This window comes from Mobula hypostoma, chromosome 8, assembly GCF_963921235.1.
Source record: "Mobula hypostoma chromosome 8, sMobHyp1.1, whole genome shotgun sequence".
Taxonomy (NCBI): domain Eukaryota; kingdom Metazoa; phylum Chordata; class Chondrichthyes; order Myliobatiformes; family Myliobatidae; genus Mobula; species Mobula hypostoma.
In genome coordinates, this window is record NC_086104.1 from 89,151,464 (window position 1) to 89,273,359 (window position 121,896).

The 121,896-nt window shown below is 43.5% G+C and overlaps 1 protein-coding gene across 1 annotated transcript; it reads right to left on the reverse strand.

Moving 5' to 3' along the window:
* Positions 1-38,997: 38,997 nt before the first annotated feature.
* ccdc170 (coiled-coil domain containing 170) lies at positions 38,998-120,460 on the reverse strand. The gene is made up of 13 exons (XM_063057273.1): positions 120,330-120,460; positions 112,987-113,063; positions 105,143-105,170; positions 102,144-102,272; positions 100,478-100,734; positions 95,137-95,275; positions 81,055-81,240; positions 76,157-76,474; positions 59,896-60,096; positions 58,283-58,456; positions 56,735-56,977; positions 55,288-55,524; positions 38,998-39,279 (listed from the first exon to the last, which is right to left on the reverse strand). The coding sequence occupies exons 1-13, from the start codon at positions 120,453-120,455 to the stop codon at positions 38,998-39,000; spliced, it is 2,397 nt and encodes a 798-aa protein (XP_062913343.1). The 5' UTR covers positions 120,456-120,460.
* Between the last annotated feature and the right edge of the window lie 1,436 nt (positions 120,461-121,896).

Here is a 121,896-nt window from a genome sequence, read left to right on the forward strand (position 1 = left end):
TCCACCACTGCTTGAATTTTCTCAGCACGCTTGTATAAATCTTGTGCATCAATGGTGTGACCACAGTAAATGATGCTTGGTTTAAAGAATTCACACTTACCATGTCATGCTTTGAGTCCCTAATCATCCAATCTTTTGTCTTGATATTTTAGTGATATTCTTTGTCATCCTCACTGGTAACAATGATATCTTTCAGGTAACACTGAGTGCCTGAACAGTCTTACAGTACCTGGTCCTTAAGGGCAGATGCTACTCAAAAAATAAGCCTATTATAGTGATAAAGCCCCTTGAGTGTTTATGGTGAGAAACACTGTGGACTCTTCTTCCATCTCCATCTGTAGGTAGGCCTCAGCTAAAAACACTTTGCTGAAGTGCTTTTCTCCAGAAAGATTCACAAAGTTACACCCTATCCTCATTATATGCGAGGGATACGTTCCTCGAAGTTGACGTGTAATGTGAAAGCACATACTATGAATAATTATTTAAATGGAGAAAATAGGGTTGCATTCCAGAGGGCTTCCTAAATATGTTTTATCTGTAACCTATTTTCATTTTTATACCAATATGACACAAAAGCAGTACTACAAGACAACGTTTGTATTATATTTAATCAATTTAAGGTAATATTCAATGTAATAAATCATAAAAAGTTAACATCCTCTGGTGTACAGTACTCACCAACAGTGGTAGATGTGTTCGCTCCGGGAGATGAGTGGTTGTTGTGGTGTCGAGCAGCTTTACATGGAGAAGGTGGATGGTTGTGGTCGTCAGGATCATAACAAGCACAGCAAGGGGTGAAGGAAGACTCACAGAACTCTTAGAACTGCTGGCGGCAGAAAGATTACAGCGATTCACATAAAGTGGTGAGGGTTGTTCGCTTGGCAGCATTTTGTTTTTCAGAATAAATTTGCTTGTAGGGAAGAAGGGTTGACGGCAGGGAACGACTGAAATGCTGACTCTGTTCTAAATGTGGGTCTATGTCCATCGCCATTTGTGCCAAATGTTCCGACTTCCACCATTCCCTCACCATTGGTAAACTCCCGGGGTTTTCAAAATCGGCTGTTGCAGCATCTGAGAGATAGTTCACCGTAAAAAAAAAACGCACACCTTGAATGTGGATTACACCTTGGTCGAGTGGTTGAATCAGCAATGTTGTGTTAAGCGGCAGGAAACGCACTGTTATGTTAGGATGAATGCTGTCCAAATGTTTAGGATAGGCTGGCGCATTGTCAAGCAACAAAAGAACTTTAAAGGCAAGATTCTGTTCCCAGCAGTAGCATCCCAGAGCTGTGTTACCTTCAGCTGATGCCACGCTGTTTATAATCCAACTTTTTTTCAAGTGCTAAAGCGGTTCTCTGCCGCTCGGCTGATGGCCCAGGACATGACATCGGAAGCTTAGGAGGCATAATTAAATATTTTAAGCACAAAGTCACTGCACCGTAGGTAAAACCAACAGAAGTTTAAGATCGCACATCCACACCTTGCCAAAACCAATGCCAGAGTGGCGGGAGAGAGATTGTGAGGCACGCGCACCTGATTTGTATTGGCGGGAAAGCGGTGCTTCTTGTCCCAACAGTGAGACTGTGAGGCGTGCGCACGTGACTCGTATTGGCGGGAAGGCAGTGCTCCTCGCATAACTGTGAATCCGCATAGTCTGAAGACGCATATAACGAGGATAGGGTGTGTCATCTATCCTGGGCAGAGGGTGCTGATCTACTTTCAGAACTGGGTTGATGGTGACTTTAAAATCACCACAGATCCTGACAGCCCCATCCTTCTTAGCTACTGCAACCACTGGCATTGCCCATGGGCTCCACTCAACTTGGATAGAACTCCTTCAAGCCTCCATGTGACCTAACTCTTTGGTTATAAGGAACTGAACAGGCTTTGTAAAATTTAGCTATGGCATCTACATTTAACACTATTTTACCCCTGATATGTTTGAGTTTTCCAGTTCCATCCTTGAACACTTCTGTGGCATCATTCAGTACCTTTCTTAACTCTCTTTCAGTTGACTCAGTTGTAGGGATGTGGCATGCAACTGATGGATGGATCTCCAATCAAATTGTAGTTGTCTCAGCCACACACAACTCCACAATGCTGGCCCCCCTGTTCTTACCACATGCAAGCCCAATATGGTTTGTTGGTAGTTGTTTCTCACTTTTACGAATGTCATTCCCACAGGAGTTATCTCTTCTCCTGTATAAGTTCTTTGTTGAATATCTGCAAGCAGTTCAGTATCTTTGAAATGCCATTTAAACTCATTTTGTCAACTGACTGAAACAGCCAAGCCAGTGTCCAATTCCATTTTAATTAATTTGCTGTTCACTTTCAGTGTAAGCCATATTGTTTGTCTATTGTTAGTTTTCACGAAGTAAATCCCAAATCCACTCAGTCCTGTGTCACTCTGATCATTATCAGAATTTTCACCAATAGCATCCAGATTAGTGCTCTTTTTGCAATTGCAAACTGACTTTTTATCTTGTTCTCTTCCCCGTGCTGTCAATTTATTTTTATCTCCCTGACATGCTCATTGTATGCGCTCTAGTTTATTTCATTTTCTGCAAGTTTTGCCTTTAAACTTGCATTAGTCTGGTTTATGTGAGCCCCCTGCCACAATAGTAACACTGTTTGTTCAGCCAGGCATGTTTCCATTCAGACTTTGCAATTCTGTTCACGCTCACGTTCATTCCTGACGCAGCTCAATTGTGTCGCTGTCTGCTGTTTCCGTTGATTCAGTGATTGCAACTGCTCCTTTAAATGTGAGTTGTGTCTCAGTTAGGAGTCTCAGGGCCTGTGCAAGCAAGCTAGCTGGAGTGTTTGCTGACATCTTCAACTGCTCCTTGCTTCAGTCTAAGATCCCCTCGTGTTTTAAGAAGGCAACGATAATCCCAGTGCCGAAGAAGAGCAAGGTGGCATGCCTGAATGACTATCGACCTGTGGCTCTGAAATCAACTGCTATGAAGTGTTTCGAGAGATTGGTTATGGCACACATTAACCACAGCCTACCGGTCAACCTCGACGCTTTTCAATTCGCCTACCGGAGCAACAGGTCAACAGCAGATGCCATCTCTCTGGCCCTACATTCCTCCTTAGAACACCTGGAGAATAAAGATGCATACGTAAGGTTCCTTTTCATTGACTACAGCTCTGCCTTTAATACCATCATTCCAAATAAACTGATTCCTAAGCTCCGGAACCTGGGCCTTAGCACTCAGATCTGCAGCTGGATCTTCAACTTCCACACGGACAGGACCCAGGCTGTAAAATTAGGGGACAAGCTCTCCTCTACAATCACTCTGAGCACTGGTGCCCCACAAGGCTGTGTACTCAGCCCCCTGCTGTACTCACTGTACACCCATGATTGTGTAGGCAAGTTTCCATCGAATTCAATATATAAGTTTGCTGATGACACAACAATTGTAGGCTGTATCTCGGGTAATGATGAGTTTGAGTACAGAGAGGAAATTAAGAACCTGGTGGCATGGTGCAAAGACAATAACCTATCCCTCAATGTCAGCAAGATGAAGGAATTGGTTGTTGACTTCAGAAGGAGTAGTGGACCGTACGACCCAGTTTACATCAGTGGTGCGCAAGTGGAACAAGTCAAAAGCTTTAAGTTCCTTGGGGTCAATATCACAAATGACCTGACTTGGTCCAACCAAGCAGAGTTCACTGCCAGGAAGGCCCACCAGTGCCTTTACTTCCTGAGAAAACTAAAGAAATTTGGCTTGTCCCCTAAAACCCTCACTAATTTTTATAGATGCACCGTAGAAAGCGTTCTTCTAGGGTGCATCACAACCTGGTATGGAAGTCGTCCTGTCCAAGACCAAAAGAAGCTGCAGAAGATCGTGAACATGGCGCAGCACATCACACAAACCAATCTTTCGTCCTTGGACTCACTTTACACCGCACGCTGTTGGAGCAGTGCTGCCAGGATAATCAAGGACACCACCCACCCAACCAACACACTTTTCGACCCTCTTCCCTCTGGGAGAAGGCTCAGGAGCTTGAAGATTCGTATGGCCAGATTTGGGAACAGCTTCTTTCCAACTGTGATAAGACTGCTGAATGGATCCTGACCTGGATCTGGGCCGTACCCTAAGTACCCTCCAAATATCCAGACCTGCCTCTCGGTTTTTTTGCACTACCTTACTTTCCATTATTCTATTTTCTATTTATGACTTATAATTTAAATTTTTAGTATTTACTAATTTTTACTATTTTTAATATTTTTAATATTTAATATTTGTAATCCAGGGAGCGGGAAGCGCAGAATCAAATATCGCTGTCATGATTGTACGTTCTAGTATCAATTGTTTGGCAACAATAAAGTAAGGTAAAGTAAAGAGTCATTTTTCAATTCTTTCTTTTAAGATTCCCCAAACTAAACGATCTCAATACATCATTACGAACTGACAATGCACAATTTCTTCAATTCAGCCACATATGAGGGGTGATTGATAAGTTTGCAGCCTAAGGTAGAAGGAGGCGATTTTATAAAACCTAGCACATTTATTTTTCAACACAGTCCCGTCCTACATGTACACACTTAATCCAGTGACCATGGAGCATATGGATCCCTTCTTTGTAGAAGTGGTCCACAGCAGGGGTGATTGATAAGTTCGTGGCCTTCGGTAGAAGGGGATGAGTTATTAACTTCAAACTTTCTGCATTATCACTCAAAGAGTTGAACTGCACGTGCATGTAACGAGAGCATCTTGGACCTCCAGGTGGTCCATAGCAGGGGTGATTGATAAGTTCATGGCCTTATGTAGAAGGAGATGAGTTATACCGCTCTCGTTACATGCACATGCAGTTCAACTCTTTGCGTGAAGATGCAGAAAGTCTGAAGTTAATAACTCATCTCCTTCTACCTTAGACCATGAAATTATCAATCACCCCTGCTGTAGACCACTTCTGGAGGTCCAAATCGCCGATTTCTACAAAGAAGGGATCCATATGCTCCACGACCGCTGGACTAAGTGTGTAAATGTAGGAAAAATAAATGTGCTAGGTTTTCTAAAATTGACTCCTTCTACCTTAGGCCACAAACTTATCAATCACCCCTCATATGCTGAAATTGGGCTCCCCTTCATTTTGATTCCATTTATGAAACTTAAAGCATTCTGCAGTCAACAATGGTTTTGGTTCTAAAAGTTCCTGCATTATTTTCACAATATCATGAAAGCTCATTTTGGCTGGTTTTGCTGGAGCAGTAAAAAATCTTCTAAACAAACTGTATGCTTTTCCACCCAATGCACTCAGAATAACTGGCAATTGCTTTTCATTGGCTACTTGCTTCAAAATACTGCTCAATTTTCTCAGTATACAAAATCCAGTTATCTTTTGTGCAATCCAACACATCTGTCTTTCTGTAGCCAGCCACTGCTGCTCTTTTTAAATGTATGATTATTATCACTGATTATGAACCCATGAATTTGTCCATTTTCTGCTCTTTTTTAACTCGACTGTCTCACTGTGCCTTTGTTTTAACTCAACCACCTCGCTGCACTTCAACAGGTAGGTTGTCGTTTCAAGTCTGTATACAACTTCATCATGGCCACTGTTATGTTTTGCAATGCCAAAACATAAAATTAATTGAAAGAAAAACATGGAGCTGGGAGATGCATGTGTTTAAGCTCATTCTCCTTTTACTAAAGCGTGTGTTTATGGTGTGGTGGCATAATGACATATGCCATTCATGTACTTTTATATAAAACTCATAATGAATTATTTAAACAACAAAAAATGCTTAATCAAGTGGCATATTTACAATATTACTCAAATATTAAACAGACTACAGATGGAAATGTGGAAAGAATAAAAAGGTTATTTAAAGGTTGTCACAGACTTGGTGGGCTGAAAGACACATGGAGAATAATTCTATGATCCCACGGATAAGTTGAGGCAAAGTATGATACAGTGACATTATGGACTCAGAAACAGGCAAGCTTCGTACTGCAGTAAATTGATAACAAAACTTAAAGTCAAGTAAAGTGATCAAGTCACAGTCTGGGTTGGCCTCAAGCGGTTTAGTCCATGTTTATTTTCATAAGGTATTATTTCATATGATATAGAAGTGGGCTGTTTGTCTCTGCAAGTTGATAGTGGTTCCCAAAGCAATCTACCCACTCCATTCCTCCACTTATTCAGTCTTCCAGACCAACCAATACCCCCATATCCTTCCACCACCTTCTTACAGCAGGATCCATTTATAAAAACTAATTAACCTACCAACATATCCTGCATTATCTGCTTAGAATCTGTGCAGTAAAAATGTGCCTGGTTTCAATGTGATCTAACTACACTCATGAAATACAAATTCAACAAACTTTGTCACATCCATCAAAATTTATGGAGAATCTTTCCTAACTCTGCACGTATATTCCAAAGTAGGTAGGCAGAGGTAGTTTGCTACCTACTTCGGAATATACGTGCAGAGTTAGGGATCAAAATTGAAATTAAAACAGAGACGCCGGAAACACTTAGCAGGTCGGGCATCCTCTGTGAAAAGAGAGACAATTCAGGTGCCAAACCCTCCATCAGAACTCTAATAGAGAGGAAAGCAAGGTTATTGCTTTCCCAGTTCTGACAAATAGTTGCAGACCTGAAATATTAACTCCATTTCTTTCTTTTCAAGCTGCTGCCTGGCCTGCTGTGTGTTCAAATTTCCAGCATCTGCAGGTTTTGTTTTTGATTTTCACAAAAATTTAAATATTCTGTGGGGACCAGATACTCTCCTGAAGTAGCAAATGAGTACTTTGCAGCTGTCCTCACCAGAAAAGATGACACTGTACCAATAAATCAATAAAGCACACAATACTGCATCATTAAAGCGGGATTTGGGAGAACTTAAGATGGAAAAGAATGCAGCAGAAATACCCCAGCCCAAAGGGAAAGCTATTGAGGTACAAAAAGTGGAAACGACAGGATGTCTGGGTAAATGATTTCCTAGTCCTACTTTGATCCAAGTAAAATAAGAAGGACCATTTATCTTAGACCCTGGTTTAAAAAAGCGAGGTATTATAGAAGTTCATGGAACTGGAATTCTGAGGTGGAATACAGCAGCAGTCATTACTTAATTAGAAACATAGAAACATAGAAAACCTACAGCACAATACAGGCCCTTCAGCCCACAATGCTGTGCCGAATATATACTTACTTTAGAAGTTACCTTGGGTTACCCATAGCCCTCTATTTTTCTAAGCTCCATGTACCTATCAAAGATTCTCTTAAAAGAGTCCATCTTATCCACTTCCAACACCGTCGCTGGCAGCCCATTCCACTCACTCACCACTCTCTGCGTAAAAAACTTATCCCTGACATTTCCTCTGTACCTATTTCCAAGCACATTAAAACTGTGCCCTCTCGTGCTAGCCATTTTAGACCTGGGAAAAAGCCTCTGACTATCCACACGATCGATGCCTCTCATCATCTTATACACCCCTATCAGGTCATCTCTCATCCTCTGTCGCTCCAAGGAAAAAAGGTCAAGTTCATTCAACTTATTCTCATAAGGCACGCTCCCCAATCCAGGCAACATCCTTGTAAATCTCCTCTGCACTCTTTCTATGGTTTCCACATCCTTCCTATAGTGAGGCGACCAGAACTGAGCACAGTACTCCAAGTGGGGTCTGACCAGGGTCCTATATAGCCTAAAATCAATCCCACAATTGATGAAAGACAATGCACCGTATGCTTTCTTAACCACAGAGTCAACCTGCTCAGCAGCTTTGAGTGTCCTATGGACTCAGACCCCAAGATCCCTCTGATCCTCCACACTGCCAAGAGTCTTAGCGTTAATGCTATATTCTGCCATCATATTTGACCTACCAAAATGAACCACCTCACACTTATCTGGGTTGAACTCCATCTGCCACTTCTCAGCCCATTTTTGCACCCTATCAATGTCCCACTCTAACCTCTGACAGTCCTCCACACTATCCACAACACCTCCAAGCTTTGTGTAATTAGCAAATTTACTAACCCGTCCCTCCACTTCCTTATCAAGGTCATTTATAAAAATCAAAATGTAATTGTACATTTAATACTGGTGACCAAGGGAGAATTTCTACATCCTTGGGGAATTAGACTGTAAAACATCAATGGTACTTTTATGGAAAGAGCATATTGCCTTTATCTGCAGCATTGTTTTCAGCTCTGAACCCCTCACTTCAAGTTACTCGCGACTTTATGATAGTGCAGAGGTGATTCACCAGAATCGCTCTGGGTGTAAAGAGCTATTTCCACTTGGAAAGACTGGAGTGAATTGGAGCAGTGAACACTGTGGAGGCCTTACAGAGATTCTCAGCATTGTGAAGGGTCTTGCCAGATTTGAAACTCTGTCCAGTGGCAAATAGATCAGTAATCAAAAAGCATAGATTGAAAAGAGGAGCAAAAGTGATTGGTAGAAGTAAATTTTGTTTCATGTACGTTGTGATTTGCAAATGCACTGCCTGAAAAGGTAATGAAAACAAATTCAATAGTAATGTTTAAAAGGAGAAATAGAAAAAGGGAAAATAGTGGTTGTAGAGCTCAAAGGAATGTGCTAACGAGAGAGCCCTACAAATGGTGTGATGGTGTGATGGTCATGCTCCTTTCAAGCTGTATCATTCTATTCCTGCTATCTGTACTATGGTAGGAAGCACTTTTAGCAATCATCAAGGGATGAGTGTCCCTCTACATCATTGTAGTGAGGGGCCCGCGGGTGGCATGTGCAATTGTGTAGAGTTTATTTGGGAATGCAGTAACAGCAGCCTGGAGCTTGCGGGGCCACAGTAACAAATCGGTGATTGCGTGTTCAAATCCAGGTTTAACAAGTTGTGAATTTGATCTCACCAGTTTGCAGAATGTTGTCAAATAAACAGCTGACCTTGTGTCATAAAGAAGTCAAATGGGTCATTAATGTATTGGGTAGGTTAATTGGCCAGGTGTGCCTCAATGCCTGGTCTACTCTAGGTGTGACTCCAATCCACACCCTTTGTATTCATATCATTGAAAGTACACAAGTATAAGGATGTGAAATCCCACCACCTCCACACACCTGAGCTCAGTACTGGAGCTGAAATGCAATGCCTATCAGCCTACACATGACGTTCAATAGTCAATCTATTCTTTTCCTTCTCAAGCCATTGAATCAAACGTTCAGTCTTTACACCAGGTAATAAGTTATTCTATTAAATGATAACAATTAACTAGATAATTCTTAGATTATTTGATATCTGGCCACATCATTTCCTCTGCAAGCCTCCCTGTATCACTTTTTCTCTTCCGAGAGTCAGACTGGCCCAGCCAGTTCCATTCTCAGAAATAATATGCAAGCTAGTGAGTTCTGAACCCCACTAAAGTCCTCAGGATACATTTAGAAAACTAAAAAAAAGACATAACACTGGACAATAAAGATTTTGCTTCCTAAATACTTTTGGGTGTATCTTATGGGTTTTGGATTGCCAATCATGAAATTTCTGTATCACACACTATTTTTTTGTAATCACCTATATTTGTTATTTCACTTCATAATCAAGTCAATTAAAATGTTGCCCACAACATAAGCGGAGAAGTTTTCTAACTTGTCCATACATGCCTGGGCATACTTAGGTATGGGGGATGTTGCATGGCAGGACAGGTTTTAGAAAGCCTATAAAAGCATCTATAAATTTGTCCCGGTGAGGAAGATAAAGAATGATAGGGTGAAGGAACCATGGGTGACAAGTGAGGTGGAAAATCTAGTCAGGAGGAAGAAGGCAGCATACATGAGGTTTAGGAAGCAAGGATCAGATGGGTCTATTGAGGAATATAGGGAAGCAAGAAAGGAGCTGAAGAAGGGGCTGAGAAGAGCAAGAAGGGGGCATGAGAAGGCCTTGGCGAGTAGGGTAAAGGAAAACCCCAAGGCATTCTTCAATTATGTGAAGAAAAAAAGAATGACAGGAGTGAAGGTAGGACCGATTAGAGATAAAGGTGGGAAGATGTGCCTGGAGGCTGTGGAAGTGAGCGAGGTCCTCAATGAATACTTCTCTTCAGTATTCACCAATGAGAGGGAACTTGATGATGGTGAGGACAATATGAGTGAGGTTGATGTTCTGGAGCATGCTGATATTAAGGGAGAGGAGGTGTTGGAGTTGTTAAAATACATTAGGACAGATAAGTCCCCAGGGCCTGACGGAATATTCCCCAGGCTGCTCCACGAGGCGAGAGAAGAGATTACTGAGCCTCTGGCTAGGATCTTTATGTCCTCGTTGTCCACGGGAATGGTACCGGAGGATCGGAGGGAGGCGAATATTGTTCCCTTCTTCAAAAAAGGTAGTAGGGATAGTCCGGGTAATTATAGACCAGTGAGCCTTACGTCTGTTGTGGGAAAGCTGTTGGAAAAGATTCTTAGAGATAGGATCTGTAGGCATTTAGAGAATCATGGTCTGATCAGGGACAGTCAGCATGGCTTTGTGAAGCGCAGATCGTGTCTAACAAGCCTGATAGAGTTCTTTGAGGAGGTGACCAGGCATATAGATGAGGATAGTGCAGTGGATGTGATCTATATCGATTTTAGTAAGGCATTTGACAAGGTTCCACATGGTAGGCTTATTCAGAAAGTCAGTAGGCGTGGGATCCAGGGAAGTTTGGCCAGGTGGATTCAGAATTGGCTTGCCTGCAGAAGCCAGAGGGTGGTGGTGGAGGGAGTACATTCAGATTGGAAGATTGTGATTAGTGGTGTCCCACAAGGATCTGTTCTTGGACCTCTACTTTTCGTGATTTTTATTAACGACCTGGATGTGGGGGTAGAAGGGTGGGTTGGCAAGTTTGCAGACGACACAAAGGTTGGTGGTGTTGTAGATAGTGTAGAGGATTGTCAAAGATTGCAGAGAGACATTGATAGGATGCAGAAGTGGGCTGAGAAGTGGCAGATGGAGTTCAACCCAGAGAAGTGTGAGGTGGTACACTTTGGAAGGACAAACTCCAAGGCAGAGTACAAAGTAAATGGCAGGATACTTGGTAGTGTGGAGGAGCAGAGGGATCTCGGGGTACAGGTCCACAGATCCCTGAAAGTTGCCTCACAGGTGGATAGGGTAGTTAAGAAAGCTTATGGGGTGTTAGCTTTCATAAGTCGAGGGATAGAGTTTAAGAGTCGCGATGTAATGATGCAGCTCTATAAAACTCTGGTTAGGCCACACTTGGAGTATTGTGTCCAGTTCTGGTCACCTCACTACAGGAAGGATGTGGAAGCATTGGAAAGGGTACAGAGGAGATTTACCAGGATGCTGCCTGGTTTAGAAAGTATGCATTATGATCAGAGATTAAGGAAGCTAGGGCTTCACTCTTTGGAGAGAAGGAGGATGAGAGGAGACATGATAGAGGTATACAAGATAATAAGAGGAATAGATAGAGTGGATAGCCAGCGCCTCTTCCCCAGGGCACCACTGCTCAATACAAGAGGACATGGCTTAAGGTAAGGGGTGGGAAGTTCAAGGGGGATATTAGAGGAAGGTTTTTTACTCAGAGAGTGGTTGGTGCATGGAATGCACTGCCTGAGTCAGTGGTGGAGGCAGATACACTTGTGAAGTTTAAGAGACTACTAGACATGTATATGGAGGAATCTAAGGTGGGGGCTTATATGGGAGGCAGGGTTTGAGAGTCGGCACAACATTGTGGGCCGAAGGGCCTGTACTGTGCTGTACTATTCTATGTTCTATGTTCATCACGTTACACTGTTCTATGCATTGCATTTACTTGTATATTTGTTTGCAATCACATTCATGTGCATGCTCTACATGCATAGCATATCGTGCGTACTCATTATAATAAAAGTCATTGTATTTTTGGAGTATTTGTGATAGCAAATTGTCTCGCCAATGTTGCAACAGCCACTTTCTGTTATATTTGTGGCATGTGCACGCTTAAATCTCAAAGGCAGAGTATATTCCTCTTATTAAGAAAGCCTACGAGCTCTACTTTGGGTGTAAAATTGGCGACCTCACATTTGTTGCGCAATATTCACTGTCGATCTTAGAGCTTGGCTCAGAGGTACCCAGAACTCAACGCTGTTCGCGGGCCCAATGATATGGCGAGAGCAGAAGGATCATATGTCAGACTGCTACTTCTTCTGACCAGTGTACCCTGGCTCCTCTGCTAAAAACAAGAAATCGATTGACTACCCCAATCTCCCTTCAGCCTTGAGACCTGCACTACCTGACAGCAGTCTTCCAGTACCAAAGCCACCAGAGACATGGAGTCTAAGGAGGCAGACACAGACGCCATGATGCACAACACTGGAAAACAAAACCGATACTGATACAGATTTTGAACCCTTAATGTTGACTGAGCCTCATCTGATAACTCAATCTGAGTTAAATGGTTTGGGTTTATCCAAGGCAAAAACAGAAATACTGGGTTCCAGATTGCCAGGATGGAATCTGCTGTCTCCCGGCACAAAGATTTCTGGGAAGGATTTCAATATTTGAGACTGATGTTTCCCAGAATAACTGACGCCAAGATAAGGAAGGCACTTTTGTTGGTCCACAAGTCAATCAGAATCAGAACCAGGTTTTTTTATCATCAGCATGTGACGTGAAATTTGTTAACTTAGCAGCAGCAGTTCAATGCAATACATAATATAGAAGAGAGAAAAAAATAATAAATAAAACATTTTAAAAATAAATAGGTAAATCAATTACAGTATACATATATTGAATAGATTAAAAAACATGCAAAAAACCGGAAATACTGTATAATTTTTTTAAAAGTGAGGTAGTATAGAAAATAGGTGCAGCAGTAGGCCATTTGGTCCTTCGAGCCTACACCGCCATTCAGTATGATCATGGCTGATCATCCAACTCAGAACCCTGTACCAGCCTTCCCTCCATACCCCCTGTATCCAAAGGTTCAATGTCCATTTAGGAATCGGATGGCAGAGGGGAAGAAGCTGTTCCTGAATCGCTGACTGTGTGCCTTCAGGCTTCTGTATCTCCTACCTGATGGTAACAGTGAGAAAAGGGCATGCCCCGGGTGCTGGAGGTCCTTAATAATAGACGCTGCCTTTCCGAGACACCGCTCCTTGAAGATGTCCTGGGTACTTTGTAGCCCAGTACCCAGGATGGAGCCGACTAGATTTACAACCCTCTGCAGCTTCTTTCGGTCCTGTGCAGTAGCCCCTCCATACCAGACAGTGATGCACCTGTCAGAATGTTCTCCACTGTACAACTATAGAAGTTTTTGAGTGTATTTGTTGCCATGCCAAATCTCTTCAAACTCCTAATGAAGTATATCCTCTGACTTGCTTTCTTTATAACTACATCGATATTTTGGAACCAGGTTAGATCCTCAGAGAGCTTGACACCCAGGAACTTGAAACTGCTCGCTCTCTCCACTTCTGATTCCTCTATGAGGATTGGTATGTGTTCCTTTGTCTTACCCTTCCTGAAGTCCACAATCAGCTCAATGACAGACAATTCAAAGAACCTCTAGAGGGACCAGGGAAAATCACATGGGAGGCATTCAAGGATGTTGTTGAAAATTTTCTTGGCAATGACAGAGTACCAAACTATGTGCAGCTGGTTGACAACATGCTTAAAGCATACAAAACCCCGAAGTTCAACATGTCACTAAAGATTCATTTTCTGCATTTCCATTTAGACTTCTTCCCTGTAAGTCTTGGCGCTGTCAGTGACGAGCATGGTGAAAGGTTTCACCAGGACATTGTAGACATAGAGAAATGGTATCAGGGCAACTGGAATCCATCAATGCTGGCTGCCCATCAAGTCTGCTCTGCCATTCTATCATGACTAACTTATTATGCTTCTCAACTTCATTCTCCTGCCTTCTCCCTGTAACCTTTGACACTGTTACTAATCAAGAACCTATCAGCCTCCACTTTAAACATACCTAATGACTTGGTATCTACATCTGTCTGTACAGAATTTCACAGATTCACCACCCTCTGGCTCCTGAAAACCATTAGTGAACCAATGGACTTTATGAAAGTTTGTCATCTTCATGGTAATATTTACCACTCCTTTATGTCTGAATTTTTTTAAGTGATTTTTAAGAATTCCAATCTGCCACTTAGGGAATTTGGTACTATCCCAATGGGATAATCCTTCCATCCATCGGTCTAGCTGGCCATTAAATACAGCACAGCATGATTGCAGGAAAAGCAGTGAAGGTGATCCAGTCAATATTCATCACCAGGACTGCACCATCATAACAAATTAATGGCCCATGTGTGATTTCTGTTTGGGGGATACTGCTTTTTGAAAATTGGCTGCTGTGCTTCACTAAGAAAATGACTAAAGTTCAAAAGTAATTTGTTGGCTGACAAACACACTGGAATATCCAAGGGAAGTGAAAAACACTTTATAAAAGATTTCTTTTGACGCACATGCTATCAAATTCCTTTTGCGATTTTCACTTTTTTAAAACTTGGAATATATTCCTCCCCAGCCTCATCTTATTTCTCTCTGGGGTAAGAACAGGCCATTAGTTCCTCCAGTAGCTGAGTGATCTACAGCTTAGAAGTCACTTTATCTTGAACCCTTTCCAATGTCAAAATGTCTTTTGGTAGGTTCACTAGCCAGATCCCTTCACAACACATCATGGGTGGTCTCTCTAATGTTTCTTGAACACCAAGACCCCACTTGGAAAGGGACTTCAGGAGTTCAGTAGCAATTTGTTTCTCCTGTCTCAATTTAATTAAAACTGGAAATCGCCTATTTTTGGAATATATAACATTATTTATATTTCTCAATGTAGAGTTTTAACTCCCGTTGATTTGCCAATTTGTTCATTCTCAGTTGGTTCCTTCTCTTACTACTGTCTTCTCTACTACCTTCGCAAAGGAGACAGGAGCCTGAGGTGTCACACCACCAGCTTCAGGAAAAGTCACTCACCACAACTTTGAACGAGTTCAATGACCTGCCGTCTCACTTCCAAGGACTTTACAACTCGTTCTCAGTATTATTTATTTGCAGTTTGTATTCTTTTGCACCTTGGTTCTTTGTGAGTCTTTGTTTCTTTGAAGTTCAAAGTAAATTGTATTATCAAATTATATATATGTCAGCCCTGCGAATCATTTTCTTATGGGCATACTCTACAAATCTATAGAATAGTAACTATAATAGGATCAATGAAAGATCACCCAGCTAAGGTATTCAACCAGAGTGCAGAGGGCAACAAACTCTGCAAATGCAAATATAAATAAATAAATAGCAAAAAGCAATGAGAGCATGAGATGAGGAGTCCTTGAAAGGCAGTTCATTGGTCGTGGGAACATTTCAATGATGGGGCAAGTGAAGCTGAGTAAAGTTATCCCTTTTTTGCTCAAGAGTCTGATGTTTGAGGATTAGTAACTGTTCTTGAACCTGGTGGTGCATGTCCTGAAGCTGTTGTACCTTCGACCTGATGGTAGCAGCAAGAAGAGAGCATGGCCTGGGTGGTGGGAATCCCTGATGATGGATGCTGCTCTCTATAACAGTGCTTCATGGAGATGTGCTCAATGGTTAGGAGAGCTTCCTCCCTATCACTGAAAAATTGTGCTGCAATGCTTCGAGTCATTCCATTTCTGTTCACTCAATTTTCATTGCTGTATGATTGGCCATTGTACCTTCAGCTCCAGTCTTCTCTAATGAGACTACTCCATCTTTCTCTCCTCCTTGAGGATAGGATTTAGACCCTATCTTTATGATCAAGATTTTAATCAGGTGTGTTCAGTGTCACATGTTGTTCAACAAGTTCCTGCAGAAATGTATTGCGAGGTTAAAGGTGCAACATAAATGCAGGTTTTGCTATTGTCGCTGAACTGAATTCTTCTGTTCAGCCTTCCAGCTGATTGCTCTTGTCCCACTGTTTATATTCCCTCATCTCACAACGTATAAAACATTTTAATGTGAATATCTGGAAATGTATGATTGCCAGAATATCAGATGGAACTCATTGCCTAGTATTTTTACTTTATATATTGAAACAGCATGGAGTAGGAACTTCTGACCTTTCAAGTGATGCCACAAAATAAAGAATTCTTGATCTTTATAATCATTATTACTTTTTTCCTTTGGCAATCTGCATGCATGAAAGTGGCAACTGGAGTGGTTCCTGGCTCTGGAAGAGACGGCAATATCTAACAGGTACATGTAGTTCTGTCGGATGCTTCATCAATCACGTTTCTGAACTGGTTCTTATGAGCTGAAGAGTCAGGGAGGGATGTGTAGAAGTTTTTGTGTTAATGCCTCTGGGATACTCCTGGAATTTTTGTCACTTTCAGAGGTGGTTTATTGTCTGCAGGGTAGAGAAAATTGGCTGGTGGGAGTAAGAGGTAGTTCTGATTATGATGCCAATTATGTGTTTGGATTTGATTGAAGGACCAGTTGATCTTTTCTTGCCCATCAATATGTTCATTCGGTGTGTCCTTTAGTAAGGGAGGGGAAGGGTATCCAGGCACAGAGCAGGGACATGGCTTTGCCTTATTGCCTCATGGCGTGTAAATGTCTTTAGCAAAGCTGCTATTAATTGCAAACACCCAATTGTCCTTGAGCTGTGTGAGGCCATTTCAGAGGGCACTTAGGAGTCAAACATGTTGTCCAGAGTCACTAGCAGAGTAGACCAGGTAAGGATAGTAGATTTCCTTTCCTAAAGGACGTTACTTTTTGGGGAGAATTACTGCAACAACCAAATATTTTCTGAGTCTATTGCTCATTTATTCTAAGTGCGTTTAATCAATCAGAATTAAATTCTTCCAGTTATCATAGTGGGTTCTAAATCACAGCTCTAAGTCAACGGGTCTCTGGAATTCCAGGCAAACAACATAACTACTCTGTTTCCACACCCAATGCATCAGGAACCAGCCATTGTGATCTTTCCTGGTTGACCCTACCAGCCTCTACAAAGTCAATGATACTCCTGGAGTGTCCATAGAGGAGAGACTCTCTACAGGGAGCTCCCAGTATCCTGACTCAGCTATTACGAGGAGCCAAATGATCGAGCGAGATTCAGGGTCCAGCCACCAGGTGTAACAAATGGACCACCACTTGGAATCAGTTTGGAGCCTCCACAATTTCATTAACCTTCTAGAAGACGGAAAGCAACCTCCCTATAGAAGCCCTGTGGCAAAAACAGGCTAAGTACATCCAGTGCAAAATTAGGAGTTATGTTTTCAAATATAAATAAGTATAAAAACAGTAACAAAAAAAATCAATGAGCAATATCAGTGAAAGGGAAGAATTCATAGTGTGATTGCCTGAATGGCTATGTTGGGGAACAATGAGGGAACAGGCAGTTTTAGATTAACATGCAAAGGAACTCAATGGGCAGGCTGCATCTATGGACAGAAATGGATAGTTGATATTTAGGGTTGATACTCTTCATTTCGACAGGCTACTGTCTCTCTCTCTCTCTCTCTCTGGCTATCCATCCCATAGGATGATAATGGTTCCTTTCAGTCAGTTAGAAAGGAACAGCGTGTGTGTGAGTGGATTTTAGGTGAATAGGGGGTTGCACAGGTCCAGACCCACCCTCTCGACATCCCCTCCCAGGCCCAGCAGTATGGTGGTGTCCAAGACGGCTGGGGGAAGTTCTGTTGCAGTGAATGGCCAGACCAAGCTTTGATGCAAGGGATGCCCTTTCCGCACTTCACAGCACGTGTTTGCTAGATGTCCGTTGACCCTACGGGAGGGTTCATCTGCCCTTTGACAGGTCTTGTTTTTTGTCCTGTGGGGTGTCTAGCCACCCTCCTCACCAGGCAAGCCTGGTGGGGGAGCCGGTTTAGTCGCCGACCACCTGACCATGCGACAGGTAGTACTGGGTTACATAGTACCAGTAGTACTCAGACGAGTAACCTGACAAGGCCACTGTAGATCAAGTGTGTCATGAGAAAGGATTGATAATCTAGGGGCTTCAGGGAAAACTGATCACAATGGGACAGAATCTTATATGAAAATTGTAAGTGATGCAGTATAATCTGAAATCAGGGTCCTAGTTCTAAGCAAAGAAATCCACAAAGTTATCTGGTGTGTATTTCAAAGGAGACAGAGAAACAACTTTAACGGCTATAAGTGTAAGTTCAGTGCAAAAAATAAATATCCCTTTAAAATACAATATGTTTATGCTCGGCAAAGAAGGACTGTGATTAATGAGGAAATGAAAATTACAATAGAAGTTTAATTGACCATGAAGCATAAAACTGTCTGTTTCCATAGAAATGTGAAAGTGAAAAGATTAGCAAAATTTAAAGTTGGTGTGCAGAGGGACTAGAGTGTCCTTGTGCATGAATCACTGAAAACTAATATGCAGGGACAGGAAGTAATGAGAAAAGTAAACAGTCTGTCAGACTTCACTGCAGTGCCAAAACTGAGATACCTTTCAGCAGTTATACAGAGACTTGGTAAAACTGCACCTGGAATAATGTTGGTCTGGTCTCCGTCCCAAGGAAGGGGGGACTTGCATTAGAGAGTGTGCAACAAAGATCCTTAGACTCATTCCTGGGTTGGGAGGGAGGGGTGAAGCTGGCAGAGCCAAAACTCAGCGAGGTTTCCAGAGCTTAAGGTAGATGCCACTCAGCAGAGAACAATGTCTACCTGCTTTGTAAATATTACGTATATTTCAATGAGACCACCTCTCATCTGTACCAGATTTGTGTTTGGGTCTCCTGAGCAGGGGTAGAAGCCCAACCTCTTGGCCTCAATAGGTGAGAATGTGGCTGCTGATGCCCAGCCAGTAGGAAGCACATGGCATGAAAAGTGATGCCTAACATACAAAGGGTAGAATGAAGAGCCAAGGTAATGGAAACCACCTAGTCAGGGAAAGGACGTCCAGGAGGAATCTTTACACCATCCCTTGCTTGCTGAGAGGAATTCAGATCCAAATGTATGGCAGAACCTACTTTCAAATGTAAGTCCGAGCTTCCATTCATCATCTGTAGTCTCTAGAGGCACAATACAAACTCTATGTACCAAGAGACAGTGGATTTCTGTCAATGTTCAATTGATACTGTGGCAGTGCAGTGGGAAGAAAACTTATGAGGAGTTTCCCGGTTCAAGTCCTGGTCAGTGCTGTCCAATGAAACTCATTAGCGCAGTGTCAGACACCAGTACTAAATTTAGTAAGATCATCTCACAATGTGGCAGTACCTCCAGTTGAACTCTGTCTTCTTGTGTGTTTCCCCCTAGCTCTCAGTCTGTGGTTTTGTACTGCCATGTGCTCTTGCTTGTTTTCATGCCCCATGTGCTCCTGTCCCTGCTCCTGCTCTCCTCCAGCCCCTGTATCACTAATTACTCTGCCTCTCACCTGTTTCCTATTATTACCTGTGTTGCTGCCACCTGTATTTCATTGTGCTCCACCTATCATCTGCCCCTCTGTTTATTACTCAGTGTGTTTTAGTCCTGTGTTTTCACCTGTTTGTTACCGGATTGTGCAAGTGAGCTTTCCTGAGCCTTTCCAACATTTGTATCTGAACTCTGTCTGTCTGAATATCGACTCTGCCTGTTCCCCGATTCCGGTTCGTGGATTTCTCCCGAACTTTTGATCTCCGCCTGAACTTTGATGCTGACTTTGTTGCCCCTCTGGATTTGGTACTCAAGAAATATCACAGTGCGCACAGTACTCGGTCTGCGACTAGGTCCCTGCTTCAGCAGCCTGACACAATGTCACTCGATAAAGTTAATGCACTTTAAGTGTGCTTACTTCAGTTAAAAAAAAGCTATCCAGTAATGAAATAAAGCACTTTCAACAACACTTGTATACCATGATATGGGCCTTATTAATAAACACATAAAGTGGTAAGGTTCATGAGCACATCAGTATGAATATGCATGCTATGTCTATTACTTATTTTAACTCACTAAATCAAAACAAGATGTTTAGTAGTGACTCATGGCTAACAATTATTTAGAAAGTCATTAGGCGCTCACATAGAATTAATAATTGGTGACAGTCACTGTATAATTCAGGTTCTTAACATTGATGTAAAGTGATACTGTGGGCATTGGAGAGGGTAATTGCTATCTTCATCAAGCCATTGTGCTGTCTTTAAGCCTTTCATTCTGCTGTCCTTCACTCTGTGTATCAGTTTAAATGCTAATTACTTCAGAATTAGTACATGAATTTGGCCACATTGACTAAGTTTGAGTCTAATTAAAGTACCAATGTAAACCCAAAGCAACTTATGTTTGTGCTATGCATTGAATAGAATAATACAGGCCAAGGTAAAGTTGAATTTCCAGCAGGTATCCATCATGACAGGCTCTGTACATTAAGTTCCTGTTCAAGATTCTAATTTTATTGGCAAATTTATCTCTATGTAAAATAATCCTTAGCAAATACACTCTAATCAGAAGTGTTGGTGTAAGTGTGAGCAAAGAAATACATAATATTTTAATTGAGTTCTCAGTTCTCAAAGAATTAGTGACCTCACAATAAGCTCCATACTTAGAAACTGTTCTTTGAGTTTATTTGCCTTTGCAGTGCAGTATGTCAGGAATGTGTGTGAAGTACAGAGAAACACTAACCTTTGAATGTTTAATTTATACAGAATGGAGAAACCAGTGTTAAAGGCCACTTGTAAAGGGACTTCCTGCCCAAAGTGACCATAAAGCGTCAATTCCAACAACAACGCTGCACAGTTCAAGAACATCCTTGGTTACAACAGCCACCTCCAGCCAAGACTATAAAAAATCCATCCACCATTAGACTTCATAGAACACTCAGCTGTTAGCAGTGATCCCTATCCTTCAGGTTCACACTTCAAGTGGGGCTTGGCACCCTAGACGCCTTTACGTCCCATCTGAACAATCAGAATGTGCTGAACCATAACTTCATATGTATGGAACACAACGTATGGACGATAACGTACCGCACTCTCATTTCCAACAGAATGCACCAGACCAAGACCAAGTTCATCAGGCAAAGAGAGTGTCTGCATCCTAGAACAGGCACCTCCCTAGATAATAATCAATACTCAGATCTCTTAATTTATCCTATCTATTAAACAGGTAAGCATAGGAGAAATAATATACTGTACAAAATATTTTATATATCAATATTTAGGCATAAATTCTATTGTTAGAAATGTGAAAAAACAGGAAGTGCAGGAAACACTCAGCTGATCAACCAGCATGTGTGGAAAGAGAAGCAGACTTAATATTTCAAGCCTGACAAATGATCTTTGGCCTGAAACATTAACTCTGCTTCTCTTTCTCCTAATGCTGCTTGACCCACTGAGTGTTTCCTGCATCTTGTGTTTTTACCTAAAAGATCTGGTCTGGGGCCCCACGTTAGTTGTGGCACCGAATTTGCTACAGTTACTGGGATTTGTCAGAAACAAGATTGTTTGTTGTGCTTAATGGTTGGAAGCAAATATGAAGCATGTACCCTGCTAACAGACTCAACTAGTTCCCAGAAATACCCATCAGCCGCCTGCGGTTTTATGATTGGAGTTGAACATCAATACTAGCTCTACTATGAAATGGTGCTGCAGAGGTTGGGGAAAGAAATTAACGCTCTCCTCAGGGAGATATGCTCTTTTTGTTCCTCTTATCTGCAGCTGTTTATACTAAGTAACCTTAAAATGCTGATTATCTTAGAAATTTCTGAATGACTGTCGGGATAAGCACATACACAGGTCTTGGAGTGACTATTAACTTAATGCCATTTGTTCACTTAAGTAACCAAGGTGTCGGTGAATCTATGTATTGAGCTACAGGTCTTTAGATATGAAAATCTTAGTTTTTAACGGAGAGTGGATCACTCATTTTGCATGCACAAGGTTTTCCTCAGTGGTAACTTTCTGCTTAGTGAAGTCCAAGAAAGTATGTGTCGAGGTTGTCAAGTTTCAGGGGCAAGGTGCAGGCTTGCTTCAGTATTGAAGTGTGAAATGCAAAGTAGCTTTACATCCAGTGCTGCAGCTTTTGCTATTCTCGGGGTCACTTCAGATCTGCTCATTATTTCAACTCAACGAAGTACAGCATGATTTGTAGCAACAAACTCAGAATCTGCACTAGAGCACACTGTATTACAAAGAAACTGACCCGAAGACTTGTCCATTTCATTCCTCCAGGACACTGCAAAGAATGATTTAGTGAATGGTATATGACAGCACAAGCATTGCTATTGTGTAAGAAACAAAGCAACCAATTGTGCGGAGCAAGTTTCCACAATCAGCACAATTGTCCAATGACCAGATAATCTGTCTCAGTTACTTTGGCTTAAGGATTGATACTGAGCAGGGCACCAGGGTGAACTTCCCTGCTGAAAAGTGTCTTGGAATCTTTTACATCCACTGAGAGCAGATGGGAGTGAATTTAATGTTATTTTTATAAATTTCAAAATATACTTCATTCAAAAATAAATATATACAATAAACCATTCAATAATTTTCCATCCTTTACATATGTTTCCATTATAGTCAGTACATATCCGTATTTATGGCCACCCACATCGCACTCCAGTTGTTCGCCTTACCACATCATTGTTGAGGGGTATACTCCCCGCCACCCCACCCCTCCCACTCCCACGGGCAGAGAAACCTATACCGTGGTCCTTCCCCACCGGGCCCTTGCGGTGGCTGCACCAAGTTTCAGTGCGTCCCTCAGCACGTACTCCTGCAGCCGAGTATGTGCCAGTCGGCAGCATTCTCCCACCGACATCTCCATGTGCTGGTAGATCATCAAGTTTCGGGCCGACCAAAGAGCGTCTTTCACCGAGTTGATGATCTGCCAGCAGCACCGGATGTTGGTCTCCGTGTGCGTCCCTGGGAACAGCCCGTAGATCAGAGAGTCCTCTGTTACGCAGCTGCTGGGGATGAAACGTGACTCCAGCCCGTCCATCCTCCTCCACACCCTCTCTGCGAACTGACAGTGTGCAAAGAGGTGGGTCACAGACTCCTCCTCACTGCAGTCCTCCTGTGGGCAGTGGGGTGTGGAGACGACGTTCCGGGCGTACAGGAGGGATCTGACTGGGAGGGCCCCTCTCACTGCCAGCCAGGCGAGGTCTTGGTGCCTGTTGGTGAGATCTAGCGATGAGGCATTTTGCCAGATGAACTGGACAGTCTGCTCAGGGAACCACCCCACTGTGTCCATCACGTCCTTCGCCTGCAGTTATTTAAAATATGATCTCCCTGCTAATGCTATGAGACTACTCTAAAATTTTGAGCTGATATCACTAGCATGTACTGTTAGAATTATCTTTTAGTTTCAAAGGAGATAAACAATGGCTATCTACACTTATTGTAACATTGGCTGTTGTGCGTCTGTGAAAGTCCACGCTGGTGGCTTGTTTTATTCAGAAATTCTGAACTGGGAATTTTCATAAGAAATAAATGCAAAAGGCATAGAAAGCTACAAGCCATGTGCTGGTAATGGTACAAAGATGGTACAAAGATGGTACAAAGGCCATTATCATGATATGGACATGATGGAATGAAAAACATGAAGGGCAAATCAGTGAGACCAGAGTTTGAGGCTTAGTATCTGGGGTTCCATCATTGGCAAATCCAGAGTTTGAGGCCTTGGTGGTCAGTGATCAACAGGTCCTGGTGTCAATACCTGGGATCGAGACCCAAGGGTCGAATCGTAAATCCAGAATTGCTGGCCAGAGCTCCAGGTCTACGAGTTTTTGTGAGTGCACTGGGGTAGTAGAAGATCCAATGTCCATGTCTGAATCCAAGTCTCCTGGAGGCTGAAAGTCAAAGAATGCCTATTGTATTGGGATGAGAGCATTGTGTATGTGCGTGTGTATGTAGGAGGGTGGGAAGGGGGCTTGTTTAGTTGTTGTTACGTTGTTACTTGTTGTGTTCTGTTTTCTTCTGCTGAACTCTGTGGGCATGTTGTGTTGGCACCAGAATGCATGGGGCACTTGCCCAGTAACCCTTTGGTTTTGCTGGTTGTTCCTGTAAGTGATGCATTTCACTTGTATGTTTCCGCCGCGTACAGCTCATTATGCACCGTGTCCTATGACATGGGTGATCATGGTCTTTCCATGACCATGATTGTGCTTGGTAAATTTTTCTGCAGAATTGGTTTGCCTTTGCAGAGCATATGATAAATTAACCTGAATCTCTATTCTGTGCTGTATGCTTCTATAACTCTATCTTTGTTGGTTTTTTTTATTCTTTCTTCTTCTTCATGATACTTGAGTGGCCAAGATATCTAATGGGACAATTATAATCAGTCCAAGAGAATTACCAACCAGTGGGGATAGACTCTAAACATTTGGGAGTTGGCACTAAAACACCTGTGGGCTGGTCAAACTATTTAGCACGGCATTCACATCACACCAAGTTCAATCTACACCTAATTCCACAATCCCACTTCCTCCTCCACTGTCACTACCCCATTCTAAAAAGCTGTGAACCCCTGGAAGAGGAAAAATAACTTTGAGGCAGTTTTGAGAACACTGCCTGCCTCATTCTGAGTGTTGAAATATTTCATGCCATCACCTTTGCCCAAGTTAAATGCTCCAAATGGAGATGCACCTGCCTGAAGTGAGTAGTGGTTGTGTGCTTGAGGGGGTAGTCTCACAGATGGGCAAGCTCTTGAATTGTTAAGGGATAGTAGGCTACAATGGCTGGAATTTCTCGGAGAAATTCAGAAGATGCAGGAGAGATTCATCCCAAAGAAAAAAAAGTATTCTAAAGGAGGATGAGTCAACCAACGGAAGGCAACTGAAAAGGCAATAAGGAGAGAAAAAATGAAATATGAAGATAAACTAGCCAATAATATAAAAGAGGTTACCAAAACGTTTTTCAGATATATAAAGAGTAAAAGAGGAAAGAGTGGATACCACACCACTGGAAGATGATGCTAGAGTGGTAATAGAGGACAAAGAAACAGTGGATGATCTTGCATCAGTCTTTACTGTGAAAGACACAAACAGTATACCAGAAATTCAAGCGTGTCAGGGGGCAGGAGTGACCGTAGTTGCTATCACTAAGGAGAAGGTACTTGGGTAGCTGAAAGGTCTGAAGGTAGATATGTCACCTGGATTCTGAAGGAGGTAGTTGACGGTATTGTGGAGACATTAGTAGTGATCTTTCAAGAATCATCAGATTCAGGAATAATTCCAGAGGACTGGTAAATTGCAAATGTCACTCCATTCTTTAAGAAGTGAGAGAAGCAAAAGACATAAAAATTATAGGCCAAACTGCCTGAACTCAGTGGTTGGTAAAATGTTGGAGTCCATTATTAAGAATAAGGATTCGGGGTACCTGGAGGCACATGATAACATAGGCTGAAGTCAGCCTGGTTTCCTTAAGGGGAAATCTTGCCTGTCAAGTCTTTTGGAATTCTTTGGGGAAATAACAGGCAGGATAGACAAAGGAGAGTCAGTAGCTCTTGTTTACTTGGATCTTCAGGTGATCTTTGACAAGGTGCCATTCATGAGCAGCTGTGGAGGCCAACTCATTGGGTGAATTTAAGGCAGAGATAGATAGGTTCTTGTTTAGCCAGGACATCAAAGGGTATGGGGAGAAGGCAGGGGAGTGGGGATGAAAAATTGGGTCAGCCCATGATTGAATGGTGGAGCAGTCTTGATGGGCCAAATGGCCTACTTCTGAGCCTATATCTTATGGTCTTATGATGCTGCTAAACAAGAGTCCATGGTATTACAGGAAAGATACTAGCATGGATAGAGATTAACTGATTGGCTGAAAGGGGCCTTTTCTGGTTGATGGCCGATAACTAGTGGTGTCCCACAGGGTTCGGTATTGGGACCACATCTATGCACTATATGTCAATGATTTGGGTGTGATGGAATTGATAGCTTCATGGCTAAGTGTGAAGATGATACAAGGATAATTGGAGGGTCAGGTATTTTTAAGGAAGCGAGGTGCCTGCAGAAGGACTTGTACAGATTAGAATGGGCAAAAAAGTGGCAGATGAAATACAGCATAGAGAAGTGTATTGCCATGCACTTCAGTAGAACAAATAAGGACATAGACTATTTTCTAAATGGGGAGAAAATTCAGAAATCAGAGGTGCAAAGGATCTTGGAGGTCCTCGTGCAGGATTCCCTAAAGGTTAACCTGAAAATTGAACTGGTGATAAGGAAGGCAAATGCAATGTTAGCATTCATTTTAAGAGGACTAGAATATAAGAGCAAGGACGTAATGCTGAGGGTTTATAAGGTATTGGTTAGATTGCACTTGGAGTTTGGGAAGCAGGTTTGGACCCCTTACTTAAGTAGGATTCAAAGGAAGTTCATGGAGAATGATCCTGTGAATGAAAAGGTTAACACATGAAGAGTGTTTGATGGCTCTGGGCTTGTATACTCTGGAGTTTAGAAGAAAGGGGAGGGATCTCATTGAAACTTACTGAATATTGAAAAGCCTAGACAGAGTGTATATGGAGAGGATGATTTCAATAGCGGAATAGAAGGACGTTCCTTCAGAACAGACATAAGGACAAATTTCTCTAACCAGATGGTGGTGAATATGTGGAATTGTCACAGATGTCTGTGGAGGCCAAGTTATTTGGCATATTTAAAGTGGAAGGTGATAAGTTCTTGATTAGTAAGGGCTTCAAAGCTTATGCCAAGCGAATGGGGTTGACAAAGTTAATAAATTAGCCACAATAGAATGGCGGAGCAGTCTTGATGAGCCGATCAACCTAATTCTGTTCCTATGTCTTGAGATCTAAGTGAATGAACAGTGGCGCGTAGCCAAGTGGTTAAGGCGTCAGTCTAGTGATCTGAAGGTTGCTAGTTCGAGCCTCAGCTGAGGCAGCGTGTTGTGTCCTTGAGCAAGGCACTTAACCACACATTGCTCTGCGATGACACCAGTGCCAAGCTATATGGGTCCTAGTGCCCTTCCCTGGGACAACATCGGTGGTGTGGAGAGGGGAGACTGCCGGTCTTCCATACAACCTTGCCCAGGCCTGCACCCTGGAAATCTTCCAAGGCGCAAATCCATGGTCTCATGAGACTAACGGATGCCTATTTATCTATTTTTAAGTGATGATAAGTAGAATTAGTGGTTGGCTGAAAGTAGTTGATTGAAGGGCCTGTTTCTGTGTCCTGTGACATTACATTTGAGATAGGTGGTTTATTTAATGATGTCAACTTCCAGCTGTTGTGCATTGTGTTCAAAAATATTGTGAACAACAAAATAAATGGAAAGGTTTGCCATTAAATTTATTTCACCATAAGGCATAATTCAACTATCCCGTTCATACAGCTATATGTAAATGGCACTTCAGCAACAATTTGAAAAAAGATTAAAATGATCTGAATGTAAAGTTGCTGCACATCATCTAGTGTCTATTTTGTGGAGGGGTAATTGCAAGATCAAGAACCTCCTGTGATGGGGTCTCAGCTGAATGAACAGGGTTGTGTTGCTCCATCTCTGGCATCTCCTACGCCTGTGGTCCCTGACTGTTCAGGGTTGCGGGGCCCTTTCCCTTAAATCTCTTTTAATGAACGAATAAAAATAATTATTTTTAAGCGCTCCAAGCAAATTGTATCCAGATTTCAGGAATGGGCTGAATATAAAGAACGTAAATAAGAAATACTTAATTAAACATTCAAGTGAAAAAAAATCAATCAAAGAATAAAAATCAAAAATTAATGGAATGACTGAAATGACAAGTTCTCCTGCAGGCAAACATGTTTAATTACCAGCATGGTTTACTTCTGGGACCTATAATAATGACCTGCAGTGGTTTTACAAGGCAATAAGGAGGAAGCCCAATGAGCGACACCTCGTGAATTCGAATTCCTGCTTTTTTTTGGGTTTCTGCCAACCTTCTAAGGCCATAAAGGGAGATCAGGACCTGTCCATCTTTAGAACAGTACAGCACAGTACAGGTCCATCAGCCACAATGTCAAACTTTTAGTCTACCCAACAATTAATCTAACCTTCCCTCACAATAGCCCTCCATTTTTCAATCATCCATGTGCCTTATCTAAGAGTCTCTTAAATGTCTCCAATATACCTGTCTCTACACTCTCTGTAAAATACCTACTTCTGACATTACCCCACCCCAATGCTTTCCTCCAAATACCTTAAATTATGCCCCCTCGTATTACCCGTTTCTGCCCAGGGAAAAGGTCTCTGACTGCCCACTCTATCTATGTATCTTATCATCTTGTACACTGCTATCAAGTTACCTCTCATTCTCCTTTGCTCCAAAAAGAAAAGCTCTAACTCACCCAACCTTTCCTCATAATACATGTTGTCTAATCCAGGCAGCATCCTGGTAAATCTCCTCTGTACTCTCTATAAAGCTTCCACATCCTTCCTATAATAAGGTGACCAGAAATGAACACAATACTCCAAATGTGGTCAAATTAAAGTTCTATAGAGCTGCAACATTACCCTTGATCTCAGTCCCCTGACATATGAAGGCCAGCACTTCAGCTGCCTTCTTAACTACCCTATCAACTTGCACAGCAACCAACTTGGCTCCGCAGATCCCTCTGTTCCTGCACACTGCTAAGTATCCTGCCATTAACCCTGTACTCTCCCTTCAAGCTGGAACTTCCAAAATGCATAACTTCACCTTCTCTGGACCGAACTCCATCCTCCACTTCTCAGCCAGCTCTGCATCCTATCAACTGCATCCTACCTGTAACCTCCAACAACCTTCTGCACTCTCCACAACACCAACAACCTTTGTGTCATCTGCAGACTTACTAACCCACCCCTCCACTTACTCATCCAAGTCATTTATAAATATCACAAAGATCAGGGCTCTCAGAACAAATCACTGTGGAAGATCACAGCTCAATGACATCCAACAGAACACACTCTTCTACCACCCTCTGACTAATGTAAGCAAACCAATTCTGAATCCAAGCACAAACACAAGGAAATCTGCAGATGCTGGAAATTCAAGCAACTCACATAAAAAATGCTGCCTGGCCTGCTGCATTCACCAGCATTTTTTATGTGTGTTGCCTGAATCCAAACAGCCAGATTTCCCTGGATCCTATGCTTCCTGACTTTCTGAATGAGCGTACTATGGGGAACATCATCAAACGCCTTATACACCACACCAATGTACCCTACCCTCATCAATGTGTTTTATACCTTCCTTGAAAAATTCAACCAGGCTCACAAGGAACGACCTGCCTCTCACAAAGCTAGGTGACTATCCCTCATCAATGCTTCTCCAGATGCTCGTAAATCCTGTCTCTAAGAATCCTCTCCAATAGTTTGCCCAGCACTGATGTAAGACTCACTGGTCTATAATTCCTAGGATCATCCCTGTTACTAAGGAATAACATTTGCCACCCATCAATCTTCTCATCCGAATCCTTTGGCCAGTGGGGACGCAAAGATCGTTGCCAAAGACATAGCAATCTCCTCATTTACTTCCTTTAGTAACAGGGTGAGTATATCCCCCGCGGATAGATCTATATGGAGATTTAACTATTCACATAATTTTCAACAGTTCTAGCACATACTCTTGCTTGACATCGACATCCAGCGTATTGGGAGAGGATTGCCAGAGGGCAGCGGGGATTACCTCATTAAGAGAAGGACTGATTTTTGAGTGAGGAAGACAAAGAGGAGGTTAGGGAGATAGAAACATAGAAACATAGAAAACCTACAAAACCTACAGCACAATACAGGCCCTTTGGCCCACAAAGCTGTGCCAAACATGTCCTTACCTTAGAAATTACCTAGGGTTACCCATAGCCCTCTATTTTTCTAAGCTCCATGTACCTGTTCAGGAGTCTTTTAAAAGATTCTATCGCTTCCGCCTCCGCCACCGTTGCCGGCAGCCCATTCCATGCATTCTCCACTCTCTGCATAAATAACCTACCCCTTACATCTCCTCTGTACCCATTTCCAAACACCTTAAAACTGTGCCCTCTCGTGCCAGCTATTTCAGCCCTGGGAAAAAGCCTCTGACTATTCACACAATCAATGCCTCTTATCATCTTATATAGCTCTATCAGGTCACCTCTCATCCTCCGTCACTCCAAGGAAAACAGGCCGAGTTCACTCAAACTATTCTCATAAGACATGTTCCCCAATTCAGGCAACATCCTTGTAAATCTCCTCTGCACCCTTTCTATGGTTTCAACATCCTTCCTAAAGTGAGGCAACCAGAACTGAGCACAGTACTCCAAGTGGGGTCTGACCAGGGTCCTTAATAGCTGCAACATTACCTCTCGGCTCCTAAACTCAATCCCATGATTGATGAAGGCCAATGCACCATATACTTTCTTAATCACAGAGTCAACCTGCGCAGCAGCTTTGAGTATCCTATGGATACGGACCCCAAGATCCCTCTGATCCTTCACACTGCCAAGAGTCTTACCATTAATACTATATTCTGCCATCATATTTGACCTACCAAAATGAACCACCTCACACTCATTTGGGTTGAACTCCATCTGCCACTTCTTAGCCCAGCTTTGTATCCTATCGATGTCCCGCTGTAACCTCTGACAGCCCCCCACACTATCCACAACACCTCCAATCTTTGTGATGACACAAAGCTGGGAGGCAGTGTGAAATGTGAGGAGGATGTTATGAGAATGCAGGGTGACTTGGACAAGCTGGGTGAGTGGGCGGATGCATGGCAGATGCAGTTTAATGTGGATAAATGTGAGGTTATCCACTTTGGTGGTAAGAACGGGAAGGCAGATTATTATTTAAATGGAGTCAAGTTAGGAAAAGGGGAAGCACAACGAGATCTAGGTGTTCTTGTACATCAGTCACTGAAAGCAAGCATGCAAGTACAGCAGGCAGTGAAAAAAGCTAATGGCATGCTGGCCTTCATAACAAGGGGAATTGAGTATAAGAGCAAAGAGGTCCTTCTGCAGCTGTAGAGGGCCCTGGTGAGACCACACCTGGAGTACTGTGTGCAGTTTTGGTCTCCAAATTTGAGGAAGGACATTCTTGCTATTGAGGGAGTGCAGCATAGGTTCACAAGGTTAATTCCTGGGATGGCGGGACTGACATATGTTGAAAGATTGGAGCGACTGGGCTTGTATACACTGGAATTTAGAAGGCTGCGAGGGGATCTTATTGAAACATATAAGATTATTAAGGGATTGGACACGCTGCAGGCAGGAAGCATGTTCCCACTGATGGGTGAGTCCAGAACCAGAGGCCACAGTTTAAGAATTAGGGGTAGGCCATTTAGAACGGAGTTGAGGAAAAACTTTTTCACCCAAGGAGTGGTGGATATATGGAATGCTCTGCCCCAGAAGGCTGTGGAGGCCAAGTCTCTGGATGCTTTCAAAAAAGAGATGGATAGAGCTCTTAAAGTTAGGGGAGTCAAAGGTTATGGCGATAAGGCTGGAAATGGAAACTGATAGTGGATGATCAGCCATGATCATAGTGAATGGCGGTGCTGGCTCGAAGGGCCGATTGGCCTACTCCTGCACCTATTGTCTATTGTCATCAGCAAACTTACTAACCCATCCCTCCACTTCCTCATAAAAAATCACGAACAGCAAGGGTCCCAGAACAGATCCCTGAGGCACTCCACTGGTGACTGGCCTCCATGCAGAATATGACCCATCTACAACCTTTCTTTCTCTCCTGTGGGCAAGCTATTTCTGGATCCACAAAACAATGCCCCTTGGATCCCATGCCTCCTTACTTTCTCAATAAGCCTTGCATGGGATACCTTGTCAAATGCCTTGCTGCAATCCATATACACTACACCTACTGCTCTACATTCATCAATGTGTTTAGTCACATTCTCAAAAAATTCAATCAGGTTCGTAAGGTACAACCTGCCTTTCACAAAGCTATGTTAATTATTCCCAATCATATTCTGCCTCTCCAAATGTTCATAAATCCTGCCTCTCAGGATCTTCTCCATCAACTTACCAACTACTGAAGTAAGACTTACTGGTCTATGATTTCCTGAGCTATCTCTACTCCCTTTCTTGAATAATGGAACAACATCTGCAACCCTCCAATCCTCCGGAACCTCCCCTGTCCACATTGATGATGCAAAGATCATTGCCAGAGGCTTAGCAATCTCCTCCCTTGCCTCCCACAGTAGCCTGGGGTACACCTTGTCTGGTCCCGGTGACTTATCCAACTTGGTGCTTTCCAAAAGCTCCAGCACATCCTCTTTCTGAATATCTACAAGCCCAAGCTTTTAGATCGCTGTGTCATCCCTACAATCACCAAGATACTGTTCTGTAGTGAATACTGAAGCAAAGTATTCATTAAGTATCTCTGCTGTCTCCTCCAGTTCCATACACACTTCTCCACTGCCACGCTTGATTCTCCTATTCTCTCATGTCTTATCTTCTTGTTCTTCACATACTTGTAGAATGCCTTGGGGTTTTCCTTAACCCTGTCTGCCAAAGCCTTCTCATAGCCCCTTCTGGCTCTGCTAATTTCATTCTTAAATTCCTTCCTGCTAGCCTTATAATCTTCTAGATCTCTATCATTGCCTAGTTTTTGGAACCTTTCGTAAGCTCTTCTTTTCTTCTTGACTAGATTTAGAACAGCCTTTGAACATCACGGTTCCTGTGCCCTACCATCCTTTCCCTGTCTCATTGGAACATACCTGTACAGAACTCCACGCAAATATCCCCTAAACATTTGCCACATTTCTTCCATACATTTCCCTGAGAACATCTGTTCCCAATATATGCTTGCAAGTTCCTGCTTGATAGCCTTGTATTTCCCCTTACTCCAATTAAACGCTTTCCTAACTTGTCAGTTCCTATCCCTCTCCAATGCTATGGTAAAGGAGATAGAATTGTGATCATTGTCTCCAAAATGCTCTCCCACTGAGAGATCTGACACCTGACCAGGATCATTTCCCAATACCAGATCAAGTACAGCCTCTCCTCTTGTAGGCTTATCTACATATCGTGTCAAGAAACCTTCTTGAACACACCTAACAAACTCCACCCCATCTAAACCCCTCACTCTAGGGACATGCCAATCGATATTTGGGAAATTAAAATCTCCCACCACAACAATGCTGTTATTATTACACTTTTCCAGAATCTGTCTCCCTATCTGCTCCTCAATGTCCCTGTTACTATTGGGTGGTCTATAAGAAACACTCAGTGGAGTTATTGACCCCTTTTTGTTCCTAACTTACATCCACAGAGACTCCGTAGACAATCCCTCCATGTCTTCCTCCTTTTCTGCAGCTGTGACACGATCTCTGATCAGCAGTGCCACACCCCCACCTCTTTTGCCTCCCTCCCTGTCCTTTCTGAAACATCTAAAGCCTGGCAATCCTGCCCCTGAGCCATCCACATCTCTGTAATGGCCACAACATCATAGCTCCAAGTACTGATCCACACTCTAAGCTCATCCGCTTTGTTCATAACACTCCTCGCATTAAAATAGACTCATCTCAAACCATCGGTCTGAGCGCGTCCCTTCTCTATCACCTGCCTATCCTCCCTCTTGCACTGTCTCCAAGCTTCCTCTATTTGTGAGCCAACCGCCTCTTCCTCCGTATCTTCAGTTCGGTTCCCACCCCCCAGCAATTCTAGTTTAAACTCTCCCCAATAGCCTTAGCAAACCTCCCTGCCAGGATATTGGTCCCCCTGGGATTCAAGTGAGACTCCTACCTCAAAAGAGGTCCCAATGATCCAGAAATATGAATCCCTGCCCCCTGCTCCAATCCCCCAGCCACACATTTATCCTCCACCTCACTCTATTCCTATCCTCACTGTCATGTGGCACTGGCAGTAATCCTGAGATGACAACCTTTGATTTCCTGCTTCTCAACTTCCTTCCTAACTCCCTGTCATCTGCTTTCAGGACCTCCTCCCTTTTCCTGCCTATGTCGTTGGTACCAGTATGTACCACAACCTTTGGCTGTTCTCCTTCCCACTTCAGGATATCGTGGACGTGATGAGAAACATCCCGGACCCTGGCACCTGGGAGGCAAACTACCATCCGTGCTTCTTTCCTATGTCCACAGAATTGCCTGTCTGACCCCCTAACTACAGAGTCCCCTATCACTGCTGCCATCCTCTTCCTCTCCCTACCTTTCTGAGCCACAGGGTCAGACTCTGAGCCAGAGGCACAGCCACTGTTGCTTCCCCCATGTAGGCCATTGCCCTCCTAACTGTACTCAAGCAGGAGTACATATTGTCAAGGGGTACAGCCAGAGGGGTGCTCTCTAGCCTCTGACTCTTGCTCTTCCCTCTCCTGACTGTTACCAACTTACCTGTCTCCCGAGGCCCCAGTGTGACTACCTGCCTATAACTCCTTTCTATCACCTCTTCACTTTCCCTGATCAGACGAAGGTCATTGAGCTGCATCTCCAGTTCCCTAACACGGTCCCTAAGGAGCTGCAGATCAACATACCTGGTGCAGATGTGGCTATCCGGGAGGCTGGGAGACTCCTGGACTTCCCACATCTGACACCGAGCACAGAACACCGGTCTCACACACATTTTTCCTGTCTGTATTCTACACAGTTAACCTACCTCGCCTCAACCCATTAACGCCAAAGCCTTCCTACTCTTTCTCCCTCTACACCAACACCCGCTCTATAAAACTGTCTCCTTTTAAACTCTTCTCGCTGTTCTCGCTAGCTGATGCCCACGCGTTTGCGCAGTCGTGCCCTGATCAAACCGCTGAAGAAATAAGAGGTTGTGTCATGTCAACACCTGAGGCCATTGTCAACTGCGCACCCACCCCGCTGTGAGGTGGGATGGGAAGATAACCGGTGGTCAGGGGAGGGGTGTCGGACCAGTGATGGGGGAAATGTTGAGCAGATGTTGGGTCATGGAGCTGTAGAGGCTGCACTAGGATAATCAGCACGATAGGTTGTCAAAGCAGGTAGCTGACTGAAGGAAGATGGACGCCATGAAATCTCAAGGTGGATGCATCTATGGCTGAGGCCTTTTTGGTCATTCCTACAGGCCTTGTCTGCACTGCAGAACCTCAAGCAGAGGGCACTTGGCGAGTCTTGTACACACATTGACATCGCTGAACTCACCCAGCACCTCCAGCCTCTATTACACTTCACTCACAAAAGTGCTAGCAACAACATTGGCTTAAGATTGTCTGCTCTGGTCTGACACTCATGCCTTCCTGCTACAATGTTATCCTATCCTGATGCAGCCTACTTGGTATAGTAATTGCTCTACCCAATACCACAGGAAATTGTAAAGTGTTATCAACACAGCCAAGTGCATCACCAAAACCACCTCTCTTCTGCTGACTCATTTTACATTTCGTGCAGCCAAGGGAACATAATCAAAGACACCTCCCATCCCAGTCATTCCCCAACAACACCCCCCCCAAACCAACCCCCTAAGGGCAGTAGTTGAAAAGCCTGAGGGCGTTAACTACCAGATTCACAGACTGCTTCATTTTGCTGTGATCAGACTCTTAAACAGACTCCTTATGTAACAAAAACTCAACTGTTGATCTTCCAACCTGCCTCATTGTGGACCCTGCTTTTTATTTGTCTACCTGCACTGCACTCTTTCTGTAGCTGCAACACTCTGTTTTCATTTTCTACTACCTCAACGTACTCTACTCACATTCAGAATGATCTCCCCAGATGGCATGCAAGCAAAAGTTTTTCCATGTATCTCAGTACAGGTGACAATAGTTCACCAATAACCAGTTCCAATATTTTGCAGCACCTTATCAAACTGATTTCAAAAGTCTATAAACACTACCTCAATGTATTTCCCTCATTGATTTTCAGTTGTTCATCAATAAACTAAGTTGATACAGTTTTCCTTCAACAAATCCGTGCAGGCACAATTGTTGGCCATCCCTGCTGCAAACACACCAGTGAAACAGGACTAAGGTCTGGGTTAATTATTCAGCGGCTTATTTTCAGTTGTGCCTGCTTGCCTCCTTAATTCTTTTCCCACGTTGTTTCAATGAGTTCCTCGCTAACATTTGTTCTGGTCACGCTGCGGCCAGTTGAATGCCACGTGAGACCAGAGAGCAGCACAGCAGCCATAAAGAGAGCCTAGGGCATCTCCACTTCATCCTCGGGGTTAACACTGAAGGGCAGAGACGCAACCCACTGTCTAGGTGGGGAGGCAACATCAGGGAAAGGGCACCATTGGTTGAACACCAATAGGGTGGTGAAAGATTTACTAGCATGGGAATGATGGCTTATATAGTATTGTATTAAACTCTTAGGCACATATAAATATAACTAGGGTGCCTAGGACTTTAGCACAGTACTGTATATCTACTGAATGTTTATCAATATTAACAAAAATTTAGGACTTACAGATATTGCTGTTTTCAGACCAATTTTCCAGCTGGTCTAGATCCTTCTGCAAGCTTTGATAGCCTTCCTTGATGTCCACTACACCCCCAATCTTGGTGTCATCCGCAAATTTGCTGATCCAGTTAACCACATTATCATCCAGATCATTGATATAGATATATTCATAAGTCTCTACATCCCTGTAATTTTATTAAAATTGTGTTCTCATGTATATATTACCCTTCCTTGAATGCCCAACCAAAATGTAATGCTTCACTTATTCCTGTATTTAATTTCACTTGCCATCTACCTGCCCATTCCAGCAAACTGTCTCAATTTCTTTTAAGTTTATTCCTCCTCTTCTTATTCCCCTGTAACCCTGCAATTTAATCTCTCTCATGTGCCCATCAACTCCCGTTTGCTTTTTACCTCTTATCTACAGGCCGCAATTAACCCAGCAGCATATCGATGAGATGTGGGAGGAAGGTTACGTGCTGGCTATAGCTTATAGAACTTTACCTGCCATTGAAATTAAACTGCATTTGCTGGACTTAATCTGACACACTGTTTTGAACAATGGGTATAACATGTTAAACCATCTGTCCTTGAGTATCTCTCCTGTAACTATAGATATTTGGATGACTAAGGCCAGGCAATTTCCTCTCTTAATACTGCCTATCTAGATGACTTATCTATCCACTTTAAGATCAGGTAGTTTTTCTGGTAAATTTTCATCAATTTTAGGCCCTCCAGAAACTCAGCTACATCTTCATTTGCTGAGATTCCAGAAGAATCTCTTTTGGTTAAGATCAGTGAAAAATACCTATTTAGTGCCTTAGCTCTTCCCTCTGCCTTCATGAGGTTTCCTTTTGGGGCCTAATCAGTCTTACTTCGCTCTTTCTGCTCACATGCCTGTAGAATATTTTTGGATCCCCTTTTTGTACTTCTCATCACGCTTTTCTCATTCACATTATTTCTTTACCTCCCCCATTTTCTTTTCTTCCTACTTCTCTGAACTTTCTATGGACAGCCTAGTTCTCATCGTGTTACATCTGACAACTGCCAAACTCCCCCCCACCCCCACCCCCAACCCCGCTGCCTTTTTATTGCTCCACTTAGCTCTCTATACTGCATGTTTTAGTAATCTAGGCTCTAATTGCCCTGCCCTTCCACCTCACAGAAATGTTTCTAGTCTGTCGCGGAAAAGATCAAGGTTCAACTTAATTCACCTTTTACAAGTATTAGGAATTTGTGGTGGTGTGTTGGTCAGATGTTGCAACATCTCTGCTTTCAATTACAGTTTTGCCTGGCAAACAATGATCCAGTTTACCCAGGCCAGATCTGTTCTCATCCTTCTCCAAATCACAACTGTTACCTTATGAGAGCGTGACCCCTGTTTCCTGAGATGTTCTGTGAAGTTTTCCCCACGGAGGTACCTGCTCTGCTCTGCCTGTCTCATCTCATCTCCCAGGGCACCATCCCCTTTGGCTGGAACCATACTGACTAATGGCCAAGAACATTCCCCAGGACTTGGTAACCTTTTCCCCTCAGCTATAATCTTCAGAAATCCTTCTTCCCCAGCTGTCAGTCTACCTATTAGAGAGCTATTTACATCTACCGTGGCTCCACAAATGCCTATTTACATCTACTGTGGCTCCACAAGCGCCTCCCAACTTCATCCTTCTCATTTGTGCCCAACTTCAACGGTCTCTTTTGTAGGATGGAAGTGAATTTAAGTGCTCTCTTTCAAAACATTGTGCTACAAAGGAAGCCTTCAGAAACAACCTCACTGACTTCCGACAGCAAATCATCAATACGAGATATTCTCCAGATGCTGGAAGTCTGAAGCAACGCACACAGAATGCTAGAGGAACTCAACAGGTCAGGCAGCATCTGTGGAGTGGAATAAATAGTTTTAGTTGGGCCGAGACCCTTCATCAGCACTGGAAAGGAAGGGGGCAGAAGCCAGAATAAGAAGGTGGGGGTAGTGGTAGGAGTACAAGCTGGCAGGTGATAACTGAGAGACAGGGAGGGTGGGTGGGGCAGGGGAATGGTGGTAGAGGTAAAGAGCTGAAGAAGAAGGAATCTGGCAGGAGAGGGCAGTGGACCATGGGAGAAAGAGAAGCAGGAGGGGCACCAAGGAGAGCGATGGACAGGGAAAAGAAAAGAACGGGTGAAACAATAATTAGGATGAAAATGAAATGAGAGAGAAGGAGGGTAGGGGGCAAATTACCAAAGATGGAGAAATTGATGTTCAGGTTGAACATGACGTGTTGCTCTGAGTTTGGCTTCATGGTGGCAATAGAGGGGGCCATGAACAACCATGTCAGAAAGGGAATGGGACGTCAAATTATAAGGGATGTTGTGGCAGATAGAGTGATGGTGCTTGTCTGAGCAGTCCCACAATCTGCATCAGGTGTCACCAATGTAGAGGAGGCAACACCGAGTGCATCAACTACCAACTGCAGCCAATTTTCACACCATAGTCTCGCAAACAAAAAGAAGGAAACCATTTGACAGATCTAGCTGAGGGTTTGATATTGGTCAGGAGAAATACCCTGCCCTTCCTCAGAATAGTACTGGACAACCTTTATGCCATCTGGAAAAAGTAAACAGTGCAATAATTTAAAATCTCATTGGACAGGAGGGAACTCCAAAACTTCAGCGTTCCCTGCGGTCTGCACAAGATGGTGTGCCTTAGTCTCTATAGTGAGACTTGAACCCACACCCTTCTGACCACCACCAACAGCAGCATCTCAGGTAGCTTCCAATTAGAAGATCATTAAGAGAACAGGGGGATCCAGAAAGGTGTTGATATTTTGAAGTAGTCATTATGGACATCAGTCAGGTAGTGCACACGATCATTAAATCAGATCGAGAAAGCTTCTCATGGTGAGGCACTCTTCAGTCTTCTCGGTGGCAATGCTGTTATTGGCTTGGGGCCTGGATGGTTGAGGCTGGCGGCCAACCGTTGCCTCGCCTCGCATCCCGCTGCATAGCCCTGGTTTAGCTTATCCATCGAATTCTCGAGGCACAATGCAGTCATGGCTGAAGAATGGTGAGCTTGGGCCAGCCTTTCAAGTCTTTTTATTATTTCATAGTCAGGAAGTGCAAGAGTTTTAACATCCAGGCCCAGTATCCGTGAGACAACATCTCTGAAGTTCACCAGCTGAAACAACAAGTATGCAATGGTTAACACAAGTGCACCTAAGATCTAGCTGCAAAGGGGCATCAGATTACTTGTTGTCCAATTAAAATCAGTGTCACAAAGAGCTCCCTTTACAGCCCATTAAAAGTGGAATCAGTTTCTATTTATAGAACAGAGCACTATAGCACAAAAGCAGGCCCTTCGGCCCATCTAGTCTGTGCCAAACTATTATTCTGCCTAATCCCATCAACCTACACCTGGACCATACCCTCCATACCCATCCCATTCATGTACTTCCCTTAAATGTTGAAATAGAACCCATATCCAGCACTTACGCTGGCAGCTCATTCCACACTCTCACCACCCTCTGAGTGAAGAAGTTCCCCCTGTTTGAATCAACAGACCGCAGAGGATAAGAATGGAATGTCTCACAGCCTGAACTCCAGGAGAAGCATTATACAGTGTAGAATTTCTCACTGCTTCTGAACCGTCTAGAGCACTTCACAGCCAGTGAAGTACTTTAGATATGGCAGCATCTGAAACACAACAGACAATTTGCATAAAACAAGGCTCCAGGAAGGCAACATGACAAAGAGCCGGTAGGTTATTTAAGCAATATTGATTAAGGGGTAAATAATAACTAGGACCTAGAGAGGAACTCAACTCCTCTGAACTGCAGCATTGGATCTTTTGTAACTTGATGACAGAGCAAGGATTTAACATCTCTTCTGAAAGCCTCCCCATAGTGCACTATGTAACAGTCTCTTCCCCCAAGCCATCCGACTCCTCAATACCCAAAGCCTGGACTGACACCAACCTACTGCCCTCTACTGTGCCTGGTGTCTTATTATTTATTGTAATGCCTGCACTGTCTTGTGCACTTTATGCAGTCCTGGGTAGGTCTGTAGTCTAGTATAGTTTTTGTGTTGCTTTACGTAGCGCCATGGTCCTGAAAAATGTCTCGTTTTTACTGTGTGCTGTACCAGCAGTTATGGTCAAAATGACAATAAAAAGTGACTTGACTTGACTTGACTTGACTTGTATGTCAGCCTACAGTTCATAGATCTTGGGATTTAGCAAGGTTCATACAGCAGAGCTTGTAGAGGAAAGTAGCAAGCAACTGCTTCTTATATAGAGCAGCAAGGACAAACTTTGCTACAAAAAGTGTTGGCCAGGCTCACGTTAAAAGGTCTCTCTCTCTCTCTCTCTCTCGTGCCTAATAACTGGCAGCAGCAGGAGTCAGAGTGTGAGAGCAGTGTGGGATAAAAGGGTGTTAAAGAATCAATGTATGTTTTAATTCATGAACATGATCAATTTCTCGTCTTGTACTTTGGAGAACTGATGGTGACTGAAAAACAAAGAGCCCAGAGGAACTTTTGATAGACCTCAAGCTTCTGTTTCCAATGTGTCTTGAACCTTTTACTTATGGTTGGGTTTTTCCCCAAATGTACTTGAGTGTTCTCAGGTGGAAAGAACAATGCATTCAGAGTAGTTTATTACGTGGTCTTTAATAGAATGGAGCCCCTGCTTAAGAGACATATCAGACGTACGCACGTCCACGCACACACTCACAAACAAACACACAGGCATACATGCACAATCCGACACAAAATGGCTCAGGCACAATTAATTATACATGGCTAGTACAGAGAAAACCTCATTTTGTATGATATCTAAAACTCTGACAAACTTCTATTGATGTGTAGTGGAGAGTATATTGACTGGCTGCATCACAGCCTGGTCTGGAAGCACCAATGCCTTTGAACGGAAAATTCTTCAAATCGTAATGTCCATTGCGGGTAAAGCCCTCCCCACTATTGAGCACATCTACATGAAATTCATGACAGAAAGGGTAGTCAAGTTATCTGAAAGTGTCAGTAAGTTAACAGTGGATATTTATCATGGATCCGTCTCCAGCAATGAAGATTAGAGAATGATAATGGGAAGAGTTGGTGACCATGTAAAATTAATGGAAAATGCAAACTAAAAGAGTTGCTGAAACTTTCTTCTTTCCATCCAGGTCACGCTCTCTTCTCACTGCTGCCATCAGGAAGGCAGTACAGCAGCCTCAGGACCCACACCACCAGGAACAGTTACTAACCCTCAACCAACATACATCAAAGTTGCTGGTGAACGCAGCAGGCCAAGCAGCATCTATAGGAAGAGGTGCAGTCGACGTTTCAGGCCGAGACCCTTCGTCAGGACTAACTGAAGGAAGAGTGAGTAAGGGATTTGAAAGCTGGAGGGGGAGGGGGAGATGCAAAATGATAGGAGAAGACAGGAGGGGGAGGGATAGAGCCGAGAGCTGGACAGGTGATAGGCAAAAGGGGATACGAGAGGATCATGGGACAGGAGGTCCGGGAAGAAAGACGGGGGGGTGTGACCCAGAGGATGGGCAAGAGGTATATTCAGAGGGACAGAGGGAGAAAAAGGAGAGTGAGAGAAAGAATGTGTGCATAAAAATGAGTAACAGCTGGGGTACGAGGGGGAGGTGGGGCCTAGCGGAAGTTAGAGAAGTCAATGTTCATGCCATCAGGTTGGAGGCTACCCAGACGGAATATAAGGTGTTGTTCCTCCAACCTGAGTGTGGCTTCATCTTTACAGTAGAGGAGGCCGTGGATAGACATGTCAGAATGGGAATGGGATGTGGAATTAAAATGTGTGGCCACTGGGAGATCCTGCTTTCTCTGGCGGACAGAGCGTAGATGTTCAGCAAAGCGGTCTCCCAGTCTGCGTCGGGTCTCACCAATATATAAAAGGCCACATCGGGAGCACCGGATGCAGTATATCACCCCAGTCGACTCACAGGTGAAGTGATGCCTCACCTGGAAGGACTGTTTGGGGCCCTGAATGGTGGTAAGGGAGGAAGTGTAAGGGCATGTGTAGCACTTGTTCCACTTACACGGATAAGTGCCAGGAGGGAGATCAGTGGGGAGGGATGGGGGGGACGAATGGACAAGGGAGTTGTGTAGGGAGCGATCCCTGCGGAATGCAGAGAGAGGGGGGAGGGAAAGATGTGCTTAGTGGTGGGATCCCGTTGGAGGTGGCGGAAGTTACGGAGAATAATATGTTGGACCCGGAGGCTGGTGGGGTGGTAGGTGAGGACCAGGGGAACCCTATTCCTAGTGGGGTGGTGGGAGGATGGAGTGAGAGCAGATGTACGTGAAATGGAGGAGATGCGTTTAAGAGCAGAGTTGATAGTGGAGGAAGGGAAGCCCCTTTCTTTAAAAAATGAAGACATCTCCCTCGTCCTAGAATGAAAAGCCTCATCCTGAGAGCAGATGCGGCGGAGACGGAGGAATTGCGAGAAGGGGATGGCGTTTTTGCAAGAGACAGGGTGAGAAGAGGAATAGTCCAGATAGCTGTGAGAGTCAGTAGGCTTATAGTAGACATCAGTGGATAAGCTGTCTCCAGAGACAGAGACAGAAAGATCTAGAAAGGGGAGGGAGGTGTCGGAAATGGACCAGGTAAACTTGAGGGCAGGGTGAAAGTTGGAGGCAAAGTTAATAAAGTCAACGAGTTCTGCATGCGTGCAGGAAGCAGCGCCAATGCAGTCGTCGATATAGCGAAGGAAAAGTGGGGGACAGATACCAGAATAGGCACGGAACATAGATTGTTCCACAAAGCCAACAAAAAGGCAGGCATAGCTAAGACCCATACGGGTGCCCATAGCTACACCTTTAGTTTGGAGGAAATGGGAGGAGCAAAAGGAGAAATTATTAAGAGTAAGGACTAATTCTGCTAGACGGAGCAGAGTGGTGGTAGAGGGGAACTGATTAGGTCTGGAATCCAAAAAGAAGCGTAGAGCTTTGAGACTTCCTGATGGGGATGGAAGTATATAAGGACTGGACATCCATGGTGAAAATAAAGCGGTGGGGGCCAGGGAACTTAAAATCATCGAAAAGTTTAAGAGCGTGAGAAGTGTCACGAACATAGGTCGGAAGGGATTGAACAAGGGGTGATAAAACAGTGTCGAGGTATGCAGAAACGAGTTCGGTGGGGCAGGAGCAAGCTGAGACAATAGGTCGGCCAGGACAGGCAGGTTTGTGGATCTTGGGTAGGAGGTAGAAACGGGAAGTGCGGGGTGTGGGAACTATAAGGTTGGTAGCAGTGGATGGGAGATCCCCTGAGCGGATAAAGTCGTTGATAGTGTGGGAGACAATGGCCTGGTGCTCCTTGGTGGGGTCATGATCGAGGGGTAAATAAGAGGAGGTATCCGCGAGTTGTCGCTGTGCCTCGGCAAGGTAGAGGTCAGTACGCCAGACTACAACAGCACCCCCTTTATCAGCGGGTTTAATAATAAGGTTAGGATTAGTGCGGAGAGAGTGGAGAGCAGAGCGTTCCGAAGGAGTGAGGTTGGAATGGGGACAAGGTGCGGTGAAGTCGAGACGGTTGATGTCCCGTCGGCAGTTGGCAATAAAGAGATCCAGAGCAGGCAGAAGACCAGAGCGGGGTGTCCATGAAGAAGAGGAGGGTTGAAGACGGGAGAAGGGGTCATCGGTGGGGGTGGAAGAGTCCTTGCCGAAGAAGTAGGCTCGGAGACGGAGACGGCGGAAGAAAAGTTCCGCATCGTGGCGAACATGGAACTCGCTGAGGTGTGGGCGAAGGGGGACAAACGTGAGGCCCTTACTGAGAACAGAGCGTTCTGCCTCCGACAGTTGAAGGTCGGAGGGGATGGTAAAGACCCGGCACGGATGAGAGCTGGGATCAGAGGGGGGAGGGGGGAGGCTGGGGGTGTCAGTGGAGAGGGGAGGGTTGGGGTGAGAGGAAGATGGAGCCTCTGAGGGCCCAGGAGCTGACGGTGGGATCTGAGGAAGACGGGGCTGCGGAGTGGTGGTGGGGGAAGGGGAGACGGGAGTCACAACAGCAGCACATAAAGACCCGGCCTGGAGTTCAAGGCTGGAGTCGCAGTTGGTGGTTGCGCAATCACTTCGAATGTGTCCATGGTCGTTGCTGGAGTCCGGGTTTTGAATATGTCCTGAGGTGTTGGAGCCGCCGAGATCAATGGCAGGGGCCACAATTGAAAGTTCATGCCTGCTAGCGTCGGGGCCGGCAGGCTCTGGAGTCCGTAGATGTAAGATCTTGCGATCTTTGCCTAACATGACAAAGTCAAAAAAACGGCGATTGCAGGCGTGGATCCGACGGAGGATGATATACCGGGTAGGACCATTACAGACGGCGAAGAAAGTGTCCCGAAGGTGTGGAAGGGTCTGGGATAGGGACACCAAGTACCTCCTCATGGCGGAGAGCGTCGCCTTCAGAGCTTGACGGGAGAAGCGGCAAGAGGCAGAGTCAATAAAATGTGAGTACCTGGGATCCTCAGAAGGTCCAAATTGAGAGGCTTGGAAACGAATCCTAAAGCCAACTGGAGTAAGTTGGCGACGGAGGCACGTTCCAAGAAAGGATACATGGCTGTGATAGCGAGTTTGAGTCAAAGTGTGGTCGAAAAGTTGAAGAGCCGAAGAAATTACAGATGGGGAGCAGTAAGAGATGGTTTCACTGAACTCCCGTCGAAGAGAGGATCTAAACTTCTTCGGTGTAGGCATCACCGGAAGAGGCTTCGCAGTAGTGAATTTAAACGCAAACAACAGGAATTCTGCAGATGCTGGAAATTCAAGCAACATACATCAAAGTTGCTGGTGAACGCAGCAGGCCAAGCAGCATCTATAGGAAGAGGTGCAGTCGACGTTTCAGGCCGAGACCCTTCGTCAGGACTAACTGAAGGAAGAGTGAGTAAGGGATTTGAAAGCTGGAGGGGGAGGGGGAGATGCAAAATGATAGGAGAAGACAGGAGGGGGAGGGATAGAGCCGAGAGCTGGACAGGTGATAGGCAAAAGGGGATACGAGAGGATCATGGGACAGGAGGTCCGGGAAGAAAGACGGGGGGGTGTGACCCAGAGGATGGGCAAGAGGTATATTCAGAGGGACAGAGGGAGAAAAAGGAGAGTGAGAGAAAGAATGTGTGCATAAAAATGAGTAACAGCTGGGGTACGAGGGGGAGGTGGGGCCTAGCGGAAGTTAGAGAAGTCAATGTTCATGCCATCAGGTTGGAGGCTACCCAGACGGAATATAAGGTGTTGTTCCTCCAACCTGAGTGTGGTTTCATCTTTACAGTAGAGGAGGCCGTGGATAGACATGTCAGAATGGGAATGGGATGTGGAATTAAAATGTGTGGCCACTGGGAGATCCTGCTTTCTCTGGCGGACAGAGCGTAGATGTTCAGCAAAGCGGTCTCCCAGTCTGCGTCGGGTCTCACCAATATATAAAAGGCCACATCGGGAGCACCGGACGCAGTATATCACCCCAGTCGACTCACAGGTGAAGTGATGCCTCACCTGGAAGGACTGTTTGGGGCCCTGAATGGTGGTAAGGGAGGAAGTGTAAGGGCATGTGTAGCACTTGTTCCGCTTACACGGATAAGTGCCAGGAGGGAGATCAGTGGGGAGGGATGGGGGGGACGAATGGACAAGGGAGTTGTGTAGGGAGCGATCCCTGCGGAATGCAGAGAGAGGGGGGGTGGGAAAGATGTGCTTAGTGGTGGGATCCCGTTGGAGGTGGCGGAAGTTACGGAGAATAATATGTTGGACCCGGAGGCTGGTGGGGTGGTAGGTGAGGACCAGGGGAACCCTATTCCTAGTGGGGTGGTGGGAGGATGGAGTGAGAGCAGATGTACGTGAAATGGAGGAGATGCGTTTAAGAGCAGAGTTGATAGTGGAGGAAGGGAGGAACCCTCAACCATCAGGCTTTTGAACCAAAGGAGATAACTTCACTCAACTTCACCTGCCCTGCTCCCACAACCTATGGACTTACTTTCAAGGACTCTTCATCTTATGTTCTTGATATTTATTGCTTATTTATTTATTATTACCTTTCCCTCTTTTTGTATTTGTTGTCTTTTGCACGCTGGTTGAACACCCAAGTCAGTACAGTCATTCATTCTATTGCGGTTATTATTCTATTATGGACGTATTGAGTATGCCCGCATGAAAATGAATCTCAGGGTTGTATATGGTGATATATATGCATTTTGATGATAAATTTGAACTTTGAGTTGATACACATTATGCTGAATTAAGATTCAGAATTATTATTCACAATTATAAAGATTGTTTTATAAAATTGCAGTTCTGATGTGAAGCTTTGTGCTCAGGGATTACAATTCAGCAATTCCAGCAGATGACCCCCATAGAGCAGACAAGATATTTTCATGGTCACCCAGCCAAATCTGGTCCTTAACACACAATTGTAATTTGCAGTGAATAGTGCCTGATTATTCCATCTGTGATACCTCAAGTACCTGGGTGAGTTTGATCCTTATTGCACTCATTTAGCAGGTTCCCAGGGTCCAGATCTGAAGGACAACCTCACATAAATAAAAGTTTACTTCAAGCATGTCAAAGGTGTCTCTCGTGGCCCCCAGTGATAATCTGAAGGGCCTTTAAATGGGGGGGGGAGCTGGTGTAGGGGGTGAAATCTTATACACAGCCTCAAGTTATGAATACAATAACAAAATAGTGCTTCTAACACAGAGCTCCGTGTTTAGCTGGTGAATTGTCAGGCTCCAAATCATTGATCAATCATTTATGACACCACCTAATACAGGATGTGGCCCGAGGAATACACTGATTCAAAAGCCGGTTTGTCCGGAAGCTGATTGCTCTCATACAGCCCACTCCCACCTATTCCTGTATCCTTACTACCCATTACCCTGGCACTCCTTCCAGCGCCTGTGCCATAGGCACCCAACCTCTGCCAAGGCTCAGAGAGACCTCTCACTATTCCCACTGGTTCTATGAGACTTCTGTTGATCTGCTTTACAAGGTGCAGAGGAACTTGGATAAAGCACACCTGTTGGATAGCTAGTTTCACAGTACCAGAAGCCAAACATCTTGCAGTAAAATGCTCCCTCTTCTGGGCAAGTGAGACAGGAAACCTACTGCTGGGTTCAAAGAAGAAAGTTTCAGCAACTCTTTTAGTTTGCATTTTCCATTAATTTTACATGGTCACCAACTCTTCCCATTATCATTCTCTAATCTTCATTGCTGGGGACGGATCCATGATAAATATCCACTGTTAACTTACTGACACTTTCAGATAACTTGACTACCCTTTCTGTCATGCCATATTTGCAAGGGCTAAACTCCATTCTCCCAGTTTTCCCATTGTGTCTATCCTGCCCAAGTCACCTTGTGTATCAGTGCTCCCAATGTATCTTCCCCTTCCCTCCACCATGCATGACACTAACTGTACATCACCCTCCCGTTTCCTGAACATTAACCCTTACCTATTCCACCTAATCCCCATGTCCATCACCTCGAGAGTGATCGGCTGAAAGCACACCCATTTCTTTTTCAGCAATTAAATGACTACATCCTTCAATTTCCCCACCCCCAACACTCACCCCTTCCTCTAAAGACTTATCACCTGCCCTTTAGCTACCTTCCTTCCTACTATCCAGGGCCCCAGACACTTTTCCCAGGTGCATCGATGATATACTTGTATTTATTGTATCTTCTTAGGCAGTCCATTGGGATCAAGGTTGACTTACTTCCACTTGAACGTGGGGTTTAAGTTGGCTGATGTGGCCACTGTGGAACTGGTAGACTCTGCCGCAGTTGGGGCTAGAGATGCTTGTCAGGTGGCAGGTGGCTTGTCTGTGAGCACGGCAGCATGTGCTGCTGCGGCTGTATTGGGATTGAGGCTCTCAGATCGATCCTGAATGTTTATTCTCCGTTCTAAGTTACCATGGTCCAGGCACTAGCATGAGTCAGCACAGATGTTACAAGCAGACTTCAAGAACATCTTTCAGACCCTTCCCCTGTACTCGTGGTATGCTGTTCCCATGTCGGGGCACTGTTGTGGGAATGTAGCCAAACAATGTGACCTGCCCAGTAATAGTAATCAGTGCCTCAGTGCTGGAAATATTAACCTGGAAGAGGGTCTTGATGCTGAGGTGCTTATCCTGCCAGTGGATTTGGAGGACTTTGTGGTGCAGATTAGAACACAGAACAGTACAGCAAAGAAATAGGCCCTTTGGCTCACTATGTTGTGCCAAAATAGTTAAGCCAAATGACACCTAATCCCATTTTCGGGAATAAGGTCTATATCCCTCCATTCTCTGTATATCCATGTATCTATGTAAGTACCTCTTAACCATCTCTATTCTATCTGCCCCTACAACAAACACTGGCAGCATATTCCAGACACCCACCTCTCTCTCTGTAAAAAACATCTCCTTTCAACTTTCCCCCTCTCATCCTATACGACATTTTTATTGAGGTATTTCTCCAGTGTTTTGCGTTGCTCATCTCCAGACGATGAGTAGTCCTCAGCTCCAAAACTTGCAAGTGAGCTGGGATCACGGCTACTTGCTAAGCTGTAAGGCTTGTTTTGGGACTTGAGATCTTTATTGTCAAACACTTTTTTCCCCTCAGATGACCAAAACAGTTCCTTAAATCTTCCTCAATTTCAGGGTATCATGCAGACCTTTATTATTGGGGTAGTATAGTGCACCTGGTAAAGATCGATAAGATCATGATGCTCGTCTAAATTAATCCCATTTGCCCGCACATGGCCTGTATCTCTCTATTCCCTGCCTGTTCTTCTGTCTGTCTAAGTGCATCATGAACATTGCTTCACAAACAAGAGAAAATCTGCAGATGCTGGAAGTCCGAGCAACACACACAAAATGCCGGAGGAACTCAGCAGGCCAGGCAGCATCTATGGTAAAGAGTACAGTCGACATTTCCAGCCGAGATCCTTCAGCAGGACTGGTGAAAGAAAGATGAGTAGATTTAAACGGTGGGGGGAGGGGAGGGAGAAACACAAGGTGGTCAGTGAAACTGGGAGGGGAGGGGTGAAGTAAAGAGCTGGGAGGTTGATTGGAGAAAGAGATAAAGGGCTGGAGAAGGGGTAATCTAATAGCAGAGGCCAGAAGACCATAGAAGAAAGAAAAGGTGAGGAGAAGCACCAGAGGGAGGTGATGGGCAGACAAGGAGGTAAGGTGAGAGAGGGAAAAGGGAATAGAGAATGGTTGGGGGGTGGATTTACAGGAAATTCAATAAATTGATATTCATGCCATCAGGTTGTTGGCTACCCAGGCAGAATATAAGGTGCTGTTCCTCCAGCATTGCTTCATCTACTTCAACACCTCTCCTGGGAGGGGATTTCAAGCATCTACCATTCTGTGTGGAAAAAAGACTACATTGCAAATCTCCTTTAAACCTTTCCCTCTTACTTTAAACCTGTGCCCTCTACTATTTGGCATTTCCATCCTGACAAAAGACCATCTACCTCACCTGTCTATCCCTCTTCATAGTGTGAAAAAACTTGTATCAGTTAGCCGGTCAGCCTCTGACACTCCAGAGAAAGCAATGTAAGTTTGCCCAACCTCGCCTTATTGCCAATTCACTTCAATCCAGGCAACATCCTGATGAACCTCATCTGCATCATCATCATGCCCAGTTTGAGCTTTGACTGCCATGGCCCACACACTCCTGTTTCGGGTCAAGTGGATCAATTCATTGGTATTCGTTTCCAGTTCTCTGGCTGCTGTCTCCATCATCATTTGTCTTTGTCTTCCTCTTGCTTTCTTCCCTTCAATCTTTCCCATAATTACTGTGCATTCTAACTCCTCTTTCCTAATCACATGTCCAATGAAGTTACGTTGCCTTTTCATGATCTCATACATTATTTCTTTTTTTGTGTTTGCTCTGTTCATGACATGCTCGTTAGATATTCATTCCGTCCATGACATTCTTTCCATCCTCCTCAAAAACCACATCTCTGCTGCTTCAATTCGTTTCCTCATGTTACTAGATATTGTCCAACATTCTGAGCCATATAACATAACTAGATAAACGTAACATTTCAGTACTCTGAGGTGGGTTGTCATACCTAGTTTAGTATTGGTCAGTATACTCTTCATTCTCATAAAGGTGTCTTTTGCCATCCCTATTCTTCTTTTGATGTCCATGTCGCACCTGCTATCTGATGTCACCCAGCTTCCTAAGTAGCAAAAGTTCTGTACTTGTTTTATGTCTTTCCCATTTATTCTCAGCCTGCCGATAGGATTCTCCTTCTTTTTGGATATCACCATACATTCTGTCTTTTTGCAATTGATAGGTAGATCCATTTTTGCACTTTCTTCAACAATTATACCAACTAAGTTGTGTAGTTCTTCCTCCGTACTTGCAATTAACACAGTGTCATCCACATATCTGAAATTATTGATGTTTTCACTGCCAACTTTGATTCCCAAGATGTCTCTTATTTTTTGTAATATTGTTTCACTGTACACATTAAATAAATCAGGGGAGAAAACACACCCTTGTCTAACGCCTCTCTTGATTTTCGTAAACTAACTGACATCTCCATCTATTCTTACAGCGGCAGTTTGTTCCCAGTACAGATTTCTGATTAGGCGGAGGTCTTTTGAATCTAGATCTAGAGTTTTTTGTAATATTTAGAATAACTTATTGTGCTTCACTTTATCAAATGCTTTTGTGTAGTCAATAAAACAAACAAACAAATCTTTTTGCACTTGAATAGCTCTTTCTGATAGTATCCTTAACATCAATATTGCATTTCTTGTACCTTTGTCTTTCACAAAACCACAGTTGTTCTTTGCCTATTTCAGCTTGTATCTTACTTTTAGCTCTTGTCATCAAAATTCTTAGAGTATCTTGGTGGTATGACTCATTAAACTTATGGTTCTCTGTAATTCACATTCTATTGCTGCAGGTTTCTTAGGAAGAGTGATAAATACTCTTCTGGTTTTTTTCCAGTCTCGTAATGTCATTGATTAAATCAGTAAGTTTTTCAATTCCATAACCTTCAAGGGTGGTAATTTGTTCTATTACTAATTCATCAGGACCTGCTGCCTTTTCTTTCTTCATCTTATTTATCGCATTACGAACTTCAGATTTTAAAATACTTGGACCTTCAATGTTTTTCTTAATTTCTGGTTTTTCACCTCAATCGTCTTCAAACAATTCCTGAGTATATTTAGTCCATCTGTTCGTGATCTCATCTTTTTGCATGAAAATGGTACCGTCCTTTGCTTTCAATCATCTACCTGAAGAACAGAGCAACACACATCAAAGTTGCTGGTGAACACAGCAGGCCAGGAAGCATCTCTAGGAAGAGGTACAGTTGACGTTTCAGGCCGAGACCCTTCGTCAGGACTCCGACCTGAAGAACAGAGGAGCTTTATACCAGTGATATTCTTGATTTGTTGATGTAACCTTTTCCGATCAGTAATAGGGATTCTTTCTATTTGCTCACATTCCTGGTTTAACCATTCTCCTTTGACTTTTTGACATAAGCTTTTAACTTTTTTATCTAAGGACTTATATTCTATAGGATTTGCTTTCTTCCATCTCCTTTCTTCCATTAGATTTTTGATTTCATCTGTCATCCATTTATTCTTTGTGCTTTTTTCTTTTTTAGGAATCACTGACTGCTGATTCTACCAAGGCATCCTTTAGAGAGTTAAATTTCATTTCTACATGATTGCTATCATCTTCAACAGATTCTATTTCAAGACTTTGAAATTTATTCCTTACTTCAATTGTACATTTTTGTCTTAAGTTTTCTTCTTTAATTAATTGCAAGTAGTCAAAGGATTGTTTGGGGTTTTGCATCTTTAGTTTTTTAAGTTTTACTTTTACATGACATACTACTGGGTTATGGTCACTATTACAGTCTGCACCTGGATATGTTTTACATTGAGTCACTGAGTTTCTAAATCTTTGGTTTATAGTAATAAAGTCAATTTGATGACGAAGGGTCTCGGCCCAAAACGTCGACTGTACCTCTTCCCAGAGATGCTGCCTGGCCTGCTGCGTTCACCAGCAACTTTGATGTGTGTTGCTTGATTTCTAGTGTTATCACCTGGACTTTTCCAGGTCCCGATTATTCATCTTGCACCATTCTACCCATTTCTCACCTCTTTCATTTCTTTCCCCTAGTCCAAATTTTCCTATGGTATTTCCATCAACACCTTGTCCTACTTTAGCATTTAGATCTCCCATGACAATAACAATATCTTGAGATTTGCATCCATTCTTTGCTTGTTCAAGCTCTTCATAGAATTTATCTATATCCTCATTTGTTCCATCTGTTGTTGGTGCATATACCTGTATAATTGCTAAATCAAATGGTTGTCCTCTGAATCTAACAAGGAGCACTCTTTCTGATATTGCCCAATGTCCTAAAACACTTTTTGCCATGTTTTCATCCATAAGAATTCCTACTCTATTAGTATGGGATGTTCCAGAAGAATAAATTAGTGTTTTATTTCTATTCTGACATGTTCCAGCACCTATCCAACAAACTTCGCTAATTCCCATCATGTTACTCCTTAGACTTTCCATTTCATTTATCACATTGTCCAATCTTCCTGCTTGATACAGGGTTCTTACATTCCAAGTGGCAATAATTTTCTTTTGTGTTACATGAATTTTATGAGCAGTAGCTTGATGACGGTCGGGGATCCCCTGCTGACCAGAGTCAACCCTACTGAGCAAAGCATCTTCAGAATTGTCTTGAAGATCCTCTTGACGCTGTTGTTGTGTGATACCTTTTATGAGTTTGACCATGGTTTTCTTAGCAAATAGCAACGGTGGTTTGCTATTGCCTACCGTTGGGTGAACTAAAGAAATCGCCATTTCTCTTCCCAAATGTTCATCCGCCTATACTATAGCCATTGACATTTGAGGTCCTAGCTCATCCGCCTTCTCCGTCATGAGTTCAGTTACTGAACCTGCCGGATCTGCCGTTGGCCTTCGCTCGTATCCTGAGCAGGAACCCTTGCAGGTGCTACCGTTCCGGATCAGAGTGGCCCTGGGAGCAATGAATGACTAAGGGGTAACTCCACTTTCCCCAAAGCTCTCAAAGTCCCCAGTCAGAGCCTCATCACCAGTTGCAGTTTAGAGTCATACCCAAGACTCAACCTTATCTGCAGCCTCTCCAAATCCTCCACATTCTTCCTACATTGTGGTGACCAGAACAGCACACAATAACCAAAGGTTTATCTAGCTGCAACATGACTTCCCAGCTTTTATAGCCAATGCCACAACTGATGAAGGCAAGCACAACATATGCCTTCTTTAACGCCCTATCCACTTGTGTTGCCACTTTCACGGAGCTCTGGATTTGTACTTTGCACAATGATGGTGTTAGGCATTCTGGCATTGGCTGTGTACTTTCCTCTTGCTTTTCCCCTCCCAAAAATCAATGCCTCACAATTGTCCAGATTGAACTCCATCTGTCAATTCTCCACCCAAGTTTTCAAGCTATATCCTGCTGTAGCCCCAACAATCTTCCTCATTATCCACAACCCCACTGATTTTCATGCTATCTGCAGTCTGAGTTAATCAGACTACCTACAAATTCATCCATATCGTTAATATACGTGTCTCGCGATTAACAGAGGGCCCAGCACCAATCCTTGCAGAACGTCACTGGTCAGAAAAGCACACCTTTACCCCTAACCTTGGACTTCTATGGCCAAATCAATTTGGGTCCAACCAATTGAGAATTCTGTATGATTTAGTCTTCTGGATCAGCGTACCACGAGGAATAAATGCTTTACTCAAGTCCATGTAGACAATAGCCGCTGCTCTCCCCTCATCTATCATCTTCGTCACTCCCTTGAAAAATTCAATAAAATTTATGAGACAAGACATCCCCTGCAAAGAAAAACACTGATGATTCCTATTAAGCCCACGTGTTTTCAAAAGCAAGTATCTTGTCCATAAGAATCCTCCCCAGTAATTCCCCTACCAATGATATAAGGCTCACAAACCTATAATTTCCTGGTTTGTCTGTCTTGTCCCTTTGAAACAAAAGAATAACACTGACTATTCTCCAGTCTTCTGGCATTTTGTCCATGGTTAAAGAGGATACAAAGACCTCTGTCAAAGCCCCAACAATCTCCCTTTGTTTCCCTCAGTATCCTGTGATCCCATCAGGGCCTGGGAACTGAACCACCTTAATATTTTTCATAACATCTAACCTCCTCTCCTCCTTAATATTGACATGCTCTAGAATAGCAGCCTTTCTCTCCTTAATCTCCATGGTGAATACCAATGCAAAGTACTCTTTAAGAACCTAGCCCACTTCCTTTGGCCCTGTGTGTAACTCCCCTCTTTTGTCTTTATGTGGCCCTACTCTTTCTCTATCTTGCTTCCAATATACTTATAAAATGACTCCTTAATCCTACCTGCCAAGGTTATTTCATGGCCCTTTATAATCCCCACCCTAGTGTAGCAATTTTCATCATGCTATTGCAGTTTGGGGCAGTGGAATCTGGAGTTCAGTTCAGACGCTGTCAATAAGAAGTTTGTACGTCTTTCCCATGAGTACATGTGTTTTCCTCCAGATGTTCTGCTTTCCTCCCACAGTCCAAAAACATACCGGTTAGTAGGCTAATTGTTCATTGTAAATTGCCCTGTGATTAGGCTGGGGTTAAATCGAGGGCTGCTGGCCGGTGCAGTTCATTGGGCCAGAAGGGCCTTTTCTGCTCCCTGTCTCTAAGTAAATAAAAATAAATTAAATTCTTTCCCACTTACTTTATGTTCATTCTCTAATTTCAGCTTTCTAAACCTTACATATGCTTCCTTATAAATTGTTACTAAACTTACAATAACTCGTGTCATCCAAGGCTCCTAAACTTTTCCCTCCCTACCTTTTATACTCAACATGCTGGAGCAGGCAGGTCTTGAACTCTAATCAATCAGCTTTTTAAAAATTCCCCCATATTATATGTGGATTTGCCTTCAAACAAGCCGCTTCTAATCTAATTTCTCTAGTTCCTTCCTAATACTATGTAGTTATACAGTACGTCTATAATAACAAACCTGAGTCTGATTCTAATTTCACTTTCACCCATGGACCAGTTTTATCCTTATCCATAAAAATCATAACAATTTGTCGAAATGCATGAGTTGACTCAGCACAGCCAGACATGGAAAACATTTCATCCTCTGATCTCATTGTGACGAGGGCAAGGATGAATATTCTTACCTGTCTCTCTCGTTTGGCCACTGCTTCCAGGGTTTGTTTCAGAGTCTTTAGCTCACTGCTAACAGCCTCCAATATGTTCCGAGCTCGATCCTTCTCCTCCTTTGTCTCAAGCTCAGTGAAATCCAGCTCTGACTTTGTGCTGCTTAGCTTTGCTGTGGCCTCCTGTTTTAACTTTTCCAGCTTCTTCACAGATTTATTCAGCTCCTCAATTGTTTTGTTTTGCTCCAGCGTTTTAATCTGCATACACATTAGAGGAAAAGACAATTACTGCTGGTTGAAAAAGAGCACACTTTACAAAGAATTAACCATCAGTAAGGATTTCCACTGCATTCATAGGACGGAGGATTAAATCTGATTAGCAGATTTACAGATGACATGAAAATTTGTAATGTTGTAGATAGTGAGGAGGATTTTCTTAGGCTACAGCACTATACTGATCAGCTGGAAAGTTGAGCAGAGCAACAGCAGAAGAATTTAATCTTAACACATGTAAAGTGATGCATTTTGGAAGGTCCATTAAGGGTACAACATACACAGGAAATGGAAGAGCTCCAGGGAGTGTTGTTGAACAGAGAGATCTTGGCATGAAAGTCATGGCATGATGCTTGAAAGTGTCAGTGCAGGTGGAAGGTGTGTTGAAAAAGGTACAGTATATGGGATGCTTCCCTTCAGTCCAAGTATATAACAGAAGAGCGGAGTCATCAGGGTACAGCTTTGCTAAATATTGGTCAGCTGTCACAGTTCTGAAGAATGTAAAGGAAACACCATATTCAGGAATAATGTTGAATTTCTCATCGTCCATGCCCATTTAATTTAAACAACATAGACCAACCAAAGGAGACATAAGAGTCTCCGTGGACACTGAAAACCTTGAGCGACATGCACACAAAATACTGGAGGGGCTCAGCAGGTCAGGCAGCATCTATAGAGGGAAATAACCAGCTGCTGTTTCAGGCCGGAGGATCTCAAATGCTGAGAGTTCCTCAAACATATGGACCAACCAAAGGGCTAGGCTAATGTGGAGCTGCATTCAAAGGCACCGTAGGATGTGTAAGAGTACAGCAATGATTCTTCAATCCATGCTTTGGCTAGAAAGATAGAGCAGTGAAGTTTCCAACTCCAGTGGAATTCATAACATTACTTGGCTTGCTATTTAATATAAAGAGGTCCACTGATTAGTAGAGAATTGGAAATATTGGAGCAAAGGGTCATTTTCGTTCACATTTTCTGATGATATTGGAAGCCACTTTGACCATCAAATCCATGTTGGCCATCAGAGCCTCCCACTTACTTTAACTCCAGACCATCCAATGCACAGTTTTGGAATTGCTGGGAGCTTCTTCTCACATCCAGTAACGTTCAATGTAAAAGGTTGTGAGAGAGTAACCCCAGAGCCAGATATTAGCACATGGGTCGACAGTAGAAGGGCTAGACTTTTTGGAATTACCTTGAGCTCATGAGTGTCAGACAGCTTTGCCTTCAGAGCCATGCTGTAGGATTGAGCTGAGTGCAGCTCCTTCTCCAGGTTTTCCACCTTTTTCTGCAGTTTCCGCACAGTAAAGTTGGCTTCATCTCTCTCCACTGCCAGTGCAGTTTGAGTCTGTTTCTCTGCATCCATCTGGGTAATTTTTTTCCTCAGCAGGTCCATGTGCAGGTCTTTGCTCTCTAACTTCTCTTTCTGTGCTTTAAGCTGCAAGAGTGAAAAATAAATTAGTCCCTTCAATTCTCACGTTAGACCAAAGGCACTTATTGTTTAAGCCGTCAGTGGCTTGGTCGTACCATTCTTGCTAGAGTCAGGTGGTTGTGGGTTCAAGTCCCATTGCAGAAGCACTTAATTCATGCTGAGACTTTCAGTCCAGCCCACACAATGCAGCTGGAACTCAGCAGGTTGGGCAGCATCTATGGAGAGGAATAAACATTTTCTATTGGGCCGAGACCCTTCATCAGGACTGGAAAGGAAGGGGCAAGAAGCCAGAATAAAAAGGTGTGGGGAGGGGAAGGAGTACAAACTGTAAGAGATTCACTATTGAGGAAGTGTCTTTTGTAAAAGATGGGACAGTGCAAAATCCAACTGCACTGCACCCATGTTTGAGCTCAATGGTTTTGTGACAAAATTGGAGTGCATCGGTCATATCAGTCAATGATTCACTGTGTTCTTTCAGCAGTTTTTTCCCCTGCCTTTACCCACCAACCTCTATACTGCTGACCATCATGATGAAAATAACAAAAGCAAGCACAAACTAACATCCCATCCTAAAGTAACTTTGTACGTCAAAGGATGAAAGGTCCAACTATCACTTTGTGCATTTTCCTTGGTCGCTGCCTTCTACGTTCCCGTGCCTGTCCATTGAAGGCCGATGCATGGTTGGTGGAAAGTGGAAATTTTTAGCAGAGGAATGACTTTGCAGGAGATCTGGCCTTGGACTACACCATCTCATCATGAACACCAGCAGCCCGTCAAACTACAGAAAACATACTAAGATATGTACTGGTTAGATAACAACTGTTATATATCTGGGGTGGGAGAGCTAGTCTGTGCCTCCATGGAGATACTGTCACTCCCTATAGTGCGGTCCCTCTCCAGTCTTTAGAACCTAGTGGAGCACAGACTGCTGAACCCCTAAGACATGCTGCTAGCTGCTCTGAATACCATTGCCCAGTAGTCCCAGTTTCCACTGCAGCATCCAGATGTTGAGTGTCCTTTGCTGCAATGAAATCTTTCATCAGACTTTGCTTCATGCCTGGCTCCACCAATGTGGGGTTGCTCATCGCTTGTGCACAGCAAAGCATGGATTCCAGGCTCTGCCCAAAGCCCAGTGAAGGGAAGCAATTGGGGAATAGAGTCCACGAGAGTGCGGTTTGGGAAGGATCTTGACTGTTGAGACGATTAGCCTGATCGTGATATATCTAATAACCGACCATTCACTAATATACAAAGAAGCCAAATAAGATTCATTTGACAGAGCCAAGAGTCGATTATCTCAGCCTAATCTACCTTTCTTCGCAGGCTGTATGTCAGAGTCTTGTTTTCAACAATGGCTTCGCTCTCCATTTTAACCAGCTGATCAGCCCGGGCAAGAATTGTGTCTAGCTGCATATCAAAGCCAATCTCTGATGTCATCTGATCCAGCTTCATTTTCTCCGCGATTTGCTCCAAAAATTTCAGATACTTAAGAAAAAAATGAATATTTAAACAAGAATTACTTACATACATTATAATGTTCTTCCAAACCAATTTAACATCCTAATATGTTAGGATAAGCTGCTCTGAGTTAATTTATGGTACATCAATAAACCATGGGATGGCACTCAGTTGGCATCAGAACCATCATTATCACTCAAATGTTGAATCATGACTTAACCACAACACAGCCGATCCCGCATCTTTGTCAGCAATGTAGATGAGAACAAGGGTTGTTGTATTTCCAAGTCCTGGCACCCAGTGAGGTTAGCACCATTCTTTGCGGGTAAGCCATCCAATTCTTCCTTTGTCCAGAACTTGAGAATTATTCAGCCTGTGCCCATGGAGTTTCTTAACTCAGAGCACAATTAGCTCATGAGACCTGTTGCCACTGACAGCACCAGAGCTGTTGAACAGTGGCATATTTGGGCAGATGCTGAATCATTGAAAAAACAATTTTGCATTTATCAGTGGACTGCATCTATTGTATCTTGCAACATACAATCTGCTGAACAGTTCTCCAATTTACAAAAAAAAGCCTTCCTCCACCCCTCCATGGTAAAATAAGAGAAGTACTGACACAGAAGACGAAGGGTGGCACTGTGGCATAGCTGGCAGAGCTGGTGCCCCACCGCTCTGGCAAACCGCGTTCAGTGCTGACAGATGGCCATGCCTTTTCAATTCTCTTTGTACTGTGTGGGCTCCCTCCCTGCCCCCGGGTGTTTTAGTACAAAGATGTGTGGTTGGCGGGTTAATTGACCACTGTAAATTGCCTCTAGTATGCAAATGAGTGACTTCATGAAACCTGAATGAACCCAGATCTCTGGCACTGTGAGTCAATGCCTCCACCAGCTACCGTACGTTATCGTGCCGCCAATTGCAAAGGTGTGTAGGCTGGTGGGTTAATTGGCCTTGGTAAACTGTCCCAGGGTGTAGGAGTGAGTGGTAGAGAGTGGAGATTATGATGAAAATAAGTGGGGAGATTGGATTGGCATTGACTTGAAGGGCCAAATGGTCTCATTCCCTGACATAAAGAGATGTGGAACCAAGTTGCAAAGAAGCAAAGTAGCTTTGCCTGTTTGTTCACGTGAGTCAGGACAAGACCTAAAATTTATCATTTCTTAGATTTTAGATTTAGAGATACAGTGCAGTAACAGGTCCCTCTGGCCCAAAGAGCTTGCAGCACCCAATTAACCTACTAACCCACATCTTTGGAGTGTGGGAGGAAACCGATGCATCCAGGGAAACCCATGCAGTCATGGGGAGAACGTACAAACTCCTTACAGACACAAAGGAACTGAACCCTCCCCCCAGACCCTTATGCTGTGGTAGTATCACACTACCCACTACGGTACCATGCCACCCACTCTACATTACAAATTCCTTTTGGGTGCTGAGCCAATGCAATGAATGACTGCGCTTCATACTTTCTGCTTGTCCTGGCTCAGAGCATCACAAAGCACGTCGCCATCCAGTGTGCATTCCTCCAGGTACTGAACTCGTTGCTGGAGCTCCGAGAGCCTTTGCTCTGCCTTGGCGGAACGCTGCAGTGCGGCTTGGTGCAGCTCCACTTGCTTGTCCAGCTGCTCTGTTAGCTTGCTGGTGGTCTCTTCCAGTTGAGATACAGCCTGGCAGACAACAAAAGCACAGTTAAAGCCTGCCGTCACTCTTCTATACTAATGAGGTTTCATCTGGCAAGAGAGGGAACCAATACAACATTACAATCAACCTTACTACTGTATTAGAGCATGCTCTTGTCTCTCCACTGCCATCAGGAAGGAGGTTCAGGAGCCTTAGGTCCCACTCCACCAGGTTCAGGAATAGTTATTACCCCTCAACCATCAGGCTCCTGAACCAAAGTGGATAACTTCACTCACCCAACACTGAACTGAATCCACAACCTATGGATTCACTTTCAATGACTCTAGAATATGTTTGCAATATTCCCGGTTATTATTATTAATTTGCTTCTTATCCTTGTATTTGCACAATGCGTTGCCTTTTGTGCACTGGTTATTTTTGTGCAGCTTTTCATTGATTCTATTGTTTCTTTGTATTTACTGCGAATGCCCACAAGACAATGAATCCTAGGGTTGTATATGGTGACATTTGTGTTCTTTTATAATAAACTTACTTTGAGCTTTGACCTTCTGAGCTTTGAGATTTTTAGTGTTCACTGAACTTCTCGTTCCCCTTCACTTTTAGTCATCATTGAATTCCCACAAGTGATGACAACAGTGTAAAATTCATCTGCATTTTCAATCTTCTCACTCAGAAATTCAGGTTTTATTTATTCACAACACTACTGGGTTAACTAAGGTTCCAATACTCAGTCTAATTTTTTTGATCTGACTGGAATTTCTGTCCTCCAGTGACCTGAAATATAATGTTACTCATCTGTCTTAACTGCTTTGGAGGTCAATGTCATGGTTGGACTTGAAAGACTTTTGTGACCATAGCCCTCTCAGTACAACCTCATACAACCGAAGATCATTCCATGCTGCCACTACTGTTGATCTCTGCCACATCTGGTAGACTGCAGCTCGTGGCTTAAGGAGAGGAGATATTGTTTACTTTTACTTCAGCCCAGGTGAATTAGGAAACCAAGGACAAGCATCTACCTACATCTCCCAACATGCAGCAAATCACAGACTCCACTCAAATCCTTATGGAGACCCCTTTGCACCATATTCTCAGGAGCGCCTGGCTCTCACCCTGGGGTATTTTGGTGGACCCTGTGCACAAAGAACATACCTTTCGCTGGCACTCCTCTTCACTGGCCAGACCAGGTCCCTCTTAACTCTTGGGAATACTACTTCACGTTCCACTGCCAGTCCCACCATAATATAACGATGAGTCAGAGTGGAGGAAAGAGATAGCGAGCTTATTAACATGGTGTTATGACAACAACTTTCCCTCAATGTCAGAACAAAAGAGCTTTCCATTGACTTCAGGAAGTGGGGGAGGTGGTGCCCATGTTTTTGGCGGCATCAACGTTGTTGAGGTTGAGGGAACTGAGAGCTACAAGTTTGTAGAAGTGGGGCAGCACAGTAACATAGTGGTTAACACAACGCTTTACCGTACCAGCAACCTGGGTTCAATTCCCACCTCTGTCTGTAAAGAGTTTGTACATTCTCCCCTTGACTGCGTGGGTTTCCTCCCAGTGCTCCAGTTTCCTCCCACAGTCCAAAGAACCACCAGTAGGCAGGTTAATTAGTCACTATAAATTGTCCCATGATTAGGCTAGTGGGTGCTAGGAGGTGTGGCTGTATCTTAGTAAACAAATAAAACATTATCAATAGTACAGAATGTCCTGGTCCTACCACATTGATGCCATGGTCAAGAAGGCTCGTAGCATCTCCTACTTTCTCCAAAGGCTAAAGAGATTTGGCAAGTCCCCATCAATAGTTACCACTATTTATCAATGCACCATAGAATCCATACTATCTCGATGCATACAACAGGAATTCTGCAGATGCTGGAAATTCAAGCAACACACATCAAAGTTGCTGGTGAACGCAGCAGGCCAGGCAGCATCTGTAGGAAGAGGCGCAGTCGACGTTTAAGGCCGAGACCCTTCGTCAGGACTAACTGAAGGAAGAGTGAGTAAGGGATTTGAAAGTTGGAGGGGGAGGGGGAGATCCAAAATGATAGGAGAAGACAGGAGGGGGAGGGATGGAGCCAAGAGCTGGACAGGTGATAGGCAAAAGGGATACGAGAGGATCATGGGACAGGAGGTCCGGGAAGAAAGACAAGGGGGGGGGAACCCAGAGGATGGGCAAGGGGTATATTCAGAGGGACAGAAGGAGAAAAAGGAGAGTGAGAGAAAGAATGTGTGTATAAAAGTAAGTAACAGATGGGGTACGAGGGGGAGGTGGGGCATTAGCGGAAGTTAGAGAAGTCGATGTTCATGCCATCAGGTTGGAGGCTACCCAGACGGAATATAAGGTGTTGTTCCTCCACCTGAGTGTGGCTTCATCTTTACAGTAGAGGAAGCCATGGATAGACATGCCTTACCACAATTCAGGGCCCCAAACAGTCCTTCCAGGTGAGGCAACACTTCACCTGTGAGTCGGCTGGGGTGCTCCCGATGTGGCCTTTTATATATTGGTGAGACCCGACGCAGACTGGGAGACCGCTTTGCTGAACACCTACGCTCTGTCCGCCAGAGAAAGCAGGATCGCCCAGTGGCCACACATTTTAATTCCACATCCCATTCCCATCCTCTACTGTAAAGATGAAGCCACACTCAGGTTGGAGGAACAACACCTTATATTCTGTCTGGGTAGCCTCCAACCTGATGGCGTGAACATCGACTTCTCTGACTTCCGCTAATGCCCCACCTCCCCCTCGTACCCCATCTGTTACTTATTTTTATACACACATTCTTTCTCTCACTCTCCTTTTTCTCCCTCTGTCCCTCTGAATATACCCCTTGCCCATCCTCTGGGTTCCCCCCACCGCCCTTGTCTTTCTTCCCGGACCTCCTGTCCCATGATCCTCTCGTATCCCTTTTGCCTATCACCTGTCCAGCTCTCGGCTCTATCCCTCCCCCTCCTGTCTTCTCCTATCATTTTGGATCTCCCCCTCCCCCTCCAACTTTCAAATCCCTTACTCACTCTTCCTTCAGTTAGTCCTGACGAAGGGTCTCGGCCTTAAACGTCGACTGCACCTCTTCCTATAGATGCTGCCTGGCCTGCTGCCTTCACCAGCAACTTTGATGTGTGTTGCTATCTCGATGCGTAATGGTTTGGTATGAAACTCACACAGCTCAGCTCATCACAGAAACCAGCCTCCCCTCTGCAGATTCTATTGCTGCCTCTGTAAAGCAGCCAGCATAAGCAAAGACCTGACCCACCGGGCATCCTGTCTGCCATCAGGCAGAAAACAGAAAAGCCCAAAAGCAGGTTCCACTAAGCTCAAGGATAGCTTCTACACCGCTGTTGCAATGGTTCCCTAGAACAATCAGATCAACTCTGCACCTACACTGCACCATGAAGACAAAAGAACACCCCAAGCAACTCAGTGAAAAGATTATTGAAAAGCACAAGTCAGGAGATGGATTCAAGAAAATTTCCAAGTCACTGAGCATCCCTTGGAGTACAATCAACAACTGTTGCCCAGGTGCTTCACCTGCCACAGTTTTATGGGAGAGTGGCAAAGAGAAAGCCACTGTTGGAAAAGAAAACTCACATGAAATCTTGGCTATGATTTGCCAGAAGGCATATGGGAGACTGTGAAGTCAGCTGGAAGAGGGTTCTATGGTCTGATGAAACCAAAATTGAGCTTTTTGACCATCAGATGAAATGCTATGTTTGGCATAAGCCAAACACCGCACATCATCAGAAATGCACCATCCTACCGTGAAGCATGCTGGTGGCTGCATCATGCTGTGGGGATGTTTCACTGCAGCAGGCCCTGGAAGGTTTATGAAGGTAGAGGGTAAAATGAATGCAGCAAAATACAGGGAAATCCTGGAGGAAAACCTGATGCAGTCTGCAAGAGAACTGTGACTTGGAAGATTTCTTTTCCAGCACATGAGCACAAGCATAATGCCAAAGCTACACAGGAATGGCTTAAAAACAACAAAGTTAATGTCCTGGAGTGGCCAAGTCAGAGTCCAGACTCAATCCAATTGAGAGTTTGTGGCTGGACTTGAAAAGGGCTGTTCACCCATGATCCCTGTGCAATTTGACAGAGCTTGAGCAGTTTTGTAAAGAAGAATGGGGAAAATTGCAGTGTCCAGATGTGCAAAGCCGATAGAGACCTATCCACACAGACTGAAGGCTGTAATTGCTGCCAAAAGGTCCTAAATACTGACTTGAAGGGGATGAATAACTATGCAATCAATTATTTTGTTTTTAATAACTGTAATAAGTTTAGACAAGTTTATAGAAGTTTGTTTTCACTTTGACACGAAAGAGTCTTTCTGTTCATCAGTCTCAAAAAGGCCAAATTAAATCCACTGTGATTCAATGTTGTAAAACAATAAAACATAAAGGCTTTTAAGAGGGAGTGAATCGTTTTTATATGCATTATATATGGCTGGGGTGCCTATGGCTTTTGCACAGTATTATAGTTTTATGTATTGCACTGTGCTGCCACTGCAAAAAAAATCATGACATCTGCGTGTGATGATAAACCTGATTCTGATGTGGGTCTCTATTGTGGATAGAGTGGGAAAGGGGCAGGGAGAGGGGAATCATGCTTCGGAAAAGGGGAAGGGAGCAGGAAGACATTCCGTAATGGTCAATAAACCAAGTGTTTAGAATCAATTGAACGTGCTTGGTGTCTCAGGGCCAGTTGCACCTGCACACGCACCACCCCCACCCCTGGCACGCCTTTGCTGCCACCTGTCCTACACCCCTCCCGCAGCACTCCACCCTCACCATTCCCAACGTGTTTTGCTTCCGCTGGATTTACAAACTCGCTTTCCGCTGCACGTTGACAAAGTACTGTGCAAAAGTCTTAGGTACCCTAGCAATATGTATAGTCCTAAGACCTTTGCACAGTACTGTATGCAACTGTTACACTTTATTATGCATTGTTATAGTTTTACCTTGTTCTTCCTCAATGAACTGTGTAATGATATAAACAGCATACAAGACAAGCTTTTCACTGCATCTCCGTACGTGAGATAAATGTGTAATAAACCAATTACATCTTATGCATTTGACCTCACAATTTACCTTATTATGCCCTTGCACCTTATTGTCTATCTACACTTTCTCTGTAACTGTAACACGTTGTTATTGTTTTACCTTGTAATGACTGATCTGTATGTACGCTATGCAGGACAAGTTTCTCACTGTACCTCAGTACAAGAGACAATAATAAACCAATTTACCCCTGCTAAGGAAAACAATGTTATGCCTCCTGCAACTACTGACACAGCAGGACTGAACCGCAGACAGAGAGAACAACATTTGTCTCTGTTGATTTTGATGAAGTTAATTTTGAATCAAAAATGCATAAAAGGCAGCTTGGGGTTAAAATGAATGGGATAAAGAATAATAAAAAGGGTTTGAAAGACACAGAGATACAAGCCAAATTTACATAATCTCTCCTAATTCTTTTGGCCGTCATGGTAGCATTTACAGCTTGGGGCATTCCGGAGTTTAGAGTTCAATTCTGGCACTGTTTTGTAAGGGGTCTCTCCCTGTGGAATGCATGGGTTTTCCCTGGGTGCTCTGGTTTCCTCCCACAGTCCAAAGATGAACTGGTTGGTCATTGTAAATAGGTTGAGGTTAACCGGGTTATAGAGTTGCTGGGACAGCATAGGTTGAAGGGCCGAAAGGCCTACACAGCGCTGTATCCCTAAAATAAGAGTTAATTATTATATTATTTTTTTAAGTCCAATATTATCGGTGTGAAGCTGCACTGCATCTCCACTATGGCTAAAATATCCTTCCTGAAGTGCTGAGGGCAAACTGAATACACCAATTGCCATCTGCTGGAGTCACAGAGCACACCTGTAAAAGTGAAAATGAGTGTGTTAGTGTTAGTGTTAGTGTTTCAGGTGTGTGCTCACCATGTGACAGGAGAATACTCCATTAACTGACATTTTAAAAATAGACAGCAAAATTGTAAAGACTTAGTATATTAACTGCCTCTGATTGGTGCCTGTGTAGATTCCTTCCTGCCTTGCAATATGGTGTCTCCACTTCTCCAGCAGCAATGTGAGCTCAGTTTTCAGTCGGGAATGGGACACATCCATAAAATTAGCCACCCTGCTTCCCTTCCCTTCCCTTCCCTTAAAGCATGCTGGTCTTTTCAACGTTCCTGCTTTAGTTTAGAGTTTGCAATACTCCAGCGTTCCTTCTCTTTATAGACTCTGCTGTGGAATGTTGTAATGGTTTTTATGAGCACTTAAGCGCAGACAGGCTAAAGCAGTGACCTGTCTAGATAACAATCCACATCTGGGACGCTCCTGCTTGCTCAGTACTGAATAAACAATCTCAGCCCTCTCCAAACATTACATCACTGGCGCAGAATAATGAAGAGCTGTTTTCCCTTCTGTGAATCCCCTCAAGGCTTCTGATAGCAGGCAAGCAGTCCAGATCTTTCGGATGATAGTGTGAAAACTGACCTCCAGCACAAGATGAGGCAGCAGCAAATACCTGCAGATTTCTCTAGCTCTTTTGTTTGGTCTTAATTGTGGTAGTGGGTGCCCCAAAATGACCTTGTGTGAGCCCAACCAACGGAAAGGTTTAATGGCTGGAGCCACAGGAGCATGCAGTGGTATATCTACTATCTAATCACGAGGAGGGTGTGTGGGGTATCCAGGGAGGGGTAGCACCTCCAGTGAAGGGCTTTTTTTGTGTCCATTCTGGGGCAGCTCCCTCACCTTTGATCCTCAGCAGACACTCAGCTCTCACCTGTGGCTCCAAGTAGCTCTTTGCATACGACAGCGGCCACACCCCGGACTCCACTTCGACAGGTGGGCTAAACCCAGGTGAGGTTAGCCGGGCATCAGATGGGGGCATGCCTGTCCTCGTATGCAGAGACAGTTCCAGTAGACTGGGCGGATGAGGTCTACAGTGAGGTCCAACCGCCAGGAGGGTGGTTCTGCAACGCTACATGGAGAGCGAAGGGCAGGACGAGGCACAGTAGACTTCATGGCAAACTAGGAAGGCCCCAATTTTTAACGCTCCTTTGTACCACTGGACCTGGACTTCTGAGGTCAAGAGAGTGAAACTAGTCCACTGCAACAGCTTTTCCACTTTATAAACTCTCTCACACAGGCGAATCAACTCTTCTCTGGCTTCCAGCAGGGTACAGGTATCGATTATTACCAACGTTTTGAGGACTACTAATCAGGAGGGACGAACTACAGAGGGTATAAATACTATCGGACTAGACATACCCAGGCATCGTCCTTGATGAAGATGGCAGAGTTTGTCATCAAAACATCGGTTATAATCTATCCCTGTACCTGGCAGGAAGCCTGAGAAGAGTTTATTCGTCATATACGCCAAGAAAGCACTAGGTCCTTTTTCTGCCACACAGGGTTCCTGTTATCATCGAATACGATGGACAAATGGAAACCACCAATCTCGGGAAGAATGGCTTCATGTTTACAGGAAATGAGAAGCTCTAGGGGAACTGCTAGTCTCGAGCCAAAAACAGAAAGTGCACAAGTAATCAGCGGGTCAGGCAGCATCCGTGGAAAAAGAAATCGAATTAACACAAAGTCCCTTTGTCAGTTCCCTTCGAAGGCTGATCAAGTGATGCCTTTACAGTTTGCTTAACATCACACTGGGCATTAACAGTACACACTAGGTGTCCACTCTCTCGTATGCTCACAGAACCAGTGCGACCGACTAACAGCTGATCTTCTTGTACCTGCACGCTCTCCTGTCACAGCTCTTCCTGCGATCTTCTACAACACACTGATTTTGTTTATTTCTGCCCAATGAACGAATTGGGTTACAAATAGTTTTCAGGAACTAGGGGGCTGCCTATACACTCATGTCAAAGGCCATGACACGGATCGTTCCCACCTCCTGCAAACAGCACTGTATGCCAGGATCTGTCTTGTGGTAGAAGTTACCTGGTAAACAACAAAAAGGTTCTAGGAAGTTCTCAAAGCCTCTCTGAAAAAGGCTAATATCCAGCCAGATTCCTGGGAATCTGCTGCCCACTCAAAATAGAGAATGAACGCCCGGGAGGACCCTGAACCTGGAGTTCATTTGCCAGGAGCACACGGAAACAGTGTGAATGACACCTGAGCTGACAACTGACCCTCCTGCCTACCCTATCAAGCCACCTCCAAGCCTGTTGAATAGAGGTGTAGAATTGTTATGTTCTTGTAGTTTAACTTTCCTATGCTTGCTTGTATTTTTATATAATCACCTATATACGTGTTGGCACGTGGCCAAGTGGTTAAGGCGTCGGTCTAGTGATCGGAAGGTCGCTAGTTCGAGCCTCAGCTGAGGCAGCATGTTGTGTCCTTGAGCAAGGCAATTAACCACACATTGCTCTGCGACGACACTGGTGCCAAGCTGTATCGGCCCTAGTGCCCTTCCCTTGGACAACATCGGTGGCATGGAGAGGGGAGACTTGCAGCATATATATATATAAAATTGTTCAGTGAATTGTTGAGTAATTGCACTACTGTTTCTTCTGTATTTTCTAAAAAAGCTTCTTAGTTTTCTGTAACAGGTATCACACTACTTGAAATTGGTTATTTTATAGATTAATTGTTATCACTGAAAATTTCATTATCTCTGATCTGAGTGCGAGATGACTACAACTGTTTTTTCCTTTCTTCTCTCTCTCCTCTTTCTCACTTGCTTTCCGCTCTAGTAACACTTAATATAATTGCTTAGCAAAAAGCTTTCTAATCATTCTTGACTTCCGAAGAACCTTGCATTTCAAAAGCATTAAGATTCAACTAGCCTCACCTATGGCAATGTAGCTGACAGGCCCACTTCTTCTCAGGCTGTCCTCAGGATTAGGTAGTTGGGTTGGTTCATCTCAGAACCTACACAACTGGAATTGGAAGCACGTCATCCTCAATGGATTGGTTGAGACGAAGAAATTTGTGTAATCAGCTACGTTATCACTTGAGGAATTTGGCCATCTAACCAGTATTAGGCATGAGAAAGCAGAGGTCCACTTGACTGTCCATAGTGAGTGTCCATATTGTTAGTGCAATGGTGCCCAGTGACGTTAAGTGAGGGAGTGAGAGAGTGAAAACAGGGTGGGAACAGGAGAAATTAGGATAGTGGTCGGCAATCAAAACTACATTTAAAAGCAAATTTAAACCTCAGTTACCCATAAGTGTAACATATATGGAGCCAACTGCATGGCAATACAAACACCATTTTCAAAATACTGGACCAACATTTCTAAGCTCACATTCTAAGCACATTAATCTCTAAAATGTTCTGCATAGGTCTCTCTCCTAACTTTAGTTTCTCCTGAAGGCAAAATTATCCCCAGCTGAGGGATGGTTGGAGGCCAGGAATTATTTGATGGCAGTCAGTCTGCGCTTATTTCTGTACAGTAATCCAATTATTAATTTGTTAAGTACTGTTGAAACATGGGGAATAGGAAAACGGAGGTAACTGGAAGACAGGAAGTTCTCTGATGATGAATTAGCAGACATAAAACAGAGACACTGACTGACTATTGTTCTGTTGCCTGACACGACATGTTGGTGACCTAAAGAAAAAAAAACTGTGCTGCATTGGAAGAAAATGCTGCTGGTATCCAAAATCAGCAAAATAAACACAATTATGGCAATTAAGGGATAATAATCTAAAAGCAATGTGAGAGAACCATATCCAAAATATTTGTTGAGATTAACTTTTAAAAATTCAGCAGTGAAAAGTTATAATAAGGAAATTTATAAATGCAGAAGCACTGATGACTTTATTTCCATCAGCTTGTAGACTTATTCAAACCTTTTGACCGGTTCATAGACAAAGACGGGTGTTACCCATAGTTATACTACCAGCACTGAACTTGGGCAGACTCGTTCTCTGGAATAGGTGAAACCCTGGCTGACTAACAGTAAAAGAACACTGCCACCTAGTGGCTGAATCACCCATTGATTTCCACAGACACACGACCCACCCCCCCAACACCCCACAACCCCCAGTCACAGTGTCTTTCACAACCTCCATTGATGTAAGAAATGTGGCAGCCAAGTTGTGCACAGTGAGTTCCACAAAGTGATGATAGCCAGATCTTCTATATCTAATTTTGACAGTAATGAAATATAAACTAGACACTGGGGAGATCTTCCATGCAGAGGCCAAAGATCCTTCTATATACAGTGGTGAAGGCATTAGCTTAAACCTATCATACAAAAGATGGTACCTCTGTCAATACATGAGTCCCTTAACAGGATACTGAACCCACAACGTCTCATTAGGAAAAACAGTGATTTGTAACCTACGTTTACTGGATATTAGAAATATAGAAATCTACAGCACATTACAGGCCCTTCGGCTCACAATGTTGTGCCGACCATGTAACCTACCCTAGAAACTGCCTAGAATTACCTTACCAAATAGCCCTCTATTTTTCTAAGCTCCTTGTACCTATCTAAGAGTTTCCTAAAAGACCCTGTTCTATCTGCCTCTACCCCCTTCGCTGGCAGCCCATTCCACGCACCCACCACTCTCTGCGTAAAAAACACTTACCCCTCACATCCCCTCTGTACCTGCTTCCAAGCACCTTAAAACTGTACCCCCCTCGTGTTAGCCATTTCAGCCCTGGGAAAGAGCCTCTGACTATCCACACGATCAATGCCTCTTATCATTTTACACACCTCTATCAGGTCACCTCTCACCCTCCGTCGCTCCAAGGAGAAAAGGCCGAGCTCACTCAACCTATTATCATAAGGCATGCTCCCCAATCCAGGCAACCTCCTTGTAAATCTCGGTGAAACACGGGAAATGCCACTGCCTCCACAACATGGGTGGGGGAAGCAAATGCATATCCTGTGCATGGTTTTCCCATATCTTTGCGTAAAGCTAAACCGTCAACGAAGAACATTAAATCGGCATTAACAGGAGTATCAGTAACGTCCACACTGGGTTTTATTACTTCTTGTGTAACAGTTTCACAGCCGTGTAGATTGCTGTTTTCCTCCATAGTGGCTGGATTAAGAGTTGCACAGTGAGTAATTCTAACACTTGGGTTTGCTAATAACTTGATTTTGTACCGAGTTTGCCTTAGTGAGGGTAAGGTGTCACATGGCACAGCGAATCAGTAGAGTTTCCATTCAATGCAGGACATGGACACAAGTAAGTTGATTAAGAGTCAGAGACGGCATATGCTGAACAGCAAGGCAAGTGGCTGACACTGCTGGCAGACAACCCAGCACACCTCCGGCAATTCCGTCTAACTGAACACTGAAATAAACAATCGACTTTTGTCTTCTCCCCCACCCCCGTGGTCCTGAGTCAAAATGGCCTGAGTGAAACAGGTGAACGAAAAGATGAAACTCCTTACTATAGTCCGGGAGGCCCAAAGCTAGTGTGGGTATCATTGCCTTTTTTATATGTTCAAATGTCTCCTAAGCTTCCAGGGTCTAGGGTAACAGATCTAGTTGGCTGGGCAGAGATATATTCTGGAGGGGACTAACAATAGCTGCATAATCTAAAATCCACTGTTGGCAATACCCAGTCATCCCCAGGAAATGCTTCATTTCCCGATGAGTCATTGGCTGTGGGGCTTTGCTTCAATCTAAGTCTTAACCAATGACCTTGTATCTTGGGATAAGGTATGTCCCAGGTAAGTAACTCCTGGTTGTACCAACTGTAGTTCCTGCTTTGATACTTTATGACCTTTCTCAGCTAGTTTATAGAAAAGGTAGAAGGAGTCCTGCTCCTTGCTTGGGGAGTTCGACAGGACGTCATCTGTGTACTGGATTAGTGTAGATCCCCCGGGGAAACTCCTTACCTTTTGCAATTTACAAGACAAAACACTGATTATTGCATCAAAACTATTTTTCAAAGAATCTCAAACTTAAAATCAATATGTCGAAAGTCTAGAACAGCATATTTTATGCTCTACTAAAAGAAAAGTGAATTAGAATGAGAATCAGGTTTATTATCACCGGCATGTGACGTGAAATTTGTTAACTTAGCAGCAGTAGTTCAATGTGATACATAATCCAGCAGAGAAAAAAATAATAAAATAAAAATAATAATAATAAATAAGTAATCAACTACAGTATATGTAGATTGAATAGATTTTTAAAACATGCAAAAAAAGAAATACTGTATATTAAAAAAAAGTGAGGTGGTGTCCAAGGGTTCCATGTCCATTTAGGAATCGGATGGACATTCTCAATGTCTCACTGAAAAGTCAGTCTGGATTCTGTGCTTAAAGCCTAGGACTGGGGATTTAGTCTGTATCATTTTAAAGCAGGCAGAGGACCTGCCTGAGAGCCATGACTGGCACCAGGTAGCATCGGAAAAGATACCCATTAACAATGGCTGTGTTTAACAGGTGGGTATCTTTTCCAATGCTGCCCGGTGCCAATGATGACTCCCAGGCAGGTCCTTTGCCTGCTTTAAAGTGATATAGACTAAATCCCCAGTCCCGGGCTTAAGCACAGAACCCAGGCTGACTTTTCAGTGAGATATTGAGAATGCTGCCCTCTAGAAACACCATCAGTCAAACTGAACACACACCTCTCTCTCGGGTGGATGTAAAACATGCCAGCCCACAGCTTGAAGAAAGAACCCTGGCAAGAATGAAACATATTACCTGGTCTTCATCACCCCGCCCCCATTTGTGAGAGTAATCAATGGTGCCTCTGCAAAATTCTCCAAACCCACTGACAGTGTCATTGTCTCCCAGGCCCCTGTACTGCACCCAGTCGCACGTGAATTTCCTGAATTCAAATGAATGAAGACTGGCACCATTAAATAACACAGTTAGCCCAGTACAACTGTCAGAACAATGGTGCTCCTGTCAAGTCACAGCACCAAGTCAAAGCCCAAGGAAACTGAAGCAGCCACTTCATGGATGACACTGAGACAGCGCTACAACTGCTGTACATTAAACCACGGGAATAATCAGCTACCTCAACACCACAGATGGCAATTTTACTTGAGGCATTGGATGATCTGCTTTGGCTGCCCTTCAAGTACTGTTGCCAGGGAAATGCAGCTCTAGTACAGAAATGGGCCAGCCACTGGTCTTGCCCTCCCTATTTATTCCCACTTCTCATTAAACACAGGCTTAGCTTTAGCAATCTTCTCCGATTGCATCCCGGGAATCTCCCAAGGGTCTACTTCACTGCCTTTCCGAGAGACACTGACCCAGGAGAACACCTAGACAAACATAGAACATAGAAATCTACAGCACATTACAGGCCCTTCGCCAGCTCTAGAATCTGCCTTGAATTTCAAGCAGCGTAACTGGCAGTGACAACAAGAAAACATCCTTTGGCAAAAAAAAAATCCTAAATATTTGGGCATCGCCGAATCTGTCACAGCCTTGTTAGTCTACATTGAGCTCTCCCCGGGGAGAAAAGATCACGAGTGGTTTCAAAAGTTTCCTACACCATATGATCAGCTATCTTTAATTATCCTGGTAGGACAAACTGATGTAGAGCTCATAGAGTGTAAAAAGAAAAATGCTGTATTTAATGGGATACAGTGCAGAACTTCAAGCTGGGCCGCCCAGCAACCCCTAATTTAACCCTAGCCTAATCACAGGACAATTAACCTACCAACCGGTAGGTCTTTAGACTGTGGAAGGAAACAGTAGCACCCGGAGGAAACACACGTGGTCACAGGGAGTACGTACTGACAGCGGCAGGAATTGAACCCGGGTCGCTGGTACCATAAAGCATTGTGCTAACCACTACGCTAAACTCTATTTACAAGAACATAACAGCATTTAGCTACAAAGATGTTCTCTTCTCACTTTTGTACCAGCAAAGACTGACACCAGTACAAAGTAATTAGAGGAGTAATATCGAAATTTATTCACACAGTGGAAGCAGCTTTGTTTTTTTGTATATCGGCACTGTACCATATACGCCTTCATAGCATTTCACATTATGAATCCCCACACCTATGTCTGTGCTTTGCATCCTTGCTTTATCTGTCACAGCTGAGGTGTGTAATAATTATCTCTGGAACACAGTAACACGACAGGTTGGTCAGCCCCTTCACCCTGTTGCATCAGTGATAAAGCTTCACCTGCGGAACATTAGAAGAAATATTTGGATGCTGCAACAGGATTTTTCTGCCTGAAGGGTTAAGCTTGACCAGAAACCTTTGCTTGTCCATTATCTTATGCTGACAACTTCTGAACTTCCAGTTACCCATCACTTTAATTCTCCAACCCATTCCCGCTCCAACCTCTCTATCTGTGACCTCCCATTCTGTTATAACTGTAATGCCCTGGTTAAAATTGTATTTCTAGCACTATGCTGTGAGGAGTTTTACTTTAGCAGTTTTCTGCAATAGTAGTGTGTTCTGTTAGTTAAGCTTCATACACTAGAGTTTTGTCTTCAGCTGAGATAAGGAGTGTTTGCTCAGCCTAGGAATGTTGTGTCAGCCAAATTGGAGGAGTGGATGCCATAGAACATTAGAGAGAGTGGGGTGGGATCAGATTTCTGAAGGACAGTAGTCTAGTTGTTGGTCTTTGGGAAGTGTTGGAAGTGAAGGAGCTGCAAGGGAAGATGCCTGCAGAATGCCGTCTGAAGGAGAAATCCCATTGTAAGAAACACTTTGTGTAGACAAGTGGTTCCTAGGAGGAAGGGCCAATACTCCTGAGTTAGCCAACTCATTCAAAATGGTCCTCAAGGAAAGTTTGAACTATGGCTAATGTCTTTCACGCAGAACATGGGTTCAGCGCATGAGTAAAGTGATACCCCGACTACTCCAGAAACGAGCTCCAACGTTTATGTGCACATTTAGACTGGTTTAACCATGATGGGCCCTTTTCTTTTTTTCCCTCAACTGTTTATTAAAGTTGAAATATCTGTAAATATACTTCCACTTTAATTTTATGCCAGTGTACTATCTGTTACTTCCTGGTGAATAATAATTTTGCATGGGGCAGTATTTACATAGCATTCACCACAATTTTCATTCCCTCCTTGGAGCATTCTAACTTTCCTGATTGGCTGAACCCGAATTATACCAAACCTAGTTGCGTGTTGCTTATTGGAGGTGGCCTTCTCATCGTTACCCATGCAATGCTGAATCACATGACTGTTAGCCAGAGTTAGCTAATGGGCCAAGATTGTTACAAGCACGGTGAGAGGGTTACATAACCGAAGTCAACATAAGTCCAAAGAACAGAACTTCATCTTCCCATTTACCACATTACAGCCCTCAGACTTAATAATAAATTCAACAATTTCTGATAACCAGTCTTTTGAGTTTGTAACAGACTAACCACTACTGAGGAAAAGTCAAGGACCTGAAATAATAACTTTGTTTTTCTCTCCAGAGACGCTGCCCAATTTGCTGAGTACTTCCAGCATTTTCTGTTTTTATTTCTGATTTCCAACAGTTGCGATTTTGCTTCATTAGTTTATAAAAGACAGTTCCACAACTGTCATTTTCAGTATTTTAGCTGCTGCTTTCATTTGTTTTCTGCTAATTATGTTTCCTTCAGACAGATCAGCCGTGACTAACAAGTCTTCTCCACCATCGCTCAGCCAACACCACCATCACTTGTACCACTCAGTCTTTCCTGTCTCCACCCAGACATTTCCCATGGATCTCTTCACCCTTCCCTGTGAAGTATAAAATATTCTATTTCCCAATTTTCCCCATTCTGATGAAAGATCATTGACTGAAAACATTAATTCTGAGTCTCTCTCCACCCACAGTAGCAAGTCTGCTGGGTACGTCCCGTATTCTTTGCTTTCAGATTAGACAAGAACGCTACATTTGAGACACTGATGTATTTGGATCCAAATGAGAAGAGGACAGTGGGATCCACAAGATGTGATGTGAGCTACTTCAGGACTTTGAATGAACACGCATCCGCTGAAGGTGGAGGCTGACCGGGAGTAACTCAGAGAAAGAGGCAAATCAGGAGTCCAGCTTTCAGACCATAATGAACGGGTTTACAGCTCTAGGTTGCCACAATCAAACACAGAGACACACAGTTTCTACCTTTTATCCCAAAACAGCTTCCTTTCACATTTGTCAACACTTCCATTGTTATCCGCAATGTACAGAAACTACTTACCTTCCTCTTATCTTCTTCACTGTTGCAAATTTCACAGATTCTTTGCCGGATAGCTTCCTCAGTGGGCTGCACCATCATATTTGTTCTGCTGAGCAGAGAGGCCAGCTGATGTTTGAATGCCTCCAAATGACCTTTAACTGCTTTGGCATCAGACACGCTGGTCAGCAAACTTCCATCCAGCTCCTTGGAACGTTGCTCCCACCTTCCCATCTCCAACTTCAAAGTTTCACAAGTTCGCTGGGTTTCATCCAGCCTGCCCTGCAAGATCCTGTTCCCTCTTTCGACATGCAGTCTATCATCCCTGGTGTTGTCTAACTCCTGAGATTAAAAACAAAACAAAAACAAGTATATACAATGCAATAAGAAGTGGCCTCTAGCACACTTGGATGGTATGGTAGTGCTGGTGCCTCATGGTTCGATCCTAACCTCCGGTGCCATTGTGTAAGGTATACGTTTTCTCCCTGTGACCATTTGGGTTTCTTCACATGACCCAGAGATTTGTTGATTGGTATGTTAGTTGGCTGCAATGTATAAGAAATACCTTGGTGTAGTTAAGTGTAGTAGAGTCAAAGTTGATGGGGATGTGGGCATAGACTAAGGAAGTGAATGGTTGAGGTGGGATACCTTTTCTAACCATCCTATTTGCCACACTGTAATATAATCGAAATGCTCAATGAAATGAAGAATTAAGTAGTTCAATCTGAACCCTAAATTTAAACAGAAGAAATTCTGAAGGTATGAGAACTGAGTTGACTACAACAGATTCAGGAATCTCATTGATAGCATGACGGTGAATAGGCAGTGGTTCACATTCAGAAAGGAAATGCAAAACCACAAAGGAAGATGTGACCACTTCATGGATTACAAAAAGTTTTATTTTGGAAAGAGCACATAAATAACTTTGCAGAAATGTTGGAAAACCAAGAGATTAAAGGGGGAAATAGACTATAAGACCATAAGACATAGGAGAAGAATTAGGCCATTTGGCCCATCAAGTCTGCTCCGCCATTCAATCATGGCTGACCCTTTTTTTTTACCCTCCTCAGCCTTCTCCCAGTAATCTTTGATGCTATGTCCAATCAAGAACCTATCAACCCCTGCCTTAAATACACTCATGAACCTGGACTCCACAGATGCCTGTGGTAATAAATTCCACAAATTCACCACCCTCTGCCTAAAGAAATTTCACCGCATCTCTATCCTGAGGCTATGCCCTCTTGTCCTAGATTCCCCCACTAAGGGAAACATCCTTTCCACATCTACTCTGACTAGGCCTTTCAACACTTGAAAGGATTCAATGAAATCCCCCACATCATCCTTCTAAATTCCAGTGAGTACAGACCCAGAGCTGTCAAACATTCCTAATATGATAATCCTTTCATTCTCATTCTTATAAACCTCCTTTGAACCCTCTCCAATTCCAGCACATCTTTTCTTAGATGAGGAGCCCAGAACTGTTCACAATATGCAAGGTGATGCCTCACCGGTGCCTTAGAAAGCCTCAGCATCACATCTCTGCTCTTGTAATATAGACCTCTTGAAATGAATTCTAACACTGCATTTGCCTTCCTCATTACTGATTCAACCTGCAAGTTAACCTTTAGGGTGTTCTGCATAAGGACTCCCAAATCCCTTGGCATCTCAGATTTTTGGAATTTCTCCCCATTTAGAAAATAGTCTGCACATTTACTTCTTCTACCAAAGTGCATGACCATGCATTTTCCAACATTGTACTTCATTTGCCACTTTCTTGCCCATTCTCCTAACCTGTCTAGGACCTTCTGCAGCCTGTCTGTTTCCTCAGTAGTACCTGCCCCTCCACCAATTTTCATATACTCTGAATTAGAGGAAATTAATATTAGTTTTAAAAAATAGTGCTGGAGAAATTAGTGGGAGTGAAAGTAGATAAATCCACAGATCCAGATAATGTGCATGCCTAAGTACAAAAGGCAGTAACTCAGTCAGAATCAGGTTTTTATCACTGTTTTATATGACATGAAGCCCATGGAAACAGTGGATACGTTGCCTGTCATCTTCCAAATTCTATAGTTTATGGAACAGTTCCTGTAGAATGAGCGATGGAAAAAATAATCCACTATTTAAAAACAAAAGGGAGAAAGAAAAGAGGGGACTAGAGACAATTTAGCTTAAATAGGGAAAATGCTAGTCTCTGTTATAAAGGATACAATATAGGTCACTCAGAAAATATTAATGGGATTAGACAAATCACGCTTAACAAAACTACCGGGGTCTTGTGAAGTTGTAACTGATAGAATAGCTGACGGAAAATTGGAGAACATGGACTATTTGAATTTTCAGAAGGTCTTTGATAAAGAAGTACATAAGAGCATGGTGAGTTAATTGAGAGTTGGGCTGAAGGATATGCTTTCATGCTGTATTGCACTATGATTATACAGCAGATAGACTGAGATTTAAAATGTACTGGCATAAATGGATAGACGAGAAATACAAAGGAGGAATATACGGTCTTAACACAAAACATCGACTGTCCATTTCCCTCCACAGATGGTACCTAACGCACTAAGTTCCTCCAGCAGATTGGATTTTGCTCCAGGAATGAATGGGAATTTCTCAGGGTGGCAGGTGGGGTGCTGCAGGAATCAGTGCCTGGGATCCAGCTATTATGTCAATGATCTGGAAGAGGGACCTGAACATCTATGTTTGCAGATGACATTGGATAGGGTCATGAGGAAGACACAGAGAGGCTTCAAGGCGATTTATGCAAGTTATGTAAGTGGGAAAACACATGGCAGATGCAATTCAACAGAGAACCCACCACTTCTCACCTTCAATGCATGACCTCTGGTATTAGACATTTCAACCCTGAGAAACAGAAACTCCCTGTCTGCTCTATCTATGCCTCTCATAATATTGTAAATCTCTATCAGATCTCTTCTCAACCTCCATCATTCCAGAGAAAGTAACCCAACAGGGAAAATACTAAGCAACACACACCAAGCATTGGAGGAGCTCAGCAAGTCAGGCAGCATCTATGGATGGGAATAGACAGTCAACTTTTCAGGCCACGCCACTTCATCAGGACTGGAAAGGAAGGGGAAAGAAGCCAGAATAGGAAGGTGAGAAGAGTACACTAGCTGGTAGGTGATAGATGAAAGCAGGTGAAGGGAAAGGCGAGGGAGAGAGGATGAAGTAAGAAACTTGGATATGATAGTTGGAAAGGCTGAAGAGAAAGGAATTTGATAGAACAGGACAGTGGATAACGGAAGAAAGGGAAGGAGGAAGAGCACCAGAGGGAGGTGATGGGCAGATGAGGAGAAGAGAATGGGCGAGAGGCAACCTGAATGGTGAATGGAAGAAAAGAGAGAAGGAGGAGGGGTGAGAAATTAGCAGACATTAGAGAAATCAGTGTTCGTTACCGTCAGGTTGGATGCTACCTAGACGGAATATGAGGGGTTGCTCCTCCAAGCTGAGGGTGGACTCATTGTGAGAGTAAAGGAGGCCATGGACCAACACGTCAGAATGGGAATGGGAAGTGGAATTGAACTGGGTGGCCACCGGCTATCATTTAAATAGTGCAGGAAGGGGAAATGTTGACGTAAAAAGGGATTTGGATATAGTTGTGAAAGTACACTGGAAGTAAATATGCAGGTGCAGTGAGTGACTGAGAAGGCCAAAGACCTGTCAGCCTTCGTTGCTACAATTTCACAGGGCTTTGGAGAAGGCACATATTGTGCAATTCTGGTTTCTTACCTCAGAAAGGCTATGCCTCTCATCAGTGGAGTACAACAACACTTCAGCAAACTAATTCCTGGAATGGATGGTCCGTTATAGGAGAAGAGACTGGGTTGACTGAGCCAATATTCACTTCACTTTAGAAGAAAGAGAGAGGATTTCATCAAAGCAAGCACGGTTCTGACAGCAGGCCTAAATGGACTGGATGAAGGGAGTGCGTCTACCCTGAGAGGGGATTCTCAAACCTGCGATCAGCCTCAAGATACAGAGTAAGACATTTTGAACGGAGATGAGAAGTAACTTCACTCAGAGGATGGTAAACCTGTGCAGTTCGATACCACAGGGATCATGTCACTGAATATATTTAAGAAGATCGATAGATTTCTAGACAGAAAGGGCATCAAGGTGTTGGGGAGAGGGCAGAAATCTGCTGTTGAAATGGTGGATCAGCAGTGAATGTTTTGAATGGCGTAACAGGCTCAACGGGATAAAAGGCCTAATCCTTTGTTTTTCATGTTTGCTACGTTGTTATGCAGAAAGCAAATGGGTTAGTGGAGACAACTAGGGAGTACAGATGCTGGAATTCAGAGCAATAAAGAATCGAGTGCTGGAGGAACTCAATGGGTCAGGCAGCACCTGTGCAGAGAAATGGACAGTCAACATTTTAGGTCAACACCCTGCATCTGGACTGAGAGTCATGGAACAATGGACTAATGAAAACTGTTGTTTGAAAACTCATCTGTCTGTTACACCATGATCAAATCCTAGTCCATGGATACATATTGAGAGAAATCTTGCCCTCAGCACAGTGAGGGCTGATACAGTGCTCCAAGACTGAACGAGGCGTGGGACGGAAAGAAAAATGACCCGAATTACTGAACAGAGCTATTCTAGATGAAACCATCTGGCTGCAGAAAGTCAGTGTGGGAGGAGGAAGGAGGACAGGCTTCTGGTAATGTGGCTTCTCTTTTCAGAAAAGGAATTCCAGGACATAATTCACAAATCTGAGATTAAGGTCCATACTAACTGAAGGAATTAAGGGAATCTAAACACCATTCTTTCCATATACTCCTTTGAGACAATTAAGATCAGAAAGTTCCTCCCTCCCATGCTATTTTATGTCTCATTTACCAATGTTTATTATTTCATTTAATGAATTAGAATCAAGATAAACCTCGGCCTACCTTACGAAGGGTCTCCAGTTCCTGCACATAAGAGGCAACAGCTTTCTGCTCCCTCCCCAACTCAGATACGAGTCTCATGATAGTTTCCCGGCTGGCTTTCGATTCCATGTCATGGGCATGAATATTTTCCTCCAAGCTCATAATCTGGGAACCTTTTCTGGAGTTTTCCTGGTACAGCTCTCCAATCTGACAAAACACAAAGCTAATTCTGTAATACTGAAATTTGCTGACACCAACTGAAACCGCCAACAATTTTAAGAAAGCAAGATTCTCAGACTGAAGAAATGTGGAAAAACGTTTTGGAAAATATACAGCATGCACATTTTAGTTTTTGTTGGTTTTATAAATCATCTAAAATATAGCTGCAATCTGGACATGTCATTAACTGCAGTCCCTTGAGTTTGATGTAAGGTCAGGTGATGGGGGAGTCCACAACAAACAGCTGTGCAATTCAGTTCGTGACTCTCTCACAGTGCAACATGTGGTAAGGCTATGCATCTGGAATGAAACCTCTGCCTCTCCCTATCTGACTAGATAATCCCCCTTGCCCCCTTATCTGCATGGCAAGGTACTGATGGGAGACATGGGAATGGGATTGCTGGGGGAGAAACACAGATATCCAGCGCTGTGGGAATTGTGCTGAATTTAACTGCAGGCCTTCGTTTCTGTTTTTCTGTACTCTTCTTCCAGGGCTTGCTGCCAGACAGGAGGGTCCATGGAAGATGTCCACCTGAACTGGTTTGCAGTGGTCACTGGCAAGAGGAAATGGCTGCGGGGGGGTGGGTTGGAGGGAAGGGGGATTAGAATATCAATCTGGAAGGAGACAAGACGGCAAGTGATAGGAAAAATGTGCGGAATCTTAGGGAGAAAGTTGCAGAAAGTCAGACCAATGATCACAAGGGAAGACTTTCCTCAGGGTTAAAATTCCTTCTGTCCCTTTAACACTTTCAGAATTGCCCTCTGGGGTGAGAAAAAGAATGACAAAAAAATACTCCGCCAGCTTCGTTCTGCTAGCAGGATTTGGTCCACTGAGCAGCCAGTTTGAAGACACTTCCAATGAAAAGCTGCCCCTTTGATGCGGAAACTCATGATGCCTGTTATGCTTCTAAAGCGAGATGCAATAAGACAAAGGTGGGACTAAACCTATATTGAATCCAGCAGAGTCTGCGTAGTCCACTGGAAGAGCTCAGCAGAGCGAGCAGTACCAGTGGGAGGAAAGAAAGTCTCATTGTTCCAAATCAAAACTCTGCATTACAATTAATTACGAGAACATAAGAAATAGAAGCATTGAATACCTCATGCTATCTTTTTCTCTTTGTCCCGATGGGCAAATCACCTACTTTGAGACTGCAGCCCTGGTACTAAACAACCCAGACAGGGAAAACATTACTGTTGCATTAATCTACGATCTATTCTGTCAACCTTTTTAAAAATGTTTAATGACATTGCCTCTCATTCTTAAAGACTTTAGAAAGTATAGGACTAGTCCGCTAAATTTCTCTTTATAGGACACATCTGTTGTAGCGTGCTTGAAATCACTGGAGAGACAGAGTCACTGGTAGATACAAAGCAGCTTCTTTATTCGACACAACAAGCAGGCATCATACAGACGGAGATGCTTTCGGTAGAAAGGTCTGCTAGCTCAATGTGGGCTCGATATTTATATGCTAAACACGAAGGCAATCGCTACTTAAAAAGTTATAGACAATGCATAGACAATGCGTCCTATTGAAACTACATACAGAATATCACACCATCCTTTCCTTCCGACGCCGACATGTCTGGGTTGCAAGTTAAATCCACAATACATTTATTTGGCATTTCCCGTGCTAACATAGAAGACAATTAATATTTATAATATATAGATAATACTGTCTTTGAAACTACAGCATCAGGTCAAACTACGGCGCCACAAGTATCTGGTATTCACAGCTTTTTAGGAAGCGCATTGTTGTGGACTCAATCCACAGTACTTTGTCAAATAGAAGTCTGGTGGCCAAAGTCATTTAAGTGGAAACAAATCATCTACCCAAAAACCTCACTCTAACAGTCCCTCCTCTTGGCCCTCCTGGACAAAATTAAATTTGTATCAGGAAAGGCCAACCTAGGAGGACCTGCTCAAATAGGGCAGCAAAAATGCCCTGTCTCAAAATCCCCCCCCTCCACTTTTATGTACCTCTATTTATCCTAGCATTACCTAATCGCTACCTACCAAATGTTAAGCAGAGAGGCTGTTCCAAGTCTTTAGGAAATGCGGCTCCTCTGGTGTGCCTGCTCTTTCCCTGCAGGCTGACTGCAGTTTAATTACATTCTTTTGTCTTCAGCCCCTTATTCTCTGGTTGCTGAAGCTCTCCTTCTAGGAGCATCCACAGGCTCTCTCATCGATGCACAGGAAGGAGTTGGGTGGCCTCTATGTAAGCGTCTGCAAGGACCTCTCCCCAGTGGCAGCCCCTTCCGAACTGTCCGGTCAATCACTGGCCCAACTGCTGAAAAGGGCTCAGCTCCTCAAACTGGGGTGACTGCTTCCAGATGCCGTGTGCAGTCTGAAATGCCATCGAAGTGGCAGAACTTGCCTTCTCTGCTTTAACTCAAAAATAAAATCCCTCCCCATCTATTTCCCAAATAATTTCTATACTATGCTATAAAATTAATCATCTACCTTCAGCAACCAGCCTTCTTTACAGAGTACCATCATCATCACACTTTAGCAGGCTATTCATGGTTTTCCAACACGTTCTCAGTGTCTTCTGCCATGCTGTCGGTATTTTCTGCCTTTGCGTTTTCTCCGGGTATGTTTTCATCTGCTGTGGTCAGGTCTGGCATGGTTGGCTGGTGTTCCTCTCTTAGGTTCTCTGTAATTACATGGTTACTGGGTACACTTGGTTCCCCACTCCGTCTGTGGGAGCAACATGAGGGTGAGTTGTATGCTTTAACCTGGGTCTAGTGTTTCCACTGGCTGCCTCGCCGAGTCTGTACACAGACACACGTATCATTCGTTAACAGTACCGTCTGTGGTCCTATCCACTTGGGGGCAAACCCTGGCCTTTCTGGCAGCACCCTCACTATAACTTGTTCGCTGGGCTGTGGAAGAACTATCCCCTTTCCCTCTGGCTCTTTCTGATCAACGATTCGCCGTTGTTGTTTCGCTCGGTCCTTCAACATTTTAAGTTGGTTACAAAGGTCTTTCACATATTGGGTCATTCTATCCCTGTAAGCCCCAGGCTCCCCACAACCCGTAATTACCCCATAAGGGAGTCGCATTGCTCGCCCATCAATAATTCATGGGGGCTGAGACCCAAAGTGTGGTTCGGAGTTGCGCGCAATCTCATCAGGATTCCTGGTAATACATCCACCCATGTCTTTCCTGTCTCAGCTATAGCTTTGGCTAACGCATTCTTGATTGTTCGGTTCATCCTTTCTACCATCCCTGAACTCGCGGGGTGGTAAGGTACGTGGAATCGTTGTCAAATCCCTAGCAGTCGGCACATTTCCTTCATCATTTTCCTTGTGAAATGTGCTCCCTGATCTGAATCCACCTGAACTGGGGTTCCCCACCTTGGGAGGATTTCCTGAACTAGGATCCATGCAGTGGTGCGGGCGGTGCAGTCCCTTGTTGGGAAAGCCTCTACCCACCGGGTGAAGTGATCCATGATTACGAGACAGTAACTCTTCCCCCTGCTTTTTGGCAGGGGTCCTGTGAAGTCTGTCTGGATGTTTTCCCAGGGTCCCCTCGGCCGAGGCTGAGTTTCCAGCTGTAGCTTTCTGCCCTTACCAGGGTTATGCTGGGCACAAATGATACAACGGTGGCAGAATTTCTCAACATCCCCGCCCATCCCTGGCCACCACCAGTCCTGCCGGAGGGTTGTGATCATGCTCTGCCTTTCCTGATGCATCTCCCCATGATATAACTTTAGTAGTATCTGTCTAATACAGGGTGGGGCCACCGCGACTCTTTCCTCCCCATGTGTCCAGCACCCATCTGATCCCTCCTTTGCTCCTTTTCTCCTCCATTTTTCCTTCTCTTCTGCCTCTACCTCTTCATATAATTTTTCTAAGCTGACTTCTGTCGTTTCCTCCTGCACACTTGCAGTTTCAATTGCCTCTTGCCCCCCTGCCGCCTTCTTCGCAGCAATGTCTGCCGTCAGAGGAACTGGGAAAACTTTATGGGGTCCTGCTTAGGGGGTTTATACAGACCCTCCTCTATTTTAACTGGGTCTATCTTTACCTGCTCACAATCTTGCTTGTGTATTCTGTTGGTTGTATGTGTTCGCTGCCCATGACTCATCCATATTATTTCTCCCTTTCCCGAATCTATAACAGCTCCTGCTTTCATTAGGATGTCGATTCCAAGGATCGTGCCCTCATTATTTGGACATACCCAGAAATACACTGGAAGCTGTACTCCCCCAATTTCTAGTATTTGCTTCTCGCTTCTTTCTGCTTTTACTGTTTTCCCTCCTACACCCCTGATATAACTGGCCTGTCCGGTTGTTGGTAAGGTTAAGTCTGTTATTGATACAGATGCCCCTGTGTCCACTAACATATTGCATTGCCGTCCCCCTAACAATACCGTTGTGTACGTCCGCGGGTCACCAGCGCTGGCAGTGGAGCCCACTGCCACATCTTTTCCTGCCTTAAGAGGCGCTGTTACTAACTCTTTTATCTGATCAACAGTCAGACTAGTAGCTGATGGGGTGAGTGACTGGGTGTCTGCTGTGACCTTCGCCTGGGTTTTCCCCCTCCCTTTTGGACACTGTCTCCAGCCATGTCCCGACAAGCCAGAGCTGTAACATATCAACTCCTTCCCTGTCTTATACCTGGTCCAGCAGTCCTTTGCTAGGTGCCCCGGCTGCTGGCAAGCAAAACAAACTCTCTGGGATATCACAGCAGCTGCATCCACTATACCCACTTTATGATTTTTCTTGCCTTTTCTTTGGTCTATCTCACTGGCCCACAAAACTATAACAGAGTAGGTGGACCCTATCGTTTTGCCTAAATCTAAAACATCCTTGTGGGCTGAGCTCAGGCCTTCCTTCAGCATTTTTAGGAAGACTGGGCCATCCCTCCCTGGATTTTCCAACCCTGAAAACTCCTCATATGCTCAATATTTACGTTCTGCATAATCCATGGCTGTCTCGTCAGCTTTTTGAATCACTGCCGTTATCATTTCCCAGCTACTCTCGCCTCCCCCCAGCCGCTGCCTCACTTCCCCTTCAAAAGAGCATTATCTTTCTTCATTACTGGTGCTCCCAGTAGTTGCCCATGTACCATCCCACACCCCCTGGGCCATACTGACCCACATATTCCTTGGGCACTTGGCTTTCACTAACACGTGTATATCTTTAGGGTGCATCTGGTGAATTTCAACCATTTCCTTGAGCTTGCGCCAGAATTCTGAATTCCCACAGGCGACTTTAAGTGAGGGCAACTCGGACAAAATGCTCTGTCTCTTCCCAGGGGTGAAAGGCTTATGAATAGTCGTAATCAAGGTCAAGGGCTGGCTTGGATCATCAGGGTTCTCAACTTGATGTTGCCTGACCTCAATAAGTGCCATTCTGGTAGATCTATCTGGGTAAAACCTCTCCCTGAGATATCCCCACACTAATGCCCAGACTACGCAAAATATAAAAGACGGGTAGCAGTTAAACAGCACATATTTAAAACTGCAGAGTATGTATTCCACAATCTGCCACTTTTGGGTACCCGAACTCATGATGCCTGCTGTATTCCCTTGCATCACACCTGCAAACACGTACACTAAAATGCAGCTTCTGGAACGAGTATACATGCCCCTACTCTGGTGTCTCGAACTGTACCATTGGTTACCACCTTTCGCAACTGGTGGCTCCATCTCACCAAGTTCACCAAGTTAACATGCAAAGATTCCTCACATACATAAACACAAATGCACACACACACACTACTTTTATATCTACCAGTTCAGCTCTTTGCATTCGTGATACCTCGTGTTCCTGTGTACCACCGACTGAACAGATCCAAGTGTGAGTGTTATTAAAAATACTCACCAACTTAGACAGCTAGGAACGCTGGCCACACAACAGGTCACGAAGCATCCCACTCCTGACACCAAATGTTGTAGCGTGGTTGAAATCACTGGAGAGACAGAGTCACTGGTAGATACAAAGCAGCTTCTTTATTCGACACAACAAGCAGGCATCATACAGACGGAGACGCCTTTGGGAGAAAGGTCTGCTAGCTCAATGTGGGCTTTATATTTATATGCTAAACACAAAGGCAATCGCTACTTACAAAGTTATAGAAACTGCATAAACAATGCTTCTTATTGAAGCTACATACAAAATATCACACCGTCCTTTCCTTTCGACGCCAACATGTCTGGGTTGCAAGTTAAATCCACAATACATTTATTTGCATTTTACGTGCTAACATAGAATTTAATTAATATTTATAATGTATAGATAATACTGTCTTCGAAACTACAGCATCAGGTCAAACTATGGCACCAGAAGCAACACACATCAAAGTTGCTGGTGAACGCAGCAGGCCAGGCAGCATCTCTAGGAAGAGGTGCAGTCGACGTTTCAGGCCGAGACTCTTCATCTGGTATTCACAGCTTTTTAGGAAGCGCATTGTTGTGGACTCAATCCACAGTACTTTGTCAAATAGAAGTCTGGTGGCCAAAGTCATTTAAGTGTAAACAAATCATCTACTCAAAAAACTCACTCTAACAACATCCACCATCCCAGCAATCAATCTGGAGAAGTTTTGTGGCGCTCCTTCTATCACAAGTATATCCCTAAGTAGGGGACCAGAATCCCAGGTTCTCCGAGACATTTAAGAACTGCCACAATCAGGAATGTTTCAGTCTATTGACTGGCACATTCCCTATGAGCCAACATTCTGTGTTCGTTGCATAACATTAGTCAGTCTGATATTTAATCCTATAACTGGGCAGCTGAGAGGCCCCATCTCCATCAAATACCCTCAGCTCCTAATATGCTGGGAAATTAAAATCCAAACAATATTTCAGTAGCAACTATTAGGCCCTTAGAACAATTCCCAAGGAGGAGGAGGAAAAAGCTTAGCATTGAATCAGTCATATACAAACTTGTATGACTGGTTCAATGCATGAGGTGAAGGCCTAGACTAACAATCCTCACATCCGAGGTGAAAATCCATCATGGCAGCTGCCAAATTTAGCTTCGGTTCTGAAGAAGTAGCCATTTATAATGACAGGCACAAGACTGCCATAAAATTCCTTCTGGTTTATGAATGCTTTACAGGGGCAGGAACCACCCTTGGCCCATCTTCTCATATGCGACCTCAAACCCACCAATATGATTGGCTCTGAAGTGGCCTTGGGGAAATGAAGACTGGCCTTACCAGTGATGCCCAGATCCTGAAAATTGAATACATTTTGACATTAAGTATTTGAGTAGTTTGAGTAACATTTACAGGAGGACCTGGTAACCAGGGTTCAGTGGTTTTCCAAGCTTGGAGCTTTGAGTTTTAGTTACCACTACTTGGAGGCAATCAGTGTTGTTTGACTGTGTTACCTAGCAAACATGATGTCCGTAATAGGAAACTACAAGGACAGTGGAAGGTGAATTAGATGCAATTTGGCCACCTTTTATCTAACATTTCCTACATTCATATAACTTGGACTCTGTTACCTCACTTGAACCAGAAATGTAGCAGAGTGCAAGGCTTATAAGTGGGAAACAGGACGTTTGGCAAGATATCAGAAGAAGACTGGAACATGCTGACCACAGAGAAAAGTACCAATTTAGAGACAAAAAACCTGGCAAGCAAAATAAAGTTAACTTTAAAACAAAGGTAGAATGATTTTTCCCAGATGGCAATAGATCTCCTAATATGGTTTTAGTTTTCTTCACATGTGTCCTTAGCCTGATCTCTACATTGTTATCCTTAGATGACATCGGGCCTAGCCTGCCAGAAAACAAATAGTGTTCCAAGGCCTACTTTCAATTTGGTAAGGAATTGTTCAGTTCTGGGAATGTTAAAAGTTGGTCAATAATTTAATTAATGTAATTAGAACTAAAAATGTAACGATTTATTTATTGCAATACTGTGTGGAATAGGCCCTTCTGGCCCTTCAAGCTGCACACTCAGCAACCCCCAATTTAACCCTTGCCTAACCATGGGACAACTTACAATGACCAATTAGCCTACTAACTGGTCGGCCTTTGGACTGTGGGGAGGAAACCGGAAAACCCAGCATTCCACGGGGAGGGGTACAGACTCTTTACAGATCACATTGGAATAGTGCTAACTGAAGCAACTTTGAATAACGAAGAGTACTTTGGAAAGAACTATCTTCTTGAGTAGTTACTCTTTTATATGTTTAACCAACATTTGAGTTTTTGAATATGGGATTCTATCTATTCCAGCATTGCTATCTTTAGCTATTGAGGTTCCAGAGTATGGAATTCCCTTCTTAAATCTGAACAGAGACGGTCCAGTTCCAGCACTGCCATGAAGCCAACTGACACGGTGGTGTTGTTGAGATTCAGTAAACTGACCCTCATTAACAGTGAATGAGCACCAAATAACTTGACACTAACTACATGCTCCTTAGATGGCACCGAGTATCAAACTAGCGCTCCCAGGGCCTCTTCTCCACTGACTATCTCTGGACAGCTTGCACTCTCACCTTGGAACAGTCAGCTTCTGTCTGCCTCTCAGGATACATCAACCAAGCCGTCCAGGTGGGCTCATCATTTCAGCCAATCCCATCCAGCAGCACTGCCACTTTACACTTACACTCCATACCTCAGACCTGCACTGACACAGTCACTGTCCAACAGTGCTTTCACATGCCCTGCTGCTACTTGGAAGAGTTCCTCTTGTCAAGAATCACTGTGTCACTTTACCATTATCTGTTAGAGTCACCTTGTGTTCAGGTACTCCTGCAGCTAACATCAATTGTGTACATATAATTAATCTTTGTATATAGCTCATCTTATCTACATACAGTCACACTAACACAGTTAATTGTATATTGTGTTTTATAGGTTTGCTTTTATATTTATCGTGCTTTTATGCTTATGGTGTTTTGTTTTGCTGCATCGGATCCAGAGTATCAATCATTTCATTCTTCTTTACACATGTGTACTGAAAGATAACAACGAGCAATCTTGAATCGTGAATCTGACTTCTTTAGGGAGTTAATCCCTTCCAGTTTCATTGCCTTTGCCATGACTGTACTGATACTGCTGATCTGTACTAATATCTCCAAATTCACTTACACTGATTCCTTCTCATCGAGGACAGCAGTGCCATTCAATTTCCCTCACTTACGTTTTTACCCCTTCCTGTCTCTCCCAAAACCAAGATGTTGGATGCTAGCCCACCCAGTTCCACATCTAATAAGTTCAATAGTTCAATGGTTCCATTTAATATTAGAGAATCTATACAGTAAACAACCTGAAAGTCTTGCTCTTCAAAAACATCCACAAAACAGAAGAAAATCTCAAAGAACGAAAGACAGAAAAACTTTAGAACTCCACAGCCCTCTCCCCCCTCCCACGCACAAGCAGCAGCAAAGCATCGACCCTCTACCCTCCCCCTCCCTTGACTTGTTCCAACAGGAAGTATCAGCACCCCTTCCCGCCCCCACCCCCAGCCACCAAGTAAGCAATAGCTAAGCCCCCATAGAGACCATGATCTAGGTCCATCAAAAACTACAGTCCTTAACCCAGCACTTCATTTGCAGTTAATCCATTCCAGGGGGAAACCAATACCAAATAAATCGGTATCCCCATCTGGCATTTTGTGACACTATGATCCACTCTTCAATCCCGCGCCATTCCATCCAATCCCCCTTCAGTGGCACCTTCTCATGCAAGCACATAGATGCAACAACTGTAGTTGTAGCCTCTCACTTAGGTTGCTATCTACTTCATCTAGGTTAGTAAGTGTATTTTCACATTTAGTATTTTACTTGGAATGTGGTCTCCTTTATTTTGGGGAGCCCACACAGACTGGGTGACTTCTTTGTGGAACAAATTTATTCTGCACGCCAGCAAGGATTAGAGCATCTATCAACTTGAATAGTTCACCCTTCTCCTCCCTCCCTAATCTCCCTGTTGTCGTTACTTTTCATCTGTACTGCTGTAATCAGTTTCAAAATTGGCATTTTGATTAGTCTTCTGGGGTTAGGGCTGAACCAGGGAAATTTACAACTCCTTGGGCCTTTTTTGCAGCCAAGTTCAGACCAGCCAAGGAAAACAATCTAGCTGTATTCTCTGTTCCAGGTCTCAGTTAATAACCTGAAAACGCTAAGTATTCATCTGGGTGATATCTATATATTCAGTGAGTGACTGCCTCCATCACCTAAATGAGCAGTAAGGTACAGACTCCCATCAACTTCTGGGAGAGCAATGTTTTCTCTAATTCCTCTGCAACCCCTTTACCAGTTACTTTAAATTCATGGCTATTAATTATTAACCAGATTTAAGGGAAAAATGGTCCTTCTTATCTGGGCCCCTCAAAATTATACATTCTTTAAGTAAATCTTTCCCTCAGTTTCTTCGGTTCCAAAGCCTAACCGATGTTTCCTCATGGCCACATCACTGGAAAACCTTTCTTCACCTTCTCTAATGTGATCATGCCGTTACTGGTAATGAGAGCTGCATTAGGATTCCAGCCATGGCCAGTCAGAATTTTATAGTTCTTGGGAAATATCTTACAAGTCTGCATTCCAGGATCTGTTGACATGAATACGTAGGCTCCGCTTTTCAATGGTTCGCAGAATCCTATCACTTGTTACGCATTCCCGTAACTTGTTTGTTTTCTCCAAATCGGTCATTTTACATTCTTTTGAATATGAATCACTCTTTCAATCGCTCTTTTGACTAACTGAAATCCATTGACTGGAATTATGAGTATTTTCTGCATAATATGCAATTTTCTTAGCCCCCCTCCTCTATGTAAAATTAAGACACTCATATATACATATCACAAGAACCAAAGTAACTTCCACTATGAGTAACCCAAATGGAAATCACCCTTCCAGTTACTAAAACATCCATTCACCATTACCCCACACTTCCTACCACTGAAACAAGTTTCTTACCACCTCCCTCTGGAGCCCATCAGCTTTCACTTTTCCGATCAATCTATAATGTGGAACTTCATCAAAGGCCTTGCTAAACTCAATATCAAACATGCCATCTTGATCAAAACTCCTTGATATTTCTACAATAAACCCAACCACGACTTAGAATTGCAAGTTCATCTCTTGACCATACATGCCAACTATCCCTGATGTATCTATGCCTTTCTAAATGATGATTTATCCTCTCCCTTGCTTTTTTACCCCAATTAGTTTTCCCACTATCAGGCTGACTTTTGTTCCCTTTCTTAAATAAGAATGCCCCTCTAACAGACTTCCTATCTCTGGTCTCACAACCATAGACAGGAGAAATAGGCAAATCATGTTCAGAGCCTCTGCTATTTTTCTCACTTAACAAGTGCCTTCTGCTTGTTCTTTTTGTCTTGATAGTGTTTCGGAAACTGTTGGAGCCTGTGCCGTGCAGCTTGGAGTTCAATCAAATGATCTAGCACTCTGCTGTTCCCAGAGAAGACCAGGAGCAGCCTCATGGGGAAGACCTAGACGGGGCGTGGAGCCATGATCAACTCCATTTCGAAGCATCCAGGCGAATGTGGAGGATTTCAGTGGTTGCTCTCCATAGAGGCCACGGGTCAATGGGTTGGTATCCAGGTCGGTGGCATTTGGAAAGCCACAGGTCAGTGACGGGATGGCCACTCGCTCTTCATGGAAGGACTGTGTTTGATTCTGATGGGAGGATGTTTTTGAAATCCTAAGATTAATGTGATTATTGGACTGTTGTTCATATTGCTCTCCTTCAGTTTTCTGTGTTTTCCTTCTTGTTGCCGATTGGTGGGTTGAGGTTTCAAAGTGGGCAATATTTTAGTTTTTGTGTGTGAGAGAGGGGGTTGGGGTTTTGATCCTATTGTCGCTGTTCTTTTCTGCAAGAGAGGAGTTGGGGGTTTGCTGTTATTGTTGCTGTTTTTTATGAGGGAGGGGGTTGGGCATTTGATGTTATTGTCGCTGATTTTTTGCGGGGGGTTTGGGGGGTTTGATGTTCCACCTACTGTTTTCCATGTGGGCGATCTGTTTGTTTTTGTGCAAGAGAGGGGATGGGGAGTTGAGGGTTTGTGGTTTGCGAGTTTTGTTTCCTTTTCATATGGGGAGGGGGGTTGACGTCTTTTCTTTCAAAGACACCCACGGTTTTGTTCTGTATTTCATGGCTATCTGGAGAAGTTGAATACCAGAGTGGTATTGTACATGCATACTTTAAAAATAAAATAAACCTTTGAACCTTGTGATGTATAGACTGTTAAAATATTCAACTGCTTAATACTTACTCTCACATTTTCTGTTTACTTCTACCAATACTTCTTACTCTTGGTCAACGGCAAGATTTGTTCATCTTTCCTTGCAAATTAAGTAGCATTAAGGACCAGAAAAGCATTTTTGACAGCAACAGATGATTTCAGAATTGATGTGTCTCTGATTGCAGCAACTGAACTGAGTTCAACAATTCCAACACCACACCACTGGGGTTACTGGCAATAATTCTTTTCTCATTTAAACCTTCACAAAAGCACCAAATTTTGTTTTTAATCCCAATTCTCTTTTATCTTTTTGTTCTTAACAACCCTATTTCCATTTTCCTTGCCTCTCCGCTTATCATGAAAAACCTCCCAGCCACCAACTTGAGGTGCTAACTTTTGTCTTGCTGGAGTTGTTGAATATTTCCAGGAACTTCTATATTTAGAATAACAACCGCTGAGCCATTAGTAAGTAAATGGGAACATTCCAGGACTGTTTGATCTCAACCTTTGGCTGTCCATTGTGGCCTGGTATGTGAGGAACAAGATATCATTAACCTAATAACATAAACTTCAATGGCTTGTTAAAGAGCGATATGTTAGTAGTGCGCATACGCCGGTCATGCATGCAGCCTGGTACAGCCGTTCCGATCCTTACTTTCCTTACTTTCTTCTTCTTACTTTTTAACTTACGTTATTTTTTGTATTTTTTTTTCACGGTAACACGTCGAAGCTGCACCGTCTCTAACATGCTGGTAGAGAGAGTTTTATTTGGGTTTTTAGCGCTGGAAATAGTTACATCCTGACACGCGGGACAGAAGCATGGTCGCATTGTGTATTCCAGGGACCAGCTGCTTGCGCTAATGCCAGCTGGTTTAGTGAGCAGAGCGCCGGACACCCCTGCTGAAATCTGGAGGAAAACACACAGAGGATGCAGAGGGGGATCACAAAGTCGAGGAAAGAGGACCGGGTCAAGACAACAGAGACTTATGGAGAAGAGGAGTTCAGTGGGTAATAAAATGGACGAGTTCACGGCGCTAGCCAGGCGTCAGAGAACATTTCGGGAGTGCAGTGTTATGTGTTTCACTGGAACGGGGCTGCACGAGGACATATCCGATCAAAACTTCTCCATGGACGGCTTCCAGACCATTCGGGCTGACCGGAAGTGCACTGAGAGTGGTAAGTGTCTAGGAGTTGGGTGTTTACTGTTCTGGTTAACAACAGATGGTGCAATCCGGGTCATATTACGATCGAGGAACGTGTTTGTAGACCGGATGTTGCCAACTTTTTACTGTTGGACTTCGGCCACACTCCACCGAGATACAACACTGGGGGGCACTGGAGGTCGTTCCTGCCTGTGGCCATTGAACTTGCAGCTCCTCCGGTGGAGAGTCAGACACTCTGAGCCAATAGACTGGTCCTGGACTTATTTTCCATCTGGCATAGTCTGCACTTTGTTGTTTGATTGTTTGTGGTTTTTGTATTGCTATATTTACGCTCTATTCTCGGTTGGTGCGGCTGTAACAAAACCCAATTTCCCTCGGGATCAATAAAGTATATCTATCCATCTATCTATCTTAAGACACAATTTTTAATATTGTATTATTCTGTTCCTATTTATTTAACTCTCATAAGAAAATAAGAATTCTGAGTTCTCAAAAAGTTTAGTAACTATTCATTGGGATACTGTGCCCTTGAATTGAAATATGATTCCGATACCTGTGATACAAGGGAATCCAGTTCTGCTCCTCTATAATCCATATTTACAGCACGGGTGAGCTTCACCAAAAATTCATCATACTGCTTCACTCTTCTGGTATCTTGTAGCCTGACCTCATCCTGCTCCGTTAATATTTTTCTTGTCAGAAAGCACATAAGAAAAGGTAGAATGTTAAATGTCTTAATATTTAACATTTAATTATTTAGCAATTCAGATATAATTATGCTTGCATACAAAATACTCTAAGTTAAAATTTGATTAAATATGACAAAATGATTATGTACCATCTATTAATTGCTCATTCACTTTCTTTTTATAACAATCAATAGTCCTGATCAATATTCCCTCTAATTCTTAATGAACAAGGTGCACAAAAATCTTGTGCTGTGCATTTTTTTGCCCAGTGACAACATGTGTGCACTGAATAATTTCTTCTACAAAAACAGTATTAATAAGCCAGTTCTAAAATCTGCAGGCAAATCATCACAAACAACACATTGACAACACCGCCCATATCAGAAACTGGAAAGGGAAATGTGATTTTGTACGATCGTGAAATATACTTAACATGCCAACGAGGTAGTGGGTGACAACTTTCTGAGTGCAGTTTAAATTTCTTTGTGTGATAGTAGCAAAAGATGTGTAAATGTGCACATCTTAGAGGGAACGTTGGTCTTGAAGAAGGGTTTCAGCCTGAAACATCGACTCTTTATTCCTCTCCATAGATGCTGTCTGACCTGTTAAGTTCTTCCAGCATTCTGTGTATGGTCATAGTCTCCTTTCTTTATCTTCCTCCTTCTGTGTGCTACCCTACTCACCAGGTTCGGTGGCCTTCCTATTTTTCTTTCTCTTTGCTTCTTCCCTCTGCTTCTTTTTCTGCTCCATTATTTTATTCTTCTCTTTTTAATGGTGGATAGTAACATGGCAGAGTTGGGGAGCTCGTGCAGTCCTTCATTGTTCCGTTCTTATCCTCTCTATGCTTTCTCCTATTTTTCAGTCACTGTACTCTATCTTCTCTCGCTTTCTTCCTCCCACCATTCCTTTAACTTTCTCTGACATTACATTCTTTCCACTATTCTGCTCAACCCTGCATTCTGCCACTCCCTCTCGGTGTTGTTGTACAAAGTGCGCCCTTGAAAGCTGCAAATACAAATAAGGACCCACACAATGGATGCAGCGACCAGAGCTGCTGCCTCACAGCTCCCGTGACCCACGTTCAACCCTGACTTCTGGCGTCGTCTGTGTGGAATTTGCACAAATTCCCTTGGTGCTCTAACTTCCCCATCTCTGCCAAAGGCGGGTGGGTTTGGGAGGTTCACTGGCCACTGTAAATTATGAGTGGTAGAATCTGAAGGAAGCGGATGGGGGGGGTGGGGGAATAAAATGGGCTTAATGTAGGATGTGTGTAAATGATAGCTTGATGGTTGGTGTAGTATGTTTCTGTGTTGTGTGGCTCTGTAACCTTATCTGATCTCTCTAGTCATGCACTCAGCTTATTTCCACACTTCCTCCCTCCTGCTCTAATCTTCTTTCGCCCTCCCTTCCATTATTGTTCAAGTTTATTGTCGTGGGCAGACATATCCACAATACAAATGCCATGAAAAGCAGCCTTTCACAGCAGCAGCAGCACATCACAAACAGACAAACATAAATTGCGTAACTTGCACAACAAAAACAAACAAAAACATTAATGCAGGTTGAGGGAAGTACAGTCGGTGGTAGAATTGTGCTCGTTCTGGTCGGTTCAAGAACCTGATGGCCGTGGGGAAGAAGCGGCTGATGAGCCTGGAGGTGTGGGTCTTCAGGCTCCTGTACCTCCTGCATCACGGCAGCAAAGAGAAGCAGGCATGGCCCAGGTGGTGGGAATTTTTAACGATGGATTCACCTTCCTGAGACATTGTCTCTTGTAGGTGTCCTCGACAGTAGGGAGAGCTGTACACGGTGCCTAATCAATCTGGCTGAGCCCACCACTCTCTGTAGTTGCCTCGAGTCATAGAGCAAGAGGGCACTGATACAGCCCTCTTAGACCAAATATTTCATGGTGCCCACTTAGTTAGTCCCAATTCCCTTCATTGGCCCATATCCCTACAAGCCCAGCCCTGCATGTACTTATCCAACTGTTTCTTAAATGTTAGTATTGTAGCTGCCTCAACCACTTCTTCTGGCAGATCGTTCCATATGTTCACCAGCCTCTGTATAAAAAAGTTGCCCCTCAGGTCCTTTTCATATTGTTCCTCTCTCACACTAAATCAGGGGTCCCAGCCTGTGGTCCAACAACCCCTTGCTTAATGGTATTGGTTCACGGCATAAACAAGTTTGGAAACCCCTGGTCTAAACCGATGCCCTGGGGAAGAGACCATTACCATTCACCTCATCTTGCCTTTCGTAATGTTAAACACTTCTCTGTGGTCACCTTTCATTCTCCTACATTCCAGGGAATAAAGCCCTAGTCTGACCAACCACTCCCTCTGGTCCTGGCAATATCCTCATAAATCTGTCTGCGTTCTTTCCAGTTTAAGCACGGCTTTCCTATAACATTGTGACCAAAGTTGTACACAGTACTTCCAGTGCAGCCCCCCCACGACTTATATAACTACAACATAATACAACACCTATAGTCAATGGCCTGACTGATGCAGGCCAGCATGCTAAACGCCCTTTTCACCACCCTGTCTACCTGTGACGCTGCTTTCAATGAACTACACATTTGTATTACTGGGTCCACAGTGCCCTACCATTCATTGTACAAGTCCTATGCTGGTTTGACTTTCCAAAAATGCATCACCTCACATTTATCTGGATTGAAATCTATTTGTCACTCCTCAGCCCATTTCCCTAATTGATCAACATCCCCATGTAACCCACAATAACCTTCTTCACTATTGTTCCATTCCGTGCCTTGCAGCACATTAAGCAGCACTTTTTCTGTTTCCGCAGCACTTGCCCTTTTTTTTTAACAAGGTCGAGTTGCTAGCTTGGCGCTCAACCCTGCACAGATGGAAAGAGTGCGAGGAGCCAGCCAGATTCGAACGTAGGACCATTCACCTCACAGTCTGGCGCTGATACAACTACATCACCAGCTGTCTAATCTTCACCATAATATTGTGTCATCTGTAAACTTGTGCACTTGCATACAATTATATAAATAATGAATAACAAGGGTTCAAAAACTAACACTGAGGCACACCACTAATCACCAGCCTCCATTCTGAGAGACAACTTTCACTCATCACCCTCAGCTCTGAGCCATTTTTGAATCCACTGAACTAGGCCTCCATGGTTTCCATGGGAACTGATCTTCTAGACCAACCTACCTACCATGTGGGATCTTGTCAAAGGCCCTGCTGGAGTCCAAACAGTCAACATCCACTGCCCTACTCTCACATATCTTTTTGGTTACTACTTCAAAAAACTCTGAAAAGTTTGTCAAGCATAACTTGCCATGCACAAAGCCACACCGACAAACCCCTAATCAGTCTATATATCTGAATGCTGGTAGAATAGTCTGGAAAGCTCTTGCATTCCTGTGCATTGGAGTTCCCATACCAGGCTATGATGCATCACAGGTTTTCATAACAATTTATCTGTTTTCTATATATAAAGAAACCAGATTGCATGGCCTTCTACTTGACAGGTGGAAAGCATTAGAATATCTAAGGTCATTGGGTTGTACAGCACAGAAATGGCCCGCACAATCTTTTTGCCCATCTGCCCTAATCTCCTTCTACTTATATTATCTTTTTTGCTGGGCAAGCAAAGGCAAGAGAATTAGAGGCCATAGGTTTTATTAAATATTGTTGAGGTATTTTTTATATTGAACTAATGACAGGTTGAGGAAAATGTATACAACCCTTTATATCTCCCTTTTTCAGTTTAATATGTATTCGTAGGTATTTAGAACACAAAAGGCAAATATATGGTGATAAAGCTCAGCAATTTAGAAAAGATCTGTGGGGGGAAAAAACAGATTTAACATTTCAGATCAAAGACCCATACCATAGAAACCATAGAAACTACAGCACAGAAACAGGCCTTTTGGCCCTTCTTGGCTGTGCTGAACCATTTTCTGCCTAGTCCCACTGACCTGCACACAGACCATATCCCTCCATACACCTCCCATCCATGTATCTGTCCAATTTATTCTTAAATGTTACAAAAGAACCCGCATTTACCACCTCGTCTGGCAGCTCATTCCATACTCCCACCACTCTCTGTGTGAAGAAGCCCCCCCTAATGTTCCCTTTAAACTTTTCCCCCCTCACCCTTAACCCGTGTCCTCTGGTTTTTTTCTCCCCTTGCCTCAGTGGAAAAAGCCTGCTTGCATTCACTCTATCTATACCCATCTTAATTTTATATACCTCTATCAAATCTCCCCTCATTCTTCTACGCTCCAGGGAATAAAGTCCTAACCTATTCAACCTTTCTCTGTAACTGAGTTTCTCAAGTCCCGGCAACATCCTTGTAAACCTTCTTTGCACTCTTTCAACCTTACTTATATCCTTCCTGTAATTTGGTGACCAAAACTGAACACAATACTCCAGATTCGGCCTCACCAATGCCTTATACAACCTCATCATAACATTCCAGCTCCTATACTCAATACTTCGATTAATAAAGGCCAATGTACCAAAAGCTCTCTTTACGACCCTAGCTACCTGTGACGACACTTTTAGGGAATTTTGTATCTGTATTCCCAGATCCCTCTGTTCCACTGCACTCCTCAGTGCCTTACCATTAACCCTGTATGTTCTACGTTGGTTTGTCCTTCCAACGTGCAATACCTCACACTTGTCAGTATTAAACTCCATCTGCCATTTTTTAGCATGCCTGTTTGCATGCCTGCATGCAAATCTGCCTGTTTGTTCCAATCCAAAACACTGTTTCTCTTTCCACACACGCTACTCAACCTGCTGTTTCTCTGCTTCCAGCAACAGTATTTGTCTTTTTTTGATTTCCACTAAAGATAGAATACTTCTATTTTCTGAAAAAGCAGTGTTTAAAAACTCTAATGTAACTTCTCGGTTCCACATTTCCATCAGGCAGAGCTCCACAGTAAGACCAGAAGTTCAGTTAACCCCCCCCGCCCCCCCCCACCCAACGATTGAGAACAGTATATAAAGGGTTTAGTTTCAGCAGATCGCACATTGGGTTAGACGGAGCTGTAACGTAAAGACTTTTACTTCTCATGTATATGAAGGATGTGAGTAATAAAGTCAATTCAATTCAACTTAGAGTTATGAGGATCAGAATGCGCTGGTTACTTATGGAAGCATGTCTAAATAACTACACAGAGCATATGTAGTCGGTGATTGGTGTTCTTTCCCTATTCAAGATGCTAACCTGAGTTTGTTCTCCAGCTCTGTATTCCTCTGTTGAAGATCCCCGTTCTCTTTCTGTAAGTCCTGCAGAGCTATTTCAGATTGAGTCTTTGATGTAAGAAACGCTCCAGCCTCCTCCTCGGATTCCAGGATCCTTTCCCTCAGGCAGCCAATAAGAGATGCTTGCCTTGTATTGTCTGCCTTGCAGCTTTCGATTTCTGCCTTTAGTTCCTGGATGTAGCTCTCTCGGGATGCAAGCTTCATGCAAGTATCTGTGAGCTGCAGAAAAGATACGCCCATGCACAGATTGACAAGTTAATGACTTGATTATAAATAGTGTCTAAAGTAATGATAGCCATTCTATGTCTTCCAAGTCTATGTTTAAGCCAGTTAGTTTACTGCATATTAAATAAAGGGTAAAAATGTCATGTAAAGTTAATCCTGCATTACCTATCTTCTCTATTATGCATGGTGCAGGGTGGATCTAGAGTTTAATGAGGAAAGGAGATTAATTAAACTCTGCCATGGACAGTCCCAAGCCCAGCTATGAAAGGAGGAGGGTTAGCAACCCCATCCCATAAAAACTCAGAGCTACAGACACGTCAACAGAAGCTCCAAACACCTCACCCCTGAGGGAAGAAGGAAACACCAAGAAGATGGGCCACACCTGGGAAAACTTGAAAGACTGGCGCAGGACAGAGCACACTGTAGAGCTACTTCCGGAGGCCTATGCCTCAGTGGAGCTGATGGGCTTAGGTAAGAAAGGATTAATTCAGGTGGCAGACAGAAAATGTACACAAGAGACTGCTGCAGAGCTTCTACCCAAAATTTCAGAAATTCCTTTCCACCTTGTGATGGCGCTCAACCCACTGAGTTCCTCCAGGAGACTGGCTGTTCCAGCAGACAGCAGAGGATGTTTTCAGAAAGAATCATAGATGGTAGTTGTATACAGACGGGGAAATGTGAAAAATCAAAATGCAAATATGCATGGCCACAGCAGAAGATGCTAACTGTTGAGTTTTCACTGGATCTTCAGGAGATGTTCAGGTTTCAAACAGGACAAGCTAATAACTGTTCCTGAGACATCAGGACATGATGACCAAAGACAGCCAAACAACATTCCTGGGCACTTGACATTTTCAAAGGACAGGCAAAACTTTAAAAGTGTGCAGCAGATGTGGTAACGAAGGACTGTGAAACTCCAGCAGAGAGGGGTGGTCATGTCTGGAAAATGAGGATCTAAAATTAGTATGGATGGGAGATAAGAGATTACTAGTTACAGCAGTGGGGCCAGAGGAATAACAGCCTCTAAGGGCCAGCTATACTATTGGGCAGGGTATTAACATGAAGAGACCGCAATAAATTTAATGAAGTACCAAGCATAGTTTTAATCTTAATGTCAACTGGACAAATCAAGTTGGCGGAACAGAACATAAAATGTATTTGAGGTAGATTTTCAGGGAACTAGGGTGTAATGAGACAGGATTTATTCATGATTCAGTGAAGGGATTTACAAGGCCACAGAGAAGAGGAATAAGAGAGGAAAACAGAAAAGGAACACCTTGAGCTGAACTGATCATTGCTTAAGCAATAACAAAACAGGCTATTTGTTGTTTTTTAATCATTTAACTTTATGACCACATGAAAATCCAGGGAAGAATCTCACTGGCTTTTGGGTTTCTGATTACCTCAGCTTGACTGCTCTTATACTTGAGCTGCAAGGCGGCCAGCTCACTGCGAGCCGTCTCAGACGCTACCCGATGGTGATTCAGCTGTTCACGTGACACAGAACTTTCCACCAGAGGTTCAAATGTCCCCTAAATAATGAATGAAAACATACTTCATGAGCTTCCTTTGCCACAGCCCTGTGACAATAATTGCCCTATCCCACAAAGCAGTCACACTCCCACTCTAGTGGATTTAATCCAACGATTTTGTTCCAACTCAAATGTGTGTTACCCCCCAGTCGCTTACTCAACTGTGTTACTGGACTCAATATTCAGCAGCCTCAAGAATGGGATTATCCCTCCCCAGCATGTTGTTGGACATTATTCCTGGTCCAAGGTTAGAGCTATTCTCCAACTGCCTCCGACCAACTGGGGTCAATGGTCAATTGGAACAACTCTATTTAGTGCACAACCACTGTACTTAACTCCAACATATTCTGCCAGAAGAACAAGCTCCTGCTAAGACTGGGACGGGCCGGGATCGCAGTCACATTTTCCCCTCCTATGTGTCACCAAACCTCTTACCACTTCTCCCAACCACAGGACTGAAGCAGTTCCACCTCCTGGCTTGTAGTAACCTCTTAGGCCTCAGTACAAGATCTCCTAGTGTGACGAGATCCTGTCTGGGGATTGTTCTCCAGACAATTTGAGGTGTGAGTGCTCCCTGTGCCGGGCATGTCAAAAACTGCAGGAAGTACCACAAACCCAGCACAGCCAAACTGAGAGCATTAGAGCAGCACAGTAGTGCAGTCATTAGCGTAATTCTATTACAACACCAACGACCTGGGTTCAATTCCACCGCTGTCTGAAAGGAGTTTGTACATTCTCCCCATGACCGTGTGGGTTTCCTCCCACACTCCAAAGATGCACGGTCGCATGGGTATAATTGAGTGGCACAGGCCCTTTCCAGATAAGCTCTATCCTTCACCTTAAAGGCAGGAGGTTTCCATGAGTTCTCACCTCCCAAAATTCTATCAAGTTCAATGTCACTCATTTCCTGAGGCATCCACTTAATCCAGAGAAGCAAAAGGCAGTGACAGTTTATACAGATTAACGAAGCTGTTGCTCTTTCTTTATTCATCCACAAATATGGGCATCACTTTCAAAGTCGATGTTTATTCTTCACCCCACTTATCCTGGGACTGTCTGGCTTGTCACCTCACTTCAGAGGACACTGTAGAATTACTACTTTGCCATGGGTATATGCCAAACTAAGTAAGGACAATCAAATTCCTTTCCTAAGGATTAGTGAACCAGGTAGGCTTTTGCAATAATCCAGTGACTTCACAGTCACTGTCACTCGGACCAGCTAACAAATCATTTTGCTAGTTCAATATGCAGTATAATGGAAGGTTATATTACAATATGCAGTCACATTACAATATGCAGTGCCATATTATTGACAAGGGCAATATCAGAACTGAGACAATATATGTATTGGAAAGAACGAACAGGCTAGTATCCAACCCTTGAAAGAGAGTTGACTGAGACGTGACCTTAAAGAGTTTGTTTTAATTTTGAGTGTGGTTGTTGAGGGAGGTGGGCCTGCAATTACAAAAACTAGGAATTATTAGTGTAAATTTGTCTGCAGCTTATCCAGAAGGGGTTCAGGAGAAACTGGTGAGGATACGGAAGTTGCTGCTACCTGAAGTGGCTGGAGTGAATTACACAGCCTGTTGCCCAGGAGAGCAGCAGTTATTGGAGCTACTTTGCAGCTGCAATGACTCAGTTTCAATCCTGACCTCGGGAGCTGTGTGTGGGTTGTACACACGCTCTTCCTGTGGCTGTGTGGGTTCTATAGGATGCTCTGATTTCCAGCTGTGTCCCTAAGATGAGTTGGTACCTTAGCCGGCTTATATAAATTGTCCATAACGTAGGCCAGTGGCAAAAGAGCCAAAGGGGTGAGAATGGGCACATGCAAGAGAATAAAATGCAGGACAATATAAGGTGGATAGGGACTGAAGGGGTTGCTCAGATGGCTGCTGGCAGGAACCCAATGGGCCGAGTGACCTCTTTCAGTGCTGAAACAAATAATACCATCTGAGTAATTTCCAACAGCCACTTGCATGGGCTTCCTGTAAGCTCCACACCATTTGCATTCTTTGAGGAGTCCAATAGCAAATGCCAAATTCCTTCTGTTTCCCAGTTGTTCTCTGGGAGTCTATTCACTGAAACGTTGCCTGTTAGACCTGGTACTGATTCAGGGACTCTATCCATTTCAATGAAGGTTAATGGCTCCAGTAAGTACGAGATTGCTTAGATTTTTTTCAATTGTTAATTTTAAAAATTGTCAATTAGCATTTAATTATTTAAAATTTTAAATTGTTTTGAGATTCTTAACATTTCTTTACTTTTTAATTTAAAATTTTAAAAAACTTAACTATGTAATGTTTGTAAATGTCAGACATTCGAAGACGTTGATAGCTGTTGAACCTCAGAGCATTGCTCCATTAATGGGACAAGGCTGGCATTTTTGGTAAAAAGGTCCTATGCTCAATCAGAAGCCAGCTTTGGGGACCAAATCATCTCAGCAGGAAGTAAGCAGCAACTGCAGGTAATTAGACAGTGGGATTGAACCCCCCTTTGGGACAGATGCTTTAAAGCTAGATAAGCACAAGAGAGAGAGGGATGAAATATTGAGCTGATAGGGCTGGATGAAGCAGGGCATCAGCCTCAGACCGTTGGATTGAATGCCTCTTACCTATGCTGTAACTTCTTTGCATCCAGAAGTACAAGGATATTAGAATAGTGAAAGTAGGGCTCAGCTTTTCAGAATAATATTACATTTGTGATCCTCCAAACTGTGGGTGTTGTAGATGGACAAAGATATCTTGCCCACTAGATGACCACTTTATCTTCCCCTTCTGATGGGGTGATACCTTCTCTTAAACTGCAGAGCATTTATGCATTGTTGCATTAATATATCATTTGCTAATTCTATCACCAAACACAATACATACCTTGTGAGCTTCCAGTCGGTTCCGACTCCTGCAATAAGACAAGAGATGTGAATGCAGGTTACGTAGCTCGCACAGGTCTAAACAATGGACATGTATCAAAATCATGGCTTGATAGCCATAAAACAAGAGATTCTGCAGATGATGGAAATCCAGAGCAACATGCACAAGGTGCTGAAAGAACTCAGCAGGTCAGGCAGCATCTATGGAAATCAGTCAACTGTTGACGTTTTGGGAGGAGGCCCTTCTTCAGGACTGAAAAGGGAGGAGGACAATGCCAGAATAAAAGGGTTGAGGGGAGGGGAAGAAGGAGTGGCTATTAGCCAGATGGGTGGGAAGGGTAAAGGGCAGGAGGAGAAGGAATCTGATAGAAGAGGAGAGTGGACTGGGGAGAAAGGGAAGTGGGGGGCACCGGAGAAGGCACATGAGGAGAACAGGTAAGAAGCCAGAGTGAAAAGAAAAGGGTAAAGGAATTTTTTCTAATGTAAGAAAAAAAATCAATGTTCATGCAATCAGGTTGGAGAATATGTGGTTTTGCTCCTCCGCCCCTAGAGTGGTCTCATCTTGGCAGAAGAGGAGGCCATAGACCAACATGTCGGAATGGAAATAGTATAGGAATTTAAATTGTCGGCCACTGGGAAATTCTGTTTTTTGAGGATAGAGCAACTGTTCAACAAAGCAGTTCCCAGTTTACATCAGGTCTCACCAATGTAGAGCAGGCTGCATCGGGAGCACTGGATACAGTAAATGACCCCAACAAATTGGCAGGTAAAGTGTTGACTCGCCTGGAAGGACTGTTTGGGGCCCTGAATGGAGGAAAGGGAGGAGGTGAATGGATTTCTGTCACTTGCAAGGATATGTGGATGTTGTCTACATGGACTTTAGCAAGGGAGGTTACTCAAGAAGATTCAGTTGCTTGGCATTCAAGACGAGGTAGTAAATAGGATTAGACACTAGCTTTGCATAGAAGCCAGAGGTTGGTACTAGGTGGTTGCCTCTCTGACTGGAGATCTGTGACAAGTGGTGTGCTGCAGGGATCAGTGCTGGGTCTGTTTATCATCTATATCAACAATCTGGATGTTAATGTGATAAACGGGATCAGCAAATTTGCATATGACAACAAGACTGTGGATGTAGTGGACAGTGAGAAAGGCTATCAAAGCTCTCAGCGGGGCCTGGACCAGCTTGAAAAATGGCAGATGGAACTTAATGCAGCCAAGTGTGAGGTTTTGCACATTGGGAGTACAAACCAGGGTAGGACTTACACAGTGAACAGTAGGGCACTGACAAGTGCAGTAGAGCAGAGGGATCCAGGAATACAGGTCCATAATTCCTTCAAAGTGGTATCGTAAGTAGATAAGGTCATAAAGAAAGCTTTAGGTACATAGACCTTCATGAATCAATGTATTGGCTCTAGGAGTTGAAATATTATATTGAAGTTGTATACATTGTTGGTGAGGTCCAAGTTGGAGTATCGTGTACAGTTTTGGTCTGCTACCTACAGGAAAAAATGTCAATAAGATTGTAAGATTGCAGAGAAAATTTACAAGGATGCTGCCAGAACAGTTACAGAAAAAGGATGAATAGGTTAGAACTGTATTCCCTATAGTGTAGAAGAATGAGGGGAGATTTGATAGAGGTATACTGTACAAAATTAAGAGGGGTATAGATAGAGTAAATGCTAACAGGCTTTTCAATTGAGAATGGGTGAGACTAGAACTAGGGGCCATGGGTTAAGGGTGAAAGGTGAAATAGTTTAAGGGGAAGCTTTTCACTCAGAGGCTGGAGAGAGTGTGGAATAAGCTGCCAGTGGAAGTGGTGAATGTGGATTTGATTTCAACATTTAAGAGAAATTTGCATAGGTACATGGATGGGAGAGGTCTGGGTTCAGGTTGATGAGACTAGGCAGATTAATGGTTCTGCACAGACTAGAAATGCCTTGGGGCTTGTTTCTGTGCTGTAGTGTGCAAAGACTCTATGACTTTTCAGCTGTTGCAAGAAAAACTTCCCGAATCTGTACTCTCTCAAAAGATAGATTGGCTTAGTCTCATCTACATATAGTGAAATATGTCCCTTGCATCAATGATCAACAAAGTACAAGGATATGCTGGGGGCGAGTGTCATCATGGTTCTGGTGCCAATAGCGTGGACACAACTTGCTATCCTTTACTAACCCATAGGTCTTTGGAAAGTGGGAGAAAACCAGAGCACCAAAAGGAAACCCGGCTGGTCACGAGGAAAATGTACAAGCTCCTTACAGACAGTAAAGAGAATTGAACCCCAATCACTGGCACTGAAGAGGTTAATGCTACTGTGCCACCAATGCCACCTCTTATCTGGTGTTCTGGACTATCTGCTCTATGCAAAGTTTATCTTTTATAACTTCTTTAGAGGTTGAAAACCTCTATGACTTCACTGCATCTAACAAGGCAAGTTTCACCAATTTTGAAGCTTTTACATTAGTTAAGTCATGTCACCATGTACAAAATGGACGCATTTGTTCATTGTTTTATGAACTGTCCTGGCCAAGCAACAAAAAGAATCCTTCATTAAGAAATTGCAATGGTTAATTCATAAATCACATGTCAATTTCAGCCCAGAAAAGTCTAGCAACATATAACTTTTTTTCATGAAAAGAATTTGCTTCAGGAACAGTTGAATAAAGTGACGCAATGTTTGCGTTTGCATGTGATTAAGTAGTGCCACCTTTACGCAGTTTTAGAACTAAAATAGTGTCTATTGTCCTTGGAGCCCTTTGATAGGCTATTATTCTGAAGGGATTTAATTATAGAGCAAAATAAAGTTGATTAAATGTAGTGCACTTATTTTGAGTGCAGTCTAACTGGATGTGCCAGGGAGATGATACAGGACTGGAGCAGAGCATGAGCCGGAAAATAATCTCCTTTCTGAATACTTGCTTCACCTCCCTTACATCCTTTAATTGTGATCCTATTAATGTGAACATGTTCACCATTGACTGTGAATCAACCCATGAAATTAAATCGTTTAGACTCGACCACACCAAGAATTGCATTTTGGTGCACACCACTGTTTATTGGATTCACGAGATTCCCTCCCTCCCCACTGGGAGATTTATTTGTTTAAATGAACCAGGGAAGTTGTTAAATAATGAAGTTATGCCAGTTGTAGAACTGGACTACAGTAACTTTACAATCTGTGCTAAAGACGGATGAACAGGTTGTGGTGCATCACAGAGCACAGATTACACTCAGCTGGGGTATGCAGGTCAGCATTGATCCTTGCCAAGCACCATACACTAATACATACCATCATAAGATAATGAGTGTTGGGCAGCCACTATGCCACACAAGCAAGTATTTACTAATGATGCTCATTTCATTTGTTCATCCATTAGTTTCTTTGACATTAAAATTCATCCAAAAGCTTTAATAAAATGACATGCTGTGAATGTGCATCCCACCCAACTTCCAAGAAAATATGGTTCAAAGCTCTAAACAGATAAAATATAGGGTGGAATCCCAGTTTTTTTTTTAATTATTTTAATTTAAATTAGAATGACAAACAATTGGTTCCAGGCTGGGACTTAGATTAGATGAAGTGAAGTGGATGACAGAACTGTATAATCTGAATACTATTAGCTTCAAATAATGGTCTCACTCAAACAGTGCAGTGACATTCAACCATGTAATTCTGTAGAAACCCCATCACTTTTCATGCAATGGGAAGGGTTGGTTGGAACCAGATTGCGCTGTGCTAAAACTTCTTTCAATAATCATAGATTTCTCACAGAGGGTGATGAATGTGAAGAATTCTCTACCCCAAGCAGTTATTGCATCTCCTTAAAAAGGAGGTAGATAAATTTATGAAGGATGTGGGAATTGAGGAACTGTACTAAAGAGTAGATCAGCCATGATCATCATGGGTCAGGCTTGAGGGCCGATGTAGCCTACTCCTGATTCTGTTTTTACAGTGCGTATTTAAAATAAACCCTTGTTTTTTTATTATTCATTATGTGCATATCGACATCATTTGAAAGGTCAGCATTGGTTGTCCATCACAAACACAAGGAAGTCTGCAGATCAGGAAGCGTCTACGGATACCTCCCCTGGGTCCCCTCCTCCTTCCCTTCCTCCTATTGTCCACACTCCTCTCCTATCAGATTTCTTCTTCTCCAGCCCTTGACCTTTCCCACCCGCCTGACTTCATCTATCACCTTCCAGTTCCCCTCCCCCCACCTTTTTATTCTGGCTTCTTCCCCCCTTCTTTCTCAGTCCTGAAGAAGGGTCTCAGCCCAAAACGTTGACTGTTTACTCTTTTCCATAAATGCTACCTGACCTGCTGAGTTCCTCCAGTATTTTATATGTGTTGCAATAGTTGTCTACGCCTGTTTGCCCTTGAGAGTAATAAGTCTTCTTCAATTACAACAATCCTGTGGTGAAAGCACTAATGTATTGTTATTAACCACTGAATTCTACAATTTTGGCCTATCAAGAAAGAAAGAATGGTGAAATATATTTACTTTCAGATGTTGTGTGGTTTCAGAGGAACATAAAGGAAATGGTGTTCCCTTACCCAGTTAAGTAATAGAAGCTGTGGGTATAGTCTTGCCTCAGTGGACCACCAATCAAACCACCTTCCAAAAATAACGCACAATAATCACAGACAGCTGGTCACCAACCATTATTACCAAGACTTATCCAGTGCTGAAGGCAAATTGCTGGTTGGAGATTTACGTTCTGCTAATGGGGTGATGATTTTGCTTGTCCAATCCCGAAATTTATAAATTGCTTTGCAATTTCTTGCCTCATTGATTTATTTTCTAAAGTGATATTAAATATGGATAATTATCCCCACAAATATGCAATATTGCACAGTAGATATGGGGTACTGTACCCATTCATCACTTTACAGCATCCCAACAAAGTGTGGTATTGTACTGACTGCAGTCCACAAACATAATTATATCAACTTTATTCTATATGTATTACAGAGAAAAGCAATTTAATCCTACACTCCAAGCCAACTTAATGAGAACAAAACCACTATGTTACACAGACACATACACATTCCCATAAAGTTTTCTGCTCAAAACTCTTGCATTATCGATTATATTAAGTGGCATCCTCTCCATGAGTCAGAATACAGGTTTATGCTCCAATCAGGAAACCAGGGCACACTCAGTTCAGTATTGAGGGAGCGTTGTTTTCAGATTTGTGTTAGCCCAGCTGATCTGCCTATTTAGGTTAATGCGTAAGATTCAATGAGGGAATTCTGCCACCATCTGAAACTATGTATTTAACAGGCCATTCATCTTATCTGCTGTTTGTGGGACTTGGCTTTGTGCATATGGTTGCTATTTACATATACAGCAACAGAGTAACTGCAACAACAATTTGTGCTTAAGTAATGCTATAACTTGTCATGAAGAGCTTAGAGAAATGGCATGATATTCGAGATCTTTGTCAGACCGAAAAGAGCATGGTATTCAAAGACTTCTGTTGACTGTGCCTTTATGATACTGTATGATATCCACGTTCCAATTCTGGCATCATATAAATACTAAAATATGCCACCTGACACTCAAAAGCCATGGAATCAAACAAACCTGGCAAGCCTTCTCAGGTTTTCTGCATTATATCAAAGCAATGCGACTTAGTTATTAAAATATCTTCAATGCATAGAGGAATTCCAACATAGTTTACAGAAGTAGAACAGACACAATTTAAGATCAGAATGAAGAAAATATTGGATGAAGCACCAGTTGATAATAGGCTATGATTCCATGATAGAAGTTTGTATGTTATCTAACATATGCAGTCTCCAAACAGAACTGCACACAAAAATTCCAATACAGATAGACCTCTATATATCAGTATGGAATATATACCAGCTCCTTTAAATGTATGATATTCTCACCCAATTTTGTGATGTTTCAGCTCATACTGGCAGCACTCAACCCATCACATAATGCTCACACTTCATGAAACCCACTCCCCATGTCCCATTATGTCATCAACCAAATAAAACCTACGTGGAGCACTTTAATCTTTCAGATGTGAGGGATTCTATTACCCAACAATGACAAAAACCTTAATTCAATGATGAGGAATCAGCTGTGTAATTGGAATACAAGGTGTCAGTCATGGATCAGGGGCTGCGTACTGGTTTCCTAACTCCAAGGTCCCTCCCCTACGACTTCATGCCATAATCTCAGCCGAGAGTCCAGTGATACTGAGAGTGTTATACCATCAGAGTGGGTGTGATTTGGAAGAGATATTAAGCCTCATTTTTTAATGTTGCCTGTTAAAAAAAATCAGATCCCAATTCAACAAAGAGAATAGGAGTTCTCCCCAGGACCTCACGGTAGCACAGCAACACTTTACAGTGCAGGCGACCCAGGTTCAATTCCCACCGCTGCCGCTAAGGAGTTTGTACATTCTTCCCATGACTGCGTGGGTTTCCTCCAAGTACTCCAGTTTCCTCCCACAGTCTAAAGACATACCAACTGGTAAGTTAATTAGTCGTTGTAAATTGTCCCCTGATTAGGCCAGGATTAAATCAGGGGATTGCTGGGCAGTGTGGCTTGAAGGGCCAGCAGGGCCTATTCCACACTGTATCTCAATAAATAAATAACAAGACCTGGCCAAGATCTTTCGGTCAATCAATCCCCAGCTTTTTATTCTGGCATCTTCTCCCTTCCTTCCAGTCTGAAACGTCAACTATCTATTCACTTCCAGAGATGCTGCCTGACCTGCTGAGTTCCTCCAGCAGTTTGTGTGTGTTGCTTTGGATTTCCAGCATCCACAGAACCTGCCGTGTATATCATTAGGCAGACTGTCTGGTTACTGTGCTGCCTGCATGGCAGTGCTATGTGCAAACTGAATGTAGCAACTGCATTTTACAGCAGCATTAAAAAGTATTTAGCAAGCTGCGGATGCTGAAATTCTGAAATAAAATGCAGGAAACACTTGGCAAGTCAGGCAGCACTGGTGGCAAGAAAAATGTAGTTAACAGAGCAGGAAGAGCTGGGAAAGTGAGAGAACAATTTGGTTTTAAGTTACAGTGAAGGTAGGAGATGGATGGAGAGAACATAAGGAATACCTCTGATAAAGTGAGATTGGATTATTGAGGTGATCCCTCTGCTTAGTTGATACATTAGTAAGGGTAATGAGAAGGAGTAGAAACAAACGGTCATGTAGCAGCTGTGAAATGCATGTCGGAACTAATACTGAAACTTGAAATGAAAAATAAAAGTGGTGGAAGTGCCCAGCACGTCAGGCAGTGTGTGGAGGTATTATTTATTTATTTAAAGATACCGGCTAGAATAGGCCCTTTAAGCCGCACCTCCCTAAACAGTCACAGGACAACTTACAGCAGAATGTTACAGATGGATAACCCTACAACACAAATGACCAGAACAAAAAAAAACAAACAGAAAAAGAGGAAGTCATCTGAAATTCTTGAATTTGGTATTGATTCCCAAAGGCTACGGTGGGCCTGAATGGAAGGTGAGGTGCTGTTCCTCAAGCATACATTGAGCCTTGTAGGAACAATGCAGGAAGCCACAGACAGATAGCCCAGAGTGGGAATGGGATGGAGATTGAAACTGACAGGCAACTGGAAGCTAAGGGGCGCCTCTGCCTATTTAATGGAAGTGTTCCGCAGAGAAATGATCCAATCTGCATTTGGTTTCTTCATTAAAAAATAATTCACTGGATGTAACATGTCATGGGATACCCTGAGATTGTGAAATACATTACACAAATGCCATCTTTGTAGCTTTAACTTTATGTTATCCCAAAAATACAAAAGTGTGCTCAAGCAAAAACATACTCATAGCATGCTTCTCGGTACTATACTCTTACCTCCCAGTAGTGAGGGTAGCAATTAACTCCTCCTTCTCGGCCAGTTGCCTCTTCATTGCATTGAGTTGCTCTTGCAGCTGAAACATTAATCTGGCAATTATTAAGGTGGACCTCTTTCACAGCATAATAAATAACGACTGTTTCACGATCACTAAAATCATGGAGTCCCAGATTAAATCAAATGAGGTGCTGACAGCAACTATAATTCTAAAGCAAAGTGAATTTGATTGTGTACGAAAGTAATTGCTCTATTACACATTGTGTGGGGGATGGTTGCACTTAATTCTGGGAAGTGAGACACTCTTCATCCACCTCACTTACAGCCAAGTCTCCCTTAATCACACTGGAATTAAGGTAAAGATGATATTAATATTCTGGCACAAGATAGGGAGAGCATGCAGTAAGTAGTTGAATTTTGGCATGTACAATTACCTTCTATATTCAGTCACCTCTGAATGGTGATAAGGTACCTCATGCACTGATTAAGTTTATTTTTCAGAGTAAATTACACTATTTATGTGATGAAAGTTCCCCTAACAAACTACATAGACAATTCAAATGACATCTTGTACAACTTCATGCACTAAAACTTGTTGATTGTGCTTTAATACCAAAGGTAAGTAAACTTATACCAAAGGGCCTTCACAAATTTACTGAACTAGTTGAACACAAGCCTTCATTCTTACAATCTGCCTAAAATACTCCAAGTGGTCAAATTATATTACAAACACAAGATTCTGCAGATGCAGAAAATCTTAATCAATACATACAAAATGCTGGAGGAAATCAGCAAGATAGGCAGCATCTATGTAGGGGAATAAACAGTCAGTATTTTGGCCCAACAGCCTTCATCAAGTCTGGAAAGGAAGGGGGAAGATTATGACTTTTTCTTCCTTCATTTCCAGTCATAATGAAGCTTGAAACACCAATTTATTCCCCTTGGTTGTTGAGTTCCTCCAGTGTTTTGTGTGTAAATCATATTACACTTTAAGCATCCATATATACAAGGGGTGATCGATAAGTTTGTGGCCTAAGGTAGAAGGAGTCAATTTTAGAAAACCTAGCACATTTATTTTTCAACATAGTCCCCTCCTACATTTGCACATTTATTTTTCAACATAGTCCCCTCCTATATTTACACATTTAGTCCAGTGGTCGTGGAGCATACAGATCTTGGACCGCCGGAAAGTGTTCACAGCAGGGATGATTGATAAGTTTATGGCCTAAGGAAGAAGGAGATGAGTTATACAGCTCTCGTTACATGCACATGCAGTTCAACGCTTTGAGTGATTATGCAGAAAGTTTGAAGTTAATAACTCATCAAGGGTGATTGATAAGTTTGTGGCCTATGGTAGAAGGAGATGAGTTATTAACTTCAAGCTTTCTGCATGGTCACTCAAAGCGTTGAACTGCATGTGCATGTAATAAAATAACAGCCGTATAATTCATCGCCTTCTACCTTAGGCCACGAACTTATCAATCACCCCATCTGTGGGCACTTTCTGGAGGTCCAAGATCCATATGCTCCACGACCACTGGACTAAGTGTGTAAATGTAGGAGGGGACTATGTTGAAAAATAAATGTGCTAGGTTTTCTAAAATTGACTCCTTCTACCTTAGGCCACAAACTTATTAATGACTCCTCGTATTTCAGGTGTTTTTAATAAAATCTTTAACTGCTTCATTGTTACAAGCCTTTCTGCATCCTCCTTTAGCCTTCCCGTATAGATTCCAAACCCTACTTAACATTTTTCATATCATTGCCTGTAGATTCTAGTTTCATTTTAATGTTTCAAATTATGCAAACAACTGCAGTTAGCGCAGGACTGCCCTCACATCATGTGAAAATGTGTTTATTCTGGTCCAGTAGGCTCCTGAATGAACCAGCTTCTTTCTCTGACTCATTTTGATTTTACCACTAGTGATAGAAAACCTGAATCTGTCTGCTATGGGCCGTAGCATTTACTACACTATAAAACGCATTTGGCAGTGAATTAGTGTAAAATGTTGTTGCCTGCTTAGCCATCAGTTAAACATTTCCAGTCTTCATTGGAAAAAGTCTAAAGGAACTTCAGAATAAAGGAAGGATGGGGTAGCTTTTCAGCTCTTGGAACCAGGTCAGAATCAGAATCTGAATCAGGTTTAATATCACTGGCACACAGAAACATAGAAAATCTACAGCACATTACAGGCCCTTCGGCCCACAATGTTGTGCCGACCATGTAACCTACCCTAGAAGCTGCCTAGAATTTCCCTACCACATAGCCCTCTACTTTTCTAAGCTCTTAAAAGATCCTATATATTGTGAAATTTGTTGTCTTTGCAACAGCAGTACAATGCAATACATAATAATGGAGAATAACTGAATTTCAGGAAGTATATTAATATTAAATTGTTAAATCAAATTAGTAGTGCAAAAAATAGTGAGGTAGTGTTCATGGGTTCAATGTCCATTCAGAAAGCAGATGGCAGAGAGGAAGAAGCTGTTCCTGAATCATTGAGTGGGTGCTTTCTGGCTCCTGTACCTCCTTCCTGATGGTAGCAATGAGAACAAGGCATGACCTGGGTGATGGGGGTCCTTAATGATGGATCCGCCTTTTTGAGGCATCGCTCCTTGAAGATGTCCTGGACACTATAGAGGCTAGTGCCTATGATGGAGCTGACTAAGTTTACAACTCTCTGCTGCTTATTTCGATCCTGTGCAGTAGACCAGATGGTGATCTAACCAATGGAAAATCTGCACTGGAAGGAGGATCAAAAAGGAGCAGGAACACCTACCCCATCACATGATCACCTAAAAATAAAGTCTGTATATCATGAGGCTGTGTACTTATGACACACACTTTTGTCAACAGTGTTAATGATGCACATGCGTACCCCTCCATAAGCTGGCAAATATAAACTCCTGGCATTGCTTCTCCTGAATACCTTCCACCCTTCTATACCCTTTCATACAACCTCAGTTTTTAAATTTACAATAAACCTAGCCTAAAACCATTTTGAGGGTAAGAATCTTCTGGATTTTCATTAACCTTTTGTGAAAAAATGGTCTTTCAGATATCACACTGAGTAATCCCACTCAAATTTTAAGTTTATACTGTTTGTTCCGTACTTCCCATCAGAAGAAAAAAAAACACCCCATCTACCCTATCAGTGCCTTTAATTATCTCAACTATGTGGCTCCCTAATTTTCTATTTTACTGTTCTGAATGCAACAATTCAGAAGGAATCTGTATAGTCAGTACTGAACTTACAACTTTCTACACTTCAAAGTTTTGACATGAAAGCCAATATTTTATCAGCCTATTTCATTACTTTCTTGTAACTTTCTACTAAGTTTTATTCATTTTACTTGTCACATGTATATTGAAACACAAACAGTGAAATGAGTTGTTTGGGTCTATGACCAACACTGTCCGAGGACCGTGCTGGGCACAGCCTGCAAGGGTTGCCATGCTCTAGTGCCAACAGAGCTGCCCACAGCTTACTACCCATACACCTTTGGAATGGGTGTGGCAGGAAATTCATGTGGTGACATGGAGAATGTACAAATTCCTTACAGATAGCAGTGGGAATTGAAGCACAAATGCTTGCGCTAACCACTACACTACTACACATTCTCTCCAAGTCTTCCTGTATACTCAGTTATTAGCTCTTGCCCTTCACAACATATTTTGATCCAGCTTTCATGTCCTGACTTGCCCAAGTGTATGCCCTCACATGTCCAACTCATTTCCATCTGCTACTTCGCCCACCTTAGCTATCAAGATCCTCTTTTAGCTTTCAGCAAAGTTATTCATTATTTCTGTTAGTTATTCAGTATTCAAAGTTCTTGCACTACTTATTGTTCAAGATAATGTCATCCACAAGCTTTAATATAACGACTCTCAATTCTATCATTGACATCTACCATATTCCTGGATGACACCACTAGCTCATTATGCCAAATGGTTTACATACTCCTGGTCTTTTGTCCCCGCCTCAATTTCCTACCCGAGTAAATAGGTGGACCCTAATTCTGCCTGCTCTCAGTGTTGCTACCAGTATCTTATGCAGAACTTTAATGAACACCTTCTGGAAGTCCATATAAATAATACCTATAGAACCAATCTAATCTACTGAGTTTGCTTCCTCCTCAATGCGTGTATGTATTAAGTTTGTCAAAATGCTTAGTCCTTCAACAGATTCCAGTAACTTTCCAGCAACTGACTTTTGACTAGTCGACTTATAATTTTCTAGCTTATTTCTTACTTATAGTCTTACTCAATGTTGCAGTGAACAAAGCTTGAACCAGCGGTGTTTTGAATGATCATGACCAATGCACCCAGGGTTTTTGTATCTATTTATACTCATACCCTGGATGGAAAAGTGCAATAAACATTGCCAACTATCAATCACTTATTTTACATCACTGTGCAAAGCACCAACATACTTCCCTGTCTATCCTCTCTACTTTATAATTAAGCTATTAACTATAAAATAAAGTTCATTAATTTTCTTTTATCTCACTGAAGGTGCCTCTCCCAGTTCATCATAATCATTATGAGCCATGTCGTATGACATGGATGATCGCGTCTTCCATCCGCCCCTAACCTGTGAGGGCCCACTGCCTGTGGGAAGACCACCCACTCTCCCCCCAACCCCAAGCTGCCGCCTCCATTCCTTTCTCTATCCATGACCACGATTCACAAATGTTCTTGGCAAATTTTTCTACAGAACTGGTTTGCCAGTGCCTTCTTTGGGGCAGTGTCTTTACAAGATGGGTGTCCCCAGCCATTATCAATGCTCTTCACAGATTGATTGCCTGGCGTCAGTGGTCACATAACCAGGACTTGAGATCTGCACAAGCTGCTCATATGACCATCCACCACCTGCTCTCACAAAACCCTGATCAGGGGGCTAAGCAGGTGCTACACCTTGCCCAAGGGTGACCTGCAGGCTACCTCATTTGTTATAGACATATCTCCACCCACTCTCCCCGTCATGGTCCAGTCTTTAAAGTCTGCATTCTGGTTCACAGTCCGGTCTGTGGACTCCAGACTCTGGGTCTTCTGGCTGTCCCTTGCTTCTGTTGGGCTTAATCATAGGCACCTGATTCTCGTCTTGGGGTTCGGAATATAAGTGACCCTGGGGTTGAGTGTGGTGGGTGGTTTGTCTTGTCAGTATCCCCTTGGAGCAACCTGCTGGTGGAAGGCTACAGCAGCCATTTGTGATCTCTAGACCTGGTTGGAGGACCACTGCTTCATGGAGCTGTGTTGTCTCTAGTTGGAGCAGTCATTGTGGTGTGGATTTGGCTGTCTCTGGGGACAGCTGAGTGGCTGTCTGCCACTCTAAGCCAGATATGGATTTGGCTGTTTCTGTAGCCAGCTAAGGTTGCTGGCTGCCCTGAGACTCTGAGCCACCCTGGATTGAGTTCCTTTCCTGTCTTTGCCTCTGTGGGGTAAGTCAGGCTGTCCTTGCTATTACCCTGAGGTTGGATCTGTCCCTTCTTGTCCTTGCCTCCACTGGATAAGTCAGGCTGTCTTTGCTGTTATCCTATGGTGGGATCTGTCCTTGCCTCTGTGGGGTAAGTCAGGCTGTCCTTGCTGTTACCTGCTGTTACCCTGTGGTTGGATCTGCCCCTTCCTGTCCTTGCCTCTGTGGGGTAAGCCAGGCCATCTTTGCTGTTACCCTGAGGGTGCACTGTTCCCTTCCCCTCTCCATCTGAATCCCTGACAGTTTCCTTGGTGGTTTACCTTAGCAGTCATCCTGGTCCTGCACCCTAGTAAGCATCCTGGCCTGGCGTCCAAGGAAAGGGCCTAGCCCTGCGAAAGCATCCTGGCCCTGTGCTCTAAGAAGGAGTCCTGGCTCTGTACTCAAGGGCCTAACTGAGCTGAGCCTCAAAGAACCCAAGCCTGCGTCCAGTCCTGTAGCCACATCATGTCCTCGCCTAGTTCTGGGGTCCGAGCCTGAGTCAAGACCCAGGTTCTGGGTCCTTGTCCAGTCCCTGGCTCAAGTCCAAGCCCAGGCTCCTAGTTCCTAGTTCCCAGTTCCTTGTCCTGGTCCTGCTTTCCTAGCTAAAGTCCTAGCCCAAGTCTGTGTTCCTGTCCCAGTTCCTAGTCTGTGTGCAGTCCTGTCCCTAACTCTAGTCCAGTCCAGTTCCCAGTACTTCAGTTTCAGTGTCTTGCATTTGGGTCCGCCCTCAATGCCCACCTTGTGACACTCCCAATTGCGTATCCATATTGCTTTCTTTTTTTATTACATTGTCATCACTGCTTCCTATAGTTTTCTTGTTCCTACATTCCCCACTCGATGTTCTGGAATTGGATTCAGCACTTGGACTAAATTCTTACAAGCAGTTCTGGACAGACTGAGTGTCCTTTGGTACTAACATTATCAATACACTAGTCTAGCTATGACGAGTGAATCCACACGCCAATGTGCTTGCTCAATTTCCCCTAATGAGTATTTTTTTTTCTCTAAGAGGCACAACAGCGGCAGAACAGGCCCTTCGGCCCATCATCAAGGACACAGTTACACTAATCCTATTTCATTTTCCCCATATTCCCTCCAGGTTCCACCACTCACCCACGTACTTGCGGCAATCCACAGGGAGCAATTAACCCACCAACCTGCACGTCTTTGGGGTGCAGGAAGGCCCAGGGGAAATCCATGTGGTCGTGCACACTTCCCACAGAACAGCACCAGAACATGGGATTTCATCTGGGCCTCTGGAGCTCTGTCAGCTTCAACACCATGTCATCAAAGTACTTGTCTAATTTTAGTCTGCCTAGCGCTGTATCCTCAATAGTTTGGAGACAGGAGAACGCAGAAGACATAATCTGGAGCAAAGAGAATTAAACTAACCAGTAGAGACAAGGAAAGGAAAGAGGTGGAGCAAGATCTCCAAAAACAACCCATTGAGGCAATCCTGAGATTGTGAAAACAAGGATGTTAACCAGATGTCCTAAACCTAATGGAAACTCCGACTTGGGTTCTCTGGGTTAGTCCAGCGGTCCAGTGCACCCACAACGCTCCTCCCAGTAACTGGTATAGTAAACATGGAAGGTCAGATATTAAGGAGTTCAAATTCCATTATACTGACCTCCTTACCCGTCCCCACCCGATACGTGACTCCAGACCCCCACCAGGTGATTGGTTCTTAACTGCTTGGGGAAATGATAAAGCGAACTGCTTCAGGAGTGATAAATGTTCAACTGAATGTCAACGAACTAAAAAAAAAGTTCCTAATCATATTTAGTTACTATGAAGAAATGGTCGGTGGAGCCGAACACAAGGTGGTTTTCATAAGGTCACAGCCCTCATTTTGTCTCTCCCCGGCCCGGGCCGGGTGGGTCACTCACCTCAGGCACCCGGCGACCGGCTGCCGGGGAGCCCGTCCAGGCCAGCGAGCGCAGCGCCCGGTTACTGTTGACATCGATCAGCTCCGGGACCGGAGAGCCCGAGTCTACCCCTCTGGAGAAGGACATCGGAAATCTGCCTTCCGCCGCCGATAGACTTGAAGGTAATCCCCGGGAGCCGATCCGTCCAGCAGCACTGTTACCAGGGTTTCCCGGGGCAACGCTTTGTAACAGGACCTCGAGGAGGAGCTAGGGCGTGAAGGAGCGTTCACATGGGGCTGGGATTCCTTCAAGAGGAGTGGGAGGTCCCGAAAGAGCCGGAGCTAATAGAAAATGTTCGGAAGTACAGTGTGGGATCTGGAGTTATAAAAACTAGAGCGGGTACAGGCCAATCAGCTTTTCAAATCTGCTCTACCATTCAATATGATTTAAACTGATTGTTCAAATTCAGTATCCTGTTCCAGCAAAAATTCCCATATCCTTGTAACAGATAAATATCTAACTCCTTCTTGAACATATTTAATGATTTAGTTTCCACTGCTGTAGTAGAGAATTCCACGGGTGACCATTCTCTTGGTGAAGAAATTTAATCCCATATCCGCCTCATTTTTTTTTACGGTTTATCCTTAGATTGTGACTCTTGATCCTCTCCATCTGGAACACCTTTGTGTATGCAATCTGTCCAATTCTGTCCGAATTTTGTACATTTCTGTTAGATCTTCTCTAATTGTTCTAAGCTCTGGTAAATATAAGATTACTTGATGCAAACACGAGGAATTCGCAGATGCTGGAAATTCAAGCAAAACACATCAAAGTTGCAGGTGAACGCAGCAGGCCAGGCAGTATCTCTAGGAAGAGGTACAGTCGACGTTACGGTCAGAGACCCTTCGTCAGGACTAACTGAAGGAAGAGTTAGTAAGAGATTTGAAAGTGGGGGGGAGGAGATCCAAAATGATAGGAGAAGACAGGAGGGGGAGGGATGGAGCCAAGAGCTGGACAGGTGATTGGCAAAAGGGATATGAGAGGATCATGGGACAGGAGGCCCAGGGAGAAGGAAAAGGGGGAGGGGGGAAACCCAGAGGATGGGCAAGGGGTATAGTCAGAAGGACGGAGGGAGAAAAAGGAGAGTGAGAGAAAGAATGTGTGTATATAAATAAGTAACGGATTGGGTATGAGGGGGAGGTGGGGCATTAGTGGAAGTTAGAGAAGTTAATGTTCATGCCATCGGGTTGGAGGCTACCCAGACGGAATATAAGGTGTTGTTCCTCCAACCTGAGTGTGGCTTCATCTTTACATTAGAGGAGGCTGTGGATAGACATGTCAGAATGGGAATGGGATGTGGAATTAAAATGTGTGGCCACTGGGAGATCCTGCTTTCTCTGGTGGACAGAGCGTAGGTGTTCAGCAAAACGGTCTCCCAGTCTGCGTCGGGTCTCACCAATATATAGAAGGCCACATCGGGAGCACCGGAAGCAGTATATCACCCCAGCCGACTCACAGGTGAAGTGTCGCCTCACCTGGAAGAACTGTCTGGGGCCCTGAATGGTGGTAAGGGAGGAAGTGTAAGGGC

Excerpts from the sequence above, each read along its gene's own strand:
- ccdc170 (XM_063057273.1), bottom strand. The coding sequence starts at position 120,455 with ATGTCCTTCTCCAGAGGGGTAGACTCGGGCTCTCCGGTCCCGGAGCTG. Across the intron at positions 102,273-105,142 it reads ACCGACTGGAAGCTCACAAG|GGGACATTTGAACCTCTGGT; the intron begins GTATGTATTGTG and ends TTCATTATTTAG. Across the intron at positions 60,097-76,156 it reads GTGAAGAAGATAAGAGGAAG|GCTGTATCTCAACTGGAAGA; the intron begins GTAAGTAGTTTC and ends GTTGTCTGCCAG.